The 116844-nt window shown below is 36.7% G+C and overlaps 2 protein-coding genes across 5 annotated transcripts; both read right to left on the reverse strand.

Moving 5' to 3' along the window:
- Positions 1-19787: 19787 nt before the first annotated feature.
- LOC131809473 (rho GTPase-activating protein 29-like) lies at positions 19788-33599 on the reverse strand. Its single transcript, XM_059136591.1, has 8 exons — positions 33295-33599; positions 32129-32268; positions 31663-31851; positions 31193-31330; positions 26509-26741; positions 24728-25058; positions 24490-24598; positions 19788-21826 (listed from the first exon to the last, which is right to left on the reverse strand). The coding sequence occupies exons 1-8, from the start codon at positions 33347-33349 to the stop codon at positions 20961-20963; spliced, it is 2061 nt and encodes a 686-aa protein (XP_058992574.1). The 5' UTR covers positions 33350-33599; the 3' UTR covers positions 19788-20960.
- Positions 33600-45365: 11766 nt separating this feature from the next.
- On the reverse strand, positions 45366-108465 carry ARHGAP29 (Rho GTPase activating protein 29). 4 transcript variants are annotated; one of them, XM_059138474.1, is made up of 23 exons: positions 108304-108465; positions 102710-102938; positions 92556-92690; positions 82887-82983; positions 82439-82511; positions 79920-79968; positions 79297-79434; positions 78357-78421; positions 77834-77944; positions 77650-77730; positions 77259-77447; positions 76388-76525; positions 62271-62428; positions 61597-61736; positions 61216-61320; positions 58873-58971; positions 57707-57846; positions 57241-57429; positions 56771-56908; positions 52087-52319; positions 50306-50636; positions 50068-50176; positions 45366-47404 (listed from the first exon to the last, which is right to left on the reverse strand). In XM_059138474.1, exons 2-23 carry the CDS (start codon positions 102912-102914, stop codon positions 46539-46541), a joined length of 3789 nt encoding a protein of 1262 aa, XP_058994457.1. In that variant the 5' UTR covers positions 102915-102938; positions 108304-108465; the 3' UTR covers positions 45366-46538. The 4 variants fall into 4 exon arrangements, with proteins under 4 accessions (XP_058994457.1, XP_058994456.1, XP_058994458.1 ...); XM_059138473.1 differs by having other exon boundaries at positions 102710-102946; XM_059138475.1 differs by lacking the exon at positions 92556-92690 and having other exon boundaries at positions 102710-102946.
- Positions 108466-116844: the final 8379 nt, after the last annotated feature.

Here is a 116844-nt window from a genome sequence, read left to right on the forward strand (position 1 = left end):
ACCTTGCCTGGGAAGTTACTTTTTCTTTGAAAATGCTTAAAAGACCCAATTCACATACATGGACAAGGCTCTGGGGGAACCACCACTATGATAGGGGCAGGAACAAACTGCGGTGGCCCTCTGATGAAGAACATGCCGAAACTTCCAGTCAGGTTTTTGTTTTTTTAATAAGCTGCTTAGGAAAAATGCTTAATTAGCTTACCTTGTTCTCTGTATTGGTTCAGGAAGATTCTGTTGGGTAATTTGAGCACCCGGACTTGAACAGTTAGGAAGATAAACATTTTGTTTTTGAATCAGAAAATCTAAACAAAACAGTCAGTTGTAGAGACAGTTATCAACAGGTGGGTCAGAGACACCATTTCAAGATAGCTGTTAGTTGCTACTCATTAACTTTGGACCCCTTCCCTAAACTGGATTGTCTTACCGGATTCTCTTACTCTTTGTACTTTATCGGTTGATTCTCTTTGAGGTTTTAAGTTTACAATCAGATTTCATCCACAAATAGAGATCATTTTATCTTGTCCTTGCTGAAATTTTTTTTTTTATCTCTACTTTCTTTCTCTTGCTTAATTGTGTTAGCCAATATTTCTAGTACAATGTTCAGTGGTAAATAGAAGTAGTGACAGGTTCTTTATTATGTTTCTCTACATCGGTACACCTTTGGTGTTGTTCATCCATTAAGTAGGATGCAGACTTAGGCTGCCACCCATTCCATCCCCAAGTACAATTACATGAATAGAGGGACGATCTGCACATTCCTGAAATAAACGGCAGGGTTCACAAGTGTAAGAGGCATTCTACTGGCTGGGCCTAAGGAAGCCATAGTACCATTTTCAAGTAAATGAGCTACAGAAGAGAGGATCTTATCCTGTTTGCTTTTGAGGTCTCTAGATTGAAAATTTCTCACAGGAAACACTCTATGTCCATTTCCGTATCCCTAAATATGCATTATCCAAGTGCATACCATAAGGAATATCTGTAAATGCCCTCCCATCTTGGTAATAGTCTTCAGGTCCTGAAGCCAGATCACCTAGAATTCCCCAACCCTGCAGATACCTGTTCTCACGTTCACTAGCCACAAGGGCTGCTGTGGTCAGTGGGTTTGTAAGCTCTACACAATTGCTCCTTTCCGTCAGACAGACCACCCTGCCCATTTGTAATAAATTGCCTTCCAGCTAGTGATTTTCACCATAGAAAAAGCAGCATCTCTTCTCCTTCGGAAGCTGGTGAATAAAGACCGGCTGAGGATTATAAGTAGGATGAGATGCCAGGGACCCCGAAGGCAGGATTTCCCGGCTTGTCTCAGATGACATAGGTTAGGGTGCTGGGAGTGGACAGGAAGACAAGGCAAGGAAGGAAGGAATGAGAGCAAGGAATGATTCTCCCACTGACATTTACCAGTGAGAGGAAAAAACCATGTCCATTTACTGGGTAATTCCATTACCCAGGCTTGGTTGTATTGACATGTTAGACGACATGTGAAGGTATATTAAAGTGCAGAAATACTTACACCTATTACTTAATGGAAAGATTAAGAGCCCTGACTTTATAATCTGACAGTCTATGTGAGACTCCTGGCTGTGTGGATTGTGGTTGTGTGATCTTGGGCAAGTGTCTTAACTAAGCCTTGGTTTCCTGTTTTGTAAAATGGGGAAACACACCAACCTGTTTCTTATGCATATGCGGATAAAATGCGAGAATGTTTATAGAGTACCGACCAGCACCTGGCATGTAATGGAGGCTCAGTAAATGTTAGCTACCATGATTTTTCTGTTTAGGTTTCCTTAAGTCATATGACTTATATTTCACTCCGGGAGGACTAAAAACTGCAGAGAAAAGAGGGTGGGCTATTGTTTTCCCTCCAGTTCTTGAACTATAATATAACTTCCAATGAAATGTATTTTATCTCACAGCCAAAGAAGTATGATTCGAAATATCGAAAACCAACCTATGGCTCACAGACTTGAAAAAAACCTGAGACCATGATTTCAGACGAGCCACAAGTCCTTGAGATAAGTCGCAAAAGTGCAATATGCATATATATATACTCAATATATAGATAATATACATAGGTATGGCTATAACGAGGTCATAAAAAACATTTACTACAGTAAATATACTATGAATGGACTAATGTGGACATTTAGGCTATCTTACCTATCGTTTAGACACATTAGTCAAAAGCCAGAAGAGAGAATTCCTGTAGGTAAAAACGGCATTTATTAGAATAGCAACTGAAATATTCAACTCACCGTCAGACTCATTCATCATATTCAGGAGTCAGCAAACTGTTTTCTGTAAAGGGACAGATAGGAAATATTTTAGGCCTTGCAGGCCATGGGGCTCTGTCCTAACTCCTCAGCCCTCACATTGCAGCCACAGACACCGTGTAAATGAATGGCATGACTGTGTTCTAATAAAATTTTATTTACAAAAACAGGTGGCAGACCAGATGTGGTCTGTGGGCCACACTTGCCGCCCTGCTCTAAACCGTATATCATACTCTAAATAAGATACTTTACTCAACTATTCAGAAATAAGCTTAAATTAATCTGATCGCTGTACTAGTTAACAATTTATGTGCTGTTCACATATGAAGACATATTATACTATAAAATTGATATAGATACATAACAAAGTTCTAAATGTTTTATGTAATTGTGAAAAAGCTTAAAACTATTGTATTTACTTTTGTGCCCTTATTTCAGTTGTTGACAGCTTTGTGTCCCTTGCCAATAAAAAACAAAAAAAAAAAACAGTCAGTTCCTTGAATTGTAAGTTTCAAAGAAGTCACACTCTTTAGAATAAGGTTAAATGGTTTTAAAACACTAGGAGTTCATCCTCTCCCAATATTTCTGCTTTGCTTACGTGCAGTTTGATTTTTTTTATCTCTAATCTAGTTCTGAACTTTTTCACCATTATATCAAATACTTAAGTTGTGAGCACCAAATTTGACTGGAAATTTAAAATTTACATGTGTCGAAGACCAAGTGCTGAAAGACAAACTATCAACATATTTTAAAATCCAACCAAAGAGATTTAACTAAACCTTTAACTCAACTAAACCTTTAACTAAATCTAACTAAACCTAAACACAGGTACATCTTTATGCAATCCAGATGACTGACATGGGTAAATATCATAATTCTGGTATAAAGATATATAAGTATATTTGCTAGCTATTATAGAAAATATTTGAAAATGAAGTTGTCCATTGTCATTTGGAGGATAGAAGCTTATGTTTAACAGGGGACAACTGTTTAAAAAAAATCCTGTCTTCTCTTTTTACAAGCACATAATTTATATCGGAGATTTTTTTTTTAACCAGTTAGAAACATTATTTTTATAAATACACACTTAGTTCTACTCTAAAAGGTAAAACTGTTTCTTACTGATTGTACTGATCAATTGGATAGATAGCTGTACTTTACTGAAAATAGATTAAAAGATAACATTTTATAGGAGCAAAATAATCCATGGAATTAAAAAAAAATTATAAATTGGCACGCTGTATTTAAAAGTTTCAAAACATAAAATGTAATGATGTCACTCAAGAAGCAGATAGAATGTCTCTGTATGTTTTGATGGCAATGTTCTCAGGGTTCTGAAAGCAATTCAAGAATTTGAAGTTGAGCAAGACCTAGATATTTACTGATTTTTTTTTTAAAGAACATCTTGGTCCAAGGCCAGAAACCTGTTGTTTTCTGAAAAAAGGAATGGATGTCAATTAATTTTTTACAAACCCAACTTGAAGGGCACTTAATTAATAGCCATGCTTGGCTGAGTTCAGAGACACATGACCTCATAAATCATAGAGAGCTCACTAAATTTTGTTGAGAGGTCGAGGCAGAGTAAGTGGAACAGTTACCTGACATAATAAATTCTTGATTTATTTTAGCTATGTGTTCTGATCAACATTTCTTGTAGTGTATACTCTATTACGGGATGGCAGAACTGCCACAGTCTTAGAAGCCAGACCGGCCCGGGTTTACATCATGATGAAACGAAATTACTTAACCTCTCTTGGATGATTTATTTCACCATAGTCAAAATGGTGATATTCCAGATTCTATAGAAGAATACTTGTAAAACTGGTCTGCCATTTCTCTCAGTCTCTTGCAAGAAGTAGTCTATCTACGGGCAGAATTACAGATCTAATTAGATTTTAGAAGAAGTTAATCAGGGGTTTTTCAGACATTTTTTTTATCTTGAGGGAGGAATGATGTTTTGAGTCCTTGGTCTGCAAACAGAAGAAGAGAAGAGAAGAGAAAAAACAAAAAAGAAAAGAAAGAAAACGAAAGGAAAAGCGTTGTCACTTTAAATATAAAAATCAAACTTGGGTAGCCCCTTAGAAAAAAGCCTGAGTTGACAGATGGACTTATTCTCAGAACAATGGAGAAGTTAAATAATTTTTTTAAAAAAAACAAGTTATTCTCAGTCTAAAAGATGCATAGGAATTAGTGAATACGCCTTTCTGCTTTAGATAAAAACTGTTACCTACTCAATAGAAATACCTATCCTTAAAATTATATTATGTTTAAAGGTACACTTTGAATGAAATGGTAAAGTTATAAGTATGTATCTAAATTAATATAATAAACAACAAAACACACCAGTTTTTGTTTTGGTTCTTTGTAAAAACACATTTAGTGTTTTTTTTTTTTTTTTAAAAAAAAGCTTGTTTCTGTGAAATTACTTTTATGAAAATATCAGCAAGTATTTCCAGAAGACAAATTCAGAGGAGTGAAATTGCTGGATCAAAGAGTTGTCATTTCAATAGGCAGATATTGATAAATCAACCTCAGAAAAGCTACACCAATTTACACACCAAGCAAATGCAGGTGTGCCCTGAATCCAAAGGCTTTTGCCAACTCACTCAATCTGCTATTTCCAGTTACATCCAACCCACAGTGAGAATATAGCCCATTAAATGCGTCATATGCGTCCTTATCTGATCAACTCATCAGTGCGCTCTAACATTCATCCTGTCCAATTCAGGTTGAAGAGTTCAGTTTTAAGTAAAAAACACCATTCTCCTCATTGGTTGTTTCCTCCCTGGCTTCCTTTCTTCTCTTTCCTTCAAGTCTGGACCCATGGGCCATGCTTTTTCAAACTAGAACCCTCAGCTCCTTCCAACCTGGTCCCTTTTTGTAGCGTCTCCCCTAAAAAATTCCTCGTTGTGTTCAATGCCAGCCCTCTGCTCATGCTGCCCTTTCCCGCTGGAAAACATCCAACAAGTCTGTGTCTGAGCACCATTCTGGCTTTGAACTTCAGCTGCCCCGAGCACAGCATGTGACCCCTTTCCCTGTGGCCAGGTCCTTTTCCCACATCTCTGAGGCAGAGGTTTGCAGGCCGGAGGCCATCAGAATCAGCTGTCAGTCTTCATGTTATCTGACCTTCCTTACCTGACACTAGTGACCTCTCTCCTCTGGGCTTCCAGGGCACCGTGCTCTTGCTTTGCCTTCCAGGGACCTTCCCAGGTCCTTCTATGGACCACTCTAAAGGAACTGACTGCTGGTGGTAGGGTCACAGTCACCAACCAAAGTACACTTTTTTTTAAAGCATTTAAAAAAAAGATTTTCTTTATTATTTGAGAGAGAAAGATTGAGAGGGCAAGTGGGAGGAGGGGAAGAGGGAGAAGCAGACCCCCTGTGGAGACTGATCAGAACTTGAGCCCAGGAACCGGGGATCATGACCTGAGTCAAAGTACAATTCTTAAAGTTCCCAGGGATAGACTTAAGAGCGTAATGGGTCAGAGTGCAGACTCTCGAGCCCAACTGGCGGGCTGAGCTCAGCTCTACTGCTTTGGTGCTGGGCAAGGCAATGTCACTGGCCCTAAGTATCTGCATGAAAAGATCATGATTGTATCTATGATGATGTGTGGCCCTCATGATGATGAGGATTCATGAAAAGTGCTCAGAATTGATCTAATATATGATAGGCTCTCAAAAATTGACATTTCTCTTTCCACCATGTGAAAGTACAGCCATAAAATGTCCGGTTAGAAACCAGGAAGAGCGTTCCTGCCGATCGTGGAATCTGCAGACATCTTGATCTTGGATTTCCCGGTCACAACGTGAGATGTAAATGTCTGTTTTCTAAGAAAAAAGAAAGTATTACTATCCATAACTGGGAGCCCTAAATAACCAGATAGGGAAATAAGCACAGATACAGGAAGCAGACAGGCTTCAAATCCTGAGTGAACAATTTGCTAGGGGCACGGTATGGGGCGTAGGTGACATGGAGCTTGGCTTGCTGGACGGCGTGTTTAATGAAGTGAGTTCCCTCTTTTTCCTATCACAGAGTTGTTCACTGAACTAAAATAAATAGAATTAAGTACCTAGTACAAGGCCCAAAATAAAGCAAGTAGAAATTGGCTGTTTTTCTTTATTGTCCTCCTTTTCAGACCCTATGATTATTGATAATATCAGTGGATAGTAAGCCTATCAAACTTAATCAATAGGGTTCTACTTTAAATGTATATCAGAATGTAGCTCTGCTAGTGTATAAAAACGCAGTTAACAGTGGAGACATTCCCATCATCTGTGAACTCCAGGGAATGAAATGGTACATTTTATCTTAAATTTTATTTTTGAAACGGTACATTTTAAAGAAATAAAAAGTATATACGTATATGTGTGTGCATAATGAACCAGACAGATCACATCCAAAAGCATTTAGGGGAAAAAACCCTATAAATTTCAGAAGTCTAGTTTGATCCTTTTTTGAGCAGTCTGACCAATAAACTTAACTGTGAATCCAGAAGTTCTAAAGAATTTTCACTTTACACAGACCATCCGTTAGCTGGTGTTGATTCGTGGCAGAATTTTTAGCCGGTTACTTTAGTGCCCTGCCAGTACGTATTAGATAAATTCGTGTTACTGGCCATTCTGATACTTGTAACATTTGATTAATACATTACATCATCAACCCATATTTGTACAAACCACTGGGCTATAGTTAAGTAATTATGATGTCTTTCGTATATATACAACAAACTGGCTATTTTTCAAATTAACTGCTTTTTGGAAAAATGTAAGTCATTATTTTAGTTTCAATATAAACATTTGCTTCTGTTCTCAAGCTTTGTATACAGGAAAATTCCTCTATCATTCCTGGGGAAAAATGATATTTAATCAAATCTGACTTCTCCAAATGTAAAAATAGAACTCCCTGAGGGCCATGCTTCTGATAATAATAGGTTGTAAGCTCCACAAGGATAGGAAGTATTTTTTAAACTTCTTTTGTCTGTATTATCTGGTATAGTGGAGGGCACAGGTAAATTGTTGAATTGAGTTACAAAGAAATGTATACAATGTAACCCAAAGCTGTCTAAAATATAAAAAAATGGTGCACTCTGCAAGTGTGGACATTTTGGCCTGTGTGTGTGTATGGTTCAGGAACCCAGGCCCGGGAGGATGGTGTATATTTCTTCATTGTCGTTCCAGTTCTGCTCTGGATCTATGAAATATTCTTGGAGCAATACTTATGCCCTCTGATCTCCCCCTTTGTTAGTCAAAGGTGGCCTAGAAAAGCTCTTCAAGAATCCCATGATGAAAACAAAGGCAAAGTAGACTATGTGGGTACAGACATAGTGGATTACCAACAAAAGGACCTACAGAAATCTCTGGTAAAAAGACATAAATGGGGGTGCCTGGGTGGCTCAGTGGATTAAAGCCTCTGCCTTCGGCTCAGGTCATGATCTCAGGGTCCTGGGATCGAGCCCCGCATTGGGCTGTCTGCTCAGCAGGGAGCCTGCTTCCTCCTCTCTCTATGCCTGGCTCTCTGCCTACTTGTGATCTCTGTCAAATAAATAAATAAAAATCTTAAAAAAAAAAGAAAAAGACATAAATGATTGTTCCAAAGGATCTCATTCTTTTAAAAATGGACCTGATAATATGAAGCACCTTGCTTGTAATTGTCTCTGACCTTTTCCTCGGAGACCAGAATTTGGGGTCGATGGCTACATACCTGATTCTAGTCAGGAAATATATGACCCTTATATTTAATATGTGTTTAGTTATATTTAATGATCTCATTCCTGAGTTCCTTCTTCATTAAAGTAGCTTTCATTTCTATTCTTGCAGTAAGGCATAAATAGAAGGTTTGTGCAGGCAGATGCTGCTACTAGATCAGTACCCCCAAAATCCTGGGGCCTCTAGCTTCTGTTCAGGCTCTGAATTTGAGCAGAGTACAGTGTTACTGTGGGACAGTGCCATGGGACTGCAGTGAAAGGAAAGGGTTTGGGGGAGATGATAAGCCTTGAAACATAAAGATATGATTACTGTCCAATACAATGGAGCTGCTTACTCATGAGAGTAGTAATTCTTGCTTCTTGCCCTCAGGAAAACAGAAAAAAAGACAGGGGGATAGGGACAACCTTTTAGAAAAAATGGAATACCTTTATAGAAATATCTGATGTATATTATAAAATTCTAAAAATAGATTTTTGTGTATCTATGAGTACAGCCGTATAACAAACACAGCAACGCAACGGTAACCTCACTTTCAGGCTGCGAGGAGGACGGGAGCGCGGGAAGCAGCAATGCGGACCCTGGCAGGGGGCTGAGCGCACAGGACACCGGCTGGGGCAGCAAAGGACTCTGCGGGACTCTCTGAGCCGCCTGACTAGGGCCTGAGGTTCCTCTGCTCCGTGCAGAGCATACAGCCAGGACTCAAGCTATCCAAGTGGAAGATCTCACTTACCTCAAGGCCTTCATGAGCTTAGGGTTGAGAGTTAGAAAAGGTTTTACAGAGGATTTCAACCAACATCTTTCCCCCCAAAAGATTCCTCTTCAAAATATGCTTACGAGGCTGGCAGTCACCTAGTTTTTGCTCTGAATTGTGCTCTCAGTGACTGAGAAATCATGGGGTGCCACGTTCTCCTTAGAACTATTCTAACTGTGAGATGGCCTCCTTGTATTTTTGAGCAGCAACCTGCCTGCCCATGAGCCCAGCCTCTGGTCCCCGTTCTTCCCGAAGGAGATGAGCGCTGTCCTTGAATCCTTTCCCACTCCAGGACGTGAGGACGGCTGTGGTGGTCCCCACTTCCCATTCCCAGGTCAGGCCTCCCCAGCCCTTTCAGGGTATCCTGAGTGCTCCATCCCCACTGCCAACGGGTATTATGTCTAAAATATTTTAAAACTATACATTTAATTATTACATATCATGTTGCAAATATTTGGGCAGTGATGACTTCCATGTGATTTTGGCAGAGTTGACTAACATTGGGGCAACCCTGAATAGCTCTGGGCACATTATTTTATGAGTAGCCCTTTCAGATAATAACTACGCCCAAATAAGATTATAGGCTTTAAAAAAATTCCCTTTGAAAGTAAATTTAGCTCAGACAAAGGGAAGTAGCGAGGAAAGAAAAGACTTATTCAATGGGTAACCAAAAGAATTTGCAACAAACACAACCCACTCAACTCCTTCATGCTAGGAGATTTTTGTCCTTGTCACATGAAGTCCTTACAGGATCCTAAATAATTTAGGGCTTTCTCTAGAAAGGGTCCTAATTTCTGGCAATAGCTAGAAGACCTTTGTTTTGAAAGGGTCCTAATTTCTGGCAATAGCTAGAAAACCTTTGTTTTTTATAAACCTAATTATAAATATTCTATTAAATGTTTAGGTCTACATTTCTAGAGGGTCCCTTGAACAGCCCTATATTCACAGTAGGACTCAAAGTAGTTGCTGACTATTAGCCTATAAGCCCAGAGCTACATATTAAGGTTTTTCCAAGTTTAAATTCAAGGGATTGATTGATTGATGAGAGACAGAAAGCAGGGAGTGGGGGAGGGGCCGAGGGAAAGGGAGAATGCTAAGCAGGCTTCATACCCAGTGTCCAAGACCAGGGCTCGCAACCCTGAGATCATGACCTGAGCTGAAATCAAGAGTCTGACCCTCAACCGACTGAGTCACGCAGGTGCCCCAAGGGCTTAATTTAAATGAATAAAACTTCTTTAATACATAGGGCACACATATAGACACACACACACTCTGCTGTGGACTTTGAGGTGGGTTCAATTCTAGAATATACCTTCTGCAGTGCTGGGATCCTATGGGAAGAACGTAGCTCAGAAAACAAGCCTGGAGCAGTCTGGTGGAAGAGTGGAGGAAAAAGGAAAAATGTCAAAAAAAGCACCTCATGGGTTCAAGAGCTACCTTCTTTTGCTAGTTCTATTACCTATGGGCCGTTACCCTCTTTGAAGCCACGGGAGGAGAAGTTCAAAATTTCTACTCTGCCTCGCTGAGATCATGAAACTACTTATATTGGTGTACCTTAAAGCACGCTTGTAAAAAATTCACAATAATCAGTAAGACTGGGTTGAATGTCTAGATCAGTTTGGAGAGAACTACAATTTTCATATTTTTGAATCTTCCAATCTGCAAAAATGGAATATCTTATTTGTTTAGCTCTTTAATTTATATAAAAAGATTTTGTGTATTTCAGTATAGAAATATACATCTCTATACACCTTTTCTTAGGTTCCCCAGCTCTTTGATGTTCTGAATGTTATTTTAAGTGATATTGTTTCATATATTCCCTTTTCTATTTGGTTTCAATTTGTAAATATTAGTGACTTTCGAGTGAGGTTGTAAGCAGTTTGTTAAATTTACCTACTAATTCTAATAGTAAATACATTTGGATTTTCTATGTACATAATTATATCCTCTGCAAAGGACTATCGTCTTTCTTTTCAGTCGTTATGCCTTTCATTTCCTTTTCTTGCCTTATTATATATGGCAGGAATCTCTTGTATAATGTTCAACGAAAGCAGTGATTGTAGGAATTCCTGTGTCATTCCTGTTCTCAAGGGCAAAATTTTCAGCATATTACCATTAGATATGTCTGCTGTAGGCTATATCTCTATGAGTTTATAGAAATTCTAGTCCAGTTTACTAAAAGTTTTCATCATAAGTTGCTATTGAATTTCATCAAATCCTTTATCGAATTTGGATCTGTTACGATAACTACATTTTTATCCCTTTATAAAAACTAATGTGGGGCGCCTGGGTGGCTCAGTGGGTTAAGCCGCTGCCTTCGGCTAAGGTCATGATCTCGGGGTCCTGGGATCGAGTCCCGCATCAGACTCTCTGCTCAGCAGGGAGCCTGCTTCCCCCTCTCTCTCTCTCTCTCTCTCTGCCTGCCTCTCTGCCTACTTGTGATCTCGCTCTGTCAAATAAATAAAATCTTAAAACAAAAACAAAAACAAACTAATGTGGCAAATTACATTGATTGGTTTCTCAAATGTTAAACCACACTTACATACATGGAGAATTAACCTCACTTGGTAGTGATATATTATCTTTTGTATATATTGAAAGTCACCTTCCTATATATTGTGATGTCCTTGTGTGGTTTTTGGTATCAGAGTTAGGTTGGACTTAGTTCGGAAATATTCCCTTCTTTTACTTACTGGAAGCATTTGTATAAAATTGAGATAATTTCTTCCTTAAATATTTGAAAGAACTCACTGGAAAGGTTCTATATTTTCTTGTGTAAGGGCTTTTAATAATTGATTCAATTTCCACCAACAGAAGAAACTCTAGATTTTCCATTTGTCAGTTTAATTTTTTTGAGGAATTTGTCCTTATTCAAATTTTCAAATCAATGTTGTGTTCATTATATCATCAAATCTTTTTACTGTAGAGTCTCCAATGATACTATATTTTTCATTCCTGATTTTTCTCCTGTCTTATTGATGTCTTACTGGGGGGGGGGTGTCAGTTTTCTCCAACTTTTCAGCTTTTAGCTTTATTATTTTTCTTTAACTTCATTTTCTGTTTCACTGATTTCTAATCTTTATTGTTTCCTCCTTTCTCATTCTTTTACTCTTCTTGCTTCTAGAGATGAAGTGTATATGATTTTAACTTTTCAACTTTTATAGTAAATATAATTAAGGCTATAAATTTCTCTCCAAGCATTGTATCAGCAGCTGCAGCCAACAATTTTTGATATGACACGTCTTCATTATCATTCAGCTTAAAATATTTTCTAATGCCTGTTATGTTTTGTTCAGTCCATGGATTAGTAGATGGATTAGTAGTCCATGGATTACATAGAAGTGTATTCTGTTTAAATTGCAGACATTTGAGGATTTTCTAGTGATCTTTTGTTACTGATTTCTTGCATAATTTCCCGGAAGTCAGAGCATATTTCGAATTATTTCAAGCCTCGAAAATGTTTCTGGGGCTTTCTCTATGGTCTGTTTTGGTAAATCTTAAATATGGGCTTAAGTGAAATGTGAATTCTGTCACTGTTGACAGCATTCTCTATGTATCAGTTAGGTCAAGTTTGTTAACTGTGTTCTCCAGATCTATATTTTTACTACTTTTTTGTCTGTCTGTTCAGAGGTGTATTAAAGTAGCCCCTACGATTGTGGATTGTCCTCTTTTTAGTTGTCTACATTTGCCTTCTCCATTTGAAACAGTGTTGTTTTGACTGCGAAATCTTCCTTGTAAACTGACTTACCATTTCAGAATATCCCTCATCTCCAGTAATGTTTCTTGACTTCAGTCTGCTTCCTCCGACACTCGTCCGGCTAGACCAGTCTTTTCACTAGGGCTTGCAGGTTTTAGCTTTTGCCATCCTTGTACTTTCGGTGCACCTGTACTTAAGATGTACCTCTTGCAAATCAGACATACGTGGGTTTTATTTTCTTCCCCAGTCTGACATTAGCATATTACTTGAAGTATCTGATCCATTTTCATTTACTGTAATTAGTGATTTGGGTGATTTGATATCTACTTTTCTGTTTGACCCACTCTTTGATTTTCCTTATCTTTTTGTCTTCTCTTCTTTTGGAGTATTCAAATATTTCATTTCCTTCTTTTCATGTACTTTTTTTTCTTTTTTAAAGATTTTATTTATTTATTTGATAGAGAGAGATCACAAGTAGGCAGAGAGGCAGGTAGAGAGAGAGGGGGAAGCAGGCTCCCTGAGCAGAGAGCCCGGTGTGGGGCTCGATCCCAGGACCCTGAGATCATGACCTGAGCCGAAGGCAGAGGCTTAACCCACTGAGCCACCCAGGTGCCCCTTCATATACTCTTTTTGATATTACAACACATACCTGGGTTAAATTTAATACGAATTATTGTATTTACCACTTCCTTGATGATACTAGAACTTTGTACTTTCGAGTTTTTCACCTTTTCCAATATTGTTCTCATGTATTCTGACTCTAAATTTTTTAAAAAGATTTTATTTATTTGAAAGAGAGAGAGAACATGAATGGGAGGGGGCAAAGGGCAAAGGAAAAGCAGACTCCCTGCTAAGCAAAGCAGGGACCTCTGGATCCTGACCTGAGCCAAAGGCAGCCACTTAACTGACTGAGCCACCCAGGTGCCCCTCTACATACATCTTAAATTTCACATTACTGGTATTGTTTCTAACAGTCAATATTCACTTATATTTACTTTTTTGTAAAGGTCTTCATTCTTTGCTACATATCTGTGTTTCTATTTGGGATCTGTTTCCTTCTGCTTAAAAACCTCTGTACAGAATTTGGGTTAATGCAGTCCTGCTATTAACTAATTCTTCGTTGTTTGTAAAAACATGCACATTTCACCTGTATTTATAGAGGATATTTTTACTCTACATAGAACTTTGGGTTGACATTCACTCCCACCCCAGCATTTTAAAGGGGTCTTTAATGATGTCTCTGATAAGGTATAAATGCTTCCTTGCCTACATTGATAACAGATACTAAAATTGCTTACTGCAATGATGACAGGATTTGCAGCACCCAGAAACTGCTCCTTCACTTTAAATTCAAGGCCACAGAATTATGATCAGAGCTTGAAGGCTTTACAGATCCATCTAGCCCAACTTCTTCCCTAATAATAATCCTTGTAGGAGGTCAGTTTTTGCCTTAAACACTTTCCCAGTTTTGAGGAATTCACCAAATCACAAGATCATGCATTCCATTTATAAACAATTTTAATCATAAAGGGCTTCCTTAGAGAGTACTGAAACAAAATCTGCCTCTGTTTTACTCTCTGTCATGGGACTGTATTCTGCCTGAAGGAGCAAGTAAGATATTTAACTTAAATCCTTTATTTTCATTTATAATATCTGAAGAAAACTGTTATGTGCCCAGCTTCCAGGTTAAGCACCACCTTCTCTACCCTGCCAACTCCACCCTCAACCTTCACCAATTCCACATTCACAATGGTTCACTAATCCCTGTCAATTATGTTCCTAAAAATAAATCGGAATTAGGTCAGTGGCTTAATTGAGGGCCTATTTCTCACCTGGAATGCTGACTCTTTTCCTGATTACCATGCTGGGAGATCTCATGCACACTATATTCTCTATATGCTTAAATTCCTCAAATAGCTCTCCATTATAGCACAGTTTTCCAAACTATTCTTTTGGAATTGAGCGTGCAGGGGTAGAGTTATTTGTTTATTTCATCATCTGCTCTGTTCTCCTCTGAAGTTAAAACTACAAAACTTACTGCAACCAAGAAAATCTTCAGCAATTTTGGATGCAATGGCTTTAATGAAATGAAAAAATTTTAATGCGCATGTACACTAAAAATGACCTTGGAGTTGGAATACAACCCAAAACTTTAGTATCCTAGCAACAGCAAGAAAAACTATAGCCTGAAAATATATTATTTATGACAGCGTCTGGCTTAAAGTATGAGGAAAAAATAATTTAGAAATGACAGAATTTATAATAAAAACATCTGGGTTCAAGTCTTAGCACTCTTTCTTACTAGCTCTGTAACATATAGTAAATTATTTAATTTCTTTGAAGTCTATCTGTTCATCTGAAAAAGGCAGTTAAGAATACTCGCCTTGGTAAATTTATCACAGGAATACTTTATAGTAGTTATAAAGAAGAAAAAAAAGGAAAAATGTTTGCCACTATAAACATTTACATGGATTAATCTTAAAAAGATGATGAATGCAAGAAGTGAGCCATGAAGGAATCAAAGAGACCACTTTTTTTTTTTTTTTAAAGATTTCATTTATTTATTTGAGAGAGAGACAGCGAGAGAGAACATGAGCGATGAGGTCAGAGGGAGAAGCAGACTCCCCGTGATGCTGGGAGCCCGACGCGGGACTCGATCCCAGGACTCCGGGATCATGACCTGAGCCGAAGGCAGTCGTCCAACCAACTGAGCCACCCAGGCGCCCCCAAAGAGACCACTTTTAAAAGGTTAAAGAGACAGTCAAAATTAAATCATCATACATAGCAATTTTTTTGAGTCAGGAAATGATGTACATAGAATTGAAGACAGAGGGGCACCTGGGTGGCTCAGGCGGTTAAACATTTGACTTTGGCTCAAGTCATGATCTCTGGGTCCCGGGATCCAGCTCTGCCTTGAGCTCACTGTTCAACAGGCAGTCTGCTTCTCCTTCCTCCTCTGCCCCTCTTCCCCGCTCATTTTCTCTAATAAATAAAATCCTTAAAAAACATCTTAAAAGAAAAAAAAAAAAAGAATTCAAAACAGATACACCAGGGTGGGTGTGTGTATTGAAGGGGAGAGGTGTGATTAGGAAGGCGTGCTCTGGTGGTTCCCTAAATTCTGTGAAGGGATCTGGGGGTTAATGGGAGTTCATTATAGTTATTTTTTAAACAAAACACATATATTGGCACACTTCTGCATTTATGATCCAATTTAAAACAAAAGTTATTTAAAACTCCTAGTGAATCTGAGTTTGATCTGTATCTGCACTTGTAGATGGAAAGTTCACAGATGCCCTGCTTTCTCCTGTGCTGAATCCCAGTATTGACTGATTTCATTGGCAACTTTGAATAAGATAGCTGGATGCAGAAAAGTTTTTAACTCGTGGAAGTAGACCTCAGAAAGGAAATTTCTGGTGTAAAATGAAATGATACAGATAACTAATGTAACAGAGAACAACTATAATGGGCCCGGCTCAGTGCCTACAACTGTAAATAAGATCTTCCCATACTTGCTCTATGTCCTGAGCCACATTCACTTACCAATCAGCACTCCCGAAACAGTGAAAAAGCTCCCTGGCCTATTCACATTTTTAATTCAGAAACATGGACAAATAGTCTCGTTCACTCTGCTTTCTGAAAAGCATGTTAATTTTATGTTTAATAGGGCAATTAAACTGGTTGTAAAGACATTAAAAAACATAATATGACTTTTATTACACAAAGTATTAATATTTAAAAATTACAAGTATTACAGCTGAGACAAAAAGGGGTATTATTAATTTAAAACTTCCTATACATTTCATAAATATATCCATCACTTTTGATAAATATGTTTAACCATTCATTTGCAAAATTTCCTAGTGAATTTAATGACTATTTAATGTTTGCTCATTATCAAAATATCATGAATTTGTTCTTTCTCTCCTCTCTGGTTGGGGTGGGGGATTCATCTGATGACGAGGGCCTAGGGTCGAATGGTGGGGTCAGGGTTGACATCACAGGGGTCAAAGTTTTTAGCTGGCTTGGTCCTGGTTTTAGTTGAAAGCTAGGGTTTCAGTCAGCATATGAGGGAGTAGTGTGGTCAGGATAGTGCAGGGGTGACTTACTTATTTGACATATTTGGAGCTAGGTGGGCCAATGCAGCTGCTGGCATTGTCAGGAGGTTGGAACGTATAGAAAAAGTAAGCAAATAATATATTTAGGATTAGGGGAGCCAGATTTCTGAGAGAGAGAGAGAGAGAGAAAGAGAGAGAGAGAGAGAGAGGAGTTATAAATATGGAAAGGGAAAATACTGGATTAAATCCTGAAGTACTGAATTGGAATTGAGGATGCCAATGTGAACTCAGCGTTTATATGGATATATAGAAACTTATATAGCGGGGCACCTGGGTGGCTCAGTGGATTAAGCCTCTGCCTTCCGCTCAGGTCATGATCTCAGGGTCCTGGAATAGAGACCTGCTTCGGGCTCTCTGCTCAGCAAGGAGCCCGCTTCCCCCTCTCTCTCTGCCTACTTGTGATCTCTCTCTGCCAAATAAATAAAAATCTTCAAAAAAATTTATAAAGCTATACATCTCTGTGTGTACACACTTTTTTTTCCCCCTAAAACTTTTATCTGGGTTTGGGGGGAGAGAACAAACAAGGGGGAAGGGCAGAGAAGGTGTTAATAGACTTAAATTAACTGGTGACAATTTGATGAGACACAGGACATTTACATAGGCTCAAAGACTGTCCTCACCAAACTCTTTTTACTAATTTTAAAAAAGAGAAAACTGATAGATACTGTCCTAACCAAGTGATCAAAGTTAACATCACCAAGAATGGGACAATGTGACATTGTGTACCCCTCCAGGTATGATACAGTGAGAATAGGACATTTCTAACAAAAAGATATATACTGAATCTAATCACGAGGAACCCTAATCATTTTTTCTAATCATTAGATAAACCCTAACTGAGGGACATACTACAAAGTACCTGGCCTATACTCTTCAGATAATCAAGGTCATGAAAGAAAAGACTGGGAAAACTGCTCCAGATCAAAGGACAGAAGAGACAGGACAACTAAATGCACCATCTGATCTTGCACAGGAAGGGATGCTGGGCAGAGAAGAACAGTATTGGGGCAATCAGCAAATTTGAATGCTGTCTGCAATTAGATGATCTACATCACTGTTCATCTCCTGATTTTGATTGTCCTACTGTGGCTATGAAGGAATGGTCCTTGTTTTAGGGAGACATCATTCAAGTATTTAGGGGTAATGAGGAAATCATGTATGGAATTTTCAAATACAAATAGTTCAAAACTGGTTCAATATTGGATGAGACTACACTGAATTGATAAATAAATGGAAGGTAAATGAACATCTTTACAATATTGAGGCTTCCCATCCACGCACATCATAGAGGACTCCATTTTTTCCAAAATCTCCTTAAATGCTTCTTGATATAGTCTAAAAGTGTCTCCATGAAGATCTTGTATATATTTTGTTAGATTTATTCTCAGGTCTTTCAAATTTATGTTGAGATCTTTCTAAAAACTTTCATTTCTTATTAGTTGATGATATACAGGAAGACAACTGACTTTTGCATAATTGTGAATGTAGCAACTTTGCTAAACTCCAGATATTACTGACTTGTCTACATATATAATCATATCAGCACATCAAAACAATTTCCTGCTTCTAGAAAAGAAAAGTCCAGAGAACTAATTGACGATGGTGTGCCATGAAAATATACATGGCTGTCATTTAAAGAGATTTTTATATATACAAATACAGTAAGTAATATGAGCTTAGCTGGGAATAATGTAGCTATAGTACCATCTTTAAATTAGATCACCCAAAGAAGGGAGGTATGACTTCACTGGTTTCTGAAATCTCTGGACAAGTCCTTCACAGGCATCATCTCTTCTTCATCTCTGTATCAAAAGAAATACATTGCCTGAAGTGCACTAGAAGTGATTTTAAATATTCGTGGATGTTAATTAAGTTCTCAGGATGTAAAACAAGTCTATCAAAGAAAGTCATGATCAACCCTTCACAAATGACTTCTTGCAAACTTTAACAAGATGCTTTCCACAAACCTTTCTGGTGGTCTTGCAGCTCTCCAAAAGGCTCCCCACTACTGCCCTTTCCCTTCACTCATATTCTTTCCATGTGTCAAAAAACAACTTCCTGTGAAGAACTGCCACTGCATTACTAAGTAGAACAGGACAATGTACACTCTGTGTCCTCTAGAAACAGCAGCATCTGCTCAGGAGGTCCTTGCTCAATGTCCCAGGAAACTAGAAATACCTATAGACTGATGGATTATGCTGGATGAGACGTCAGAGAGCCCTAAAGACAGAAAGGCCCAAGTGGAATTCTCATTTGTGAGGCTTAACACAGAGCCAGCTGATTATACCTCAGATTCTTTGACTCAGTCATCTCAATACGCTAAAAGAAAACTGAAGGAGTTTAAAAGTACATTTTCAAAGTTTCAGTGTGGGATGATAAGAAAGTTCTAGAGATGGGATAGTGGTCACGGTTGTAGAACAATGTGAAGGTACTTAATGCTACTGTACACTGGTTAAAATGGTAAATTTTACGTTATGCATATTTTGCCATAATAAAAAAAATTTTAAAGGTGTATTTTCTATTGTTAAATATTACCTGATATTACTTAGTAATAACACAGTCATTAAGAGTACTAAACATCAAGAATTGGGACAGCCCTGTGTTTGAGACTTGAATCCAACTGTTAACACCTGTAGAACCAAACCACATTATAACCAGGCCTTTGTTTCCTTATCTGTAATACAGAAATATACTGTAAAATAAAATACTTACCTATGTAGTATAGGCTGCTGTGAACTCAAAATGAAATAACTTATGTAGGAATTTAGCAAAGTTCATGGCACAAAGAGAAGGTTCAATAAATGCTGGCTCTTATTTTCTTTTTAGGTTTTTGTAGCAATACAATTCTTTTCTATCTTGCACAATAAGGACTAAAAACAAGACTCTAGTACAAAGGAGTTACTCATTTCTCGTTAGTTCATAATGTCATATAGAGCTATATAGCGACTTCTCACAAAATGCATTCCATGTTATAGTCAAGGGATATATGAGTTCAAGTATTGACCACTAAGCCAATGGTGACTAAATCTAGTCTCACACCCTAAGAGGCAACAATTTCAGAGAAGCCACGAGAACCTGAAATAATTTAACAGGTTAATATATATACATATATGTGCACATATATGTATATATATAATATATATACATATATGTGCACATATATGTATATATATAATATATATATATAAAAAATATGTATTTTTATCAAGAATAACATATTCATATAAAAGCATTTGCTACAAATAGAATTCACACATAGAAAAAAAGGCTGTTTTAATTTTTTTGTCCCTTTTATATCCTGTTTTAGGCAAAATGATGTAACCCAGAAAATCACAGAACTGCACTAGTTCTAAAAACTAGGAATTTTATAAATGAAATATATCCATCCAATCTATACTTTTTCTCAAATTCCAAACAATGAGGCTTGCCAAATTATACTTAGAATCAACTTAAATAAAATCTCTGCATGATTTGGATGAAACATACATTGTCAATGGCTAAAAATTCAGGTAGAAAAAGTACATAAAATTACTTAAAAGTAAAAACATTTTATACCAAAGTAGTGGTTTTAAAAAAAAAAAAAAAATCCCAGACAACATGAAGAGGAAATGCACTGAATTTTAAAACATTTTTGGACCAATGTATAAAATACCAAAACGTTCAGAACTGTTGAAAAACAAGTTTATATAGAACAAGGCGAGAGGTGAAAAGATATAAAATGTGTTAAAACCATCTAAATCCGAATAAGACAAAACTGAACTATGTAATTTAGAAACAAGTTTAAGTGTACTTTCTTTGAACAGTTCAACTAACTACCACATGGAAAATCTGGCCATTAATCAAAATGAAATTAAATACAGAATTTGCAAGCCTTTTGGCCATTGTGTAAATATTAATAGGTGAATTGCCAATTGAAAAATAAAAGGTTACATACATATGAGAGGTCAAAGATGCACACTATAAAATCATGTGAACAAAACAACCATACCAGACAAAGATCTTTCAGGCACTTGCATTCAGAAATAGTCCTTTTATAAATAAGCAACGTAGTTTCACTTCAAAAAATAAAGCAGATTTTCCCCAATTGCACCTATTAGTTGAGAACTATATCATATATTAGGGATGCATTTAAATGGACCATTTTATGGGAAAAATCAACTAAACTTTAAAAAACATGAGTCCACCTATTTATTCACAACTTTAAAAATACAGAGAATTCCAGTGAGGCGCAGATGGGGGCCCTATCAAGACAGTCTACCATTCAATATGACCAACGCAGTATAACACGATACAAGGACAAAAAGCAAAACCCATGATGTGGCAATACTGTAAAGAAGGGGCCCTGTCAGAAGTTTCTTTCACAAAACAAACACAATACCACAAAATAAAAAACAACAAAGAAAAGCTGGATTCTGACAACCCTACACAAACTGTGGGATTTCGTCTTCCAGGTCTTCAAACTGTTGCATTCGTTTTAGTCTCGGTCTCTGACACGCGGGAGGCACTTCCAGCAAGTCCCGCTCCTCAGAGTTCTCTCCCGGCTTGCTGGTGGACTGCGTGGAGGCAGCAGGTGCCTTGTCGGAGGCTGGGACTGTTTTTAGCAGGGGTCCCTGGGGGGTGGGGACTGTGCTGGGAGGCAGTGCTGGGGAGGGGGTTGTGAGCCTCTCCTCATCCCCTCGCAGGCTGCTGGTGGGAGCACGTGGTTTGTAAAACGTGGTCCAGTGTTGGGGCTGCAGCGTTCGGGGTGCTCTGACAGCCGCAGGAGGGCAGGAGTCAGAGGACCGTCTCTCTGACACCTGTCTCACTGACCTGACTGGTTCTGTGTATGGCTTACTGGGCCAGGGGGCGCTGTCTGGCTGGTCCCCACCGATCCTGACGCTCACAGTTCCCATTCCCGCTGCAGTCTTAGCACTGAGGCCATTTTGTTCATACTGTCTCTCCCGAGTTTTTTGTAGAGTTTGCTGGTCAAAACCGTCCAATTTGGAACAGACAATAGTAGGAATATCCTTCCTACTAACTCCATCAAAGGTAGGATTCTTGCAAAACTTGTCTGAATTTACATTTCCCATATTTCTGACAGTTCTCTCATTAGGAGGGCTTGCAAGAAGTAGTAGTCTATCTACAGGCAAACTTGCGGGTCTAACTTTGGTCCGTGGAGCATGCCTTTCAACACTGTTTGTTTCCCTTTCTGATTTCAAAGTAAGTGGCTTGGAAGTTTTACAGATATCTTCCATCTTTTGTGATGCTGACTCAAGCTCTTGGTTTACAAGCAGACCCACTTTGTTGTCTAAAAAAGGAAAAGATTTATTTAAAAATCAAACTTTATGACATGTGGTTAACAAGAGTCTTACAGAATAAATTGGAAAAACATATAAGACTCTTGTTAACCACTCTCAGCTATCTATGCAGAGAAGTTAAATACTCATATTAAAGGTGTACTTGAAATAAAAATGTTAGAATTTTACATTTATTTAAATCAATATAATAAACAGCTACAAAAGCCACTGCAGGTTAGTAAAATAAAACAAACAAAAAACAACAACTGCTGAAGTAAGTTTTTTCTCTTAATGTGCTCCATGCAAATATTTGTGAGATGAACGGAGTGTCACAGTTTCAGTAGGTATTGGTATTAATCGACCTCAGAAAAGCTACACTAATTTACACACCAAGCAAATGCAGGTGTGCCCTGAATCCAAAGGCTTTTGTCAACTCACTCAATCTGCTATTTCCAGTTACATCCAACCCACAGTGAGAATATAGCCCATTAAATGCGTCATATGCGTCCTTATCTGATCAACTCATCAGTGCGCTCTAACATTCATCCTGTCCAATTCAGGTTGAAGAGTTCAGTTTTAAGTAAAAAACACCATTCTCCTCATTGGTTGTTTCCTCCCTGGCTTCCTTTCTTCTCTTTCCTTCAAGTCTGGACCCATGGGCCATGCTTTTTCAAACTAGAACCCTCAGCTCCTTCCAACCTGGTCCCTTTTTGTAGCGTCTCCCCTAAAAAATTCCTCGTTGTGTTCAATGCCAGCCCTCTGCTCATGCTGCCCTTTCCCGCTGGAAAACATCCAACAAGTCTGTGTCTGAGCACCATTCTGGCTTTGAACTTCAGCTGCCCCGAGCACAGCATGTGACCCCTTTCCCTGTGGCCAGGTCCTTTTCCCACATCTCTGAGGCAGAGGTTTGCAGGCCGGAGGCCATCAGAATCAGCTGTCAGTCTTCATGTTATCTGACCTTCCTTACCTGACACTAGTGACCTCTCTCCTCTGGGCTTCCAGGGCACCGTGCTCTTGCTTTGCCTTCCAGGGACCTTCCCAGGTCCTTCTATGGACCACTCTAAAGGAACTGACTGCTGGTGGTAGGGTCACAGTCACCAACCAAAGTACACTTTTTTTTAAAGCATTTAAAAAAAAGATTTTCTTTATTATTTGAGAGAGAAAGATTGAGAGGGCAAGTGGGAGGAGGGGAAGAGGGAGAAGCAGACCCCCTGTGGAGACTGATCAGAACTTGAGCCCAGGAACCGGGGATCATGACCTGAGTCAAAGTACAATTCTTAAAGTTCCCAGGGATAGACTTAAGAGCGTAATGGGTCAGAGTGCAGACTCTCGAGCCCAACTGGCGGGCTGAGCTCAGCTCTACTGCTTTGGTGCTGGGCAAGGCAATGTCACTGGCCCTAAGTATCTGCATGAAAAGATCATGATTGTATCTATGATGATGTGTGGCCCTCATGATGATGAGGATTCATGAAAAGTGCTCAGAATTGATCTAATATATGATAGGCTCTCAAAAAATGACATTTATTATAATTACTCTTCCTAATTGGTCATCATAATAAATAATCGATCATGTTAGTAAAGTAAGTACATATTTAAGTTCAAATACTAACTGAACAATTTACTAGTGGCATGACCTCTGACATTATTTAGCCTCTCTCAGAGTATTTGGTGATGAATCAAATGGGGCTGATACTACTGACCTTTTAGCACAAAACTGTTATGAAGATCAAATCAGATAAATGGAATCAAACAAGAAGCACAGTGCTTAGCACAAAGCAGGAGGATGCTTAAGTGAAAGTCAGATCCCTTACTTTTTGGATCCTGTCAGGCTACGATTACTGACATAGGATCACACATCAAATTTAACATGTATCTCTACATTTTAAAAATAACTGGAATTTAGTTCTAAAGATATACAGGATTATAGTAACAAACGGAAGTCTTTTTGCCAGCATGATAGCTACTAATCACTACAACTAAAATGATCATACGGTGAATAAAATATATGTATTTGTGCTTAATGTGTGAAAGGTGACAAGTAAAAGCATTTGAAAAAATTTTAGGAGTTTTAGGAGTCTAAATGTTTTAATTTTGAGGAGTCTAGTTGACTTATTATGAGCAGTTAGGTCAATACAATGATTCATAGTAACAGATTTTATGATAATTCATACAGCTCAATACATTTCTGCCTTGACTTTCATATGGCTCAACACATTTCTTCCTTGACTTTAACTGATGGCAAAAATGAAATTTTTGAGCCCCAAGATGTCTTTTTATAAGAACGATTATTGTAAAGAATGATATTCATTTAAATGTAAGGTATAATGGGGTACCTGGATGGCTCAGTGGGTTAAAGCCTCTGCCTTTGGCTCAGGTCATGATCCAGGGTCCTGGGATCGAGCCCCACATTGTGCTCCCTGGTCAGTGGGGAGCCTGCTTCGTGCTCTCTCTCTCTCTCTCTCTGCCTGCCTCTCTGCCTACTTGTGATCTCTATCTGTCAAATAAATAAATAAAATTTTTAAAAAAAAAGTAAGGTATAGTAAACAGCAACTTTTTCATTTACTAATGAAGCTTCTTTCCCTGATTTCTCTCAATTTCACTCACTGTAGCTGTTAGACAAGGTCTGTCGGCACAGCTTGAAGTTAGCAAACATGAATTTTACATGGCCACTCACCAATGAGAAACGTATCACATTTTTCTAATGCATTTTGCTTCCGTTCTGATTCCTCAAATGATGTAGCTGGCTCAAAAATTTTGGTCTCACTATCCACAGTGTGCATATCCTGTTGATAGAAGAGAATTCTTGAATTTTAAGAAGTAAAACACATCTCAAAAATTTTTAACTTTAATCTTATTACTAACTAATAAACATTATAGAGTTCTACCACAATTCCATAAAGGTCAAAACTCACCTCCTTTGAAGAGAAAAACAGTGTCTTCATAGAATGTTCTGGGTCTCTTTCCTCTTGTGATAAAAGAGGCTTTGGAAGGCAACCTTGATCAACATGAGGTACACCACCACCTGTACTATACACGACCACCTCTTGTGGCTGCAGGGATCCATCGAAGATCTTCTGTGAGTAAGTGATGAGGAATTCCACCAACCGGGCTTGGTTTGAGTATTCGGCGAGAGAGGAGATGGTGACAGGAGCAGTTGTGGGCCTTGGCCTAATAAGACTAGGTCCGAATATTACCCCCAAGTTTTTGGAGTTCATTTTGTTTTCTTCTGCATGATCTACGACTCTGTGAAGTAGAACACATGAAGCTGTATGAGATTTGCCTATTAGATTTCCTTGCTGGTAGTTTACTATGGACTGGGAAGGGTGGAGGAAAAACGGGCAGCAGACGTCTAAAAAAGGATATATTTATCTGATTAGTTACTGACAACACACTGAATTGAGTTTCAGAGTATTAGGATAACATTCAAGCAAGTAGAGGAACTACTAAAGTTTGACCAGTAGAAAAGCAAAATCAAAAACGAAGAGCTGCAGTATACAGCACATCCTCCCAGAGCCCTTGTGCTGGAAACTTAACCGTCACCGTAGGTTGCTCTCTCATTGGCCACAGCTGGTCTTCAAGCCAAGCTGATTCTGTCTCCTAAATATCTTTCTGCTCAATTGCCACTACCAACGCTCTGGCCTTATTTCAAGCTCTCTATACCTTTTTTATTTCTATAACTACCCAAGAATTTCTGAATAGCAGTTAAGGACCCCCTCCATCCCATTCTCCATACTGCTCCCAGAAAGATCTAACAAATCTAAAAACGTTACATTCCTGGCTCCGGATTCTTTAGTGGGTACAGAAGAAGAGTCAACTCGTCTGGCAGGTATGTAGGACTTTCTTTATCGGGCCTTGGCCTAGCTCACTTCAAGCTACTGCTTGCTATGTCCCCCTCGCCAAACTACCTATGCTTCTCAAGAGCAACATTATCTTGTGCGCCTGTGTCTGTTACCCTCTACCCAGAATGCTGTTTTGCACAGTCTTTGTCACCAAACCACCACCCAGTTCTTCCAGTCTGGCTCAGGACTAGCTTCTCTGATTCCGGCCCCTCAATCCCCTCACTGTTCTCTGCACACTGTGCCAGCCCTGTTAGAACAGGAATGGTCTGTGCTGCGCTGGTCTGCAGATCTGCTGTCAAGAGGAACAGCACAACAGGTGACAGAGACCTAATATCTGCATCCTTATTTCCTTAGCCAGAGCGCAGGACACAGAAGGCATCTGAGGCGAAGGTGTTAGCTCTAAGAATATCTATTCAATGCCTCCCTTTCCCTAACACATATGAGAAGTAAAACATTCATTTTAAAACATCACAACATTCATTTAAAAACATCACAACAATATGAATGTACTTAATACTACTGAACTGTACACTTAAAAGTGGTTAAGATGGGGGTCATGGGTGGCGTAGTTGGTTAAGCAACTCTTGGTTTTAGCTCAGGTCGTGATTTCAGGGTCATGGGACTGAACCCCACATCAGGCTCCATGCTCAACACGGTGTCTGCTTGGAATTCTCTCTCCTCTTTCCCCTTACCCATGTACTTAAATAAATCTTTAAAAAATAATAAAAGTGGTTAAGATGGTTAATTTATGTTATGTGTATTTTACCACAATTTAAACAAAACCAAAAAGCCAAACAAAAACCCGATCAATTGTCTACCCACTAATGAACGCTCGCCTTATATAAAATTCTTACCGCTTAAGATGAACTATGAGATAATGAAGACTGTTAAAATTTGACACTGGCAGTTGTCTTAGAAGGTCTTTGCTTTTTATAAGAATTCTGTTTATTTCTATACATGTACTCGGCCATTTTTTGTCCTCAGGGTTATCCTTTTTTGACTCTTGTTCTTCATTTACATGTTGGATCTCTTTTGCAAGGTCTATAAATTCCTTGTACAATCGGAATAAAATGAATGGTTCTGGGAGCTAAAGAAATAAAATCACATTAGGAATATCATTCTGTCCACTTTTCCCCTTTTAATAATTTACTGAATAGCTACTGATGGATTTAGTATGTCCCTTCAGATTAGAAGGGACTTAAAATCAATCTACTTTTAGAAATAGATTTATGTTTGTCAGTGATGTTATCTATTAAGTGAATCTGACATCACCACCAAAAATTTTATTTGTATTAAAAGTGAGTTAACTGAAAATCAGCAAAACATTCTAAAATCAAAAGCTGCATGAGGGATTTTAAAATTTTGCTATATATCCTATACCAAGTACATTAATCATTGTCCCAAAGTTAGCATGATCTTCAACTGTTTTATTAAAACAAGCCAGTCATATTAATTAGAAAAAGCTTATATTCTGAATTTTATTGGCATAGGGTAGACAGAGAACAAAATACTATTGGGTCCTTTTGTTTTACTTTGACCAGACTGAAGATTAGCACAAGATAGTATGGCTTAGAAGAAAGACATTGCCAATGTTTTACTTACCTAATTTTCAAATACAACTTGAATTGCCATAAATAGGTTAAAGAAAATGTTTCTCTCTCAAACTATGAAGGGACATGCCACCTTGACCCTTCTACTGGCACAAGCGATTTCAGTATTTCCACCGCTCAGCGATGGAAATAGCCCATATCTGGCTAGCAGGTGTCCTATACTACCTGTGGTGAGGTAGGCACCCATTTCTCCAGTTTCTCCTGCTGGTCCCAGAGAGGGGAAGCCTTGAGATTAATTTCTACCTCTATTATTCTAGGATCTGAAGGAGCTCACTCAACCTCTTGAGGCTTTAGATTTCCCAAATATGAGTAAAATGAAGGCTACTCTCTAATACTATAAAAATTGAGCATGGCTCCCCACAATAAAATGTTGGTCCCATAGCATTCTTGAGATGGATTAGTATTAGATCCCATTTATTTCCCCTCCCTGACTGGCCAAAAGAGACAAAATGACTCATTGTGAGATTAACAGTCATTCAGAGGTACTTTGTCTCCATCTCTCAGCTGAGAATTCTGCAAAATGTGAAAGAAATCAAGTTTCTTGGGCTAACATGGCTGATCCAACATTTGTACCTAGTTTCTTTCCCTCTGGAAACCCCACTGAAATAGTTAAGTCCACAAAGACTAGGAGAATAGGAAAGGAGATAAAAGCAACATTTAACCACTGAGGAGCAGATAAATAAGTAATGGCTTAGCAGTCCTGAGAAAGCTAAAATTCCAAAATGAGAACCAATACAATTTATAGGAGACCCACAGACTATTAGCATGAGGTACTCTGATCCTGGAGGAGAGTAGGCTATTTAAGAAGTATTAGATCTCCAGATCCTTGTCTCCACTCCATGTTTCTAAACAGCATTTTCCCCAGCAGTGTGGGGATTTCATCTTTGGACAGTGTAAAAGAGAGGGCCTCTGGATGGCCAATGTCAAGCACAAACAACAGCTGTACAACTATCTAAAAATAGGGATTTAGTGACTGTCTGCCTGCTACAGCAGAGATTCTGGAGCTTTCTTACCCAAGGTGGCTCCCAGAGTTCTGGCACCACACCTACAGCAGGGAAAGACCTTTCTCTGGGGTATCAGCCAAGCCTAAGAGTAGAGACCTAGAGATACAGACAACCGGTGTTTCCCAAATAGCCCTCCTAGATCACACTAGAGCTTAAAATGTTTAAAGCCTGTACGTATTCAAAACCTTCCAAAGAGATTTCAATTCCAATTCTTTCATTTTAAGCAGATAATCATGAAAGACTGAAATAAAAATAAGCAGAAACAAAACGAGCTGAAGATCTAGAACTGTGTTGGCAGTATGGTAATCATTAGCCACCTAAGGCCAATGAACACTGGAAATGTCGCTATTCCAAATTGACATATGCTCTAAATGCAAAATACACACCAGATTTCAAAGACTCAATAACCCTTCATTTCAAAGAAAAACAAAAAAAATTTCACTAAAAATTGAAAAATACTGATTAAGCATTCAGATGATATTTTAGTATGTTACATATTAAAATTAACTTCACCATTTCTTTTTATGTGGCTCTTAGAAAATTTAGTATTATATATAAGGCTCACATTATATTCCTATTGAAAAGCACTAGAGGCTAAGCAAAGAATTCTTTGTAGAAAAAAAGCTATGAATATCTCATATAGATAAGATACTACATTCATTAAAAAGGATGCTGTATAAGGAACAGAGAACCAATTTCTTAGAAATTAAAATATCTCAGAAATGAAATAGATTATAGTAGGTGTATAAGATAAAACTGAAGAAATCTTAGGGCACCTGGTGGCTCAGTCAGTTAAGCCCTCTGACTGTTGGTTTTAGCTCAGGTCTTGATCTGGGGGTTGTGGGTCTGAGCCTCACACTGGGTCCCATGCTGGGCATGAAGCCTCACACTGGGTCCCATGCTGGGCATAAAAAAAAACAAAACAAAACCTGGGGTGCCTGTGTGGTTCAGTGGTCATTAAGTCAGTCATGACCTCTGCCTTTGGCTCAGGTCATGATCCCAGGGTCCTGGGATCAAGCCCTGCATGGGGCTCCCTGCTCCATAGGAATCCTGCTTCTCCCTCTCCCACTCCCCCTGCTTCTGTTTCCTCTCTCACTGTGTTTGTCTCTGTCAAAAAACAAACAAACAAACAAACAAACCAAACCAAATGAACAAAACAAGACCAACCAAGGAAATCTCTTAAAAAGTGTTAAAAGAAGGGGCGCCTGGGTGGCTCAGTGGGTTAGGCCGCTGCCTTCGGCTCAGGTCATGATCTCAGGGTCCTGGGATCGAGTCCCGCGTCAGGCTCTCTGCTTAGCGGGGAGCCTGCTTCCCCCCTCTCTCTCTCTGCCTGCCTCTTCGACTACTTGTGATTTCTGTCAAATAAATAAATAAAATCTTAAAAAAAAAAAAGTGTTAAAAGAAAAGAAAAACAACAACAAAAAAATAATAGAGAAAAGATGAAGGAACTAGAGAACAAGTACAAGCTGTCCAGTAAGCACATTTCCAGAAATAAAAAACAGAAAATAGGAGGAAATGACAACAAAGTAAAAGTCCTAAGAACAAAAGGCCAAGGAGAACAGAGCCCGAGGAGTACCTGAAGTGACAGATGAGTATACATCCACATCAAGGCATACACTGTGAAACTTTAACACAATGGGGAGATTTGCTTTCAGAGAACAAACAATAGGCTTTATACAAAGAATCAGAAATGAGAAAGATTTCACACTTCAAAGAAAACAATAAAAAAATGCCTTCAAAATTCTGAAGAAAAATAATTTCCAGTCTAGAATACGATAACCTACCACACTATCCACTTTCCCATCTTGTTCAAGAGGCAGAATAAAGACATTTTCAAATAACTAAATTTACTTTTATTCCACCTTGCTCAATCAAGTATGGCATAACCAAAACAGGAGCATAAACCACAAACAGGAAGACATGACACAGAAGACAGGCATTCCCTCAGATGAGAGAAGGGAGATCCCAGGATGACGGCTATTCACAGTATTAGAAAGGATCCAAATGCAGAACAGAACTCCAGAGATGGACATGAGAACCATCATTGCTCTGCTCTCTGTATCTTCATTTTTACTCAAGGAACTTGACCCCAGCTCTTTTCCATACTTGGCTCATCATGGCAATGCACTGATGCTCCTGCAACCCCTCAATGAGGAGCTGCTGCCTGAAGCCACTAAGGTCGATTACTGTTTCAGCCCACAGAAGAGCGTGTATGTGTGTTTTCTCTTTTGGATCTACTCCTGTAAATCTCAGATACAATAGTGAGCACAGAAAGAGAAAATACAGAGCAGCCCACTCCCAACCATATTCCTGCTGAATCTCCAGTACCCAGCTTATACAAAAGCCCTGCATGATGCCCCAAATCTGTTGGAACTGCAGGTTCCCAAGATGCCTTCATGATCTTGCCCGCTGACCTCCCACAATGGCTATCTGAGGATGTCAATGAAGGTAAAGCTGGACCATGATTCAGACACTGTGGAACCTACTGAATCCTTCATTAACAGTGTGAATAATACACAGCTAGATTTATGCTTTCCTCTCAGTTACCTAAAACTTCATGAGACACTGTTTAGGAGCATGCAACAGGTATTAAAACTATTAAGAAAAGGAGGTATTAACATGATTAGAAAAGACCACTGGGGTGGCGTTGAGGGCTACTACTGGAGAAGGGCATGCAGGAGCCTTCAGTAAGGTAATGTTCTACTTCCTAAAGCTACGTGATGGGAAATGAGTGTTTTTATTATTATTGGTCTTTAAACCATACATGTATTTTATATACTCTTTGATTTTTAACAATAATTAGAGTCACATGGATATGGTCTATGTCAATGAAAATATCTGTGTAGCAAATGTTACCAGTAAAATACCGATCATATTTCTGTTCTTTTTTCTTTAATGGTATGTTTCAAGGGTAAAAACTTTACCTGTCGAAGGTATAATTTCAAGACATCACAAATGTCGTGTGAACTAAATTCTGAAATGTCTACGAAGTGCATTCCGTTTTCCAAGGCTTGACACAGTTTTTCAGTTTTTATTTTGTTTCCACATACACGATAAATTCCCTTGAGAAGAAAATGGAAAAATTTGGCAAAATTCTCCTTTAGAAGAAATGACTAAATGCAGACATCTCCATACATCTGATGAGTCTACTTCAATTTTTATTAATAATTCAGGAAAAAACTAGGGCCAAATGAGGCAACATTTTCTAAATAAATCAGAATAAATTCAGATTTTATTTATTTATTTATTATTTTATTTATTCTGAATAAATTTTTTTAAAGAGACTTTTACTTGTTAAAAATTGAGAGCACTGTTTTCCTTTAAAGGCTCATCATTAGAACAAATCACACGGGCATTTATATTTTTAAACTTAATTTTAAAAGTTACAACATACCTGTAAACACAAGGCTCTATTTTCAATCTCTGAGGCACATATTTTGAGTACAAAAGGGATGCCATCTGGTTCCTTTTTTGCAACTTGTATGAATTCTGCTCCAAATAAGTGTATTTTCCCTGGAAGTTTCTGATGACCACAAATGATGACTAAGTTTTCCAAACACTTACGGTGACAAACAAGGAGACACTACAAGAAAATGACAGTTAAAAAATGGTTCATTTACCTCAAAACTATGAACAACTGAGCAAACTATAGGTAGAATGGTAACTCAACAAAAATTATTTTAAAAGGTATTACTTGTGGTGTCTGAACTATACTTAATCGCTAAATGAATTACAAAACTACACTGTGGTTCAATTTATTAAAAATATTCATGTAAGAGAGCCTAATCAATAAAATTAGTAACAGAAAAGTATAAGGCAAAAAGCATGAAAGAGCTAATGGAGTTCCAGAAAGGTCTTACCTCTTCACATTCAACACCTTGGAATACTACAATGCCTTCACAATCCCTACATTTTGTGGGGGACCTCAATTTTCGAAACTTGTGAGTGAGAGCTGCCTTTGACATCAATGTTTTCTTAAATGTTCCAAGGGAATTGGGTCCTTGCAACAGAAATAAATTGGTATAAGAATTGTAAGATGACATAACAATTATAACACATGATGCTAAATTCTGAAAAATCTTTAGACTTTGTAACATATGTCACAGGAAGCTATTATTTTGAGTCTGCAACAGCAAAATAGGCATCTAATTTATAGATCTCTTACAAAGTACACGTTTGAGCTGTAAGTAAAAAATCACCAAAAAACCACTAAGATACTTCTAAAATAGGATGGCATAAGGTTTTCAACATCAGCGAATCTACACTGTTATTAATATACCCTTTATAGCACCTGGAAGGCTGTTACAGAGGTGGTATTACATTCTTAGAAAATGTCCCTATGAAAGCTTCAAAGAAAACTAGCTGTATGAGACCAGTAAGTGTCACTGTCATTTGCATTAAAGATAAAGTTACTCTTACTCAGAATTCATCATAAAATTAAAGAAATACTAGCTAGTTTTCCAGTAGTATCCTACCTGAGGTCAGATGTTCCATATTATTCTAGTAAATGATGCCCAAACAGGTATAAGGAGTTCTCAATGTACAAAACTAATTTATATGAGTCTAATTCAGGTCCTTAAGGTAACTGATTTCTCTCATATCTGTTAACATCCATTATTTTCCTTGTCCTCAAGAACATATTTATTTAATTTTCCTGCCTAACTTCTCGTGCACTATTTCTTTTAAAGAGACTTTTTCAGAGTTTCTCATGCATTGCAACACTTTTAACAGTTAAGTTACTCTATGGGGTTTATAAAAGATCAAACTAACTAGCCTATTTTTGCACCCTGCTAATACATTTTAGATCTAGTAGTTTTGTTACTTATTCTTTTATTCTTATTTTTAACATTTCACTAGTGCATTATCAACCCATATTTGTACATAATTTTGGGGATAGATTTAAGTCAATATAATGTCTTTTAATACACAGCAAAGTAATTCTTTAAATTATACTATTTTCCTAATATCATGCAGTGTTGCTGGCTCAAAGGGTTTAGTGGGAACTTGATTCAGGTGAGAGCAATACCAGCTTCTGAGGGGGAAGGTGGTTCTCTTTCATCTAGATCATCTGCAGAAGACATGGTTCCGCTGGATGGAGTTCGTGGCAGTTTTCGATGAAAGTCTCCTAAAAGGAAATTGTGACTACAATCACCTGACTGTTCACAGTAGAATTTAAGAAATGGGTAATGACAATATTTTTTGAACAACACAAGTCATACTATTTTGTGGGCTACAATGCAAAAAGCTGTTTCCATTCTCAGACTTTGGATATAGGGAATTCTAATTTTTATTATTAGGAACAAAAGAGAATTCAACCAAACCTGACTTTTCCAAATAAATTTAAAATTGAGGAATCATACATTCCAATGAGACCTTATGGCCAACTTGTGATAGTTAAGAGATTATATGCTCTACAAGGACAGAGATTCTTTTCTATTCATGTCTTACCATCCACTATCTAACAGAGTGCCTAGCACAATGGTACACTGTCATTAAATGCTTGTTGAATCGAATTACAAATTTTGTAATTACAAATTACAAAAGTAATACACAAAAATCTAATGAATACAGCAACACAATGGTAATGTTTCAAGTTGAGAGGAGGACAGGAGCGCGGGAAGCAGTAATGAAAATCCCTAGCAGGGAGCTGAGCGCACAGGACACAAGCTGTGGCAGCAAAGGACTCTGCGTGTGTCTCAAAGCCGTCTGACTAGGGCCTGAGGTTCCTCTGCTCCGTGCAGAGCATACAGCCAGGACTCAAGCTATCCAAGTGGAAGATCTCACTTACCTCAAGGCCTTCATGAGCTTAGGGTTGAGAGTTAGAAAAGGTTTTACAGAGGATTTCAACCAACATCTTTCCCCCCAAAAGATTCCTCTTCAAAATATGCTTACGAGGCTGGCAGTCACCTAGTTTTTGCTCTGAATTGTGCTCTCAGTGACTGAGAAATCATGGGGTGCCACGTTCTCCTTAGAACTATTCTAACTGTGAGATGGCCTCCTTGTATTTTTGAGCAGCAACCTGCCTGCCCATGAGCCCAGCCTCTGGTCCCCGTTCTTCCCGAAGGAGATGAGCGCTGTCCTTGAATCCTTTCCCACTCCAGGACGTGAGGACGGCTGTGGTGGTCCCCACTTCCCATTCCCAGGTCAGGCCTCCCCAGCCCTTTCAGGGTATCCTGAGTGCTCCATCCCCACTGCCAACGGGTATTATGTCTAAAATATTTTAAAACTATACATTTAATTATTACATATCATGTTGCAAATATTTGGGCAGTGATGACTTCCATGTGATTTTGGCAGAGTTGACTAACATTGGGGCAACCCTGAATAGCTCTGGGCACATTATTTTATGAGTAGCCCTTTCAGATAATAACTACGCCCAAATAAGATTATAGGCTTTAAAAAAATTCCCTTTGAAAGTAAATTTAGCTCAGACAAAGGGAAGTAGCGAGGAAAGAAAAGACTTATTCAATGGGTAACCAAAAGAATTTGCAACAAACACAACCCACTCAACTCCTTCATGCTAGGAGATTTTTGTCCTTGTCACATGAAGTCCTTACAGGATCCTAAATAATTTAGGGCTTTCTCTAGAAAGGGTCCTAATTTCTGGCAATAGCTAGAAGACCTTTGTTTTGAAAGGGTCCTAATTTCTGGCAATAGCTAGAAAACCTTTGTTTTTTATAAACCTAATTATAAATATTCTATTAAATGTTTAGGTCTACATTTCTAGAGGGTCCCTTGAACAGCCCTATATTCACAGTAGGACTCAAAGTAGTTGCTGACTATTAGCCTATAAGCCCAGAGCTACATATTAAGGTTTTTCCAAGTTTAAATTCAAGGGATTGATTGATTGATGAGAGACAGAAAGCAGGGAGTGGGGGAGGGGCCGAGGGAAAGGGAGAATGCTAAGCAGGCTTCATACCCAGTGTCCAAGACCAGGGCTCGCAACCCTGAGATCATGACCTGAGCTGAAATCAAGAGTCTGACCCTCAACCGACTGAGTCACGCAGGTGCCCCAAGGGCTTAATTTAAATGAATAAAACTTCTTTAATACATAGGGCACACATATAGACACACACACACTCTGCTGTGGACTTTGAGGTGGGTTCAATTCTAGAATATACCTTCTGCAGTGCTGGGATCCTATGGGAAGAACGTAGCTCAGAAAACAAGCCTGGAGCAGTCTGGTGGAAGAGTGGAGGAAAAAGGAAAAATGTCAAAAAAAGCACCTCATGGGTTCAAGAGCTACCTTCTTTTGCTAGTTCTATTACCTATGGGCCGTTACCCTCTTTGAAGCCACGGGAGGAGAAGTTCAAAATTTCTACTCTGCCTCGCTGAGATCATGAAACTACTTATATTGGTGTACCTTAAAGCACGCTTGTAAAAAATTCACAATAATCAGTAAGACTGGGTTGAATGTCTAGATCAGTTTGGAGAGAACTACAATTTTCATATTTTTGAATCTTCCAATCTGCAAAAATGGAATATCTTATTTGTTTAGCTCTTTAATTTATATAAAAAGATTTTGTGTATTTCAGTATAGAAATATACATCTCTATACACCTTTTCTTAGGTTCCCCAGCTCTTTGATGTTCTGAATGTTATTTTAAGTGATATTGTTTCATATATTCCCTTTTCTTTTTTTTTTTTTTTTTTTTTTTTTTTTTTTTTAGATTTTATTTATTTATTTGAGAGAGAGACAGTGAGAGAGAGCATGAGCGAGGAGAAGGTCAGAGGGAGAAGCAGACTCCCCATGCAGCTGGGAGCCCGATGCGGGACTCGATCCCGGGACTCCGGGATCATGACCTGAGCCGAAGGCAGTCGTCCAACCAACTGAGCCACCCAGGCGTCCCCATATATTCCCTTTTCTATTTGGTTTCAATTTGTAAATATTAGTGACTTTCGAGTGAGGTTGTAAGCAGTTTGTTAAATTTACCTACTAATTCTAATAGTAAATACATTTGGATTTTCTATGTACATAATTATATCCTCTGCAAAGGACTATCGTCTTTCTTTTCAGTCGTTATGCCTTTCATTTCCTTTTCTTGCCTTATTATATATGGCAGGAATCTCTTGTATAATGTTCAACGAAAGCAGTGATTGTAGGAATTCCTGTGTCATTCCTGTTCTCAAGGGCAAAATTTTCAGCATATTACCATTAGATATGTCTGCTGTAGGCTATATCTCTATGAGTTTATAGAAATTCTAGTCCAGTTTACTAAAAGTTTTCATCATAAGTTGCTATTGAATTTCATCAAATCCTTTATCGAATTTGGATCTGTTACGATAACTACATTTTTATCCCTTTATAAAAACTAATGTGGGGCGCCTGGGTGGCTCAGTGGGTTAAGCCGCTGCCTTCGGCTAAGGTCATGATCTCGGGGTCCTGGGATCGAGTCCCGCATCAGACTCTCTGCTCAGCAGGGAGCCTGCTTCCCCCTCTCTCTCTCTCTCTCTCTGCCTGCCTCTCTGCCTACTTGTGATCTCGCTCTGTCAAATAAATAAAATCTTAAAACAAAAACAAAAACAAACTAATGTGGCAAATTACATTGATTGGTTTCTCAAATGTTAAACCACACTTACATACATGGAGAATTAACCTCACTTGGTAGTGATATATTATCTTTTGTATATATTGAAAGTCACCTTCCTATATATTGTGATGTCCTTGTGTGGTTTTTGGTATCAGAGTTAGGTTGGACTTAGTTCGGAAATATTCCCTTCTTTTACTTACTGGAAGCATTTGTATAAAATTGAGATAATTTCTTCCTTAAATATTTGAAAGAACTCACTGGAAAGGTTCTATATTTTCTTGTGTAAGGGCTTTTAATAATTGATTCAATTTCCACCAACAGAAGAAACTCTAGATTTTCCATTTGTCAGTTTAATTTTTTTGAGGAATTTGTCCTTATTCAAATTTTCAAATCAATGTTGTGTTCATTATATCATCAAATCTTTTTACTGTAGAGTCTCCAATGATACTATATTTTTCATTCCTGATTTTTCTCCTGTCTTATTGATGTCTTACTGGGGGGGGGGTGTCAGTTTTCTCCAACTTTTCAGCTTTTAGCTTTATTATTTTTCTTTAACTTCATTTTCTGTTTCACTGATTTCTAATCTTTATTGTTTCCTCCTTTCTCATTCTTTTACTCTTCTTGCTTCTAGAGATGAAGTGTATATGATTTTAACTTTTCAACTTTTATAGTAAATATAATTAAGGCTATAAATTTCTCTCCAAGCATTGTATCAGCAGCTGCAGCCAACAATTTTTGATATGACACGTCTTCATTATCATTCAGCTTAAAATATTTTCTAATGCCTGTTATGTTTTGTTCAGTCCATGGATTAGTAGATGGATTAGTAGTCCATGGATTACATAGAAGTGTATTCTGTTTAAATTGCAGACATTTGAGGATTTTCTAGTGATCTTTTGTTACTGATTTCTTGCATAATTTCCCGGAAGTCAGAGCATATTTCGAATTATTTCAAGCCTCGAAAATGTTTCTGGGGCTTTCTCTATGGTCTGTTTTGGTAAATCTTAAATATGGGCTTAAGTGAAATGTGAATTCTGTCACTGTTGACAGCATTCTCTATGTATCAGTTAGGTCAAGTTTGTTAACTGTGTTCTCCAGATCTATATTTTTACTACTTTTTTGTCTGTCTGTTCAGAGGTGTATTAAAGTAGCCCCTACGATTGTGGATTGTCCTCTTTTCAGTTGTCTACATTTGCCTTCTCCATTTGAAACAGTGTTGTTTTGACTGCGAAATCTTCCTTGTAAACTGACTTACCATTTCAGAATATCCCTCATCTCCAGTAATGTTTCTTGACTTCAGTCTGCTTCCTCCGACACTCGTCCGGCTAGACCAGTCTTTTCACTAGGGCTTGCAGGTTTTAGCTTTTGCCATCCTTGTACTTTCGGTGCACCTGTACTTAAGATGTACCTCTTGCAAATCAGACATACGTGGGTTTTATTTTCTTCCCCAGTCTGACATTAGCATATTACTTGAAGTATCTGATCCATTTTCATTTACTGTAATTAGTGATTTGGGTGATTTGATATCTACTTTTCTGTTTGACCCACTCTTTGATTTTCCTTATCTTTTTGTCTTCTCTTCTTTTGGAGTATTCAAATATTTCATTTCCTTCTTTTCATGTACTTTTTTTTCTTTTTTAAAGATTTTATTTATTTATTTGATAGAGAGAGATCACAAGTAGGCAGAGAGGCAGGTAGAGAGAGAGGGGGAAGCAGGCTCCCTGAGCAGAGAGCCCGGTGTGGGGCTCGATCCCAGGACCCTGAGATCATGACCTGAGCCGAAGGCAGAGGCTTAACCCACTGAGCCACCCAGGTGCCCCTTCATATACTCTTTTTGATATTACAACACATACCTGGGTTAAATTTAATACGAATTATTGTATTTACCACTTCCTTGATGATACTAGAACTTTGTACTTTCGAGTTTTTCACCTTTTCCAATATTGTTCTCATGTATTCTGACTCTAAATTTTTTAAAAAGATTTTATTTATTTGAAAGAGAGAGAGAACATGAATGGGAGGGGGCAAAGGGCAAAGGAAAAGCAGACTCCCTGCTAAGCAAAGCAGGGACCTCTGGATCCTGACCTGAGCCAAAGGCAGCCACTTAACTGACTGAGCCACCCAGGTGCCCCTCTACATACATCTTAAATTTCACATTACTGGTATTGTTTCTAACAGTCAATATTCACTTATATTTACTTTTTTGTAAAGGTCTTCATTCTTTGCTACATATCTGTGTTTCTATTTGGGATCTGTTTCCTTCTGCTTAAAAACCTCTGTACAGAATTTGGGTTAATGCAGTCCTGCTATTAACTAATTCTTCGTTGTTTGTAAAAACATGCACATTTCACCTGTATTTATAGAGGATATTTTTACTCTACATAGAACTTTGGGTTGACATTCACTCCCACCCCAGCATTTTAAAGGGGTCTTTAATGATGTCTCTGATAAGGTATAAATGCTTCCTTGCCTACATTGATAACAGATACTAAAATTGCTTACTGCAATGATGACAGGATTTGCAGCACCCAGAAACTGCTCCTTCACTTTAAATTCAAGGCCACAGAATTATGATCAGAGCTTGAAGGCTTTACAGATCCATCTAGCCCAACTTCTTCCCTAATAATAATCCTTGTAGGAGGTCAGTTTTTGCCTTAAACACTTTCCCAGTTTTGAGGAATTCACCAAATCACAAGATCATGCATTCCATTTATAAACAATTTTAATCATAAAGGGCTTCCTTAGAGAGTACTGAAACAAAATCTGCCTCTGTTTTACTCTCTGTCATGGGACTGTATTCTGCCTGAAGGAGCAAGTAAGATATTTAACTTAAATCCTTTATTTTCATTTATAATATCTGAAGAAAACTGTTATGTGCCCAGCTTCCAGGTTAAGCACCACCTTCTCTACCCTGCCAACTCCACCCTCAACCTTCACCAATTCCACATTCACAATGGTTCACTAATCCCTGTCAATTATGTTCCTAAAAATAAATCGGAATTAGGTCAGTGGCTTAATTGAGGGCCTATTTCTCACCTGGAATGCTGACTCTTTTCCTGATTACCATGCTGGGAGATCTCATGCACACTATATTCTCTATATGCTTAAATTCCTCAAATAGCTCTCCATTATAGCACAGTTTTCCAAACTATTCTTTTGGAATTGAGCGTGCAGGGGTAGAGTTATTTGTTTATTTCATCATCTGCTCTGTTCTCCTCTGAAGTTAAAACTACAAAACTTACTGCAACCAAGAAAATCTTCAGCAATTTTGGATGCAATGGCTTTAATGAAATGAAAAAATTTTAATGCGCATGTACACTAAAAATGACCTTGGAGTTGGAATACAACCCAAAACTTTAGTATCCTAGCAACAGCAAGAAAAACTATAGCCTGAAAATATATTATTTATGACAGCGTCTGGCTTAAAGTATGAGGAAAAAATAATTTAGAAATGACAGAATTTATAATAAAAACATCTGGGTTCAAGTCTTAGCACTCTTTCTTACTAGCTCTGTAACATATAGTAAATTATTTAATTTCTTTGAAGTCTATCTGTTCATCTGAAAAAGGCAGTTAAGAATACTCGCCTTGGTAAATTTATCACAGGAATACTTTATAGTAGTTATAAAGAAGAAAAAAAAGGAAAAATGTTTGCCACTATAAACATTTACATGGATTAATCTTAAAAAGATGATGAATGCAAGAAGTGAGCCATGAAGGAATCAAAGAGACCACTTTTTTTTTTTTTTTTAAAGATTTCATTTATTTATTTGAGAGAGAGACAGCGAGAGAGAACATGAGCGATGAGGTCAGAGGGAGAAGCAGACTCCCCGTGATGCTGGGAGCCCGACGCGGGACTCGATCCCAGGACTCCGGGATCATGACCTGAGCCGAAGGCAGTCGTCCAACCAACTGAGCCACCCAGGCGCCCCCAAAGAGACCACTTTTAAAAGGTTAAAGAGACAGTCAAAATTAAATCATCATACATAGCAATTTTTTTGAGTCAGGAAATGATGTACATAGAATTGAAGACAGAGGGGCACCTGGGTGGCTCAGGCGGTTAAACATTTGACTTTGGCTCAAGTCATGATCTCTGGGTCCCGGGATCCAGCTCTGCCTTGAGCTCACTGTTCAACAGGCAGTCTGCTTCTCCTTCCTCCTCTGCCCCTCTTCCCCGCTCATTTTCTCTAATAAATAAAATCCTTAAAAAACATCTTAAAAGAAAAAAAAAAAAAGAATTCAAAACAGATACACCAGGGTGGGTGTGTGTATTGAAGGGGAGAGGTGTGATTAGGAAGGCGTGCTCTGGTGGTTCCCTAAATTCTGTGAAGGGATCTGGGGGTTAATGGGAGTTCATTATAGTTATTTTTTAAACAAAACACATATATTGGCACACTTCTGCATTTATGATCCAATTTAAAACAAAAGTTATTTAAAACTCCTAGTGAATCTGAGTTTGATCTGTATCTGCACTTGTAGATGGAAAGTTCACAGATGCCCTGCTTTCTCCTGTGCTGAATCCCAGTATTGACTGATTTCATTGGCAACTTTGAATAAGATAGCTGGATGCAGAAAAGTTTTTAACTCGTGGAAGTAGACCTCAGAAAGGAAATTTCTGGTGTAAAATGAAATGATACAGATAACTAATGTAACAGAGAACAACTATAATGGGCCCGGCTCAGTGCCTACAACTGTAAATAAGATCTTCCCATACTTGCTCTATGTCCTGAGCCACATTCACTTACCAATCAGCACTCCCGAAACAGTGAAAAAGCTCCCTGGCCTATTCACATTTTTAATTCAGAAACATGGACAAATAGTCTCGTTCACTCTGCTTTCTGAAAAGCATGTTAATTTTATGTTTAATAGGGCAATTAAACTGGTTGTAAAGACATTAAAAAACATAATATGACTTTTATTACACAAAGTATTAATATTTAAAAATTACAAGTATTACAGCTGAGACAAAAAGGGGTATTATTAATTTAAAACTTCCTATACATTTCATAAATATATCCATCACTTTTGATAAATATGTTTAACCATTCATTTGCAAAATTTCCTAGTGAATTTAATGACTATTTAATGTTTGCTCATTATCAAAATATCATGAATTTGTTCTTTCTCTCCTCTCTGGTTGGGGTGGGGGATTCATCTGATGACGAGGGCCTAGGGTCGAATGGTGGGGTCAGGGTTGACATCACAGGGGTCAAAGTTTTTAGCTGGCTTGGTCCTGGTTTTAGTTGAAAGCTAGGGTTTCAGTCAGCATATGAGGGAGTAGTGTGGTCAGGATAGTGCAGGGGTGACTTACTTATTTGACATATTTGGAGCTAGGTGGGCCAATGCAGCTGCTGGCATTGTCAGGAGGTTGGAACGTATAGAAAAAGTAAGCAAATAATATATTTAGGATTAGGGGAGCCAGATTTCTGAGAGAGAGAGAGAGAGAGAAAGAGAGAGAGAGAGAGAGAGGAGTTATAAATATGGAAAGGGAAAATACTGGATTAAATCCTGAAGTACTGAATTGGAATTGAGGATGCCAATGTGAACTCAGCGTTTATATGGATATATAGAAACTTATATAGCGGGGCACCTGGGTGGCTCAGTGGATTAAGCCTCTGCCTTCCGCTCAGGTCATGATCTCAGGGTCCTGGAATAGAGACCTGCTTCGGGCTCTCTGCTCAGCAAGGAGCCCGCTTCCCCCTCTCTCTCTGCCTACTTGTGATCTCTCTCTGCCAAATAAATAAAAATCTTCAAAAAAATTTATAAAGCTATACATCTCTGTGTGTACACACTTTTTTTTCCCCCTAAAACTTTTATCTGGGTTTGGGGGGAGAGAACAAACAAGGGGGAAGGGCAGAGAAGGTGTTAATAGACTTAAATTAACTGGTGACAATTTGATGAGACACAGGACATTTACATAGGCTCAAAGACTGTCCTCACCAAACTCTTTTTACTAATTTTAAAAAAGAGAAAACTGATAGATACTGTCCTAACCAAGTGATCAAAGTTAACATCACCAAGAATGGGACAATGTGACATTGTGTACCCCTCCAGGTATGATACAGTGAGAATAGGACATTTCTAACAAAAAGATATATACTGAATCTAATCACGAGGAACCCTAATCATTTTTTCTAATCATTAGATAAACCCTAACTGAGGGACATACTACAAAGTACCTGGCCTATACTCTTCAGATAATCAAGGTCATGAAAGAAAAGACTGGGAAAACTGCTCCAGATCAAAGGACAGAAGAGACAGGACAACTAAATGCACCATCTGATCTTGCACAGGAAGGGATGCTGGGCAGAGAAGAACAGTATTGGGGCAATCAGCAAATTTGAATGCTGTCTGCAATTAGATGATCTACATCACTGTTCATCTCCTGATTTTGATTGTCCTACTGTGGCTATGAAGGAATGGTCCTTGTTTTAGGGAGACATCATTCAAGTATTTAGGGGTAATGAGGAAATCATGTATGGAATTTTCAAATACAAATAGTTCAAAACTGGTTCAATATTGGATGAGACTACACTGAATTGATAAATAAATGGAAGGTAAATGAACATCTTTACAATATTGAGGCTTCCCATCCACGCACATCATAGAGGACTCCATTTTTTCCAAAATCTCCTTAAATGCTTCTTGATATAGTCTAAAAGTGTCTCCATGAAGATCTTGTATATATTTTGTTAGATTTATTCTCAGGTCTTTCAAATTTATGTTGAGATCTTTCTAAAAACTTTCATTTCTTATTAGTTGATGATATACAGGAAGACAACTGACTTTTGCATAATTGTGAATGTAGCAACTTTGCTAAACTCCAGATATTACTGACTTGTCTACATATATAATCATATCAGCACATCAAAACAATTTCCTGCTTCTAGAAAAGAAAAGTCCAGAGAACTAATTGACGATGGTGTGCCATGAAAATATACATGGCTGTCATTTAAAGAGATTTTTATATATACAAATACAGTAAGTAATATGAGCTTAGCTGGGAATAATGTAGCTATAGTACCATCTTTAAATTAGATCACCCAAAGAAGGGAGGTATGACTTCACTGGTTTCTGAAATCTCTGGACAAGTCCTTCACAGGCATCATCTCTTCTTCATCTCTGTATCAAAAGAAATACATTGCCTGAAGTGCACTAGAAGTGATTTTAAATATTTGTGGATGTTAATTAAGTTCTCAGGATGTAAAACAAGTCTATCAAAGAAAGTCATGATCAACCCTTCACAAATGACTTCTTGCAAACTTTAACAAGATGCTTTCCACAAACCTTTCTGGTGGTCTTGCAGCTCTCCAAAAGGCTCCCCACTACTGCCCTTTCCCTTCACTCATATTCTTTCCATGTGTCAAAAAACAACTTCCTGTGAAGAACTGCCACTGCATTACTAAGTAGAACAGGACAATGTACACTCTGTGTCCTCTAGAAACAGCAGCATCTGCTCAGGAGGTCCTTGCTCAATGTCCCAGGAAACTAGAAATACCTATAGACTGATGGATTATGCTGGATGAGACGTCAGAGAGCCCTAAAGACAGAAAGGCCCAAGTGGAATTCTCATTTGTGAGGCTTAACACAGAGCCAGCTGATTATACCTCAGATTCTTTGACTCAGTCATCTCAATACGCTAAAAGAAAACTGAAGGAGTTTAAAAGTACATTTTCAAAGTTTCAGTGTGGGATGATAAGAAAGTTCTAGAGATGGGATAGTGGTCACGGTTGTAGAACAATGTGAAGGTACTTAATGCTACTGTACACTGGTTAAAATGGTAAATTTTACGTTATGCATATTTTGCCATAATAAAAAAAATTTTAAAGGTGTATTTTCTATTGTTAAATATTACCTGATATTACTTAGTAATAACACAGTCATTAAGAGTACTAAACATCAAGAATTGGGACAGCCCTGTGTTTGAGACTTGAATCCAACTGTTAACACCTGTAGAACCAAACCACATTATAACCAGGCCTTTGTTTCCTTATCTGTAATACAGAAATATACTGTAAAATAAAATACTTACCTATGTAGTATAGGCTGCTGTGAACTCAAAATGAAATAACTTAGGTAGGAATTTAGCAAAGTTCATGGCACAAAGAGAAGGTTCAATAAATGCTGGCTCTTATTTTCTTTTTAGGTTTTTGTAGCAATACAATTCTTTTCTATCTTGCACAATAAGGACTAAAAACAAGACTCTAGTACAAAGGAGTTACTCATTTCTCGTTAGTTCATAATGTCATATAGAGCTATATAGCGACTTCTCACAAAATGCATTCCATGTTATAGTCAAGGGATATATGAGTTCAAGTATTGACCACTAAGCCAATGGTGACTAAATCTAGTCTCACACCCTAAGAGGCAACAATTTCAGAGAAGCCACGAGAACCTGAAATAATTTAACAGGTTAATATATATACATATATGTGCACATATATGTATATATATAATATATATACATATATGTGCACATATATGTATATATATAATATATATATATAAAATATGTATTTTTATCAAGAATAACATATTCATATAAAAGCATTTGCTACAAATAGAATTCACACATAGAAAAAAAGGCTGTTTTAATTTTTTTGTCCCTTTTATATCCTGTTTTAGGCAAAATGATGTAACCCAGAAAATCACAGAACTGCACTAGTTCTAAAAACTAGGAATTTTATAAATGAAATATATCCATCCAATCTATACTTTTTCTCAAATTCCAAACAATGAGGCTTGCCAAATTATACTTAGAATCAACTTAAATAAAATCTCTGCATGATTTGGATGAAACATACATTGTCAATGGCTAAAAATTCAGGTAGAAAAAGTACATAAAATTACTTAAAAGTAAAAACATTTTATACCAAAGTAGTGGTTTTAAAAAAAAAAAAAAAATCCCAGACAACATGAAGAGGAAATGCACTGAATTTTAAAACATTTTTGGACCAATGTATAAAATACCAAAACGTTCAGAACTGTTGAAAAACAAGTTTATATAGAACAAGGCGAGAGGTGAAAAGATATAAAATGTGTTAAAACCATCTAAATCCGAATAAGACAAAACTGAACTATGTAATTTAGAAACAAGTTTAAGTGTACTTTCTTTGAACAGTTCAACTAACTACCACATGGAAAATCTGGCCATTAATCAAAATGAAATTAAATACAGAATTTGCAAGCCTTTTGGCCATTGTGTAAATATTAATAGGTGAATTGCCAATTGAAAAATAAAAGGTTACATACATATGAGAGGTCAAAGATGCACACTATAAAATCATGTGAACAAAACAACCATACCAGACAAAGATCTTTCAGGCACTTGCATTCAGAAATAGTCCTTTTATAAATAAGCAACGTAGTTTCACTTCAAAAAATAAAGCAGATTTTCCCCAATTGCACCTATTAGTTGAGAACTATATCATATATTAGGGATGCATTTAAATGGACCATTTTATGGGAAAAATCAACTAAACTTTAAAAAACATGAGTCCACCTATTTATTCACAACTTTAAAAATACAGAGAATTCCAGTGAGGCGCAGATGGGGGCCCTATCAAGACAGTCTACCATTCAATATGACCAACGCAGTATAACACGATACAAGGACAAAAAGCAAAACCCATGATGTGGCAATACTGTAAAGAAGGGGCCCTGTCAGAAGTTTCTTTCACAAAACAAACACAATACCACAAAATAAAAAACAACAAAGAAAAGCTGGATTCTGACAACCCTACACAAACTGTGGGATTTCGTCTTCCAGGTCTTCAAACTGTTGCATTCGTTTTAGTCTCGGTCTCTGACACGCGGGAGGCACTTCCAGCAAGTCCCGCTCCTCAGAGTTCTCTCCCGGCTTGCTGGTGGACTGCGTGGAGGCAGCAGGTGCCTTGTCGGAGGCTGGGACTGTTTTTAGCAGGGGTCCCTGGGGGGTGGGGACTGTGCTGGGAGGCAGTGCTGGGGAGGGGGTTGTGAGCCTCTCCTCATCCCCTCGCAGGCTGCTGGTGGGAGCACGTGGTTTGTAAAACGTGGTCCAGTGTTGGGGCTGCAGCGTTCGGGGTGCTCTGACAGCCGCAGGAGGGCAGGAGTCAGAGGACCGTCTCTCTGACACCTGTCTCACTGACCTGACTGGTTCTGTGTATGGCTTACTGGGCCAGGGGGCGCTGTCTGGCTGGTCCCCACCGATCCTGACGCTCACAGTTCCCATTCCCGCTGCAGTCTTAGCACTGAGGCCATTTTGTTCATACTGTCTCTCCCGAGTTTTTTGTAGAGTTTGCTGGTCAAAACCGTCCAATTTGGAACAGACAATAGTAGGAATATCCTTCCTACTAACTCCATCAAAGGTAGGATTCTTGCAAAACTTGTCTGAATTTACATTTCCCATATTTCTGACAGTTCTCTCATTAGGAGGGCTTGCAAGAAGTAGTAGTCTATCTACAGGCAAACTTGCGGGTCTAACTTTGGTCCGTGGAGCATGCCTTTCAACACTGTTTGTTTCCCTTTCTGATTTCAAAGTAAGTGGCTTGGAAGTTTTACAGATATCTTCCATCTTTTGTGATGCTGACTCAAGCTCTTGGTTTACAAGCAGACCCACTTTGTTGTCTAAAAAAGGAAAAGATTTATTTAAAAATCAAACTTTATGACATGTGGTTAACAAGAGTCTTACAGAATAAATTGGAAAAACATATAAGACTCTTGTTAACCACTCTCAGCTATCTATGCAGAGAAGTTAAATACTCATATTAAAGGTGTACTTGAAATAAAAATGTTAGAATTTTACATTTATTTAAATCAATATAATAAACAGCTACAAAAGCCACTGCAGGTTAGTAAAATAAAACAAACAAAAAACAACAACTGCTGAAGTAAGTTTTTTCTCTTAATGTGCTCCATGCAAATATTTGTGAGATGAACGGAGTGTCACAGTTTCAGTAGGTATTGGTATTAATCGACCTCAGAAAAGCTACACTAATTTACACACCAAGCAAATGCAGGTGTGCCCTGAATCCAAAGGCTTTTGTCAACTCACTCAATCTGCTATTTCCAGTTACATCCAACCCACAGTGAGAATATAGCCCATTAAATGCGTCATATGCGTCCTTATCTGATCAACTCATCAGTGCGCTCTAACATTCATCCTGTCCAATTCAGGTTGAAGAGTTCAGTTTTAAGTAAAAAACACCATTCTCCTCATTGGTTGTTTCCTCCCTGGCTTCCTTTCTTCTCTTTCCTTCAAGTCTGGACCCATGGGCCATGCTTTTTCAAACTAGAACCCTCAGCTCCTTCCAACCTGGTCCCTTTTTGTAGCGTCTCCCCTAAAAAATTCCTCGTTGTGTTCAATGCCAGCCCTCTGCTCATGCTGCCCTTTCCCGCTGGAAAACATCCAACAAGTCTGTGTCTGAGCACCATTCTGGCTTTGAACTTCAGCTGCCCCGAGCACAGCATGTGACCCCTTTCCCTGTGGCCAGGTCCTTTTCCCACATCTCTGAGGCAGAGGTTTGCAGGCCGGAGGCCATCAGAATCAGCTGTCAGTCTTCATGTTATCTGACCTTCCTTACCTGACACTAGTGACCTCTCTCCTCTGGGCTTCCAGGGCACCGTGCTCTTGCTTTGCCTTCCAGGGACCTTCCCAGGTCCTTCTATGGACCACTCTAAAGGAACTGACTGCTGGTGGTAGGGTCACAGTCACCAACCAAAGTACACTTTTTTTTAAAGCATTTAAAAAAAAGATTTTCTTTATTATTTGAGAGAGAAAGATTGAGAGGGCAAGTGGGAGGAGGGGAAGAGGGAGAAGCAGACCCCCTGTGGAGACTGATCAGAACTTGAGCCCAGGAACCGGGGATCATGACCTGAGTCAAAGTACAATTCTTAAAGTTCCCAGGGATAGACTTAAGAGCGTAATGGGTCAGAGTGCAGACTCTCGAGCCCAACTGGCGGGCTGAGCTCAGCTCTACTGCTTTGGTGCTGGGCAAGGCAATGTCACTGGCCCTAAGTATCTGCATGAAAAGATCATGATTGTATCTATGATGATGTGTGGCCCTCATGATGATGAGGATTCATGAAAAGTGCTCAGAATTGATCTAATATATGATAGGCTCTCAAAAAATGACATTTATTATAATTACTCTTCCTAATTGGTCATCATAATAAATAATCGATCATGTTAGTAAAGTAAGTACATATTTAAGTTCAAATACTAACTGAACAATTTACTAGTGGCATGACCTCTGACATTATTTAGCCTCTCTCAGAGTATTTGGTGATGAATCAAATGGGGCTGATACTACTGACCTTTTAGCACAAAACTGTTATGAAGATCAAATCAGATAAATGGAATCAAACAAGAAGCACAGTGCTTAGCACAAAGCAGGAGGATGCTTAAGTGAAAGTCAGATCCCTTACTTTTTGGATCCTGTCAGGCTACGATTACTGACATAGGATCACACATCAAATTTAACATGTATCTCTACATTTTAAAAATAACTGGAATTTAGTTCTAAAGATATACAGGATTATAGTAACAAACGGAAGTCTTTTTGCCAGCATGATAGCTACTAATCACTACAACTAAAATGATCATACGGTGAATAAAATATATGTATTTGTGCTTAATGTGTGAAAGGTGACAAGTAAAAGCATTTGAAAAAATTTTAGGAGTTTTAGGAGTCTAAATGTTTTAATTTTGAGGAGTCTAGTTGACTTATTATGAGCAGTTAGGTCAATACAATGATTCATAGTAACAGATTTTATGATAATTCATACAGCTCAATACATTTCTGCCTTGACTTTCATATGGCTCAACACATTTCTTCCTTGACTTTAACTGATGGCAAAAATGAAATTTTTGAGCCCCAAGATGTCTTTTTATAAGAACGATTATTGTAAAGAATGATATTCATTTAAATGTAAGGTATAATGGGGTACCTGGATGGCTCAGTGGGTTAAAGCCTCTGCCTTTGGCTCAGGTCATGATCCAGGGTCCTGGGATCGAGCCCCACATTGTGCTCCCTGGTCAGTGGGGAGCCTGCTTCGTGCTCTCTCTCTCTCTCTCTCTGCCTGCCTCTCTGCCTACTTGTGATCTCTATCTGTCAAATAAATAAATAAAATTTTAAAAAAAAAAGTAAGGTATAGTAAACAGCAACTTTTTCATTTACTAATGAAGCTTCTTTCCCTGATTTCTCTCAATTTCACTCACTGTAGCTGTTAGACAAGGTCTGTCGGCACAGCTTGAAGTTAGCAAACATGAATTTTACATGGCCACTCACCAATGAGAAACGTATCACATTTTTCTAATGCATTTTGCTTCCGTTCTGATTCCTCAAATGATGTAGCTGGCTCAAAAATTTTGGTCTCACTATCCACAGTGTGCATATCCTGTTGATAGAAGAGAATTCTTGAATTTTAAGAAGTAAAACACATCTCAAAAATTTTTAACTTTAATCTTATTACTAACTAATAAACATTATAGAGTTCTACCACAATTCCATAAAGGTCAAAACTCACCTCCTTTGAAGAGAAAAACAGTGTCTTCATAGAATGTTCTGGGTCTCTTTCCTCTTGTGATAAAAGAGGCTTTGGAAGGCAACCTTGATCAACATGAGGTACACCACCACCTGTACTATACACGACCACCTCTTGTGGCTGCAGGGATCCATCGAAGATCTTCTGTGAGTAAGTGATGAGGAATTCCACCAACCGGGCTTGGTTTGAGTATTCGGCGAGAGAGGAGATGGTGACAGGAGCAGTTGTGGGCCTTGGCCTAATAAGACTAGGTCCGAATATTACCCCCAAGTTTTTGGAGTTCATTTTGTTTTCTTCTGCATGATCTACGACTCTGTGAAGTAGAACACATGAAGCTGTATGAGATTTGCCTATTAGATTTCCTTGCTGGTAGTTTACTATGGACTGGGAAGGGTGGAGGAAAAACGGGCAGCAGACGTCTAAAAAAGGATATATTTATCTGATTAGTTACTGACAACACACTGAATTGAGTTTCAGAGTATTAGGATAACATTCAAGCAAGTAGAGGAACTACTAAAGTTTGACCAGTAGAAAAGCAAAATCAAAAACGAAGAGCTGCAGTATACAGCACATCCTCCCAGAGCCCTTGTGCTGGAAACTTAACCGTCACCGTAGGTTGCTCTCTCATTGGCCACAGCTGGTCTTCAAGCCAAGCTGATTCTGTCTCCTAAATATCTTTCTGCTCAATTGCCACTACCAACGCTCTGGCCTTATTTCAAGCTCTCTATACCTTTTTTATTTCTATAACTACCCAAGAATTTCTGAATAGCAGTTAAGGACCCCCTCCATCCCATTCTCCATACTGCTCCCAGAAAGATCTAACAAATCTAAAAACGTTACATTCCTGGCTCCGGATTCTTTAGTGGGTACAGAAGAAGAGTCAACTCGTCTGGCAGGTATGTAGGACTTTCTTTATCGGGCCTTGGCCTAGCTCACTTCAAGCTACTGCTTGCTATGTCCCCCTCGCCAAACTACCTATGCTTCTCAAGAGCAACATTATCTTGTGCGCCTGTGTCTGTTACCCTCTACCCAGAATGCTGTTTTGCACAGTCTTTGTCACCAAACCACCACCCAGTTCTTCCAGTCTGGCTCAGGACTAGCTTCTCTGATTCCGGCCCCTCAATCCCCTCACTGTTCTCTGCACACTGTGCCAGCCCTGTTAGAACAGGAATGGTCTGTGCTGCGCTGGTCTGCAGATCTGCTGTCAAGAGGAACAGCACAACAGGTGACAGAGACCTAATATCTGCATCCTTATTTCCTTAGCCAGAGCGCAGGACACAGAAGGCATCTGAGGCGAAGGTGTTAGCTCTAAGAATATCTATTCAATGCCTCCCTTTCCCTAACACATATGAGAAGTAAAACATTCATTTTAAAACATCACAACATTCATTTAAAAACATCACAACAATATGAATGTACTTAATACTACTGAACTGTACACTTAAAAGTGGTTAAGATGGGGGTCATGGGTGGCGTAGTTGGTTAAGCAACTCTTGGTTTTAGCTCAGGTCGTGATTTCAGGGTCATGGGACTGAACCCCACATCAGGCTCCATGCTCAACACGGTGTCTGCTTGGAATTCTCTCTCCTCTTTCCCCTTACCCATGTACTTAAATAAATCTTTAAAAAATAATAAAAGTGGTTAAGATGGTTAATTTATGTTATGTGTATTTTACCACAATTTAAACAAAACCAAAAAGCCAAACAAAAACCCGATCAATTGTCTACCCACTAATGAACGCTCGCCTTATATAAAATTCTTACCGCTTAAGATGAACTATGAGATAATGAAGACTGTTAAAATTTGACACTGGCAGTTGTCTTAGAAGGTCTTTGCTTTTTATAAGAATTCTGTTTATTTCTATACATGTACTCGGCCATTTTTTGTCCTCAGGGTTATCCTTTTTTGACTCTTGTTCTTCATTTACATGTTGGATCTCTTTTGCAAGGTCTATAAATTCCTTGTACAATCGGAATAAAATGAATGGTTCTGGGAGCTAAAGAAATAAAATCACATTAGGAATATCATTCTGTCCACTTTTCCCCTTTTAATAATTTACTGAATAGCTACTGATGGATTTAGTATGTCCCTTCAGATTAGAAGGGACTTAAAATCAATCTACTTTTAGAAATAGATTTATGTTTGTCAGTGATGTTATCTATTAAGTGAATCTGACATCACCACCAAAAATTTTATTTGTATTAAAAGTGAGTTAACTGAAAATCAGCAAAACATTCTAAAATCAAAAGCTGCATGAGGGATTTTAAAATTTTGCTATATATCCTATACCAAGTACATTAATCATTGTCCCAAAGTTAGCATGATCTTCAACTGTTTTATTAAAACAAGCCAGTCATATTAATTAGAAAAAGCTTATATTCTGAATTTTATTGGCATAGGGTAGACAGAGAACAAAATACTATTGGGTCCTTTTGTTTTACTTTGACCAGACTGAAGATTAGCACAAGATAGTATGGCTTAGAAGAAAGACATTGCCAATGTTTTACTTACCTAATTTTCAAATACAACTTGAATTGCCATAAATAGGTTAAAGAAAATGTTTCTCTCTCAAACTATGAAGGGACATGCCACCTTGACCCTTCTACTGGCACAAGCGATTTCAGTATTTCCACCGCTCAGCGATGGAAATAGCCCATATCTGGCTAGCAGGTGTCCTATACTACCTGTGGTGAGGTAGGCACCCATTTCTCCAGTTTCTCCTGCTGGTCCCAGAGAGGGGAAGCCTTGAGATTAATTTCTACCTCTATTATTCTAGGATCTGAAGGAGCTCACTCAACCTCTTGAGGCTTTAGATTTCCCAAATATGAGTAAAATGAAGGCTACTCTCTAATACTATAAAAATTGAGCATGGCTCCCCACAATAAAATGTTGGTCCCATAGCATTCTTGAGATGGATTAGTATTAGATCCCATTTATTTCCCCTCCCTGACTGGCCAAAAGAGACAAAATGACTCATTGTGAGATTAACAGTCATTCAGAGGTACTTTGTCTCCATCTCTCAGCTGAGAATTCTGCAAAATGTGAAAGAAATCAAGTTTCTTGGGCTAACATGGCTGATCCAACATTTGTACCTAGTTTCTTTCCCTCTGGAAACCCCACTGAAATAGTTAAGTCCACAAAGACTAGGAGAATAGGAAAGGAGATAAAAGCAACATTTAACCACTGAGGAGCAGATAAATAAGTAATGGCTTAGCAGTCCTGAGAAAGCTAAAATTCCAAAATGAGAACCAATACAATTTATAGGAGACCCACAGACTATTAGCATGAGGTACTCTGATCCTGGAGGAGAGTAGGCTATTTAAGAAGTATTAGATCTCCAGATCCTTGTCTCCACTCCATGTTTCTAAACAGCATTTTCCCCAGCAGTGTGGGGATTTCATCTTTGGACAGTGTAAAAGAGAGGGCCTCTGGATGGCCAATGTCAAGCACAAACAACAGCTGTACAACTATCTAAAAATAGGGATTTAGTGACTGTCTGCCTGCTACAGCAGAGATTCTGGAGCTTTCTTACCCAAGGTGGCTCCCAGAGTTCTGGCACCACACCTACAGCAGGGAAAGACCTTTCTCTGGGGTATCAGCCAAGCCTAAGAGTAGAGACCTAGAGATACAGACAACCGGTGTTTCCCAAATAGCCCTCCTAGATCACACTAGAGCTTAAAATGTTTAAAGCCTGTACGTATTCAAAACCTTCCAAAGAGATTTCAATTCCAATTCTTTCATTTTAAGCAGATAATCATGAAAGACTGAAATAAAAATAAGCAGAAACAAAACGAGCTGAAGATCTAGAACTGTGTTGGCAGTATGGTAATCATTAGCCACCTAAGGCCAATGAACACTGGAAATGTCGCTATTCCAAATTGACATATGCTCTAAATGCAAAATACACACCAGATTTCAAAGACTCAATAACCCTTCATTTCAAAGAAAAACAAAAAAAATTTCACTAAAAATTGAAAAATACTGATTAAGCATTCAGATGATATTTTAGTATGTTACATATTAAAATTAACTTCACCATTTCTTTTTATGTGGCTCTTAGAAAATTTAGTATTATATATAAGGCTCACATTATATTCCTATTGAAAAGCACTAGAGGCTAAGCAAAGAATTCTTTGTAGAAAAAAAGCTATGAATATCTCATATAGATAAGATACTACATTCATTAAAAAGGATGCTGTATAAGGAACAGAGAACCAATTTCTTAGAAATTAAAATATCTCAGAAATGAAATAGATTATAGTAGGTGTATAAGATAAAACTGAAGAAATCTTAGGGCACCTGGTGGCTCAGTCAGTTAAGCCCTCTGACTGTTGGTTTTAGCTCAGGTCTTGATCTGGGGGTTGTGGGTCTGAGCCTCACACTGGGTCCCATGCTGGGCATGAAGCCTCACACTGGGTCCCATGCTGGGCATAAAAAAAAACAAAACAAAACCTGGGGTGCCTGTGTGGTTCAGTGGTCATTAAGTCAGTCATGACCTCTGCCTTTGGCTCAGGTCATGATCCCAGGGTCCTGGGATCAAGCCCTGCATGGGGCTCCCTGCTCCATAGGAATCCTGCTTCTCCCTCTCCCACTCCCCCTGCTTCTGTTTCCTCTCTCACTGTGTTTGTCTCTGTCAAAAAACAAACAAACAAACAAACAAACCAAACCAAATGAACAAAACAAGACCAACCAAGGAAATCTCTTAAAAAGTGTTAAAAGAAGGGGCGCCTGGGTGGCTCAGTGGGTTAGGCCGCTGCCTTCGGCTCAGGTCATGATCTCAGGGTCCTGGGATCGAGTCCCGCGTCAGGCTCTCTGCTTAGCGGGGAGCCTGCTTCCCCCCTCTCTCTCTCTGCCTGCCTCTTCGACTACTTGTGATTTCTGTCAAATAAATAAATAAAATCTTAAAAAAAAAAAAGTGTTAAAAGAAAAGAAAAACAACAACAAAAAAATAATAGAGAAAAGATGAAGGAACTAGAGAACAAGTACAAGCTGTCCAGTAAGCACATTTCCAGAAATAAAAAACAGAAAATAGGAGGAAATGACAACAAAGTAAAAGTCCTAAGAACAAAAGGCCAAGGAGAACAGAGCCCGAGGAGTACCTGAAGTGACAGATGAGTATACATCCACATCAAGGCATACACTGTGAAACTTTAACACAATGGGGAGATTTGCTTTCAGAGAACAAACAATAGGCTTTATACAAAGAATCAGAAATGAGAAAGATTTCACACTTCAAAGAAAACAATAAAAAAATGCCTTCAAAATTCTGAAGAAAAATAATTTCCAGTCTAGAATACGATAACCTACCACACTATCCACTTTCCCATCTTGTTCAAGAGGCAGAATAAAGACATTTTCAAATAACTAAATTTACTTTTATTCCACCTTGCTCAATCAAGTATGGCATAACCAAAACAGGAGCATAAACCACAAACAGGAAGACATGACACAGAAGACAGGCATTCCCTCAGATGAGAGAAGGGAGATCCCAGGATGACGGCTATTCACAGTATTAGAAAGGATCCAAATGCAGAACAGAACTCCAGAGATGGACATGAGAACCATCATTGCTCTGCTCTCTGTATCTTCATTTTTACTCAAGGAACTTGACCCCAGCTCTTTTCCATACTTGGCTCATCATGGCAATGCACTGATGCTCCTGCAACCCCTCAATGAGGAGCTGCTGCCTGAAGCCACTAAGGTCGATTACTGTTTCAGCCCACAGAAGAGCGTGTATGTGTGTTTTCTCTTTTGGATCTACTCCTGTAAATCTCAGATACAATAGTGAGCACAGAAAGAGAAAATACAGAGCAGCCCACTCCCAACCATATTCCTGCTGAATCTCCAGTACCCAGCTTATACAAAAGCCCTGCATGATGCCCCAAATCTGTTGGAACTGCAGGTTCCCAAGATGCCTTCATGATCTTGCCCGCTGACCTCCCACAATGGCTATCTGAGGATGTCAATGAAGGTAAAGCTGGACCATGATTCAGACACTGTGGAACCTACTGAATCCTTCATTAACAGTGTGAATAATACACAGCTAGATTTATGCTTTCCTCTCAGTTACCTAAAACTTCATGAGACACTGTTTAGGAGCATGCAACAGGTATTAAAACTATTAAGAAAAGGAGGTATTAACATGATTAGAAAAGACCACTGGGGTGGCGTTGAGGGCTACTACTGGAGAAGGGCATGCAGGAGCCTTCAGTAAGGTAATGTTCTACTTCCTAAAGCTACGTGATGGGAAATGAGTGTTTTTATTATTATTGGTCTTTAAACCATACATGTATTTTATATACTCTTTGATTTTTAACAATAATTAGAGTCACATGGATATGGTCTATGTCAATGAAAATATCTGTGTAGCAAATGTTACCAGTAAAATACCGATCATATTTCTGTTCTTTTTTCTTTAATGGTATGTTTCAAGGGTAAAAACTTTACCTGTCGAAGGTATAATTTCAAGACATCACAAATGTCGTGTGAACTAAATTCTGAAATGTCTACGAAGTGCATTCCGTTTTCCAAGGCTTGACACAGTTTTTCAGTTTTTATTTTGTTTCCACATACACGATAAATTCCCTTGAGAAGAAAATGGAAAAATTTGGCAAAATTCTCCTTTAGAAGAAATGACTAAATGCAGACATCTCCATACATCTGATGAGTCTACTTCAATTTTTATTAATAATTCAGGAAAAAACTAGGGCCAAATGAGGCAACATTTTCTAAATAAATCAGAATAAATTCAGATTTTATTTATTTATTTATTATTTTATTTATTCTGAATAAATTTTTTTAAAGAGACTTTTACTTGTTAAAAATTGAGAGCACTGTTTTCCTTTAAAGGCTCATCATTAGAACAAATCACACGGGCATTTATATTTTTAAACTTAATTTTAAAAGTTACAACATACCTGTAAACACAAGGCTCTATTTTCAATCTCTGAGGCACATATTTTGAGTACAAAAGGGATGCCATCTGGTTCCTTTTTTGCAACTTGTATGAATTCTGCTCCAAATAAGTGTATTTTCCCTGGAAGTTTCTGATGACCACAAATGATGACTAAGTTTTCCAAACACTTACGGTGACAAACAAGGAGACACTACAAGAAAATGACAGTTAAAAAATGGTTCATTTACCTCAAAACTATGAACAACTGAGCAAACTATAGGTAGAATGGTAACTCAACAAAAATTATTTTAAAAGGTATTACTTGTGGTGTCTGAACTATACTTAATCGCTAAATGAATTACAAAACTACACTGTGGTTCAATTTATTAAAAATATTCATGTAAGAGAGCCTAATCAATAAAATTAGTAACAGAAAAGTATAAGGCAAAAAGCATGAAAGAGCTAATGGAGTTCCAGAAAGGTCTTACCTCTTCACATTCAACACCTTGGAATACTACAATGCCTTCACAATCCCTACATTTTGTGGGGGACCTCAATTTTCGAAACTTGTGAGTGAGAGCTGCCTTTGACATCAATGTTTTCTTAAATGTTCCAAGGGAATTGGGTCCTTGCAACAGAAATAAATTGGTATAAGAATTGTAAGATGACATAACAATTATAACACATGATGCTAAATTCTGAAAAATCTTTAGACTTTGTAACATATGTCACAGGAAGCTATTATTTTGAGTCTGCAACAGCAAAATAGGCATCTAATTTATAGATCTCTTACAAAGTACACGTTTGAGCTGTAAGTAAAAAATCACCAAAAAACCACTAAGATACTTCTAAAATAGGATGGCATAAGGTTTTCAACATCAGCGAATCTACACTGTTATTAATATACCCTTTATAGCACCTGGAAGGCTGTTACAGAGGTGGTATTACATTCTTAGAAAATGTCCCTATGAAAGCTTCAAAGAAAACTAGCTGTATGAGACCAGTAAGTGTCACTGTCATTTGCATTAAAGATAAAGTTACTCTTACTCAGAATTCATCATAAAATTAAAGAAATACTAGCTAGTTTTCCAGTAGTATCCTACCTGAGGTCAGATGTTCCATATTATTCTAGTAAATGATGCCCAAACAGGTATAAGGAGTTCTCAATGTACAAAACTAATTTATATGAGTCTAATTCAGGTCCTTAAGGTAACTGATTTCTCTCATATCTGTTAACATCCATTATTTTCCTTGTCCTCAAGAACATATTTATTTAATTTTCCTGCCTAACTTCTCGTGCACTATTTCTTTTAAAGAGACTTTTTCAGAGTTTCTCATGCATTGCAACACTTTTAACAGTTAAGTTACTCTATGGGGTTTATAAAAGATCAAACTAACTAGCCTATTTTTGCACCCTGCTAATACATTTTAGATCTAGTAGTTTTGTTACTTATTCTTTTATTCTTATTTTTAACATTTCACTAGTGCATTATCAACCCATATTTGTACATAATTTTGGGGATAGATTTAAGTCAATATAATGTCTTTTAATACACAGCAAAGTAATTCTTTAAATTATACTATTTTCCTAATATCATGCAGTGTTGCTGGCTCAAAGGGTTTAGTGGGAACTTGATTCAGGTGAGAGCAATACCAGCTTCTGAGGGGGAAGGTGGTTCTCTTTCATCTAGATCATCTGCAGAAGACATGGTTCCGCTGGATGGAGTTCGTGGCAGTTTTCGATGAAAGTCTCCTAAAAGGAAATTGTGACTACAATCACCTGACTGTTCACAGTAGAATTTAAGAAATGGGTAATGACAATATTTTTTGAACAACACAAGTCATACTATTTTGTGGGCTACAATGCAAAAAGCTGTTTCCATTCTCAGACTTTGGATATAGGGAATTCTAATTTTTATTATTAGGAACAAAAGAGAATTCAACCAAACCTGACTTTTCCAAATAAATTTAAAATTGAGGAATCATACATTCCAATGAGACCTTATGGCCAACTTGTGATAGTTAAGAGATTATATGCTCTACAAGGACAGAGATTCTTTTCTATTCATGTCTTACCATCCACTATCTAACAGAGTGCCTAGCACAATGGTACACTGTCATTAAATGCTTGTTGAATCGAATTACAAATTTTGTAATTACAAATTACAAAAGTAATACACAAAAATCTAATGAATACAGCAACACAATGGTAATGTTTCAAGTTGAGAGGAGGACAGGAGCGCGGGAAGCAGTAATGAAAATCCCTAGCAGGGAGCTGAGCGCACAGGACACAAGCTGTGGCAGCAAAGGACTCTGCGTGTGTCTCAAAGCCGTCTGACTAGGGCCTGAGGTTCCTCTGCTCCGTGCAGAGCATACAGCCAGGACTCAAGCTATCCAAGTGGAAGATCTCACTTACCTCAAGGCCTTCATGAGCTTAGGGCTGAGAGTTAGAAAAGGTTTTACAGAGGATTTCAACCAACATCTTTCCCCCCAAAAGATTCCTCTTCAAAATATGCTTACGAGGCTGGCAGTCACCTAGTTTTTGCTCTGAATTGTGCTCTCAGTGACTGAGAAATCATGGGGTGCCACGTTCTCCTTAGAACTATTCTAACTGTGAGATGGCCTCCTTGTATTTTTGAGCAGCAACCTGCCTGCCCATGAGCCCAGCCTCTGGTCCCCGTTCTTCCCGAAGGAGATGAGCGCTGTCCTTGAATCCTTTCCCACTCCAGGACGTGAGGACGGCTGTGGTGGTCCCCACTTCCCATTCCCAGGTCAGGCCTCCCCAGGTCTTCACCATTTACCATGTAACTAGTTTTCAAATTTTTGTCTTTATCACATGTAGTCTTATGGGATTCCAAATAATTTAGGGCTTGCTCTAGAATGGGTCTTAATTTCTGGGGATAGCTACAACCATCATGTTTTTACAGAGTCAATTACAAACACTCAGCGAAGTATTATTCAGGCTCACAACTTCAGGGTGTCGCTTGCACACAACTAGTTTTCAAGGAAGACACAGAGTAAGCCTACAAACCCCACATGCTGCATGGAAGTTATTTCTTACTTTAAATTTCAAGAGACTTATTTATATAAATAAAATTTCTGTAATATATAGAACACTATTTAAAAAGTGCCTTGGACTGAAAGGTTATATCTTATAACATATATTCCACAGTGCCAAGGGTCCTAGAAGAAGGGCTGGTAAGAACAGGATTGGAGCAATCTTTGGTAGAAGAGTGGAGGAGAAAGAATGTCTAAGGAAGAATCTCATGGGTCCAAATGTTACCTTCTTTCCCTGCTAGCTATATTACCTATGGCAAGTCATCCTCTTTGAAGCCACTAAGGAGAAGTCAACACATCTATCCTGCCTCTCTAAGGAGCATTGGACTCTCCTTATCAAAGTGCCTTTTAAAGGTACTTTTTAAAAACTGAGTAAGTAATTACAGGCACAAAATTGGTGTTAACTGTATTGGTTCACCAAAGCAATTAGCTACAAAACAATCTAAAATGTATAGTTATGTTCACAGAATGGAATACTATATAGATTATAAGTATAAAGTAAAGATATATAAGGACAGCTATTCACATCAACATGGATCTAAAAAAAACACGAGAAGTCACACAAAAAATGGTATATATAATTCCATCTGTATAACATTGCAAAGAGGGCAAAGCTCAAGTAGATACAGGTAGTAAAACATTTAAAATAGCTAGAGAATGACTGAAAAAATCCAGGAAGATGGTCTGTTCTGGGGCACAGTGGGGTAAGGTTTTCAAGGAGGTGTCCACAGGGCCCTGCTAATATACTGATCATGTTTTATTTCTTATAGGCTGGGTGGTGAATATATGAGGATTTGTCTTAATTTTCTTTAAACTGCATGTGTATATATATATACTCCTCTCTAGGAGACAGTTGATTAAAAAAATCAGGTGGTTAAAATATATCCCCCAAAAGGAATATGTCATTGAATTTTCTCTGCTAGACTTAAACGCTATGTACCTGGACTTATAGATTCAGAATCCAGAGATCTAGATTCACTGCTTCCTCCAGTGCTCTCAGAGTCACTAAACATCCCAAATGTCCATGACCTTATAAAAGAAGGACCTTTAAGAAAAGAATATTTAAAGTCAAACTTGGCTACAGACAGATTTCATGAGGTGAAATACTGACATTACATAAAATGAGACAAGTCAAATTTCTGTACAGTGATCAAATAGTCAACTTTAAGACAGGCACAGTGCTTACAACTGTGAATAAGGCCTCATGAAGTTTTAATTCAAGGCCTGATTTTTAAATTCCAGAGTTGCAACTCATTTAATAATCTCATTTAAACAATTTGATCTTCCATAAATCAGAGCTCTCTTTAATGTGAAATTCTACCTGTTACATCAGCACTATTGGAGCATCTGTCCTCTTCAATCTTACTAGAACTGTCAGGAAGGCGCACTACATCCTCTAACGAGTCGGTAGGTCTGTATCCAGAAGTGTGGGGACTATTTGTTAATGGTTTATTTATATTCCTAAGAAAAACCCAAATAAAACTCATCATTTAGAAGAATGACTAATACCCAGACTATTTTATTCTATTTTCAGAAAAATCTGCTACTTTAATGAACAGAGTAATTAAATATTAAAAATAAATCTTATATGGTTCAACTTCTTAGAGATGTGAACAAAATTTATTAATCATTTGAACTTATTACAGCCAAAACATGGAAAAGAGTAGCAAAAGTATGGTCGATAATTCATGTCATGGTTAAACTTTTCTAGTATAACGTCTATAGAAAATGTAGGTTGTTAAATATGTAGACATTCAAAATAGATATGAATATGATTTGCCATTCTCAAAGGATTTCTAAATCTCAAAGAACTGAGCTCTGTGTCAAAATGAAAAGCTTTACTCTTAAGTGAGTCACATCTGAATATAAAATGAGTTCAGAAAGTTTTAAAGTCAATCTGCCAATGTTAGAAAAGACACCACCTACTATCAGATAGGAACTTAGCAATAAAGGTTTTATCTTTTGAGATAATTTCATCTACACATTAATTCTTACCCATCAACTTTTTCTTCTTCGGTTGCATTTGTGGCCTTGACGAACTCACTGTACTCTTGACCTGGGTCATAGAGTTTGGCACTATCACAGAGAGACTGTAAATTGTTTGCAAGGGAGGCTGCCTGAAGGTGTTGCATCTGGAAGAGGTTAACTGTCACCTATGGTCACAGACAGAGACAAAAGGCAAAATAACTTCCACTATACAGAACACTATATAAAGACAGATTGATTTCGAAAGAAAAAAGGCCATACAGTGAAGCACAGAACACTGAATATCCCCACAATCATACTAGGTTGCCTGGCTTTGTGCAAGGTCTAGATTAGGTCTAGATCTAGAAAAACAAACAAACAAACAAACAAACAAACAAACAACAACAGTTGTAATTCACTATCTAGGAGCAATCGTTGCCAGCAAAACTGACTGTAAACTGAAAAGTTCAAAAATACATTCTCTTGTCCTACTGGTTCATAATATTAGGAGACAGATGTGTTTTGAGGATCCCCAGCTCTATATGCTGATGGTCTGACTGCAACAGTCTAAACTCTTAAGTGAGAAACATAAGGGAAAATGTTTCAATCAGAGTATAATTATTTTGACTTTTACTTTTTCAATCCTATTAAAAAATGCTTTCCAATTATAATGTATCCTAAGGAACTCAGCTTTAATAATTAGGCATTATCTTGAATCTATCCAAAATATATTATCCCACTGAGTTTCTACAAATGCCTACATATACTACTATTCCTACTACTCATAGTAATAGTAGCAATTTTTAACAGCCAGCAAGTGCCTGCAAATGTGCCAAATCCATTCAGAGAGTTGTACACGAATGAACTAATTTAGTGTTCTCAGAAACCCAGTCTTTGAGTATATTATGGCAAATAAACAGATGAGATCCCAGTCCTCACAAAATTTATGTTCTCCTGAAGGTGAAGTAAAAGAGAGGGTGAATAGATTCTGTAGATAATTTCTGGTATTGAAAACTTCTATAAATACTATATAAGACTGTCAAATTATGGAATATGTGCTGGGATGCATTTGCAGAGTGGCACTTCTGATATGGCAGGTTAGTCAAGCCTCTCTGAGTAGGTCACACCTGAACTGAGACCTAATGTAATAAAGAGCCAATGTAAAGTTTCAGGGAGAAGCCTAATCCAGAAAAAAGGAAGAGGTAGCACGGAGACCCCAGAGCAAAAGTGAGTGAGAAAGAGCTTGCCATGCTCAAGAAACACTTGAAAGGTCAATATGGCAGAACCCTTGTCCAAAGAGTAAAGTTTCGGTTGGAGATGATACCAGAAAGAGGAGGCATTTAAACAGAAGTAAGGAGTCTGAATTTAAGTACAATGGGAAGCCACTGGAGGGTTTTAAAGGGTGTTAAGAGCTATCACAGAATTTATGTTATAAAATGCCACTCTGGCTTCCAGGTGAGCAATGTGAATAAATGCTAAATCTCAATCGGCTTAATATTATTTCAAAGACTGCCATGTTTCCTCTTCATTTCTCTTGTTACACCAGATAATCTGCTGAACTTCTGATTAACCTCTGAGACCTTTCCAAGGTAGACAGGCATTCCCAAAGGATAAATAAGACTCAGCATAAGTAGTATTTAAAAAGTGCACATAAAAGAATAGCTTATATGTGTTATAACTCTCAAGGAACAAAGGAAATTCAAATGGCAGATGGTAAAGTTTAAGTTCTGCAACTGGCTATGATGAGAAAATTCTCCAGTTAATGGTAAACTGAACTTAATCTCTTGATCCTAAAGGTACCTGTACATTTTTTGTACTTTTTAATAAGCTTTATGAATCTAGTTAAAAACACCAATAATTTAAAAAGCCAAATGAATATACTGGCATAATCAATTCATCTGCTGAATGTTTCTGGGTACTTATTAAAAATAAAGACTTAAAGGAGTTATATATACAGGTAGTCCAATCTTAAAATCTGTTTTCCCTAAATTATTCAGCCTTCTCACTTACCTAACAGAAACAGTAAAGAGTGAATCCCCATAGGGTAGATCCTGCAGGACTTGCTGGGGATCTTACCTGGGGTGGCTCACAGGTACCTCAAAAATCATCCTGCCTCTAGATTTTTTTGTGCCCCAATCTGCAACCTGAGTCAGGAACTTAGACTTTTCTTCTAGTCCTCTAGTTAGTACAGTGACCTTAGTGCCTCCTAAAGGGGAAATGACCAAATGTATAGTAATAGAAAGTGTGATTAGCCAATATCATACTGTAATTCTGTTTGTTTTCTGGAACTGTTCCCTCTAGCACACAGGACTTCAAACTAGATCTATCCCCAGCTTTCATCACCTACAGCAAAATTTTAGTTCCTCCAATGGCACTTGGATTAGTACAAATATTTATGATAGCTGTTCAGAGAGAATTTGAATTTCAAATAATGGGGAAAGTTTCTTTCATTTAAAATAGCAATAATCTAAAATAAATTTGGCTCAGTATAATTCTCTATCCTATATTATTTTAAAGATAAACTTTTTTTTTGAATGTACTCTAAAACAAAACAAAACTCTTGCTCTAATTCTTCCCATTTTTCAAAGCCCATTGATTTGGTTAGGTCTTTAGTGACTGGCCTGGTCATTTCTTCTTCCTCTCAGTAATATAATTAAAATCTTTATCCCTGACCATTCAATATTTCATAATTCAAGACAATTTAAGATATTCAGAAGTAATCCTCAATGTCCATGATATAACTTACAGTTTTCCTAGGACATAAATGTGATATGTGTATCTTCCAGAAAATAGTGAGAGAACCTGAGTGTCTAGAATCTTTGTACCTCAAATAATTTTGCTTTTTCAACAATCACATATGTGATATGTCCTAGAGTGAAAATAAAAATTTTTTAAAAACAATTTGAGATGTTGAAAATAAGTCACCAAAACCCCTAAGTTCTGCTTTTGATGGAGAAGAAAACATAAAGAAGGGCACCTGGATGGCTCAGTCAGTTAAATGTCTGCCTTTGGCTCAGGTTATGACCTTAGGGTCCTAGAGCTGACTCCCGCATCGGGTTCCCTGCTCAGTAGGGAGTCTGCTTGTCCCTCTCCTCTGCCTGCTGCTCCCCCTGCTTTTGCTCTCTCCCAGATAAATAAGTAAATTTAAAAAATCTTATATAAAAAGAAAACTTAAAGAAATCGGAGAAAGTCATTGTTCTTACCTAGAAAAGAATATCTATATTCAAGAAATGAAATGTTGGATTTGGTATCTGTTTGGATCTGCATGTGAATAAATACTAGACAGAACAACCAAAGTTAATTAAATTGGTTCAAAAGAACTTTAGCTAATATGAACTTTTATTCACAAATATATACACAGAGCATCTCTATTAGCTGTCTCTATACATTACACACTGTACAGATTTTCATAAGTTTGGGGATTTGTCCAAGTTTAAGCAACCTTAACCTCAAAGTCTATTTCATACACTGATAGGTATTACTCTCCAATTTTTCAGATGTGTTCATTCTCTCTTCCTAAGTATATGTTAATCTGCTTGAAAGCAGGTATCTGTCTTACATTTATCTACACAGTGGGCATCAATAAATATATATACGCTACATACAAAATAAGTAACCCCTTATTTCTATCACATCAAATTAAAGGAAATCATAATTACTGGATCACCAAACAGCATCATTTTAAAGAGGTATGTAGGCAAGATTATACCTTGTAAGAGAGCTTAAAACCATGTTATATGAAAAAAAAAAATCAGATTTGGGGGTGTGTAATCTGAAAAAAACATTCAGGAAAGGAAGGTAATAATTATCTTTAAACAGTTAAAGTGTTATTTTGTAGAAAAGGGATTATAGGAATATGGTATAACTTGAAAGGTCCACAAGAAACAGATTTCCTTTTAGCTCAATATAAAACTTATATTAATTTTGGAGTTGTCACACACAGGCTAAATAATCATTTGGCAAGACAGCACGGTATTTAAGAGCACAGGTTCTGAAGTCATTCAATCAAGTTCTACCCTAGCTTTACAATTTACATGCTGGGTGACCTTGATCAAGTTATTTGTAACTTCTCTAAGCAAATCCTTCATAAAAAGCTAATGTGCAAATGAATCATGTGGGGGATTCTTGTTCAAAATACGGATTCTGATTGCAAAAGTCTGAGTTGAAACCCAAGATTCTGCATTCCTCATAGTCTCCCAATGTAAGGATAATGTGTCAGGCCCAAGGACCATGTTTTGAGAAGACAGGTTTTCTAAACTTTAGTTTCTTTACCAATAAGATGGAGCTAAAAACAGTTGTATTTACCTAATGGGATTGTGTGAAAATGAAATGAGTTAATGTAGGCAAAGATCTTAATACACTGGCAGGTACATATCAATCTTAGCTCTCATGAGCTATTGTCTGAGGTGAAAAGGGCTTGTCAAATGTAAAGGTTGGCCTAAGTAACTTATAATGTAACTTCGAATCCTAGGATTTTTTTTATAATTCTTTTAAATCATTTTGCTAAAATTGGTTCTTTAAATTAATCACACATTAATCAGAATTTGGTAAACAAATGAGATACAATTTTAAATACTTAGAAACATTTTATGGATACTTTCTGATTCAAATGGAATAGGCTTACCCGCCCCCCCGCCCCCCGCCGTTTCCCACCGAATTCTCAACTTTCTGAGAACTCTGGAAAATAAATGGCAGCAGGCAGATTGTGGAAAGAAACAACAAACTGAGGTATGAGCAATCCAGGGGTATGCTTCCTGTTATTTCTTTTCCTACTGTTTCCCAGGCAATACTGAACTCCTATTCAAAGACATGTAACTGAAAGAGTTTGGGCGGGGAGACTTTCTGGTGTCTTTTCTCTGTTTATTTTCTCTTGTCCTCCAGCCCCAAAGCAAGTCCCACGCACTAAACTGTGGTGCTGTGGCACTGATGGCAGTAGCAGCCAAATAGACATCTATAACTTTGAGGGTAATTCTTCTCTAGGACCAGATAAACTGGATCTAAAGAGTGAGGGGTCTGAAATTCCTATTGTTTTATGTCTTTATCCTTTCCTTCCTTGGCCCTCAATAGCAGCAAAGTAGGTTAGCTAAGTTTCACAGCTAGAAGACTTGGAAGGGACTCCTTAGGAGCTGTAGAGTGAACATAACTCGATCAAATGCCTGCTAAAATTTTTTTTAAAAATCAGCACTCAGTATAGGTTAGAAAGACGACCCTGAGTCATAAAAAGTAATACAGAAAAGTCCAGAATACCATCCAAAATTACTTGCTACATGATGGACCAGGAAATCTCATCAACACGCAAGAGAAAAGATAATAAACAGACACTAACCCTGAGATGACTCACCTTTTTGGATTATTGGATAAAGACTTTTTATTAAAGCAGCTATTATGACAGTCTAAATATGTAAGAGCAAATAATCTTAAAACATGGGAAGACTGAAGTCTAAGCACAGAAATGGAAGATATAAAAAAGAAACAGAAAAATAAAATATCTCTAACAGAAAAATTTACTGTTTTGACTGTATAGGAAAATAGAGGTAACAAAGGAAAGACAGTGAACTTGAAGACAGATCAACAGAACAATCAAGAGAAAAGATTAAGGGGGAGGGAAGACACCTCCCTCACCAACCCGTAGAGAAAAAACAAAGGTCTAAAATTTGAGTCACTGGAGTCTTAGAGCAACAGGACAGAGTGCTATAAAAAATTTTTGAAGAAACAATGGCTGAAAACTTCCCAAATATTACAAGAGTCAAACCTGCAGATTTAAGCAGCTCAGGGAACCCCAAGCAATAAATTCAACAAAATTCATACCCAAGTAAACTGTAAACTATAATCAAAATGTTGAAAATCAAAGACAAAGAAAAAAAATCTTGCAAGCAAAAAACAAAACAAAAAACCAACAACACATTCCACACTGAGGAAGCAAAAATTCAAATGACTATGGATTTCTCATTAGAAACACAGAGGCCAGAAGGACATTTTTAAAGTGTTGAAGAAAAGATCAAAATTCTTTATCAAAGGAAAATGTCCTTCAGGAATAAAGATGAAATAAAGACATTCTCAGATGAAATACAGAATTCACCACCAGAAGACATACTGTAACTGAAATGCTAAAGGAGATTTTTTTTTTTTTTTAAAGATTTTATTTATTTATTTGACAGAGAGAGATCACAAGTAGGCAGAGAGGCAGGCAGAGAGAGATAGGAGGAAGCAGGCTCCCCACTGAGCAGAGAGCCCGATGCGGGGCTCGATCCAAGGACCCTGAGATCATGACCTGAGCCGAAGGCAGTGGCTTAACCCACTGAGCCACTCAGGCGCCCCGCTAAAGGAGATTCTTTAGAAAAGAGAGAAACGATATCAAAGGGAAAGAACCTTAGAAATGAAGAGTAGAAACAGCAATAGTAAATATCTGGTAATTTAAAAAGATGACCTCTCTTTTCTAAAACATGTGACTTTTGAATACAAAAATTTTAAATTGTCTGGTGAGGTTTTCAAGGTATATAGTTAGAACATACACATACCAACTACAACCCAAAACAAGTAAAAAGGACTTATATGGTGAGACTATGTGGTTTCTACGTTCCACCTGAAGGGGTAAAATGTTAGTTCTAAATAGGCCAGTGAAAAGTTTTTATAAATATAGCCCTAGTGCAACCATTAAAACAAACAAACAAACAAAAAACCCTGTAAAAAGACATACAGTCAAAAGCCCAGGAAATTAAAATGTAGATAATAAAACGCAAATAAGCATGTTAGGTAAATTAAAATGTAACTCTAACACATAAATAAAAATAGATTAAATTAAATCTGTAATATAAATTACACATAATTCTAAAAAATTATCAAATTATCCAATATAAGACAGCAAAAGGGAAACTAATGAAGGAAAACATAAAGTACAAACAGAAAAAGAGAAAAGTAGGCCTAATTCTGGAACATACATTTTCATTAAATATAAACTATCTAAATATTTAACTTAAAAGACAGAGATTATCAAAACAGATTTTAAAAAAAATCAATATGGAACTATATGTTATATAAGAAATTCACTTTAGGGGCATGGGTGGCTCAGTGGGTTAAGCCTCTGCCTTTGGCTCAGGTCATGATCTCAGGGTCCTGGGACCGAGCCCCGTTTTGGGCTCTCTGCTCATTGGGGAGTCTGCTTCTTCCCTCTCTCTCTGTCTGTCTCTCTGCCTACCTGTGATCTCTGTCTGTCAAGTATATAAAATCTTAAAAAAAAAAAAGGAAATTCACTTTACATATGATGATAAAACTCAAAGTAGAAGAATGGAAAAAATATACCATAATAAAAATAAGAGAAAGAAAACTGAAATAGCTCTATCAGTATTAAATAAAGACTAAAAAGCAATAAAAATGGCCAGGATTGGGGGCACCTGGGTGGCTCTGTGGGTTAGGGCCTCTGCCTTCAGCTCAGGTCATGATCCCAGGGTCCTGGGATCGAGCCCCGCGTCAGGCTCTCTGCTCAGTGGGGAGCCTGCTTCCTCCTCTCTCTCTCTGCCTGCCTCTCTGCCTGCTTGTAATCTCTGCCTGTCAAATAAATAAATAAAATCTTAAAAAAAAAAAAAATGGCCAGGATTGAAAAAGACATTTCATAAGGCTAAAAGGATCAATTCACCAAGAATATACAGCAATTATTAATACACAGCAAATGAGTTTCAAAATTCATAAAACAAAAACTGACAATTAAAAATATACACTATGTTGAAGACTTCAGAACTCCTTTCTCTGAATAAACTGTTTACCAGAGGGGAAATGGGTAGAGGGTGGGTTAAATAGGGGAATGGGATTAAGGAATATACTTGTTGTGATGAACAATGGGTGTTGGATGGAAGTGCTGAATCACTGTATTGTACACCTGAAACTGATAATACACTGTATGTTAATTAACTGGAATTTATTTTTTTTTAAAGATTTTATTTACTTATTTGACAGACAGTGATCACAAGTAGGCAGAGAAGCAGGCAGAGAGAGAGGAAGGGAAGTAGGTTCCCTGGCGAGCAGAGAGCCCGACGCGGAGCTCCATCCCAGGACCCTGGGATCATGACCTGAGCCAAAGGCAGAGGCTTTAACCCACTGAGCCACCCAGGTGCCCCATAATTAACTGGAATTTAAATAAAAACTTAAAAGAACTCCTCATTTCACTGTAGTTGATGGAAGAAAAAAGTAAATCATCAAGGATATAGAAGAAATAAATAGCACCATAAACCAACAATAACCAACTGACATTTACAAAGTACCCCAGCCAACAAGAGCAGAACAGACATTTTAAAAGGATATGCATGGAATGTTCCATGACAGGCCATATGCTGAATCACAAAACAAAATGAAAATTGAAATTATATAAAATATTTCTCTCATCATAACAGAATTAAACAGAAATCAGTATCAGAAATTTAACCAGAAAATTCTAAAATACTTGGAAACTGAACAATCAGTTTCTATACTATCCATAGATCAAAATGAAGTCTCAAGGGAAATTAGGAAATATTTAATATTGTACAAAAATAGAAATATAAAATTCAAAATTCTCTCTAAGCAGTGCTTAGAGAGAAATTTAAATGATTAAATATTTATATTAAAAAAGCAGGGAGGGGCGCCTGGGTGGCTCAGTGGGTAAAGCTGCTGCCTTCAGCTCAGGTCATGATCTCAGGGTCCTGGGATCGAGTCCCGCATCGGGCTCTCTGCTCAGCGGGGAGCCTGCTTCCTCCTCTCTCTCTGCCTGCCTCTCTGCCTACTTGTGATCTCTCTCTCTGTCAAATAAATAAATAAATAATCTTTAAAAAAAAAAAAAAAAAGCAGGGAGGTCTCGGGGCACCTGGGTGACTCAGTTGGTGAAGCCTCTGCCTTCAGCTCAGGTCATGATCCCAGGGTCCTGAGATCAAGCCCCACATCACACTTCCTGCTTAACAAAAGAGTCCGCTTCTCCCTCTCTTTCTGCCCCTGCTTATGGTCTCTTTCTCTCACTCACACTCTCAAATAAATAAATAAGTAAAATCTTAGGAAAAAAAAGAAAACAAAAAGCAGGGAGGTCTCAATGAACACTCTAAGCTTCCAACATTAAGAAATTAAAAAGGAAAGAAAAATAAACCCAAAGCAAACAGAAATAAATAAAAATTTTAAAATAACAATAGAGAAACAAATGAAAATTAAAAGCTACTTCTTCAAAAAGGTCAGTAAAATAAATAATAAATCTCTATCTAGCCAGACTAAGCAGAGAGACAAAGGGAAAAGGTACAAATTACCAGTATCACAAGTCAAAGAGAGGATATCAGTATAGCCTACTGAGTCACTGAAGGATAAAGTAAAACTATGAACAACTCTGTGCACATAAACTAGACAACTGGGACGAAGGCCCATGAAAGCCACAACCAAAATTCACCCAAAAAGAAATAATTAGCTCAAATAGGCTTATTCTCAAAAGAAATTCAATACATAGTAAAAATTCTTCCAAAAATGAAAACCCCCAAGCCTAGATGCTTTCACCAGGGAATGCCATCAAACAACTGAAGAAATAACACCAATTTTACACAATCTCTTCCAGAATACTGACAGGAAAGAACACCTCCCCACTCATTTTATAAGGCCAGAATTACCCTGATATTAAGCTGGATAAAGATAGTATAAGGAAAAAAAAAAAAAACCATACTAATGTCTTATTATTAACAGAGAATAAAAAGAAAAAAATACTCAACAAAATATTAGCAAATCGAATCCAGCAATATATAAAGGAACAATGCATCACAACCAAAAGCAGCTTATTGAGGAATGCAAGACCAGCTCGGCACTCAAACATCAATGCAATCCATCATATTAATAGACTACAAAAGAAAAACTGTATTATCACATCAATTAAATGATGTAAAAAAAATCACTTGATCAATTCAACATCTTTTTTGAAAAAAAGCAGACACAATTATAAGTGTTTACAATAATGTAATTAGTAAAAGTTGCATAAATTGTAGTAATATATTATTTGCTCTAAAGATGTTCCTCTATCATATTTAGGTACACATGACATAGTATATAGTATATAAAGGACTAAAGAATATATGTACATACATATTCAGTTATATACTGAAGTAGTTTTGCTAGCTTGTGCTGCAATAACAAACAACCCCAAAGTTCTCAGCAGTGGGAAAAAAAAAAACAAAACAACATCTTTATCATAAAACCATCAGCAAACTAGAAAAGGGGGAAATTCCTTATCTGAGAAAGGGCATCATCAAAAAACCTTTAGTTGTCATCATATGTAATGGTGAAAGACTAAGTGCTTTGCTCTTAAAGTTCAGAATAGAAAAAACATATCTTCTCTTACCCAATTCTATTCAATAATGAACTGGAAGCTCTACCAAGGTAGAAATAAAAAGAAATAAGAGGAATACAGATTGGAAAGGAAGAAATAAAACTGTCCCTATTTGTAGATAACATGACTTTCTATGCAGAAAACCCCAATGATTCTACCAAAAAAGTTCTAGAACTATTTAGTTTTAGCAAGTTTGCAAGATACAAGATTAACATACAAAAATCACTTGTATTCCTAAATACTAATAACGAACTGAAATCTGAAATTAAAGAAATATGTGTGCACAGATACACACACATAAATTATATGTGATATGTATTTATCTATCTCTTTATCTATTGATTCACAATAGCTGCCCAAATAAATACATACATACAGAGGTTTAAATCTAACAAATCATGTGAAAAACTTTTACATTGAAAACTACAAAGTGCTGATTAAAAATATATCATGTATCTAGAAATCAGCTTGGAGAAATCAGATGGGGAGACAAACTATGAGAGACTCTGGACTCAGAAACAAACTGAAGGTTTTGGAGGGAAGGGGGGTAGGGGGTTGGGTAAGCCTGGTGGTGGGATTATGGAGGGCACATATTGCATGGAGCACTGGGTGTGGTGCATAAAAAATGAATTCTGGAACACTGAAAAGAAATAAAATGAAATGAAAAAAATATCATGTATCTAAAAAATGGAGAGACATACTCTCTTCATGGATTGAACAACTTTCTCTATAGAGTTAAGATGCTACATATGTAGTCAATTCTTCCCATCTGATCTAAGATTTAACTCAATTTCAATTAGAATGTTTGCAGGATTTGTTTGTAGATACCACAAGTAATTCCAATGCTTTTATGGCCAAAGGATCTTAAATACTCAAAACAATTCTGGGGAAAAAAAGTTGAAGATTCACACTATCTGATTTTAAGACTTGCTATAAAACAGTAATCAACACAGTAGTAGAGTTTGGGCATGACAAGCACATATACCCATGGAACAGAAGAGAAAATCTAGAAATTGACCTATAAAAATATGGTCAATTGATTTTTGACCAAGATGCAAAGACAAATCAATGGAGATGGCACAATGTTTTCAACAAACGGCACTAAAACAAGTGGACACCTGTATTAACAATGTTTTTTTTTTTTTTTTTTTAGATTATTTTTCAGAGAGAGAGAGAGGGAGAGCGAGTGAGCACAGGCAGACAGAATGGCAGGCAGAGGGAGAAGCAGGCTCCCTGCTGAGCAAGGAGCCCGATGTGGGACTCGATCCCAGGATGCTGGGATCATGACCCGAGCCGAAGGCAGCTGCTTAACCAACTGAGCCACCCAGGCGTCCCAATAATGTTTTTTATTTTTTGTATTTTATAATGTTTCGACATCTTAAAAAGTTTTCTGGGTGAGGAAAGTCTGCTCCTCCCAGGGCTAACCAATTCTTAGCACAGGGGTGGGCAGTAGTGGGGTAATGTCTTTCATATGCTACCCAAACAACCTCATTATCTAATTCTCCCACACCAAGTTGTTACTGTCTCTGCTCTAAATCATCCCAGGGCCAGGTACTAAGCAAAGAGAGACCATCAAACTAGCCAATCCTATACTGCTTTTCCTGCCCCACCTTGTTTTCCCCTTGGAAACCCCAGTAAGGCTCTGTACTCAGCTTTCCCCTCACTCCTGTCTCTCTTCACCAAAGAGTACTTTGGTACTTCTTTGGCCCTACATGGTACAGCACATCCCCTTCCCTTGGCAAATGTAAGTAAGTGATTCATCTTTCAGTAACATTGACCTCTCCATATCAGCATTCAGTCACCTCCATACATTAAAATCCCACAGGCATAATTTTAACACAACATCTATATGCAAAAAATGAACCTTAATGTATACTTCACAACTTATATAAAAACTACATCAAAACAGATCATACATCAATGTCAAACTATAAAAATTTTAGTAGAAAACATAGAAGTCTTTGTGACTCTGAAACTCTCTTAGAAATAATGTGAAAAGCATGACACATAAAAGAAGAAATTGATAAGTTAGATTACATCAAAATTATAACCTTTTATTTCCTGAAACAAACTGCTAAAATAAAAAGTTTCAGACTGGAAGATAAAATATGCAAGCTCAGTAATAAGGGAACAACTCAATTTTTAAAAATGGCAAAATACAGACTGCAAATAAGTCCTTGAAAAGATGCTTAATATCATTAGTCACTCCAGAAACACAAATTAAAACAACTGCCACTACACACATATTAGAACAGTTAAAATTTAACAACAACCGACAAGTATTGTCAAGGATGCAGAACAATTGGAACTCTCATATATTACTGGTTAGAATGAAAATGTTATGGCCATTCTGGAAAACAATTTATCAATTTCTTATGAAGTTAAACAGACATTTACCATAACATCCAGTAATCTCACTCCTAGGAGCTTACCCTAGAAATATGAAAACTTACATTCACACAAAAACCTAGAGACAAATATTCATAGCAGTTGAATTATATTCACAATATAATATGTGAATTATATTCACAATCACGCAAAACTGGAAACAACATAGATGTCTAACTGATGAATATGAATATGAATATGAATATGAATATAATGGAATACTACTCAGCAATAGAAAGACATGAACTTTTGATACAGGCATAACATTGAAGAATCTCAAAGATATTATGCTGAGTACAAGAAGACAGTCTCCAAGTCACATAGAATTCCATTTATATAACACTCTGGAAAAGATCAAGCTATAAAGACAGAGAACATACCAACACTTGCCAGGGGCTAGGGGTGGGGAGAGAGTAAACTTTTTTGGAGTGATGGAATTCTTCTGAATCCTGACTGTGATGGTGCTGGCTACACAAATTTATACGTGTTAAAACTTGTGAAATGTACATCAAAAAAAGATATTTTATACATATTGTATATATAAAAAGGATATTATATATATATATTTTATATATAAACTTTTTATACAAGTCATTTTAAAGAGGCAAATGAAAATCTTTGAGGGCAGAATGCTTTTTTCCTAAATAAATTCCTAGGTTCTTGCCATTTGCAACAACATGGATGGAACTAGAGCATATCATGCTTAGCGAAATAAGTCAAGCAGAGAAAGACAACTATCATATGATCTCCCTGATATGAGGAAGTGGTGATGCAACATGGAGGCTTAAGTGGGTAGAAGAAGAATAAATGAAACAAGATGGGATTGGGAGGGAGACAAACCATAAGTGACTCTTAATCTCACAAAACAAACTGAGGGTTGCCGGGGGGAGGGGGTTTGGGAGAAGGGGGTGGGATTATGGACATTGGGGAGGGTATGTGATTTGGTGAGTGCTGTGAAGTGTGTAAACCTGGTGATTCACAGACCTGTACCCCTGGGGATAAAAATATATGTTTATAAAAAATAAAAAATTTAAAAAAAAAAAATAAAAAAATAAATAAATTCCTAGGTTCAATTTTAATATTTAGTTTACTCAAATTCTAAAGAATAGATCTCATAGTGCTGACAGAAGTTTCAACAATCAAATCCATTTTGTCAACCAAGCCAAGAAAGACAGTGGCTTAGAGGCAATTTCAAACTCTCGAAACTTTAATTGGACAAATCACTGATCTACTGGGTGGGGGACCAGAAAAAAAATGTAACTCAAACCATTTACCACTATTTAAAAGCAGAAAGTCAGTTTTCCAAACTCCAAATGTTTCATTAATTTTAGAAATTAAATCCCCGAAGAATCCTGACTCATCAAGAACCCTTTTCCCTTCCTCAATTGTTTAGACCCTTTTTGCCCCTGGCCTTCCAAATACTGAACAAAATACTTACAGCTTTAAGGGTAAGATCACACTGAAAAACAAGTTTCTGGAGTTGTGTTAAAATTTCTCTTTTGGTATTTTCCAGATCATTTCGTCTCTCTTCAACATTTGTCACACAAACTTTGTAGAGTTCATTTGCTTCTTCTACCTTCAAGAATATCACAGAAAAAAAATAACACTGATCACTAGAATTTATATTTTAAAACAAATACTTATAATAAAACTCAATGGAAATAATTGAAAAGACCTTTTGCATGAAAATTAACTAGTCAGTTTTAAATAGAATATTTCTAAAGATAACAATCTGTTCTGGTCAGCGACTCAAAGGCATAGTCAAGTAGGATAGTCGTCAAGTTGGATTTACAATTAGTATACTGTCCACAAAATGAATGTCTTTTCTATTTATCATTTTCTATATAATCTTACAGATTTCATCAAATTATATTTCAAAATAAGCAATATAAAGCTCCAGCCTAGCTTTGCTATCAGGTACTAGAACGAGCACACACATACATCCAGTTGCCTAAAAAGTGAACTTCCTGAACAATGAAGTAAAAAATATTAAACTACTGCCTTCTCTAAGATACTTTTTCAGAAACAAAATCAAAGATTTTAAAGATAAGCAAAAATCTCTTAGCATACTGGTTCTCAAAGTGTGGATCCTGATCACCAACAGCAGCAGCACCACCTGGAAACCTGTTAGAAGCACAGGCTGTTTGGGGCCAGCCCTGGAGCTACTGAATCTGATATCCTGGATGTGTGGCCCAGTAACCTGTCTTAACAAGCCGTCCAGGCAATCCTGATGCATACTAACACTTGAGAACGAAAGCCTTCGCAGATTACTGCTAATTCAACTTGCAAATAACAACAAAGATGATTACTTTTTGAAGAGCCTCCTCTTCCAACCTTCGCTTTTTTTCTAGCTGCTTGTTGAGATTTTTTACCGATCCACCACTTGAGCACAGATGCTCCTCTTCTGCACGAAACATGGAAGATTTTGCCTTTTCATACTCATCTTGACGTTGCATACATAACAATTTTGCCTTTTTAAGAGCAGTCTCTGTTTCCAGCTATATAGGAGGAAAAAAGTATTAAATACAGAATAAGAAACAAACCCTAATGTATAAGTTTCATTAGCATATTCAACAAAATAGTTAAAATAGCATTTTAGAAAAACTACAAAGGAATGCATCTCCAGGGTGGATGCTTACATACTAGAGATGATTTCAGATGTTCACAAGCAGGTAAATAAAACTCCATTATAATACTCACCAACTTATTTTGTTCCTGTTTCCAAAGTTCTTTTATTTCTTTTCTTTGTTTTTCCATTTCATTTTTCCTCCCAAGTAGAGGCTGTCAAGGGTATTTTAAAACAAGAAAAAAAAAAAAGCTGTTTTCTAAAGCTATGCTGTTATTTAAAAAAAAAAAAAAGTGTATTATACATAGAAATTTTTACCTGCACAAATTTGTTGGCTTGGAGAGCTGCAATTGTTTGTTGTAAAAGGCGACTGTTCTTTATATCATTAAGAAGGGCACTGGTAAACAGACTCTGCAGTGGCATAAACTCCTAGAATTTAAAATTGAAAAATAAATTATTCAATGGAAATAGTACTAGAGTTCTAGACCCCCCCAACTATTCTCTTCAGAGGGGAGAAATTTTAAGTTTAGACATTTTTCTGCAGACAGATAACTAGTCATAAAGATGGCTATATGAGAAAGATACTGAAGAATATTAATTATAAAACTAGGTAGGCGAGACTAGTGGCTAACAAAACAATCAACATTTGTATAAAATTGTGAATACTCCAATTTTTTTCATAATGGGTCTCCACCTTAAGTTTCAAAGGCTTTTATTTCGCCTAGCACTAGCATCTCACGTCTTCCCTGTATTTAGTACACACTGACTTCATAAGGCACTACCATGAGCTCATTCAGCGAACCTCCTGGTCCAATACCCTAGGTGGTCACTGAACACTCACCTGTATTCCAATATTACTTCTAGTTGCCTCTGCCAACTTGACAACGTTTCTAGTGGACTCCAATTCTGAAAAGGTCAAAGAAAGCATCAGAAGGTAAATTAACTTCTTTTTTCCCTCCATACTCTAAAATTATTTGTGATTCCAAGTTAAAGAGTGAACACACACACTAGCTTACATTATATGATACCATGATTCTCGTCCAAAGTGCTCATCAAAACCAACTAGGAAACTTGCAAAATACATTGGCTTTACTTCTCTTGGAGATGGGACCTAGGCCTGTGTACTGCCCTTTTATAAGGTTAGTCAGGTGCTTCTGAAGGGCATCTCTACTTATAGCAAATAATTCTGGTAGAAAGAACACAGGATTTGGGCAAATCCCATATTCTTCCAGTTAGTGCCATATAATCCTACACAAATCTGCTATCTGACCTTAGGCAAATCACCTGTCTTGTTTGTCTGAGCTGTAAAATGGGAATAGTTCTTTTCTTGCCTTCTTCCCAGGGTTTTGGTAAGGATTAAATGAGGTATAGGATATGAAAGTATTTTGTCAACTGTAAAACACTGGGAAAATACTAGCTATTAAAATATTTCCATGGCCGGTGCTCATACAGATAATTGTTGCTTTTATTTCTTTTAACCATATTATCTGATTGCATTTCTTTTTGCCCACTGGAGTATGACTTCCTTAAATGCAAAGACAGTATACTATTTGTCTTTGTGTCCCCAGATCAAGTGGTTGGCCCGCAGTAATGTTCAATAAGTACATTTATTGTAAGTAGAGTCTTTCCTATTTTAAGAGAAAATGGACAATGATTTTATTCACTATAATGAAGCAGCTACTAATCTGGAATCATATTAGTCATCGCCTATACAAAATGAATTGCAAACAATCTAGTTCTTACACTCCAAAGTTAATCAGATGCCCCAAAGGGCAACTCACCCAAGTTAAGTTTCTTTTCAACCCATGAAACTATGTTCTTGGTATATTTTGACCATGTTTTGGCATAAGACAAAGCCAATTCTACAGAATCCGTGTTCTTCAATAGCACGCTGTCTAGTTCTATAGGAGAAAAATTTCCTGAAAATAAAAACATCAAGTACATATCAAATATCAGCACATAACTCTAAACAAAGCAGCATTCAAATCCTAAGATGTTTTTCAATGAAAACTGTTTAAAAAAAAAAAAACAACAAGTGACAAATTTAGAATCAAAGGTCACAGTTTAAACTTAAAATGGTTTCAAATTATATTTTTTATCCTAATATATATTTCTATTATTCATCAAGTTATAAACCCTATGTAATTCTTGATCCATCTCTATATAACCTATCTATTATCTACTCTGGCAGGTCTTTTTTCTGAAGTTTTGATGCAAAATTTTACACAACATTTTGTGTTAAAAATGAATACTTCAGGTTACTGAGCAAGAAGAGATTAAATAATCCAAAACATGTATTGAAAGTAACTGCAGGAAATTGGGGATTGGTTAAAAAAAAAGAGAGAGAGAAGAAAGAAAGGAAGGAACTGCAAAAACCTAAGAATGTAAGTACCTCAAGCATTACCTTTTTCGTTGGATGAGTCCACTGATTCCACAGAAACATTTTCAAAAGACTTACAACATGGAAGAAAACAAATTTAAGATTAGAGCAGAAGATAACAGATCTTTGCTTCAGAAATTTTTCACTCTAATTTGTTACTGTGACATAATTCCTGTTAAGGAATTTCAAGTATTTAGAACTCAAAAGGGCCCAAGTAATCTATTTAAATGCCACATCTTGTAAGAATTACATACCTTTTTACAACTGCAGTTCTCAAGATTCAAGAATAAATGACCTCATTGTTTACTAACAGCATTAATTAATAAATACATTTGAAACTTTAAATTCTACAGATTTCAAAAATATTAGTCAGGAAGTTACTTAAACAGAAGACAAAGACCTGTTTCTTCCAGCCATCTTTTACCATTTTATCATTCGATAAGCATTTCTCTGAAAGTCTAGTGGACAACTTAGTGCAGAACTTTCTATGATGATGGGAATGTTCTGTATCTGCACTGTCCAGCTATTTGAGCATATGAAAAGTGGCTAATGTAATGATGATTATAAAATGAGAAGTATATTTTCAACATTTATTTATTTAATTTATTTATTTGAAAGAGAGAGAGACAATGAGACAGGGAACACAAGCAGGCAGAGGGGGAGAGGGAGAAGCAGGCTTCCCACTGAGCGGGGAGCCCAATGTGGGGCTTGATCCTAGGACCCTGGGATCATGACCTGAGTTGAAGGCAGACGCTTAAGTACTGAATCACCCAGCCACCCCAATTTTATTTATTTTAACTAACTTAAAGAGCTACATGTGGTAAGTGACTACCTTACTAGACAGTGCAGGAAAAACATATCTACCAACTTTGTGAGATCTGTTTGGCTGGGCAACACGGACAACACAGGGACTCAATACAAAAGGAATCAGAGACCTGGGTCTGATGTCCAGCTCTATCACTTAGTAGCTATATGACACTGAACTATATATTTAGGCTTACTTAACTCTGGTTTGCCCTTCTGTAAAAATGGGGATATGAACACTACTCTCATAAGGCTACTTTAAGGCTTAAGATGATATAGGCTTAGCACAGGGCATGGTACATAATAAACACTATTAAATAAATGGAAATTATTATTTAAAGTATTTTTCAAACTCTTCAAACCACAGGAGCATTATTTATCATGGACTTTTAAAGCTTTATCTCTCGGATTAATTAAAAATTGTAAAAAGGTAAATAAGGTGCAAAAGAAAAGAAAGGAAAAGTATTTTCCTATTAGGAATTAGTGTAGTATGTGCACACAATAAAGCCAACAGGAATAGGAAATAAGATTCACACCTAAAATTTTAGTTCTTCAGAGCCTTGTCACAGATAAAATGTTATTCCGTCTTCTGAATTAGTAGTATGTTTGAAAAGAAAAAATTGAAGAGAAATGATAAATAACACAATATTTAAGGATCTTAAAATTCTTCATGAAGATTTATACACTATCCTTGATTCGTCAATGGATAACTTCAGAAATAGTCAATTGTTTTCTCAATATTATAGTACATATAACAAATGCTTCAATTAACCATTCATATTTTATATCATTTTAAGAAAGACCTGCAGTTTTTACATTATTTTGATATAACAGAAATAACTGGCAGGTTTTCAAATATTTGTCCAACTCCTTTTGGATTTGGAACATCTTTGAAAATAAACTATTAGTGCATGTCCCTACTGCAGTTTTTAAAAATAGCTTGCATTTAGTGAAAATATTTCAGTCAAATCAAAATATTACTACTATAACCTTTAAAGCAATATTCTACAAACATTCTTCATGTTCTATTATTTCAGAACAGTTTTTCTTTAAATTGGGAGTCGGAGGGCACCTGGGTGGCTCAGACGGTTAAGTGACTGCCTTTGGCTCAGGTCATGATCCCAGGGAGCTCCTCTTTGGGCTCCCTGCTCAGCTGGGGAAGTCTGCCTCTCCGTTTCCCTCTACCTGTCCCCCACCCACTGCCGCTCATGCTCTCTCTCTTGCTCTCTCTCTCTCAAATATTTAAACAAAATCTTAAAAAAAAAATAAACTGGAAACTGGAACTACAATCCTCTGACATACTGCTCTTAGGGAGAATTAAGACCTACAGCCTCTTAATAAATATGTCACAGTAACAAACTATAGAATGTGTGAAAGGATTAACACCCTCTTTACTTCTTGTGTTATTTTTCTAAGTTTCCACCAGTCTTTGAGAACTGTGACAATGTTAGGGGAGAAAAATGGTTAAGAATTACTTACTAAAATTTTGGATCCTATGACATATAGATTCCTTACAGAGGACACCATAAAACTATCAGATATATTCTTTTAAAATGATAGCTCCATTTAAAAAGTATAATTAAATTTTTGCTCTAGAAACTGACCATAAATTATCATATTAAAATGAACTGATCTGTTTTTCTTGCTCAACTCAAAAATTATCAAAGACTAATGTTGAAATTATTGAAATATTAAGTTAAAAATATTAAAGTCTCTGCTTTCACACAAACTTGGCCTACCTTACTTTCTCGAGAAACAGGCAGTCGCAATAATGAATCATTGCCTACATCTCCCATAAGGAAGTTTGTCAAGCTATCCAGGGAAGTTAAAAAAAAAAAAAAAGAAAGAAAGAAACAGAAATAATAAGACAAGTCATTTCATTGCTCAGTTACAGGCTTCACATTCAACATGTCATCCAGAATACATTTTTTTTTAAAGCAAGAACCTTAGAAATAAACTCTAGGAATCTATTCACATAAACCACATCGTCACTTGCAAATGGATGTTGCTTCCGATCAACTGTACAGACACCGTCAAATACAGTAACAAAACAACAATGAAATAATGAACATATTCTTTCCAGTATTGTGATAATATTTTGTATTTTAATACTTTCCATGTATCTACTGAATTATAACCTATCTTGAGATACCCAGGCCCAAATTTAAATGACAGTCCTCTACTTACATATTCCCAAAGGTAAAGGCCAAGGTCTCAATGGAAGAAAACACTTCTCTGAAGAGATCGTTTTTGTTTTCTTCATTAACTTCTGTGAAGTTCACAGCTACAGGGAAAAATTGGTTACAATAAATGAAGAAGAAAATAATTTAAACTAGATTTATACAAAGTCATTTTATCTCTTAAAATTCACTATTACTTCTAGAAGCATTAGAATATTAGGAAACTGAAAAGCCTAATACACAAAACAAATACAATGTTTAAGTTCTTCATTAAAGAAATCATACTAAAGAACTGGCCTGCATACAAGTGGCTGGCATTCCAAACTTACTACTCTGCGCATTACATAATTTGACATATCTAAAAGGTGAAGCAACATGAAATCAATCCGTCTCAGAGTCACAGAGTCCATGTTACATCAGACCTCTCATTAAGAGCACTCAGTGCTATTTTCTCTTGCTTATTGCTTTATGGCATTTGTAAAAATAGTTAAATGCACTATGGCCTACTTTGGTCAAGTGAAATATATTTTTCACTATGAATTACCAATAATTGAAGTCATATACATTTGACATATCATAAATCCTATATACAATATATATCACATATCATATAAACACCCAATGCTTGAGAATACTTAAGCTCCTATTTATAGCCTTATTTCTTACAGGCTCTTGGGCTCTGAGATCCATTTTAATTGATATATTGCTTCTCTTGTTTGCCATAGGGATGTCTAACATTTTGTCTAAATGTCTAACATTTTGCTGAAGCAAACTGTGAAATATAACTGAAAAAGTTTTCTTATTTTAATTTCTTCTCTATGCATCTTTGTTAAAAGCCCAGATACAATTTATCAAGAAAAAATCTGAAGGTGGAATTGGCAATTTTTTTCAAAGTAACCCCTTCTACTCAGGGTGAATTTAAGGAGCAATTGGCTCCCTGTATCCCATCCTCTGTAGGATCCTTGCCAATAAAGGAAAGGTAGAGAGACCAAGAGAAGAGGAAGCTATCCTTTACTTTAAAACAAGTTGTTCTGAAGTTTAGCTGCACAGCAGAATTACCTAGGGAGTCTTAAAAACAAAAATCTGGGTCTTACCACCAAAAATTCAGATTTCACAAGTCTGGTGGAGCAGAGGTATTTGTTCAAAAGGTCTCCCAGGTGATTCTAGTGTACAACTAGGGTTGAAAATGCTTGCTGGAAAGCAAGAACTCCTAAGCCAGGATGAAGGAAGCCTCAGGCCTCTAAGCCTCATGAAATTACAATCAAGATTTTATATCGATAAGCATTTGTAGGTATGAGGGGCTAAGAGCCACATCTTTCATCAGATTCTTCTAAATATCACTGATACAAACAAAAAGAAAAACTTTAAGAACCACCATAAATAATTTTAAAGCAAGTTTTGGACTTCTGCTCTGGCCACGATGGAAATACAGGTTTACACTTCTGCCTGAGACAACCGAAAGAAACTCAAACAAAATATAGGAAACAAACATTTTCAAGACATTGGCTATAAGGCAACTAAAGATAAGAACCTTGACAGATAAATGAATACTGTAAGCTCACAAGAGCCCCAGTTTCTTGCCCAAAACCACAGAGAGTAGATTCCCCGGTAAAAGAAACCATTATGGATAAAAGTCAATTTGTAATAATGAAGGAGTCAATTTATCAAGAGGACATAACAAATCTATACATTTATGCACCTAATAAACAACTTTAAAATCCAGGAAGCAAAACCTAATAGAACCACAATGAGAAATAGACAAATTTACAGCTATGGCCAGAGATTTCAATAGCCCTCTCTCAATAACTGACAGAACATATATATGGATAATCAGTAAGGATACGGAAGACTTCAACAATACTATCAGCCTCCTCTGCCAGATACATTTGTAGAACACTCCATCTATTAACAACAGAATGCCTGTCTTTTCAAGTACAAAATGAATATTTGCCAAGATAGGCCATTTCATAAAACAAGTCAAAATGAATTTAAAAGAATTCAAATCAGGCAAAGGATGTTCTGTGAGCAAATGGAAGTAAATTAGAAATAATGGGAAAATCTCTAGAAAATCCCCAGATACCAAGAAACTAACACACTTCTAAATAACCCATGGGTCAAAGAAGAAAAAGGGAAATTAGAAAGTCTTTTGAACACAATGAAAATGAAAATACCACCTACCAAAATCAGTGAAAGGGGGCCACAGGAAGGGACAGAAAGGAAGGAGTACTAAGGGGCACCCATTACCTGGATTGGGACAGTTTCACAAGGGTTTTTATGTCAAAACTGATAAAATGGGATCCTTTAAATATATGTACTTTATTGAATATCAATTATACCTCAACAAAGCTGTTTTAAAAACCTCACTGGAAAGTCACCTTTAAATAGTAATTTATAATGTCTATTTATAATAACTTATGACCAGCAAAAATGTAAAGCCTACTTCTATTTCCTAACCTTAACTTGTTAGACTTTAAAGAAAAAAAAAACACCTTATAACACTACAGCAAATTCTACAATTCTTCTTCTTCTTTCTTACCTATATCTTCTGTAGCACTAAACATGACTGGGAGATTTAAAAAGCAGTAACTGCGAATCCCCAAATGATAATTATCTGACCCATCTTCCTTTATCCTTACTTGAATGACGTTACAGCTATCGAATGAAAATTACTATTATTGCCCTTGCCTCCAATTCAAAATAGCCCTATATTCCTAGTATCTTTTCTCTTTTTTGCTTCTGCTCAGTGTTTCAAAGAAAAGTCTTTGGCTCCTTTCCAGTAATAAATCTTTCCACTCTCTCCTGCATTCTCCAAATCCTGTGCCACCTCCCTCCATAGTTTTATTATCTCCCACTCAATTGACACTTTTTCTCACACTATTAACATACTCAAATCTTTCCTCTGTAAAAAAAAAACTTTCATTTCACCATATTTTCCTCTTAAAGCTACCATCCAATTTAACTCCCCCCACACTGTTTTTTAACTGCCAAACCTCAATAAATAGGTTATGACTAAATTCACCAGGATTTGGCTTTTCATCCAGTCTAATGGGTATCAGAGATTGAAAAACTTTGCGTAAAGGGCTAGAAAGCAAATATTTTAGACTTTTCAAGACACGTGGTATGCTGGAACTATTCCTAAAGGAGCCATACATAAATGAGATATGGTGATACATAAATAAGTAAGAGTGGCTGTGCTCTGATAAAGCTTTATTTACAAAACAGGCAGCAGGCCAGATTTGAGCCACCAGAAATAGTCTGCTCAGCCTAATTAAGAGGATGGGTTCTGAAGCCAGTCTGTCTAGGTTAAATCTTAAATCCTGTCCCCTACTAGGGACTTAACGCAACTGCTCTGTGCCTCAGTCTCCTCATTTATAAAGTGGGGACAACAATATGTATTTTGAGAACAGTTATAAAAATTGAATTAACTTAAAACAGAGCCTGTTACAAAGAAAATGCTCAATAAATGTTAGTTATTATTTTCACTTAACACCACTTAACAACACTGCCAACAAAAACATATTAGTCAAACTTGGAGACCTTTTTTCTTCTTCTGAGTTTTCATCTTACTTGTCCACTCTACAACTCTCAACAGCTCCACCACTTAATACACATACAATCTTGGACAAACCTCTCTATGTCCCAAGCTTCCTTATCTGCAAAATAAGGTTGAGAAATAACAGTATTGACCTGAAAAATTTGCTGTGAGGAATAATGGGATAATCCATGCAGAGTTTAATGGTGTCTGGTATATAATGTCTGCTATTATTATTGCAAATATTAACCACTTTCTTCCATCTCAAAGTATTCTACACTCTTAGAAGCAATGTGTTTTAGTAACTAGAAGAAGTGGGGCTTCAGAGTTTTGACCGGAGTTTGTATATAACCTCTACCACTCCTGGTGTTATTCTGAATACATCACCTCACTGCAATTTCTTCATCTGTAAAATAGCATATCATTGAAAGAAATGACTGAGAAAACAAATGTAAACCACCTAGAGTACAGTGCTTGGTAGACAGTAACATGAGTGCTGTCATGTTCTGTGTATCTGTCTATTGACAATCTTACTTTATATAGTCGTCCCCACCCAGCCTGCAGTTCTCTTTGGCTTTCTTCTTTATACACTATCTCCACAGAACTGTATCCACTTTATCAGACCTTTGAAGGAAATGAATCCTTAAAGTACCTCTCTAGTTCTCACCTCTGAGCTCCAGATCCACATTTCCAATGGTCTGTTTGATATATTCTTTCTCCTACTTTCTAGGCTTCACCCACCAGCATTACAACCTCAACATGTCCTACCTGAACCCTATCCTCCCTTCCATTCTGCCCTGCAAGCCTACTCTTTTCTCTACATTCCTTAGCTTATACCTTTGCTTTTAAAATACCTCTAAAATATTTCTTCCTTACCATTCCCACTGCCATTCAGTTCAAAAGGCCACATTTTACCTGTAGTCTGGATTATTTAACAACCTGCTAATTGGTGTTACTGTGTCCACTCCCTTCTCCCTATTAGCCATTCTTCAAAATGACATCAAAATTTTGCTCAAGGTTTAAATAACTGTCTCCCTTGAGCTCCAAATTAAGTCACAACAATAAGTACTAAGACATATTAAGTATCGCTTTAAGAAATCACATGAGTAGCTTTCAAACACACCATCTATTAGTGACTTTCAAACTTTTTTGACCACAACCTTCAGTAAGAAATACATATTATATCATGACCAAGTATTCCAAACACATACAATAGTTATTAGTTACATAACACCTCTGAAGTTTCAAAACATCCTTAAGTCTTATATAATGAGTGTTGCATTCTGATTTTTCTTTTCTATTCTCTTTTGTATTTTAAAAATGCTGGTTACAATCCACTAACTTGCTGTCATACATCAGGACCTACAGTTTGCAAACCAATGAATTAAAAGATAAAATGTAGACAAATTTTCATCATATGCATAGGGGGAAAGACCAAAAAGCAGTATGGCTTACAAAATGAAAACTTTAAGTTGCTTCTGAGAAACACAAAAGACAACCTGAAGAAATGAAATGTATACCATAGTCTCAGAAATGTTAAACATGTAACTTCTCCTTAATTTATAAATTGTAAGTTTATAAAATCATAAATTTTACTCATCATCCTCAAAATACCAATAGATTTTTTTAAATAGATTTTTTTTTGGAATTATATAAGCCAATTCAAAAGTCCTGATCAAAAAATAAAATCCTGAAAAAAAAGAGTAACGGGAAGAGGAGTTACCCCATCAGATACTAAAACATACTATACAACTTTATATAGTGTGGTATTGGCACATGACTAAACAAATCAATGGGGCATAAAGTAAGTCCCAAATGATATAACTATATATGACAGTTTAGTGTATTTATGATAAAAATGGCATCTCAGATCAGTGGGGAAAAGAATTATTTGATAAATAAGCTAGACATGTATACAATCTAGAATGTATCAAGGACTTTAATTTAATAAGTGACACCAGGAAAACATTAAATGAAAACACACTGTAGAATGCTATTATAATCTCAGAGTGGGAAAGTCCTTCCTAATACCTAAAACCCAAGGACCATAAAAAGGACAGATACATTTAAATGCAAAAATAAAATACCATAAGCAAATCAAAAGATAAAGAAAATATGCAATTTATATCAAAGATTAAGGGCTAATTTCACTTATACAAAGTTTCTATAAATCAGTACTAGAAAAAAAGACCAACCACACACACACACACAAAAGGGTAAAGAGGCAACTCACATAAAAGGATGTACAAATGGCTCTAAAACATGAAAACACACTCAACTGCACTCAAAATGAGGGAAATGCAAATCAATCTACACTGAGATGCCAATTTTTACTATTAGACTGGGTAACAAAGCTTGGTAACCAGCTCTGTTGGCAAAGGTGCAATAAATCAGCCTTCTCAGCACTGCTATCAGAATGGCAGAGTTCCCACAGAGGTTATTTAGCAATATAAAGAAAATAAATACAAATGAACATGGCTATTCATTGAAGCATTATTTGTAACAGAAAAAAAAAATGGAAACAATCCAAATATCCATTAGTGATTAGTTAAATAAATTATAGAACAAGAGTATAACAGATTACCATGCACCTTTGAAAAAAAACAGAACAAATTCCAACAAAAGAATTAGGCAACCCTTTATGTACAGAACATAACTCAGAACAATGAGCAAGGAGCAGAATGCTACCATTCGGTAAAAAGGAGAGTAAAAAAAAGAACATATTGTATTGTTTACATAAAATAATGTCTCTAGAAAGATACACAAAAATCCAGTAGTAGTTGCGGCTTATCTAGGTAAAGGAAAGGGTAGCCAAGCATCTGAGGTAGGAAAAACACTTCACTGCTGAATACTCTTTTATGCCATTTGCATTACGAATCATTTCAATGTTCTGCCTATTAAAAATTTAAGTTTTCAAAACAGAAAGAAGACACAAAGCTCCTACAATTTCAGACACATAATCAAAGCTCATTTTTCTCTTTTGTTTCTCAGTTTTTAAATATAGTGCAAAATACAGAACACGAGAAACCTAAATGAACAGTCATATTAATTTAAATTACAAATAAGACTAACCGAAACAAATGTAAATAGTGAAAACACAAATACTTAAGTACATAATAAATTACTGAGTGAAGATGTCTTTTATCTACTTCAAAAATAAGCTGTATCTCTCTTACCATATTGCAAATATTTTGTCAGACTTAACTTCCTGCCTGGAAACAGGACGAGACACAGGAAATACAAATCACTACCAGAATAAATGAGTAAAGCTTTTTCTTTTAAAGTTTTTAATTTGATTTAAAGCTTAAAATTTTTCTTTAAAAATTATCAAAAAGGTAAATTCCATACTTAAAAAATAAGAGGAGTGAGAGATTCCAATTTTATTCCAATGTATTTATGATGTACAGGAAGTGGACAGACTTTATTCATCCTGCAGTAGCATAAACAAAATTATACCTCCCTGATTCTAAAGTCATTCTGTATATCTTTTTTTTTAAATGTCATAGTATACTTGACAATTGCATCGACAGTTAAGATGTCCTCCTCAGCAAATCATGTCATCTTTATTTTTTAAATGCAATCAGGGATTTAAGAAAAAATGATCTCCACATTCCAGACAGCTTTCTGATCCCAAGTTATAACAGCTTTTTTTTCTTTGAGTTTTCCCCATTTAAAATAGAAATAAAAATGCACTTTAATAGGTTTTTTGAAAATATTAAAATAGACAGCATATGCAAAACATCTAGACTGCCAAAGAACAGAGATTCAAAAATGGTTTCTGCCTCCCCCTTCTCTTTCCAGGGTTTGAAAATAATCATTAAAAGAAAAAATTAAGTAAGCTCTAATTTGACCTCGATTTTTCAGGTCACTGGATATTTTTCATTTTTAAACTCCTTTCACTTAGATGGTCTCAACAATAAGAGCAAGGAGGAAAGGTTTTATTTAAAAACATAAAATTACACCAAGGAAAAAACGATTTTTAAAATTTTCTGGTCTCATGCAGCCTTACTAAAACAGAATAAGCAAAGTAATCTTTTAAATTCCACCCAACACAAAAGAAAGATGGTAACAATAATCCCAAAGGTAAAGACAGTCCTAGTGGGAGATAATATTCAAAAGATAGCTTTACCTCAAAGGAAAAAAGATCTCCAAGGCAGCTGAGAGGCCACTTTCTTCGTTTGTTTCTGGAATGTGGACACCAACTATACACAGGCATACTCCTTCCCCAGGACATCCTGACTGCACACAATAGCTACTGACAACAATTGAATGAACTGTGGTCGCTATTTCCAAGCATGGAAATTTTACTATCTATAGACGCAAATTTCCCTATCTAAGTTAAACGGCACTTATAAACAGTCTATTTAAAAACAAATTTGGTTACTAAGCACATTTTTAAAAGTCACAACAAACTATTCATTTTTCCCATGTAAAGTCATCTACATGTTTTTTAATGCTTGAAATACAGAAAAAGAAACAAGGAAAAAGAACCACTCAAGCAAAATAAATCTACGTCAAAAAAGCAGAGGAAGTGGTTCTCAGGTATAGGGACCATATATTATTGACAAAGTTTTTATTTTCTTCTCCTGCCTCAGCCCTTGACACTTACTTGCCCTTGGCTTTCTCTAGATAGGAGTATGTGTTCCCCAACTGCATTAAGTTCTTCACATTCAGATTTCTTACAAAAGTGCTCTAGATCACAGTCCCCAACCTCCACCTACCCTAACCCAGGAAATGCCCACCGGACTCGGAACAGGTAATTCCCCTCCCCAAAGAATCCTTTCCTTTCTTTATTCAACCCCGGGTGAGTCACTTTCTATAGTTACTTTGCTTGAATTCAGATTACTTATCAGTGACATTTAATGCTGACAATCCCTTTCTAGAACCTCACACTCTTAAAATTCCATGACATCTTTCTCTAGACCATCTCCCTATTTCTTAGGTGTTTCTCAGGCTCCTCTATTTTCTCTCCATCCCTGGGACCTCACACTCAGCCTGCACTTACTCTGCAAACTGTGGATTGGAGCTGCCCTCTTCCATTATCACCGATACACCAACAGCTTTCAAGTCCCTATCTTCAACTCCAAACTTCACATTAATCCTCAATATTCCACCTGTCCTGTTCCATCAAACCAGCACCCATCTCCTCTTCTATAACAACTACACTCCACCTCCATCACACTCCAGCTTCTTTGATCAGACTGGCAGCCCACATGCAGCCCCTTATTTCTTTTCTTTTTTTTTTTTTTAAAGATTTTATTTATTTATCAGAGAGAAGGGGGGGGAGAGAGCAAGCACAGGCAGACAGAATGGCAGGCAGAGGCAGAGGGAGAAGCAGGCTCCCCGCTGAGCAAGGAGCCCGATGTGGGACTCGATCCCAGAACGCTGGGATCATGACCTGAGCTGAAGGCAGCTGCTTAACCAACTGAGCCACCCAGGCGTCCCGCCCCTTATTTCTAACAATCTCGCTAACTGACCCCCCTGCCTCATTCTTCTCAAATACTTGCTGCACCTCAATCCTTCTTAAACACTACAGTCTGGAATATTAGATTCTAATAAAATAAAATATTTTTGGTGGAAAGTCATTTCATTAGAGGATAAATCCCAATCCTTGATTCTTTAGCACATGTAACATACGTGTGTGTGTGTGTGTGTGTCTGTACATCCATATATAATTTTAGTTTCATTTTTTTACCTTAAAAAAAAAGATTCCAATTAAGTCTTTTTCTTTGTTTGGCTCCCTCTTTTAAGCGAAGTCACTACAAATGACCATTTTCCAGCAACAATTATCCTTACAAAACAAAGATCTTTGTACACTAATAACCTACTTCAAAAGAGCATGTACTCTTTCAAAAAACTCAGAAATTTTCAATATCAGTTGTTTAGTTTATTTCAGTCATTATTTTCAAATTCCTTCCTGCTGAATGCAGTTTTAATTTTTGAAAGGAATAGAGTTTTAGGTGTGACCTAATGGGAATATCTACATACTGAAGTATACATAATTCCTACTGATATGCATACTGATGCCATGTGGGGAGGTGGCACTGTACTCATTATGGACCAAAATGTATTACTTAGACGCTTTCTGCCCACACCAACACTTTTTTTTTTTTTACCAACAGACTTTTAATACATCTTTCTTACCTTTTACTTTTGCAGTAAGCATTTCTGCAGCATTTTGAAGATCAAGAGAATTGAGGTTCTGATGTTTATTCATTACAGATTTTAAAACATGGAGAAGTTCATCCAGACGTATATGAATAACTTCTTTAAAACAGTCTTAAAAGAAAAAAAAAAAATTATTTGTTTCCCAGACCAAGTTTCCGGAATGCAAACGATGAAAGACCATTTTGAAGCACACTTCAAATAAAAGCAGTGGCCCTGCAATGTTTGCCTACTGACATGTTCACTTGTATTTTTCACCATTGCAATTAAGCCTTCAAAAACTCTATAATCATTTTAAGTTGGTAAGGATTTCACAGTTATGGTCATTTTAGCCCTACCTTTCCCAGTTTAAACTGGGAAAACTGAATGCTCTGCAGATTGTGCCTTCCTTCCTAGCCCCCACCTGTCTGCCCCCAGCCTGCTCTGTTCATTTACAGCAACTCTGGTTAGATGCAGGTGACATAATTTTTATAAGCCTTATAAATAATGTAACTATATAACTTATCATCCAAACCAAAAACTCTAAGCAAGTGAAAAGGGGAGAGCTACTCCTCCTGCCAGCACCGAGAGGCATATTCCCGGATGGCCATCCTAGGTAAACAAGAAAGAATAATCACCCTAACTTTAAAATCCCTCAAGTAATCTTCAAAAGTCTGAAAAGATGACTACTTTAAATGTAACACTCTGATGTAATTTTCCTTTCTGTAACCTTATAGAACCAGTGTTTAAATACAGTTAAAATTTTTTAAATGCTTCCTATGTGGTAGGTACTGTTAAAAGCACTTAAAAGATATTATCTCATTAACTTTCACATCCAGATAATTTTAAAATACCCACTGTACAGATGAGAAAATTGAGGCACACTCAAGTTCACCAAGTTACTAAGCCGTGGGGACAGAATTTGAACCTAGTGAATATAATTCTAGAAGCCACGTTCTTAATGTTAGACTGCTTCCCCCTGAAATAGCTTAGAAAACAAAAATAATGTCATAATTATATAATTATTTCAGAAGTGTTGAAAAGATAACCATTAGAAATAAAAACTGTCTTTAGAATAAAAAACCAAAATGAAAAATTTTTGAATGAAAAAGCCATCATCCATCAAATATGCCATCTTTTAGAAATGACACCGCTTAGGAACAAGCACACCTACCACCCTGAGCTTGGTTTCTACTACCATTCGCTAAAAAAGTATCAGGGCTCCTTAGAGAAATGGTTGATTCTAGGACTGGGGCAGAAAACGTGCAGGACAAGTTAGGTGCATCTAGTAGAGCCAGAAAGTAAGAGCTTAGCAAAAACTAACCCTCACACTGACTAAGGTACGTCAAGGGTACACAGAAGCCAACTGAGAGAGCTCCTAACGGCCAAAGCTAGAACAATTTGAGCAACAAATAAAGTAGTACTGGATTATAACTCAAAGTATAAAGTAAATATCCATTAGTTCATACTGACACAAATAAATGAACAAATTAGTGAGTGCAGGAAGAGATATATCTCTTGGATAGAAGAATGCCAAATAATTTATATAGATATTTTGTCCTCAAGTAGATGGAGCATGCATATAGTGACTTCCTTCCAAAGAGTAAAGTAGAGAAAGGGGGACAAAAAGAGTAACTTTAAAGTAAAGAAACTTTATTACTAAGACAGATGATCAAGGTTGACATTGAGTGATAAATCATGTTTCTAGAAATTATTCTTGATATGACCTGTGATGAAAATGGCACTTTATATCTGTTCCTCCCAACATCCCAATCCAATCATGAGAAAAACATCAGATAAATTCTAATCAGGATGCATCCTACGAAATATCTAACCAGTATTCCTTAAAACCGTCAGGGTCATCAAAAATGAGCTAAGTATGAGAAACTATCACAACCAAGGAGGGTCTGAAGAGACATGAGAATTAAATGTAATATGAAAGGATCCTAGAAGAAAAGAGGGACATTAGGAACAACTTACGGAAATATGAATAAAACTATGGGCTTTAATCAATAATAATGTATCATTATTATCAAATATTGGTTAACAGATGTACCATATTAATGTCAAGTTGTTAATAAATAAGAAAAACTGGGTATCAGAATATATGGGAACAGTCTGTATTATCTTCTCAATTTTTCTGTAAATCAAAAACTGTTTTAAGAATAGAGTCTATTTATTTATTTTTTAAACCAACATATAATATATATTTTTTAAAGATTTTATTTATTTATTTGACAGACAGAAATCACAAGTAGGCAGAGAGGCAGGCAGAGAGAGAGAGAGAGAGAGAGGGAGGGAAGCAGGCTCCCCAGGGAGCCTGATGAAGGGCTCAATCCCAGGACCCTGAGATCATGACCTGAGCCGAAGGCAGAGGTTTAACCCACTGAGCCACCCAGGCGCCCCTGTATTGTTTGTTTCAGGGGTATACGTCCATGAATCATCAGTCTTACACAATTCACGGCACTCACCATAGTACATACCCTCCCCAATGTCCATAACACAGCCACCCTCTCCCTACACACACACCCCCCAGCAACCCTCAGTTTGTTTCCTGAGAAAGAGTCTCCTGTGGTTTGTCTCCCTGTCTGGTTTCACCTTGTTTCATTTTTCCCTCCTGAATAAAGTCTATCTAAAAAATAAAATACAGATGGGCAAGAGATATTAGGAATTTTATGTACTTTTGGAATTTTCCTGTAAAAATATATTAAATTATAAATGCATTTTTTAATTATAAAAGTTTCAAATGCTACAGAATATGCGCTATGCAGCTTAAAGAATAATCTGAAATGATCATTATCTGTTTCATCTGTTTCCTAACTGTGGATGTTACTTCATTTAGTAGGTTTACTTAGTTGAGACAATAAAGCTTAGTGGTTGGTTAAAAGCATTATCTCTAGAAGCAGACTGCCTGAATTTGAATTTCAGCTGCACGGTTCATAAACCTTGGGTGAGATACTTAACTTCTGCGTGCCTCAGTTTCCTCACCTATAAAAGGAAGACAACAGTAACTACTTCATTGTATTGTTGGATTCAATGACTTAAAACACATCATGCTCTTGGAACACCCACCATAAATGTTTACAGCTATTTTTATTAGTTAAGGCAATGGTGGAAATAGGCTAATAACATAGGTTAGGTCTGAAATGGAACCTAGTACCTTTGAAATAAAAGAAACTTCTGGAAAATAATATAATTTGAATAGTTGTAAAAATAACATAATTATATTTTTCCTAGTTTTGCACTGCAAAGCCTATTGTTTTATATATACATATGTGCATATGCAATTACTATAATGTTTAGCCAAAATCTTAATACTAGTTATCTAGAAGAGTAAAACTCCAGTAACCCAATGTTTGCTTGTTTATCTACCATGCCTGTAATATGGTAATCTGAATTTTAATTTATTGTTTTACTCATTTGTGCCATTTATTTTCTGCTTCATTTAGCTTATCAAGTGAAAGCAGATTAGCCAGCTCCACTTTTTGGTTCTCATGCATTAACACAATACCACAGTGTTTATATTGCAAACACTTCATGGAAATGCTTAAGTAAATAAATGAAAAAACCATGGTGTTTTCCTTGCTTTAAAAAAACTGACAATAATTTTTAAAACCACTCTTGTTAATTTAGCTTAACCTCTCTGGGAAAGCAATGAAAACAAGGAGGAAAGTAAGTTTCAGAACTTATCACTAGGAAACTCCCTTTTTTTGCAGTAATGCCTTCTGAATTTACAGGATAAAAGCTAAGTATGAACAGCAGCTTCCTTTATTCAGCCACTTGGGGACTGTAAAAATAATAATAGCTGACATTTTTAAAAACTTACTGTAAGAGCTTTATATATATGAACTCTAGTCTTCACAACATCCCAGTGACGTAGGTACTATTCTCTCCTTCCAACAGATGCAGAAACTGAGGCACTGAGAAGATAAGTAACTTGCTCATGGCGATATACAACTAGCAAGTGTCAGAGTGAGGATTCCATCTTAGTTGTTCTAGCTCTAGATTTTGTGCTCTTAATCACTATGATATGGTAACATGATTAAAGAAGTTACGGTTTAATGACAGGTACTCTGCACTCTCTGATTAAATAGGCTTTACTGTCTAATCAAATATGCCAGTTACTATTATAAATGGTGTTAACGTATTATAAACAATTCCAGACAAGTGAAACAAACAAACAAACAAAAGTAGTCTCCTAAGAGTTGGCACATTATGTCCTAAAGCAGCTACCTGTATTTCATTCTTCATTCTTCAAAGATTCATTTCAAAGTCATAACCTATCTACATTTACCTGAACTCTTCCTAAGTGATATCCATTAGAAATCACTTCTGGAGAGATCTACTTCTAAAAGAACATGGCAGGAGGACATACCTGAGACTAGCAACCCAACCTTCCTAATATTTCACAAAATTTCTGGATATAGAGGATATATATAGAGGATATAGATGATGAAAATTAATTTTCATCAGTGGTAAAATTAACTGTTGAAATTTGTCTGAAATAAATTTGCATATTCTCCTGTATAATCACCTAGGGAAAATTGAGTTAATCAAAAAGACAGGATTTCAATTAAGACTGAAAATTTATGCAGACTTTCCCTCTTACAATAGAACATATTACTTAATGGCATTAGACTTTTTATTTAACTTCTTTTATTTAAAAAAAATTACCTTATAAAGTTAACATACCTCTTCTAACTATAGTTCAGACAAATTAAGGACCTAGACAGAATTCATCAGAAGCTATCATTTATAAGATTCAGTTATGTTTTTACAAAATAAAGTGATACACTCTTAAATCAGAAAGCTTTTTTTTAAATTAGAGAACTTTATCTGCAACTGATGATAAAGTTTTATCTTCCTTTCTAAACTATTTAAAGAACAAAACATAGACAAGGCACCACTATCACAATAGTAAACGTTCATTAAATTCCAGTTTCAAAATAGTATATTAGACAAACTACCAATTTCCCTTCAAATGCATTTTATAACAGCAATGACTACTTCTCCAAGCACTGAGGGGCAGAAAAATTAAGTAATTTTCACTATTCTTTCTAGCCCAATTAAAAAGCCTTGCACCTTTCACATGCCCAAATGTTGAACTTCCTTGAATGGTGTTCTACCAGAAATGAGGCGGTACACTGCAGAGTTTAAGATTATTGTATGAACTAGAAGAACACTTATGAATCTGTTCTTTGGAATTAAGAACACATTATTCCCTAGGGGGACAACCATAAACCTGAAGTGGTATTTAAACAGCACATATGTTAACTACTAGTGTTGTATTTAAACACAGAAGAGTACATGTATAATACAGTGCCTTCAGCATTTTAAAATAAAATGTAAAATCTGGCCCTGTGACTATTCATAATGCATCTTAATGACACTGGATAGAAATCTAAAACTTCAAATTCCACATGTGCTACTTATATAAGACTACAGGGTAACCTCCTCCTGGAAATAAACAGTGGACAGAGAATCAACAAACTCTATCAGCTACTTTACCAAAGCATGAGTTTTCACAGACATCTGATGTCCCACATTAAACTCTTAATTTTTATTTGTAAATAAAAAGAGCAGAGACAAATTGTGTACCTACCTTACTTGTTACCACAGAGCTCTTTGGTAGATACTTATTTTCTCTAATCAGTTCCTTAAAAACTATGGCAACAGGAGCTTCATTGACTCACTTTCACAAATTTCACAAATACCACATTTAAGAAAGTTACCATAAAACCCACATTTACAAAATCCTATAGACTACTGGGAGGCAGATGTCCTCTAAAATGCATTATATGGGGGGCCCTTGGGTGGTTGAGTTGTCCAACTCTTGATTTTGGCTCAGGTCGTGATCTCAGAGTCATAAGATCAAGCCCCAGATGGGGCTCTGCACTCAGCAGGGAGTCTGCTTGAAATTCTCTCTCTCCCTCTCCATCTGCCCCCTGCCCCTACTTGCACTTTCATGCTCTCTCTCCCTTTCACTCTTAAATAAATACATCTTTTTTATATAAAAATGTATTATATACTTGGAAAACAAATATTTAGTTGTCTTCTACAGCTCTGAACTCTTGATATTCATAACGATGTACAATCTCCAACTTCAATCAAATTCTGAATCACAGAATTATGAAACTGGTAGCATCTGGTACAGCACCTCATTCTTAAATCATTAAATGACTGAGGCCATATTCCAAAACTAGTCAGTAGCAGAACAAGGCCTAGAACTTAGATAAAGTGATTCTCTTCATAGTTCTTTCTGCTATCCATTACTACCAATTTCATCAATTTGTATAGCCTGGCTGGAAACTGATCTGTTGGTTCAAATCAAAGGATAGCATTAAAGCTATGCACTCCAAAGACAAAGGGATTCTAAAAAGACCCCAAGAGTACCTATTTCTAATTAACATTTTGTTAAATTTGCTCCAGTAACAACTATTTCTAGGTTTCTTTAAGTGCTATAGAAATAAACAAATGTTTATAGCTCAAGAATTCATCTCAGTAGTCTTGAGACTGATAAAGGCCAAATGTCTATGCCAGCACTGTCCAACAGAAATTTCTGCAATGATGTAAATATTTATACCTTCACTGTTCAAAATGGTAGCCACTAGCCACATAAGGCTAATAAGAACTTGAAATGTGGGTACTACAACTGAATAAATAAATTTTTTATTTAAATTTTTATTTAAATTTTATTTGAATTTTTTTATTTAAAATAAAAAGTTATTTTTTTATTAGCCACATGTCTAGAGGTTACCATATTGGATACTGCAGGTCTACATAGTCCCCATCAAAAACAGAACTGGCTGATGAACTAATGAAGACGGAATGGTATTTTTTTAAAGTACCTGCCATGTGAAGCAGTTGAGATAGCATGGAAAGAACACACACCATTCTGCATTTATGACCTCTGGATTCCAAAAGAAATCACTATATATCAGCAATAAGAGGTTGATGAAATCATACAATCTATGTTATACATACAACTCATCTGTGAAATGGGGCTAAAACTACCGGTCTTTGTGGGTACTCTGATTAAACGGTGTTTGTATGTAAAAGCACTTTATAAAATGCAAAGCACCATATATAATTACGTATCATTCCTATAACAAGTTTCAAGGAAAGGAAAATGTGGCTATAAATCAATCATAAAGCTATTAATCTACGTGTAGCCTCAGAAATATGATTGAACACCTGAAGCAAGGGTCAAGTGATTTTTGCACATCATTGCCTCATGAAAGGTAACATATACAAAGAAAACGGTATTCAGATTATACCAAAAGGTTATTTAACTGTATACCTACACTCTTTATTTTTAAAAGCTAACTTTTTAGCTTTTTAACAGCCAGCTGACATGGTAATGAACAATGCCAGAAATCTGGCATCTTTCCTCTTAAGGAAGCAAAAGACAAAATATTGGCAAGGCCACTGAAAAGTCTCCCTCACTCCAAAAGAAAAACAGTGAAACAGCTTTTTTCTTTCTGGCCAGTTTATGAGTAGGGTGGTAGTAAACAACAGCAGAAGTTCTCAATACCCAGAAAACAAAAGTATGGCCTACGTCTAGTCTATAGGAACATATATAACAATACCATCTCAAATAATTACAGAATTTTAAGCTTTTTACCTGCTTTCCTGAAGATTTTTTCTTGTGTGATTCTTGTAATAAAATTATTATGAGGAATAGTCTGATATTCTAACTAGCAGAAAATCATGATCAAAATTAAACATAAGCATATTACTTATAGTATTATTTATAATGAGGTTAATTAGAAACAAAAAAATTTCTATCAACTCAAAATTAGTGTCAGATTTTAATAATAATGATCTGAAGATAGAAAACAAATTCTTGTTACATCCAAGATTTGAGATAGCATACATATATCCTTTTAACTCTGATTGAAGAACCAAACATTAAAATCAATCCAAAGGTAAATAATGAAAATTCTCTGGCCATGGCTTTCTAATGAGAGTTGGTTATCCAAAAGTTTTTAGATTTTTTAAATTAATTTACCAGTCATAAATGGCAAACTTTTTTACTATCAGCAATAAAATCAAGAATTTAAATTTTGAAGTACTGGTTTCCTTATTAAAAAGGACAATATCTTGAGGTGCCTGGGTGGCTCAGTTGGTTAAGTGTCTGACTCTTGATTTTGGCTCAGGTCGTGATCTCAGGATCTTGAGATTGAGCCCTGAGTGGTGCTCTGGGCTCAGTGGGGAGTCTGCTTGAGACTCTGTCTCCCTCTCCCTCTGTCTTCCCCTACCCTGGGGAAAATTCAAATACCAGAGAGCATGCTCGCTCTCTCTCTCTCAAATAAATAAATCTTTTTTTTTTTTTTAAGGGATAAGATCTTTATAAATTTTTAATAATAAATTTTCATGAAAACTAGATTTCCATATGCATACTTTTATCTTAAGGGGCAGTCTCCTTTAGCCATCTTACTTAGAAATTTTCTCTTTTCTCAATTAGAATCAGCTTTCAATTCTCTCCTAGTCTCTGAATTATCTATTCACAAATTAAAATTCACTTAAAAAAACTGAAGATAAAGAGTTGTCCCACTTATTTTAAATTATCATCATTTAAAATCTGTGAGACAAGGGATAAATATGCAAGATCAGGATTTAAACGATGTTAATCTCCTGAGGAAAACAAAAACAAAAATCTTAACTAAAAATTTTATTTGTATTAATGAACACTTAAATTGATAATTAAAGAAAACTGGATTTTACCCTAAATTGAGGTAAATGATTTGTCAACCAAGGCATCATTTTAAATTTTACTTTCAAAATTAACCCAGTTAATGAACTTACACCAAAAAGAATGACCTTTACTGTATGTAAATTTAAAAACAAATTTAAAACAATTAACCCAGTTAAGAAAAGGGTTTATTTAAAACTATGCTTCTTTAAATAAATGGCAGATGGTATCATTTTGTTAAGAAATTTATTCCCAGTATAATGCTTAATATATTTAGAATACCTTCCCACAAGAAAAAGAAAACTTTATTACCATTTAATCAACCATAACTAAATTTCAAAATCAAGCTATTAAAATGAACAGGTGTATAGGTAACTTTTTAAAAATAATATTATATATAGTCTCAAAAACATGATTTATGTGATTGTTTTAAAGAAAATTCAAATACCAAAATTTTAAGGCTATAATTCAAGTCCAGTTGTTTTGGGCATTTCAAATCGAAAAGCAGGTTAGAAGTAAACTCTTAAAAGCAGCATTTAGTATAAGATATGATTTTAGTCTCCTTTCTAGAACATGTATCAGAAAATAAATATTTATCTTATACACAGAGAAAATATTTATTAAACTCTCATGTGTACGAAGACAAAAGAGGTCTTATATAAATAAAACTAGCAATATTCATTTTCTACATCCAGACCTACCATTATGAATATGGAAACGAACTACTATTTATCACAAAAGGATAGGGGCTGTATCTTTCTTATCACTACCATCAAATCTGAACATAAAACAGGTATTAAAAGTTAAAAACCTTAGGGACTAAAATCAACTTGGGGAACACAGATGTCTGTAGTTCTTTACTTTAAGAGAATAAAGTTTGCTCCGTTACCTATTTCTAACTAAACAGAGAATAAATTCTGTGATTATCACTTAATTGAAGAATAGGTTATATAACAGCAAAACAGAATTAAGTGTGACTTTTGAGAAAAAAAAAATTTCACTCAAATGCAGTGATTCTAGATTAAGTTTTAGGAACAATGTAGAAAACTGAATCAAGGCAGAAGGATCAAAAATATAAATAATAAACATTAGTCTGCTTCTTAAAGAATAATCAAGGCACTGCATTACCATTAACAAGAACGTTAAAATTCCAACAATCTAAAATTTTTTCATGTCAAATAGGCCTAACTACTAAGAACCAAAGACTGAGTTTTGTTTTTTGTATGCTTATTCCCTCACACTTACCAAAGTTTCTATTATGTATTGTACTGTATCTGATAATAAAATAGCTTGCACCATAACATCAAACATCAAACATTTTGGGGGGAAAAGGTCATAAAGTAACTAAAGCAGAATACCCTGTTCCTACCACTGTGTACGTGTTTATCTGCAGCTAGGCTGGCATTTAAAATTTAACAAACTATCCAGTAAGAATGTTAAAAGAAAATCGTTGACAAACCTGAAAGAATAGCTTCTTTCAAATATAGTAACATATGCGAGAACTTCCTGATATCATTCACCAACTCCTTGATGTAATCCGGATCAAAAATGGAATTGGAATTTATGGACTTGAGCCCCATTTCAGGAGTTGTAACATCTGTGGAGAGTTGGCCAGATGACAAAATACGTTTTTTCTTTGTCTTTTTCTGTTTGTGAGCAATCATCCTTCCACAGAACAGTCAGAAAAACTGAAATCCTTAAGTGGAAGGGAGAAAAAACAAGAGAAAAACACAAATACCACATCAAACAGAGGAAACATCAGACTAGGTTTCCACAAACACCCCACAGCCCACCTCAGTATTTTATTAACAACAAACACGGTCCTACCAATTTATTTATTAAATGCCAGTCATCTTGACAATTCTATAATAGGCAAACTACTAGTCTCTTCATTTCACAAATAAGCAACCTAAGCTTTGGGGGTTAAATCATTTGTCTAAGCTCTCTGCTAAAAGATGATGAACTGGTACTTAAAACCCAGATCTGTCTAGTTGCCAAAATCCATTCTCTTAATTAATAACTTCCTCTTAACTCCTAGGGTACAGAATTCTTTTAATTATAAGTCGTTCTGAAAAGTCACTTGGCAGAACATACTCTAACTCCATGACATCAGCTTCAAAAATAAAGACGCAATATGAGCTCCAACAAAAGAAAAGACCTATTTTCAAAATCCCCTCTATCATTTACAATGTCTGTCCTGACAAGCTGTTACATCACTTCATTTTGGTATGCTCATTTATAAAATAGGAATACCATTCTGACAATACCTACTTTATGAGATTATTGTAAACATTAAGAGACAGAAATATAGAAGTGTCTAACACATAAAAGTTCAATTACAGTTAGTTCTTAATAATAATGCATACATACACACACATGCATACACATCCCAGGTTATCAAGTTTCAGCAAAAATAATTTTCTGTTGAAAAGAAGTTCTAAAGGTGCCTACAAATCTGATATATCCTGATTGCATGAACAAATAAATGTATGAATATCAGAGCAATATTTTCAGTAATTTAAAGATGGTATAGTAAAAATACTATCTTTTGAAATGAGAAAGGTTTAAACTTAATTTCTGGTTCAATACTTTCTAAATGTGTGACCTGTATAATTTTGCTTACAGGCTGTGTGAGAATTAAAAGGGGACAGAAAATTAAAAGACTTCACAATGAAAACATTTAATCCTGGCACACAGTTGAAACTCAGAAAATCTTAGTTTGTTTCTGCTTCATCCATTTTACCCTTCCAGAACTGAAAGTCCTAATTTTGTCTGCATTTCTTGAATCAAAAAGGAAATTACTGGAGGAATTAAGTTAGCACAACACTTAAACATTTTTCAAATATTTCATCTTCAATATTTTGATACTTTCTAATGGTAGAATTACTAAGAACTGTGAAACTTACAGTAGGAGGTTTTACATAATATTCACTTCCAGGTCACGTGTAAGATATATTATTGTATCATTTATTCTTTCCTATACCTCACCCAACTCTCTAGATTTTTTTCACTTCCTAATCTACAGTATCTTTAATCTATCTACTTCTGCCTGTACTACCACACTAGGTGAATTACCACCATTTCTTATATGAGCTATTGGAACTGATTTTCTAATGATCTCTCCACATCCATTCTTATCCTATTCCAAATGTAGCGAGTACACTTTTCAGAACATGAATCCCAACATGTCATTTCTCTGCTCAAAACCCCTCCAGAGGACAAGTGAGAATCTACTGAGAACTCTAAGGCACAACATGAGAAGGGGCCCCTACTTACCTCTGCAATGTCATCTGGAGCCATAATTCCTACTGGACACTCTCAACATTCCTGCCACACACACTCCCTCCTCATTTTCCAACAGTATTTGTTTACTATGCCCCACAGTAGGAAATAATTTCACATCATGAGACAGTATACACATTAAGTATGTTATGATTTTGTGTGGTTGTGTGCTGGAAAGCATAAAACAGATTCTGGCTAAGGAAACAGGTGATAAACCAGATGTTTTCTATCCTATACCATTTCATTTTTTAAAATGCGGCTTGCAGCCCATCAGAATGGTTTCATACTTGTAATGGGTCATGGACCTACAACTAGAAAAACAGACTATTTGATTCAGGGTCCTGTCTATATACAGTTCCACTTGCCTGGACTACTCCTTCCCCTTTGTTTACTAATTCTGACCTCAACTCAAAGATTACTTCCTCAAAGAAATCTTCCTGGACCATCATGCCCCTGTAACAACTAACATCAAACTAGAACAGAATCTCCTGCTAGATGCATTACAGCATCTTATACTTTTCATCAATGCACTTTTCAAAGTTCAAATAGATGATTCATGTTTTCCTATCTAGATTATAATCCCAAGGAAATCAAGACCATGTCAGTTTGCTAACCATGTGTTCCCTGCTACAGCACAGTGCTTGGCACATAAGGGAAGAACTACTCAAAACTATTTGCAGAGTAAATGAATCTGCAGAATGAACACTGAACTTACAAGGTTGTAAAGTTGCAATTAATGTTTACAGAAACAAAAAAGGTTAACTTTGGATTGTTGCTCTGTTTTAAATGGAAAATATATATGGGTTTTCAAGAAATCTGTCTATAAAACAATATAAAAGAAGAAAAAGAAAAAAAACAAGTCTATAAAGCTGATAAAGGCAAGACTGCATAAAACTGGAATCAAAGTTGGATTTCTGTTCTTGTTTCTCTACTTCTGACAAGGCTTCTCTACTTCTCCAATAGCTTTCAGTGCTGCTTTATTAAATATTTTTGTTAATCTCAAATTATTTCTGAAAATGTAATTTCTACCTTTAAGCTAGTTCCAAACCTATCTAACATTAATCCTTAAATATGTAGATAATTTCTAAAATGAGCCCAGGACAATTTTTTAGTACAATTATTATACCTAAGTCTCCCCACCAACAATAAAAACAAAACACTCAACTTATTTGGGCAGTTCTTTTACAAATCACTCATTGAGAAGACTATTCCTAACTTAACACTTTTGTAGCTTACTTAATTAAAGTCACTCTGATTAATTGTGACAGCTTTTAGTTTAGTAAATTAGATCACTGGTCACTGTCACTGGAAAAAAGATGGTTATTAAAAATGTGTATCATAAGTTTCAAATAAAACAATTCACTTATCTAAGCAATTCACCTATTTTACCATCTTCATAATGTCAAATTAGTAACCCAAAGTTGTAAAAAGTATTTCAAAAATGCCTAAACATTTTTACTCAAGAGTAAGAAAATCTATAAGCAAACAAAACGTGAACGGGGGGCGGGGGGAGGAGGAACTAGAAAGGATTATACTCTATCTCTAGTCTGCATTATTGTGAGTAATGTACTAACTTTGTTATATATACTTAACTATTTTTCCTACTGGAAATGAAAAAAGGAAACACGACAGTTGAAAAAAATTTTTAAATAACAGAATTAATCCAAGTTTTCAAAAAACTGAACTATAATAGAGGAAAATTTGGAGGATATACACTTTCCCAGATCATCCACACTACCTTCCTGTGTCCCAAAATGAATATCCTCTAGTTGGTATTAATGTAAAATGTAGTTACTAACATATTGCAACCGGCAATTTAATTAAATGAGGTAATAATATGGAAAGCACTTAACATTGTGCCTGGTTCATTATGAAAACTCAGTAACTTAACCATTATTATTAGCTGTGCTTTACTGTGAGAGATTGTTTTTTGTTAAATACACGTAGGTAATGAACAAGATTTGGCTACACCACAATATATCTGTAGATTGTGAGCAAGAAATACAGCACTGGAAACAATTCCAGAAACTTGGCTGACTTCATCTAAACCTACTAAATGGCTTCCAAGTGAAGTTTGAACCATGCAAACAGACCATTGAGCAAAATATTTGTGAAACTCTCCAAAATCTCATGCATCTCTTCCAACTCCAAACCATCAACATTAAAAATGTGTTTTATCCACTTGGCAAAGAACTTTGTAGGTAAAAGAATATTACTACACAAAACTACTTTCTCTATATGTTTTTAATTCTAAGTAATATGTGCATTAGAAATGTGAACACTAACTTCCCAATACTCTGTAATGTGACTCTCCCAAGACTTGAGCAGCCTGTCTTAATCAAACGTCCCATGCTGCATGCATATCCTCCCCCAAACACATCATTATATAAGTACTTTCATTTTAGGCACTGGGCTAATTAAAGTTTTTAAAACTGCCCCAGATATCTACTTAATAGTTCCCATCTAACTATTCCTACCTCAAGAAAAACTGCCAGATATTTCAGAATTCTATTTCAGCACAATTTCTGATTTGGTAAGAATCTACTTAAAGACGCTTTTAAAAAATCAGAAAAATTAATCCTGGAGGTCTTTGATTATAGTTTTGTAAAGCTCTCCCTACAAAAACAGCATACGGGCAAGTCAAAAAGTTTTATCAATAAAATGCAAATAATTGTAATTTCTAAAGAAAGGCACGCAGTGCACATACACTTCATTCCTGTGCACTTAGAACCTAGCACGTTTAAAAAAGAGGAAGCTGCCCAACCTCCCACGCCTCCAGAATGTCTAGCATTCCTGGCAGGCAGGGCTCTCTCTTGACCAGCCAAAACTACCCCATGCCAAAGAGCACGCTCCCCATCCCCGTATTTAAATACCGAGTAGGGAAACGGAGCAACCAAAAAGGGCAGCGTACATGGATAGTGCCAGAGGAGTGATGCGGTCACCAAGACAGGTGGAAAAAGGGGAACGGGCGCCCAGCTAACAGTCCTACCGCCCCCCACAAAGGGTGCGAGGCCAATTCCTTCTTGCCAAAGAGAGTAGAATAAGATTAACATGGAGACAAGGGGCTCAGTCACTAGGGTTCTTGAGCTCACCCGTTAAAAGGAAATCTAACAGTCAAGCCCCAAACACATCCACAACGGAATTGGGAAAACCAGTGACACTGAGGCCTCGGAACGAAAGAGCTCCTGCTCAGCCCAAAAGAGAGAGGCGAGGAGAACAACGCACCACGGATATTCTAAAACGTCTCCGGAATGGAACCCAGCTGAAGTGAGACTGTAGTCAGGACAGGTGGGAGTGGGGCGGGTCAGAGCTAAGACTGGACTCGCTAGCGGTCAGGAGCACACAAGAGCCTCAGTTTAAACCCGAACTCTGACAATTACTAGCCCGTGTGCTCCAGCAGGCTAACCTCATCTTCCCCGTGTAAAAAATAACTTAAATAATCACGGACCTGTTGCGAGGGTTAAAGAAGTTAAAATGTGGAGCAGTCTTAGAACAGTACGTGGACGATGGGACTTGTTACTTGTTTGCTTTAATTTTAATCGTCATCTGTTTTGGGCAGGCGCTCGCGGCCGCCAGGCGCGCCGTTCGCACCGTCAGACCCCTTCCGGACGACCACGAGCACCGAGGCCAGGAGCCCGACCCCCAGCGCAGCCCGCCGCCGCCCCGGCTCGGGGTCGCCGCCTGGGCCACCCACACCCTAGACCGCAACCCGCCCGCCGCACCGCGGACCACCCCAGCCCCGAGCCCCAGCCGCCGCAGCCCCACACTCACCGCGGCGCTCCATCCTGCGTCCCGGACGCGGACGCCCGCCCAACACTCACGGCCGCCGCCGCCTCCGCCGAGGGCTGGAGCTCGCCGCCCCCATCCCCCACGACCCGCGGACGCCCGGCCAAGCCGCCACCGCCACCACCGCCGCCGCCCCAGCAGCTTCGGCCACCACCGCGCCGCCCCGTTTCCTCCGCCCCCCGGCCTCGCACCTCCCGCCCGGCCGCGGCTCGCCCCCTGGGGCCCAGCCCATTGGCCCGCGCGCCCGAGCGGGGCGGGGCTCCGGCGTCAGGCCGCAGGTGGGGGCGGCTGCCGGCTCCAACACGCGGAGCGCGGGTTGTCAGAGGCACTCCAGCGGGCAGGCTGTCCCCAACATTGCAGGACGTGTTAGCCACAGTGTGGGGCTCGAGGCACGACGGGCGGAGCGAACCTCAGGCACGAGTCACCTGATGACTTCATCTGGCTAACAGGAGTTTCTCAAATGAGCAATCTACATTTCTTATAAGGTACTTCTTTTGATCACCTGTTCCTCCCTCATCAAGGCCTTTAAGAAAACAAAAACAAAAACAAGACCTCATACCGGCAAAGTGTAACACAGGCCTGGCTCAGCTTCCCTCTGTAGCGGGTAGTATTTCCCACTTAGACCTATATTACTTTCTTAAGCTTCTCTCTCAAAACTCACTCAGAATGAGAAAAATGTCTGAGAAGGATGGAACAATTAAGGAAAGCATCAGGGGCCCAAAGCACGTAAGCCTCCATATCATACACACTGGAACAAGCAATGCCCTTTGTGTCTGTGTTGGAACACTGAGAAAAACCTGATGGAGAAACAGAGGGCACATGGGGCAGGAGACTGTGGGTAATGGTGAAGACAGAAAAATTATCACCATGGGAGAAAGCAGAAAAAGACATAGGAGAGTGTGAAGAGGAAAAGGAGAAAGGGAATAGGGGTGCAGACATAGCAGGAGGCAAAATCAAGGAAGGCAGAAAAAGGTGATGACAGAGAAAACAGGAATGAGAAATAAAAGAGAGAAGGGAGACACTACCTACTTACAGAAAAAAAATAATGAGCCTGATAAAGCCAACAAGTAGTGAGAAAAGGAGAAACTAATTGACAAAGAGAAGAAGAACATCTTTGAATCCTTACATGAAAAACAATGTTAGTGAAATAAAACAAATGTGGTCCCTCAGATGCTACTTGGGAAAGATAAATATGAAAATGCTCAGCTACTTGGCTACTTTAGCTGCAAACTGGATTTTTCAAACTCAACCTATACACATTTACCCCTTCAAACCCCAAAAACAACAGTACCAAGGACATGTCACAGATACTCAGGAAATGTCAAAACCAAACTATCCTTCTAAGCATACCTAAAAAGAAAAATGCACCATCGCAGAAGCTGATGCCTTACACAGAAACAAACTAGTAAGAGGAGAGGTCAGGAGTACCCAGGCCAAAAGGGGACTGAATGAAGCAGCGCAACCCTGATTAAATCATAAGACTTTGAGGAAGAAATGTGAGGTACCCATGCAACCTCAAACATCCCCTTACATCCATTTTAAATGATATAAATTACTTTGTGCTATCTTAACTACCATTCCCTTAATAAGGAATATTGTGTTCCTTGTTGAGGTGGAGCTTGCAATGTCACAGACAATGTCTTGAATAAGGTCCTGTTGGGAAGAAAGGGTATGTGGGGATAAGGTAGTAGGATGATAGAAACAGTAAGGAGCACACAGGAGGGAGGGAGAGAAAAAATGGAGAAAGAGAGTCCAAGACGTGAGAAGGTGAGAAGCAATTGTGGAGAAGAGAGAAAGGCAGAGAGAAAAAGATGCAGAGACAAGTGCAGGCAAAAATAAGATGAGACAGTAAAGAGAAGAGAGATAAAAAGTGATAGGGAGAAAGAGATTGAGACTACCCACTGACAGAGAAAGGGAAGAAGGACACCTCTCACAGTTCTAAGGAAGTGAAGTCAGTCAGACCCCTATGTTGTTACATGAAAAAAGAAAAATATAAGAACCCCAGGCTCCCTGATTACTGAACTCTAAAATTATTTTTGCAGACTTAATTTTTAAAAACATATCCATTAAATCTTAAACATAACCATACCAAGTTCAAAAGCACTAGAAATGGTGAAGATACCTAACATCTTCAAACTCCACTGGAGGAGAATGATACTCCATGGACACTCACCATGGAAACCACTGATGACTAAACTAAAGGACATCAATGGGGAAAGAGGAAAGAATTCTCAAGGCCAATAAGGGTAGGCGCAGGGCAATCCTCAGGGCACTTGCAAGAGGAAAGTCTGCTCCTCAGATCTGTTCTGGGTTAATCTCAAGTCCTTCCCACCAGATCTACCTCTATACCATCTCAAAACATAACTATCATGCATAGAACCTGACAGAGGGTGGGTCTTCAATGAATGTTAGTTAAACTATAAGTAAGGTTATCTGAGGGAAATTTTTGAGAAGTCTCTCAATCTCAATCCTTAATTACATTTTTAAAAAATACATGAATTACCTTTCATCTTCTCCATGCTTGTTCCTTAGTAAGGAGGATAATGACATTTGGAAACATTTGAAAAAATGGTAGTTCACCTTAAAATTAAAAGGGTTATGTTATTAATTCTCCCAACTTGCATTTTGTTTTAAGTAATTTTATATCACATAAATAATATCTTTCTGGAAGTTCAGAATTCTTAGTTTATAATTAAATTGTAAAATGCTACCAAAAAGAAAAAAAAAATTAACCCATCTGTGTATCTATTGTAGAAGTCCAACATCTTAAAATATTCAATGAGTTGCAGAAAAAAATTTATGAAAGCAATATATAATTGAAAATGAACTGTTTTTTACCAATTTACATTATCCTCATTATTTTTTCCTTCTGAAACAGAAACTAACACCCCCTATAATGTTGCTCTTGAGTCAACTGTTCTATAAAGCCTCCAACTGCTTGTTAAAAATCTTTTTCATGTATTCTCTGCAGTGTTAACTAGCCAACATTGTTATTTTTGCTAGGTAGATACCTTCATATTCTTGAAATTGTTTCTGAGGTTTAGGTAGGCTACTTTCCATAACAGAACATGGATCTAAAAACATTCTAAAATTTCTGTAGATATTTTTGGTTGTCACAACTGGGGAGGGGGTTGTACTGACATCTAGTGGGTAGAGGACAGAGATGCTGCTAAAACATCCTACTTGCACAGGAGAGCACCTCCCCCCCTCCGCCCCCCCCCCCCCCCCCCCGCAACTAAGCCTAAACACCACCATTCCTAGCAGAGTTATCAGGCCCAAATAGTGTCAAGTTTAAGAAATAAAGTCAAAGTTGAGAAATTCTGCTCTAGGCCTAAATACTACTTTCTAAGCAATATATAAACATGCTAAATTATATCACAGGATGCACCCAGCAAAATCTAGACTGTGGGTCATTTTGTAGAGCAAATAACACAATTTTTTAAATAAATTCCAAGGAAAAAGAAAAAAATCTTTAGATTAAAAAAGCCTTAAATTTTTAGATACATCAAGCACAGAAATGAGCCCAGACTTGCCCTTCCACTATATTCTTTTCAGAACTGGACTACAGACAGCATAGAACTATGATCCTTGAGGTATGGGATCACACAAACAAATGAAGTAGGCTTTCAACTGCCCCAACCTTCTGCCTGGAGGCACATTCTAGACCATGGCACAGGAAGTAGAAAGACAAGCAAAGCAGACTAGGGCAGCTGGAATCTGCAGGACAAAGTACCAAAGAGGAAGGAGGTAGGCAAAGGATGATCTCCAGAAATTTGCACAGGCAATTCCTTAATTCTCTTGCTGAATACAAAGCCACAAATGTGTGGAAGAAATCCCACCAGGGATAGGCAAAGAATTTCCAGAGAATTGTAACTGAACAATTCCCAGGGCTCCCACAGGGCTGAAAGACTTCAGAGTTTTCATCAGCCAGAGTTGAGAGACCTGATGAACACTGAAGAATTAGTCCCAAAACAGCATGTGTTATTAGCATATCTAAGTCAGACCTAACAAATATGGTATTCTGGCTTCACCCCAAAGAAGCTTTAGAAGAATCTTTAAATCCTATGAACTTAAAAAATTCATATTTAAAACAAAAGTAATAATGATGTGTTGTGTCATTCACAACATATACAGAAGTAAAATATATGACAATAGCACACAGGAGGGAAATGAAACTATACAATAAGTTTCGTAAATTATATAAAATAGCATAATATTGTTTGAAGGTGTTTATCATAAGAAGAAAAAATAATAAGAGGAAGCTAAAAATGTATGTTAAAACCCTTATATATACACTTAGGAAGCCAACAGAGAACATAAGTGGAATTTTAAAGAAATAATCCAAAAGAAGGCAGGACAAGAATAAAAATAGAGGAAAAAAAAACAAACAGATGAGACAGATTAAAAACAAAAAGTGAGAGGATAAACCTAAGCCCAATCATAGCAATAATTACACTAAATATAAATACTCTAAACAGCCCTATAAAAAGGCAGAGATTATAAAAATGAATAGAAAAATAAAAATCAACCACATACTGCCTATAAGAAATAGACTTGAAATAAATTGAAAGCAAAACAACAGAAAAAGATATATCATGCAAATCAAAAGAAAGAAGTAACTCTATTATAGTGGAAAAGGAGTTTTACCAAGGATAGAATATCATAATGATAAAGAATCAATTAGTCATAAAGACATAATCCTACAAATTTTTGCACCTAAAAAAATCAATTAATCATAAAGACATAATCCTACAAATTTCTGCAACTAAAAAGAGCTCCAGAATACATGAGGCAAAACTGACAGAAATGTGGGGAAAAACAGAAATCCCATTGATAGTTAAGATTTCAACATTCCTCTTTCATAAACTGATAGACAATCTGTAAGGATATATAAAGTTGAACAATACTATCAACCAACTTGACCTGATAGACATAAATAACCACCCAACAACAGCAGGGTATATGTTCTATTCAAATGCACATAAAATATTCACTAAGTCAGACCATACATGGGACCATTTGACAAGTCCCAATAAATTTAAGGGGACTGAAATCATATAGGTCATATTCTCTGACCCAAACAAAATTAAATTTGGAATTAATAACAGTAAATAATAGGGATATCCCCAAATAATTGGAAATTATAAAATATACTTTTAGATAATATTTTGAACTGAATGAAAATGAGAACATAGCATTTCAAACTGTGTAAGTTACATATTAAAGGCAGTGATTAGATAAATATGCAGTGGTTAGATGCTTTTAAAAATAAAATTTCTAAAATCAATGATCTAAACTTCCACTTTAAGAAGCTATAAAGTAAAAAGCAAACTAAACCCACATTAAGTAAAAGAAAGGAATATTGGTAAGAGTAGAAATCTATCGAAAACAGACAAGAGAGAAAAAGCAATGTAACTAAAAATTGAAAAGAGCAAGTAAACAGATAAATATCTAGCTAGACTAATTAAAAAATAAAGGGAGAAAATGCAAATTACTAAAATCATGAGTGAAAGAAGAACTATGAGTACAAACCCTAAAGATATTAAAAGGGTAATAGGAATGTTACAAAAATTTGCCAGTTCAACAACTCAGATGAAATGGGAAAATTCCTAGAAAGACACAAATAACCAAATCTAACAAAAGAAACAGAAAATCTGAATAGCCTCACATGTATTAAAGAAATTGAATTCATAATTTAAAATGTCTACAAAGAAAACTGCAGACCCAGATGAGCTTAATAATGATGAAATCTATTGAACAGTTAAAATAATCCCAGAAAAACTCTCAGAAAATAGAGGAGACACAGAAGGAGGCAGAAACACTTCCCAACTCATTCTGTGAGATCAACATTACCCTGATAACAAAGACATTACAAGAAAACTTCAGGCCAAATTTGTTAACACGGTGTTAGTAAGTCAAATCAAATACATAAAAAAAGGATAATACATTTTAACCAGGAATGCAAGCTTATTTTAATATTCAATAGAGGAAAACCATCTGCTAAAATTCCACATCTATTCATGATTAAAGCAGTCAGCACAGAAAATAATTTCAGATGCCTGATAAAAGGCATCTACAAAAAATCTACAGCTAACACTGTGATGAAGGACCATGTTTTCCTCTTAAGGATTCATATTGTTACTGAAGGTATCTGCCAGTACAATAGAACAAGACAAAAATGAAACACATTCAGATTGAAAAGGAAAAAGTAAAACATTTTATTCTAAGTTGACATGTTTGTTTACCTAGAAAATTCTAAGGAACCTATAAATAAGCTACTACAACTCATGAATTAATATTACAAGGTCACAGAAGATAAAGTCAATATACCTCAATTTTATTTCTATATACTAGCAACAAACAATTGGACAATAAAATTTTAGAAACTAATAGCATTTACAGTAACATCAAAAAACAAGATTTTTTAGGAATAAATTTAATAAAACACATCCAAGATCCAAAATTTAAAACTATAAAACACTAATGCAAGAAATTAAAGAAGTGAATAAATCAACAAGAATACCATGTTCATGGATTGGAAGACTCAATAATGTTAAAACTTTTATTTCTCTCAAATTGATATATACTTTGAAGCAAACCCAAACAATAATCCTCCTGGCTTTTTTATAGAAATTGACAGGCTGGGTCTAACATGTATATGATTACATAAAAGAACTGGAACAGCCAGAACGATATTGAAAAAGTACAAAGTTTGAGGACTTACACTGCCTGAATTCAAGACTTAACTACAGAGCTACAGTAGTCAAAATAGCATGACACTGATATAGAGACACACATCAACAGAATAGAGTCCAGAAAAAGAACTACATATATACAGTCAATTGATTTTCAAGAGGTATCAAAGTATTCAATGGGAGAAAAGATAGTCTCTTCAATAAATGATACTGAAATAACTTGATATCTATATGAGAAACAAATGATCCTGGGTGCTTAAGTTACAGCATACCTTAAATTAAACTCAACATGTATCAGAGACCTAAACATATAACCTAAGTCTATCAGCCTTTTAAATTTAGTATTCAGAGAGGGCAGCTGCCTGTTTTTATAATAAAAGTTTTGGGGGGAACACGGTCATTTCTAATGTTTATGTACTGTCAATAATTGCTTTTGAGCTACAACAGCAGAGTTGAATGTTGAGATGTATAATCTATAAGCCTAAAATATTTATATTCTAGTCCCTTAAGAAAATGTTTGAGCATTCCTCTTTTAAAGAAAATATGGGAGAAAATCAAACAGACACAATAAGCAACAACCACAAAAGAAAAACACTGGTAAGCTGGATGTCATCAATATTTAGAACTTCTCTTTGAAAAACAATTTAAGAAGTGAAAGACAAGTGACAAATTGGGAAAAAATACCTGACAAAGGAATTGTATCCAAATTATATAAAAAACTGTTAAAACTCAATAAGAAACAAACAACCCAATAAATTAATGAGTAAAATATTTGAATAGAAACTTCACAAAAGAAAATACACAAATGGGTAATAAGTACATGAAATAGTGTTCAACATCATTTGTATCAGGGAAATGCAAATTTAAACCACAATGAGATACCACTAAATGTCTACTAGAATTCTTAATTTTAGCTAGACTTAACTACCAAACTTTGGGTAGGAGGTAGAGCAACTAAAACTCTCACATGGTGCTGCTAACGAGGTACCACTTTGGAAAACAGGCTGGCAGTTTCTTATACAATTAAACCCATTTACCATACAACCCAGCAGAAATGAAAACATACATTCATCCAAAAACTTGCACATAAATGTGCACAGCAACTGTTTTCCATGATTGTCAAAAACTGGAGAAAGACCACATGTCTATCAACAGATGAATGCATAAACAAATTATGATATAGCCTTACAACGGAATAGTATTTAACAAAAGATATCCATGATATGGCAAAAATCATAAATGATTCTCAAAAGCATTATGTTAAATGAAAGAAGCCAGGCACAAAAGAATATATACTATATAATTCCATTTACATGAATTCTAGAAGATGATGAAACTAATCTTTAGTAACAAAAAGCATGACTCGTTGCCTGGGGACAGGAGTTTTGGGGTGAGGGAGTTCCAAATGAGCATGATGGAACTTTTTGGATCGATGGCAGTGTTTTAAGATCTTGATTACAGAGGTGATTACATGGGTGTACACGTTTGTCTAAACTCACTCAAAGTGTATAAAAATCTGATAGCATGCTAGTGGTCAATGAGTATTAAATAAATAAATTATAAAATTACAGAAGTAGTCCTTCAAACTCAACTGACTCCCTTCCTTAATACTTGTCAAACTATTTTCCATCTCTCTCCTTGGGAAGGAAGACTATGGTATTTAAAAACTTTCTCGATGACAAATATTGAAACATTTTCTAAGAAAAAGAAGAATTCTTATCTAAGGAGACAGTATAAGCAAATGCCTCTTTTGTTTATCAGAGTAATAATAAAGACAAAGAAGGAAAGGTAAACACTCCACATGTACCAAAACGTGTTCCTGACCCTCCTT

This window comes from Mustela lutreola, chromosome 10 (assembly GCF_030435805.1).
Source record: "Mustela lutreola isolate mMusLut2 chromosome 10, mMusLut2.pri, whole genome shotgun sequence".
NCBI classification, from domain to species: Eukaryota; Metazoa; Chordata; class Mammalia; order Carnivora; family Mustelidae; genus Mustela; species Mustela lutreola.

Bases quoted from the DNA above. Each gene is read 5' to 3' on its own strand.
- LOC131809473 (XM_059136591.1), bottom strand. From the start codon at position 33,349: ATGTCTTCTGCAGATGATCTAGATGAAAGAGAACCACCTTCCCCCTCA. The intron at 32,269-33,294 runs GTATTGCTCTCA...TTCTGTTGCAAG, and splicing joins ACCTTCCCCCTCAGAAGCTG to GACCCAATTCCCTTGGAACA. The intron at 31,331-31,662 runs GTATGTTGTAAC...TTTCTTCTCAAG, and splicing joins ATAGAGCCTTGTGTTTACAG to GGAATTTATCGTGTATGTGG.
- ARHGAP29 (XM_059138474.1), bottom strand. From the start codon at position 102,914: ATGATTGCTCACAAACAGAAAAAGACAAAGAAAAAACGTATTTTGTCA. The intron at 92,691-102,709 runs GTTTGTCAACGA...TTTTCTTTTAAG, and splicing joins GAAAGAAGCTATTCTTTCAG to ACTGTTTTAAAGAAGTTATT. The intron at 50,637-52,086 runs GTAAGAATTTTA...TCTACTTCACAG, and splicing joins CTCATAGTTCATCTTAAGCG to AGTCGTAGATCATGCAGAAG.